Raw genomic sequence first — 121,896 nt, forward strand, 5'->3', positions numbered from 1 at the left:
TACTTGTTCACATCGCTCTGGGCTTAAAGAAACAACATGCTGCATGTGGATGCATTTCATTTTCCCTTTGTGATTCAGGATCCAGTCTAGACACGTTCCTTAGGAAGATCAAATCCAAACAGCTTGATATGAGGGGGAGACCAGAGAAATTATTCCCTTAACAAACAAAAACCCCAAACTGATATTTCTGATCAATGTTAGCCCAAGGACTTCAAAACACTGGTTCTAATTGCGGCTATCTTTGGTCTTTGAGATTATGCCAGTGACAGCTGCAGGCTGGGCTAGCTCTGGAATTAGGGTGGAAGTGGCCCATTCCCAGCGGCTGACAAGAAGGTGCGAGTATCAGCAGGGGAAAATTATTTTTTGTAGTGACCCAGCCACTTCCAGTCTTTTTTCAGGCCTAATTTACAGCCAGACAAGATACAACCACATTTGCTCCAATCCCTCAGACAGAGACAAAAACCGACAAGATCTCTATCAGGCGTTCTTACAACTACAATACCCACCTGGGGAAGTGAAGAAACAGATTGACAGAGCCAGAAGGGTACCCAACAAAGAAAGTAACAGAACGCCACTAGCCATCACCTTCAGCCCACAACTAAAACCTCTCCAGCGCATTATACAACGTATCCTGAAAGACGATCCCTCACTCTCACAGACCTTTGGAGACAGGTCATTCCCTGATTACAGATAGCCCCCCAGCCTGAAGCAAATACTTACCACACAACAGAAACTATCAAGGGAATGAACTTTGCCACATCCCTGTATATACTGTATGCTGGAACACATGCTGTGCACTTTCATTTGTCTTTGCATCACCCTGCAAGGAATTCTAAGTATTTCGAAAAGGCTCATCTTGAAGACAAAACACCTTGGCTTTCTGCTGCCTTATCTGCCTGCTTCTGGGTGATTCTGCTCAGTGACACACACAGCTGCACCTGCAAGGCCTCCTTTAAAAAATGTGGCTGTAAAAGTCTAATTCTAAGCTTGAAAGAGAGGGTGCTGGTGACTTGGGACTTAAAGAAGCCCATAGACCTTGTGCCAGCCATCTGCACAGGAGTGAATTTGAATGTAAGGAATAAAAATAGATCCTATAAAAGATTCTACCACTGCCCTCCATACAATTCTCAGGAGTGTATTGGCATGATTTGGCTGATTCTATGAGTAGCTGTGAGAATAAATACACTTAATGTGTCCAAGGAAGTTGATGTTGGAAATACCACCATGTCTTACCATGCAGAAGCATTGTATCAATGGTAGTTGTTTGGATTAGATTTTTATGTTGAAGGTTAAATGCAAACATCGGACAGGTAAAGAGCATGCTCCACAATTAGGAGACTGTATACTAGAGGTGGGCAAATTTACTGATCCTCCCAGCCGCACAGGACAATCTTCAGAGGTTTGGGAGCTGGGGCACACCTACAGGAGCTCGGGGCTTCAGCCCCACTCCTACTGAAGCCCAGAGCCCTGGCAGGGGCACCCCATGAGGCTGAAGTCCCAAGACCACCCCCCTCCAAGCTGGGCAGAAGTTCCTACCCTACCACCCCACTGCAAGGCAGAGGTTCCATGCTCCCCCAGTATGAGCCACAGTTTGGCTACCCCTGCCGTATACTGCTGAAGAGACATGGGAAGGAAACCTCTCTGAAGACTTCTTACATAGTTTTAGCCTCTAATGGATTTTCATTACATAAGAGAGTTGCTGGGGGAGGGGGTTCCCACAGAGACAGCTGTTTTGTCTGTTTGCCAAACTGTACCTTATACTTAGGAACTGCATTACCTGACGTGGATATCCTGGATACAGTGAGAGTTAATTAGTTTAACTGATGGGAGCTTAATCTCGGAGGCCCTTCCTTGAGCTTTATTGCCATGCACTTTATTACTGAAATAGCTTTTTGCCATAAATACAGAGGATGTATCCTGCCTCATATATACCTGGTCCAGTGCTTATGGACCAAGTGCCCTTATGTCCTGCTTAGCCTTGTAGATCTAAAGCTCAATCCATTAACTAGAAATGGCATTAAAGTAATTATTTTTAAAGGTAAATTAGAAGAGAACTGAATAAATCCTGCAATGGAGACAGACCAAGGTAGCTGGAATATTCAACAAAGAGCAGAACCGGGGTGTTCTGGAACTTGTAGAAATCAACAACTTGTAGAACTCGATGTTGGGGTGAAAGCATTTAAGTGTTATTATTACAATAGGTTATATTGATAACTCGAATCTAAGTCAGGTCCTCACTGTCACCTGACCTATGGAATAGTTCCAGGTAGACTGATAGCACAGTGTGACCGTCCGTATTATGATAATACCACACCTCTGCATACACCCTCCTTTGCATTTTGATGTGCTGTACACTATAGCCATCCCATGTTAACTAATAAAAATGAATTTATTGTAAAACATTCCCAATTTGCCAGTGTCTGCTAAACAAATATGATCCCAAATGTCACTTAAATATCATTAGCTGTTACTGAAGGCTGGTTTTGAAAAAGGGTAAAAACCTGTGGATGCATGCAAGGGCTGGTGTCTCCAATTTTCTAATATAGGCTGCAATTCAGCAAGATATTTGACAGGCCTGTCGTTAAATATGTGAGTCGTCCCCACTGAAGTCAGGGGGATTATTCCCATGCTTAAAGTTGGGTACATTCTTAAGTACGTTTCTGAATGAGTGTTGCAATGCCCAGCTTCCACTGCCACTGTCCTTTCCTGGGATAGTGTACAGTTATCATTGGAGCATTACACTGTGTCATTGCTATTAGAGGTTTCATCATACATAGCATCCATTTTAAGATTGGGCCAGAAATCCATTCCCAGTAACTCTGATCAATTGAAAATAAAAAAGACATGGGAGAAGACTAACTGCGTACAGCCGATGAAATTCTGGCCCCATTGAAATCAATGGCAAAACTCCCAAAGATATGAGTAGGGCCAAGATTTCACCCAGTACCTTATTGATAGTGGTTTCTGATTTCCTTCTGGAGCCAAAGTTTCAGGTCCTGAGACACACACAACCGTTGCTGAAGTTATACCTGAAAAAGTATCTGTGTCCCCTCAGGATGCTAATTCTCTGGCCATGACTCTGGGACATGGCTCTGAAAAGTCTGCTCACTCATGGTCTAATTTCATTCCCAAGGACCCCAGCAGCTCTGATCTCTGACTCAGCAGAACCCTTCCCTCTGTTCAGTTCTGTGTCAGCAGGCCTCTCTAAATAAATCATTTGGGATTTTAATTTTGTTTCTTTATAACCTTTGCCTGCCTCTGCTCAATATGCCAGCTCCAGCCCTTCTGTATCTGCCATTAAAAATTCCCTGTCACGCTTTTCCAGCCCTACATTTATATGAGTAGTGGTAGCCTTCAGTCTCGAGAGACCATGGGTATGCGCCCCTGAAAGGTAAAGAAAACTGGAGTACCTCTCCAGGACACAAGCCTGGGCAGATGATCTGGAGGCCCTGAGTTGCCCATGAATCAGGACCTATCGCCTGGCACCACCGGTAAAATCCAGAAGAGAGGAAGAACCAATATATGTGGTACCTGATCCGCTGCAGGAGTTGCTGGAAAGATACAAAGATGTTAGTTCTAGGGCTGTCAAGAGATTTAAAAAATTAATCGTGATTAATCGTGCGATTAAAAAAAATAATCGTGATTAATTGGGCGATTAAACACACTGTTAAACAATACTAGAATACCATTTATTTAAATATTTTTGATGTTTTCTACATTTTCAAATATATTGATTTCAATACAGAATACAAAATGTACAGTGCTCACTTTATATTTATTTTTGATTACAAGTATTTGCACTGTAAAAAAACAAAAGAAATAGCATTTTTCAATTCACCTACTACAAGTACTGTAGTGCAATCTCTTTATCATGAAAGTTGAACTTACAAATGTAGAATTATGTACAAAAAAACCTGCTTTCAAAAATGAAACTATGTAAAATTTTAGAGCCTGCAAGTCCACTCAGTCCTACGTCTTCTTCAGCCAATTGCTCAGACAAACAAGTTTGTTTACATTTGCAGGAGATAATGCTGCCCACTTCTTGTTTACAATGTCACCTGAAAGTGAGAACAGATGTTCTCATGTCACTGTTGTAGCCGTCATCCCAAGATATTTACATGCCAAATGTGCTAAAGATTCATATGTCCCTTCACGCTTCAACCACTATTCCAGGGAACATGCATCCATGCTGATGACGGGTTCTGCTTGATAACAATCCAAAGCAGTGTGGACCGATGCATGTTTATTTTCATTATTTGAGTCAGATGCCACCAGCAGAAAGTTGAGTTTCTTTTTTGATGGTTCAGGTTCTGTAGTTTCTGCATTGGAGCGTTGCTCTTTTAAGACTTCTGAAAGCATGCTCCACACCTCATCCCTCTCAGATTTTGGAAGGCACTTCAGATTCTTAAACTTTGGGTCAAGCTCTGTAGCTTTCTTTAGAAATCTCACATTGGCACCTTCTTTGCGTTTTGTCAAATCTGCAGTGAAAGTGTTCATAGAATGAACAACACGTGCTGGGTCATCATCTTAGACTGCTATAACATCAAGTATATGGCAGAATGTGGGTAAAACAGCTGGGGACATATAATTCTCCCCGCCCTAAGAGTTCAGTCACAAATTTAATTAATGCATTATTTTTTTAATGAGCGTCATCCACATGGAAGCATGTCCTCTGGAACGGTGGCCGAAGCATGAAGGGGCATATGTTTAGCATATCTGGCACATAAAGACCTTGCAATGCCAGCTACAAAAATGCCATGCAAATGCCTGTTCTCACTTTTTGGTGACATTGTAAATAAGAAGAGGGCAGCATTATTTCCTGTAAATGTAAACAAACTTGTTTGTCTTCGTGATTGGCTGAACAAGAAGTAGGACTGAGTGGACTTGTAGACTCTGAAGGTTTACATTGTTTTGCTTTTGAGTGCAGTTATGTAACAAAAAAAATCTACATTTGTAAATTGCACTTTCAGGACAAAGAGATTCACTTGTATAGTGAAGATAGTACTTGTAAGAGGTGAAATGAAAATACTGTTTCTTTTGTTTATCATTTTACAGTGCAAATATTTGTAATAAAAAGAATATACACTTTCATTTCAATTACAGCACAGAATACAATATATATGAAATGTAGAAAAACATCCAAAATATTTAATACATTTCAATTGGTATTCTATTGTTTAACAGTGTGATTAAAACTGTGATTAATCGCGCTTCATTTTTTTGAATTAATCACGTGAGTTAACTGTGATTCATCGACAGCCCTAGTTAGTACCTAACCACCTTTGGGGCTCCACTCCAGATTTTCTGTCTAAGTTTACTCTCATAGCCTTGCATTCTCCTGAATTCACCCATAAGGCAGGGGGGCTTTTCTGTCAGGGGTTGTTCCCTTAGCCTTTCACCCCCATGGGCTACCCACAAGGGTTGATGAGCCACAGGTAGTACCATGTACTCTCCTTACAGTAGCAGGCATAGTCTGACTTATACATTTATATGAGACCATGAATTTAATAAGTGGTGGCTGCTTCCCTCCTCCATCCCTCTTCACCACAGTTCCATCCTCTTCAATCTGTGTCTCGGTACTGTACAAATTCATCAACAGATATGGAGAAGTTGGTATACAAACCAGGCCCCCTAATATCAAGGTCAACCATCGGACTAATAGTTGAGCATGTGAACACATGTGAGAGTGAGATTGCTCTTTCCTTCTCTGCCTTTCATTTTTTATTTTATATAATATATAGATATCAGCTTTCTATTTTCCCAAAGGTCTGCACCTGTTTTCCTCAGCACAGTCTTCATGCTTTTGCTGTTGATCTAGTGGTTGGCAAGAAATGAAATTCATAGCCCTACCAGTGGTCATTACTCTGAGCACGCCTACTGGATCGGGCCCCTCACAGTGCATGTGAGGTCACATGGGTGGGGATGGAGTGATGCGCTCTTCCAAGTGGTGTTCCCCATCCGACACAAGCCAAAATCACGTCCAATTTTCTCTCAGTACTGGGCGGGAGAAAAACCACCCAAAAAGACTGGCTTAAAACTGGACGAATGGCCTGCCTATTTGTGGATCATTCTGGGGCGTAGGTGGAGAGTAGGCATCCAGAAGCCTATTGGGAAGTAGTAATGCACATGCTTAGAGGCAGAAATTTAAGTGCTGAGGGAGTTTAGGCAGGAGTTCTGTGAATCACAGTGGAGCCTAAGTCTGGGGTTTAGGCACATAAGTGCCTTGTGGTTCAGGGCTATAGTGACTGAACCCAACTATCTGTCTGAGAGGTGCGGCGGTGTAATGTTGGACAATAGGGACAGGAACAGGGCCTGGAGGTAGAGCCTGGCAGGATGGAAGATCCCTTTGTTTTGTATCTTTTGGGAGTTTGTTTTCCCTTGGAAGGGGTCAGACAGTTAGAGATCACCTGGCTGGCAGGTTACGCTGATATTATGGCTGGATAGGCCACAGGATGTGTGGGGGAGGGATGGCAAACTGAGGCAGAACACTCACTGAACCATGTTATGCTCCTGCAAGGGGAGTGTTTCAGGCCCATGCCCCATCACAGCCAGGCATCATTTTAATAAAGGGACGGGGAGGGGGCATTCTGCATCCAAAACATGTATCCACTGACGTTTACCCATATTTGCATGTTTGGTTACAGTTCACCACTGCCATATAATCCTACATCACTCACTATCACCCCAAGGTACACATTTCATCCAACTGTACTGCTGTCCAGTAAAATTGCCAAACATATACGCCCGTTGTTAGTTCTGGAGGAGCAGGTGGGGATATACGGGGGGGGGGGGGTGAGCGAGAGCTGAGGTCATGTGAGCAGTGCAGCTACTTGTTCCACCCTTCCTGCGGCAGCCTTAGCCAGCAATTTGTCTGCAGATCACTGTCTACAAGTTCCTCTCTGATGAAGCACAGGTGGGATTACTTATGTATGTAAAGTTAAGCACATGCATAGGTCTTTGCAGGATTGGGGCCTACAAGAGTAAATATTTATTACAGGATTTGTTATTTTGTTTTCCCTTCTTTATTTGCTGTGGCATAGCAGCATAAGAGCACATACAATTTACAGAAAACATTGCATTGCTAGGTATAGTATATGAATTTATGTATGTGACCCTCTATTGCCCCGTTCTTTCCTTTAAATGAGAGACCCTATGAACTACTCTTCTTTTGCTGTTTGCAGAAGAGAGGAAAAGAATTTCAAGCTGTACCTTTGAAAGAACATATCAGCTCTAGTGAAAGACACAACTGACCTTGAAACAACAACTATAAAGAATTATCTACTAGAATGTCAGAAAAAAAACAAGCTTCACAGCTTTGCCACCAGCACAAAACTCTCTCGTGGGGGATGTTTAACCCAGCTAACTGATATGTGCAACAATCCCTTTTAAAACAGCTAAGCAGGTTAAAATTCCCTTTGCGGCAGGTTTCCTGCTGTAAGCAAAGTTCTGCAGCTTTTTCAGAGCTTTGCTTAATTTGGTGAACAGTGTTTGAGTGGGTTCTAATTAATAATGCCCTCAATGCCTGAAATATATTTGGATAGGTGTGATGCTGAAAAGGCAGAAGTGTTGGATAAATATTTCCCATCTGTATTTGGAACAAAGTTGCGTCGTGTACCTTTGTGGTATGATGATGATGAAATACTTCATCTTCAAACAGTAACAAAGGGGAATGTTAGATAGGAATGCTAAGTTAAACATTTTAAAATCAGGAGGTCTAGATAACTTGCTCTCCAAAGTTTTAAAGGAGTTGGCTCTCTAGCTAGATGATTCTTTTAAAATAAATCTTGGAAAAGAGGGAAGTTTCAGAGGACTAGAAGGAAGCTACTGTTGTGCCAATATTTAAACAAGGTAAATGGGGTGACCGAAATAATTACAGGTTAGTTAGCCTGACATCAGTCCTGGACTAAATAACGGAATGGCTGATGTCAAGCAATAAAGAATCAGAGAACAGAAATATAATCGATGCCAGTCGATGTGGTTTCTTGGGAAATAGGTCTTGTCAAATAAACTTGATATTGTTCTTTGATAAAATTACAGGTGTGGTTGGGTAAAAGTAGGCATGTTGACTTAATACTGCACGGCGTTCAGATTATGAAATCAGCACTATACAAAATCAGTATGGCATGCAGTAAATGGGTTAAATGTTAGATCTCAAAATATAATTGTGAAAGGGAAATCATCAATGAGTAAAGGGTGCTTCTAGTGGGGTCCTGCAGCCCCCAATTTTTGGCCCACTGCTATTCTTATCTGACTTTATCTCTGATCTGGAAAAAGATATGAAATCAGTACAGAGCAGATCCTCAAAGCAGGGGTGCCAGAACAGGTGGGCCAGGAGGCTATGCCCCCTCTCACTTTTTACGGGTTGTAAGGGTGGAGGGGGTGGAAAGGAGCAAGCAGGGGGGAAGAGGCGGTGTGGGAGCAAGGCCTTGGGGGAAGAAGTGGTGCAGGGTGGAGGGTATTGGGGGAAGGGGTGGTGTGAGGGTAGGGCCTTGGGGGTGGCATGGGGTGGGGGGTGAGGCCACGGTTTGGGCGCCTGTGGGCCCCCCCCCCCACTTTTAGGGTGTTTCTGCCTCTCCTGCCTCAAAGGTATTCAATGGAAGTTAGTAGATTAAGAACATAAGAACAGCCATACTGGGTCCATCAAGCCAGTATCCTGTCTTCTGACAATGGACAATGCCAGGTGCTTTAGAGGGAATGAACAGAACAAGCAGTCAAGTGATCCATCCCCTGTTGTCCACTCCCAGCTTCTGGCAGTCAGAGGCAAGGGACACCCAGAGCATGGGATTGCATCCCTGACCATCTTGGTTAAAAGCCATTGATGCATCTTTGAGGCTCTGGACCTATCTCATCTGCAAACTTTGGTTGAGATTTTCAAAATTGGCTAGATTTAAACACACAACTTCCATTAAAATTAAATTAATTCTCTAGTTGGCTTTGAAAACAAAGCCTGGTGTGTGGCAAATAATTATGAAGACAGGTCCTTGATAGAGGGCAACGCAAATCAGTTGGTAAGCTGGGCTCAGTCTAACAACACGATTTTTAACAGCCAAGTGCAAGTTCGTACATCTAGGAACTAAGAACACAGGCGATACTTATTGGATTGGGCACTGTATCCTGTAAAGCAACATCTCTGAAAAGGACTCAGGGATCACTGTACATAGCTAATTGAACAGAACTCCCAGTGAAATGCTGTGGCAAAAGGAGCTAACAGCATCCCTGGATGAAAAAAACAAGGGACTATTGAGCAGTGGAGAGGTGATATTATCTCTGTATTATATAAATGACATTTAATAATAAATAAGCCATTGCTTTAAAAATACCATGCATAAGTGTGCATTTTTACATGTATTCCTTTATGTGCATATAATTTAGATAAAATCCTTTCTCTCCTTCTTTAATAAAGAGTTCTTGAGGTTGCTTTGCTAACAGAATGCTGGGAATTATTAAGAAAGGGATAGATAATAAGACAGAAAATATCATATTGCCTCTATGTAAATCCATGGTATGCCCACATCTTGAATACTGCGTGCAAATGTAGTCGCCCCATCTCAAAAAATATATATTGGAACTTGAAAAAGTTCAGAAAAGGACAACAAAAATGATTAGGGGTATGGAACAGATTCCATATGTGGAGAGATTAATAAGATTAGGACTTTTCAGCTTGGAAAAGAGACAACTAAGGGGGGGGGATATGATTGGGGTCTATAAAATCATGACTGGGGTAGAGAAAGTAAATAAGGAAGTGTTATTTACTCCTTCTCAAAACACAAGAACTAGGGGTCACCAAATGAAATTATTATGCAGCAGGTTTAAAATAAATGAAAAGAAGTATTTCTTCACACAATGCACAGTCAACCCTGTGGAACATTTTTGCGAGAGGACGTTGTGAAGGCCAAGACTATAACACGGTTCAAAAAAAAAAAAAAAACTACATAAATTCATGGAGGATAGGTCAATCAATGGCTATTAGCCAAGATGGGTAGGATGGTGTCCCTAGCCTCTGTTTGCCAGAGGCTGGGAGTAGGCAGCAGAGGATGGATCACTTGGTGATTGCTGTTCTGTTCATTCCCTCTCAGGCACCTGACATTGGCCGTTGTCAAAAGACAGGATACTGGGCTAGATGGACCTTTGGTCTGACCCAGTGTAGCCATTCTTATGTTCTACCAAAAGCCTTGACTATGCCGATGTACATCATGTGGTATGACAGCACCTTTGAGATGCTTAGTACCTGTCTTAAGTGGAAAATCTTTTTCCCTGTGTCAATGTTTCCAGCTCATAGAGTGGGCAATCTCTCAGCTCTAGTAACTGTCTGCCTTATACCAGAGTACACAAGGATAAGATAAAAGAAAAGGAGTACTTGTGGCACCTTAGAGACTAACAAATTTATTTGAGCATAAGCTTTCGTGAGCTACAGCTCACTTGACAGTGATGAAGATTCACTGAGATTTCTTCCCAAGGTGTTGTCAGGTTCCCACCTTACTGACCCAACCATCATCCTCCCAACATTCTTCCCAGGCCTGCCTGTTTATCCCAGCCAGCCTTTTCCCCACACATTCAAAGTGGGGGTCTACTTGGAGTGGACTACAGGCCCTAGGGTCCACCCCATTCCTTGTTGCATGATGCCAATTCCTGGGCAATGTGGTCTCCAAGAAGACCATCGCTAAGCACTGTTGAATGACACCCCTCACTGTTATGGCCTCACTCATAATTTAATGCTGGAGGGATTTTCTACTTTGCATTTTACTCCAGGTGTTGCCACTGACTTCTTATATATTCAATGCTTTACCTGTCTGTGCTTCTGTTTTCCCAACTGTAAAATGAGAATGCTCTGGCACAGAATTGCTGTGAGACTAAATTCACCAATGTTAGTCAAGTGCTCGGAGATCCTTGGGTAGGTTGTGCTATAGAAATGCAAAGTATTATTAATTAATTAAAGGAATTGTGTGCAGTGTGTTTTTGGTACTATAATTGTAATGATTAAAGAAAACAATATATACATGAACATAGTTTTTAAAAATCCCCCCAGCATTAGGTTAATCTTGCCTTTTTACATGTCTGTAAAGCAACTAACATGTTTGGTGCTATATCAATAATACAATATTAGACTGCCTGACAGATCTAGGATCCAGCTCCTCTGGAGCGAGATCTTACCTCTGTACTGTAATCTCCCTTACTGTTTGGAAGATGGATGTGGAGGAGAGAAATGGTGCTGTGATGTTACATCCCATATTCTTTATAGAAATATGCTTATGATATGGATATGGCATAACTGAGATCTATTTTTATGCAAGCTGGGTTTTGTAAGGTATCATCAAAAGGTTATAATTTACTGAATGTGATTATCCCATTTGTATGCATGTATCATTTCGGTACCTAAAGTTAGGAATCAGAGTAGCAGCCGTGTTAGTCTGTATTCGCAAAAAGAAAAGGAGGACTTGTGGCACCTTAGAGACTAACAAATTTATTAGAGCATAAGCTTTCGTGAGCTACAGCTCACTTCATCGGATGCATTTGGTGGAAAAAACAGAGGAGAGATTTATATACACACACACAGAGAACATGAAACAATGGGTTTATCATACACACTGTAAGGAGAGTGATCACTTAAGATAAGCCATCACCATTACACAAAGTAAAACTATTTCCCCATGGTATTTCTCCCTCCCACCCCACCCCCCACTGTTCCTCTAATATTCTTGTTAACTGCTGGAATTAGCCTACCTTGCTTGTCACCATGAAAGGTTTTCCTCCTTTCCCCCCCAGCTGCTGGTGATGGCTTATCTTAAGTGATCACTCTCCTTACAGTGTGTATGATAAACCCATTGTTTCATGTTCTCTGTGTGTGTGTGTATATAAATCTCTCCTCTGTTTTTTCCACCAAATGCATCCGATGAAGTGAGCTGTAGCTCACGAAAGCTTATGCTCTAATAAATTTGTTAGTCTCTAAGGTGCCACAAGTACTCCTTTTCTTTTTGCAAATACAGACTAACACGGCTGCTACTCTGAAACCTAATAATAAACAAGTGATACTATTCATCAAAATTGCAAAAATAAATAAAAATTGAATTCTGCCAAGCTTATGGTTACTGGAATCTCTTTGATTCACACTGTGCCAAGTGAAAACCCACCTCCCCTGATAGACATGTACCCAGCCAAGCTGGTACCATGCCCACCTCTCCCAGTTAAACAGCAAGATTGGGGGTGTCAGACAAATGGCTGTTATCTGTTCCCCTGTATTATGGAGGAAGTCATACACATGGCTGGTACTCGCTGCACCTCCCACCCCACCCCACTAGGCAGTAAAATGGGGGAGGCTGCACACAGGCCTGATATTCACTACCCAAAGAGGCAGCAGGGTGGATAGGAGGGGGTCATACCCATCGTTGGTAATCCCTGTCCCAGGTTGGGCAGTTGGGTTTATGGCCAGTACTTCCTCTCCACCCCCGCACCACAATTAGGAACAAGGTGGATGGAGGCATGGGTGTGTGCGACACATACACGACTGGTGCCCCCTCCGTTAAGCAGTAGGTGGACATAGCTGGTCTCCCCCCACCCCCATCAGGCAGTAGCTGGCTGTGGGGCTCCCATGGCCTGTCCCCTCCCATTAGGTACTACAGGGCCATCCACCCCCCACCTCCCGTTAGGCAGTAAGCAGCTGGGAGGGTCACCGGGCCGGTCCCCTCCCCCCCATTAGGCAGTAGGTGCTTGGAGGGGGTCACATGACCAGTCTCTCCCCCACCTATGAGGCAGTAGGTGCTTGGGGCGAGTGTCACATGGTGGCCCGTTCCCCATCCCATTAGTCAGTAGGGACTGAGGGAGGGGGTGTCAGATGGCCAGTCTTTCTCCCCCCCCCTTAGGCAGTAGGTGCTTGGGGGAGTGTCACATGGTGGCCCGTTCCCCATCCCATTAGTCAGTAGGGACAGGGTCACATGGCTGGTTCCCCCCCTCGTTAGTCAGTAAGGACTGGGGGGGGTCACATGGCCAGTCTCCCTCCCCCCCACCCCCATTAGTCAGTAGAGATTGTGGGGGGTCACCTGGCCGATCCCTCCCCCGCCTGTTAGGCAGTAGATGCTGGGGGGGGGGGTCACAGGATGGATGGTTCCCCCCTCGTTAATCAGTAGGGACGGGGGTCACATGGTCCTCGTCCACCCCCTTAGTCAGTCGGGTCGGGGGTGGGGGTCACATGGCCGGTCTCTCTCCCGCCTGTTCGTCAGGAGGGACTGAGGGAAGGGTCACGTGGCCGTTCCCCCCTCCCCCCGTCAGTCAGTAAGGGGGGGTCACACGGCCGCTCTCTCTCCCCCCCGTTAGTCACTAGGGCCGGGGGGGTGTCGCGTGGCCGCTCTCTCTCCCCCCCGTTAGTCACTAGGGCCGGGGGGGGTCACATGGTCGGTCCCTCCCCCCTCCCGGCAGAGGGCAGGGCTGCGCCACCCCCGCGTGAGTGACGCTGCCGCCGCGCCGGGCTGGAGCCGGCTGCGGCAGCCGGGGCCGGGTGTGAGCGGGGGCCGGGGGGGCGCGGGCGGAGGCAGCTGCCCCGTGCGCGGCATGGAGTCCCCCGAGCCCGGCCCGCCGCACGGCCCCTGGCAGCTGGGCAGCGACGCCGGCTACGGCTGCGGCTACGAGCACTCGGCCCGGGGGTCCGAGGACGGGGCGCGGGGCCCGGAGCACCTCCCGCCGCTGCGCCCGGCGCTCTCCTCCTCCTCCTCCTCCGAGGGCGAGCCCGCCGCCGGCCCCCGCCGCGGGCCCAGCCTGAGCGACGAGGCCGGCGGCGGCGGCGGCTACGACTTCGACTCGGCCGAGTCCGGCACGTCGCTGCGCTACTCCACGGGCGGCGAGGGCGGCGAGGGCGCCGGGCTGGCCAGCAGCGAGAGCGGCGGCAGCGGCTTCTCCCTGGCGGCCAGCGCGCTGCCCGAGCGGAAGCGGCCGCGCTCGGCGGGCGGCGGGCGGGCCCGCTACGAGGTGGTGCGGGAGCTGGGTCCCGAGGAGGTGCGCTGGCTCTACCGCGAGGACAGGAAGAGCTGGAAGCCCTTCATCGGCTACGACTCGCTGCGCCTCGAGCTGGCCTACCGCGCCCTGGGCCCCGGCCCCGGCCCCGGCCCCGGCCCGCCGGTCTGCGTGCGCGGCGGTCTCTACGAGGTGAATGTGAGCAGCGCCGAGTGCTACCCGGTCTACTGGCAGCGTGAGTGCGGCCCCTCCCCTCACCTGTCCCCCCTCACGCCCCGCCCGGGGGCCGCCACCTGCCTCTCCCCGCCCGGGGGCCGCCACCTGCCTCTCCCCGCCCCCCCTCAGGCCCCGCCCGGGGGCCGCCACCTGCCTCTCCCCGCCCCCACCCGCCCCCCCTCAGGCCCCGCCCGGGGGCCGGCACCTGCCTCTCCCCGCCCCCACCCGCCCCCCTCAGGCCCCGCCCGGGGGCCGGCACCTGCCTCTCCCCGCCCCCCCTCAGGCCCCGCCCGGGGGCCGGCACCTGCCTCTCCCCGCCCCCCCTCAGGCCCCGCCCGGGGGCCCGGCACCTGCCTCTCCCCGCCCCCACCCGCCCCGCCCGGGGGCCGGCACCTGCCTCTCCCCGCCCCCCCTCAGGCCCCGCCCTGGGGCCCGGCACCTGCCTCTCCCCGCCCCCACCCGCCCCCCCCTCAGGCCCCGCCCGGGGGCCGGCACCTGCCTCTCCCCGCCCCCACCCGCCCCCCTCAGGCCCCGCCCGGGGGCCGGCACCTGCCTCTCCCCGCCCCCCCTCAGGCCCCGCCCGGGGGCCGCCACCTGCCTCTCCCCGCCCCCCCCTCAGGCCCCGCCCGGGGGCCGCCACCTGCCTCTCCCCGCCCCCCCTCAGGCCCTGCCCGGGGGCCGCCACCTGCCTCTCCCCGCCCCCCCTCAGGCCCTGCCCGGGGGCCGCCACCTGCCTCTCCCCGCCCCCCCCTCAGGCCCTGCCCGGGGGCCGCCACCTGCCTCTCCCCGCCCCCCTCAGGCCCCGCCCGGGGGCCGCCACCTGCCTCTCCCCGCCCCCACCCGCCCCCCCTCAGGCCCCGCCCGGGGGCCGGCACCTGCCTCTCCCCGCCCCCACCCGCCCCCCTCAGGCCCCGCCCGGGGGCCGGCACCTGCCTCTCCCCGCCCCCCCTCAGGCCCCGCCCGGGGGCCGGCACCTGCCTCTCCCCGCCCCCCCTCAGGCCCCGCCCGGGGGCCCGGCACCTGCCTCTCCCCGCCCCCACCCGCCCCGCCCGGGGGCCGGCACCTGCCTCTCCCCGCCCCCCCTCAGGCCCCGCCCTGGGGCCCGGCACCTGCCTCTCCCCGCCCCCACCCGCCCCCCCCCTCAGGCCCCGCCCGGGGGCCGGCACCTGCCTCTCCCCGCCCCCACCCGCCCCCCCTCAGGCCCCGCCCGGGGGCCGGCACCTGCCTCTCCCCGCCCCCACCCGCCCCCCCTCAGGCCCCGCCCGGGGGCCGGCACCTGCCTCTCCCCGCCCCCCCTCAGGCCCTGCCCGGGGGCCCGGCACCTGCCTCTCCCCGCCCCCCCCAGGCCCCGCCCGGGGGCCGGCACCTGCCTCTCCCCGCCCCCTCCCGTCCCCCCCTCAGGCCCCGCCCGGGGGCCCGGCACCTGCCTCTCCCCGCCCCCCCTCAGGCCCCGCCCGGGGGCCGGCACCTGCCTCTCCCCGCCCCCACCCGCCCCCCTTCAGGCCCCGCCCAGGGGCCCGGCACCTGCCTCTCCCCGCCCCCACCCGCCCCCCTTCAGGCCCCGCCCAGGGGCCCGGCACCTGCCTCTCCCCGCCCGCACCCGCCCCCCCTCAGGCCCCGCCCGGGGGCCGGCACCTGCCTCTCCCCGCCCCCACCCGTCCCCCCTCAGGCCCCGCCCGGGGGCCTGGCACCTGCCTCTCCCCGCCCCCACCCGCCCCCCCCTCAGGCCCCGCCCGGGGGCCCGGCACCTGCCTCTCCCCGCCCCCCCCGCCCCCCCTCAGGCCCCGCCCGGGGGGGAGGGGGCTGGGCCCCTGCCCCTTCCCCCCCTTGTCCCCCTCAGAGCCTGCCCACCTCAGACCCAGGTAGGTCACCAGCCCCTGAGAGCCCCTGTGTAGGAGCAGGCCCTTGCACGCTCCTCAGCCCCTGCTCCCCTCAGTTCCTGGCCGGGATGGGCACGTGCCCTGGAGAGCCTCTGAGAATGGACAGGCATCTGCCTCCACCTTGTCCCCATCATTCCCTACTCAGATGGCCAACACCTACTCTGGAGAGCTCCTGGGAAGCAGCAGGCATCTGGTTCCCCTTGCTCCCCTCAGGCCGCACCTGGGTGGGAACGTGTGGGAGGGAGGCTATCAGGCTCATTTGTGTACTTGGGGTCACTCCCACACACACACATCCTGGACAGAACAGACTCAGGAAGGAGACTTGAGACTCGTGTCTTTTCCCCCAGGGTCCCCCACCTCCTGAATCATGGTGGGAATGGTACAGGTTGGAGAGGCAGTGCAGATCCCTTGGAGACTGGGGGAATCACTTGATTTCTATTCTCCCTGTACATCATGGGGGGTATGGGCTGTGAAGGTGACTTGAGGAGTAGGGTTTATCTGCTCTTTCAGATCATCCCCCACACAGACACAGAGCTGTAGTGGAAGAAGCACAACATAGGGGGCACTGCTCTTCGTCCCACACAGCCTGAGCCATGGTGAAATGGGCAAAAGAGTGAGGAGCAAGTGTAGTTTATTTGGGAACTGGGAGATGCATCCTTTCGCTTCCGCTATGTTCTAGGCCATTGAGAACGTCTGCTATGCATTTTGGAGCGAGCCCCCTAGTCTGGGTTGATAGATTTGGGGCTTGCACTTGTGTTCTGATAATAGCAGTATAGAAAGCTCCCTAAGCCTCAAAGCCCAAACTCTATCCCGAGCCGCAACTTAAGTGCTGTCTATACAGCTATTTTTTAGAGCGCAAGCACGAGTCCTGCTATCGCCAGGTCTGTTGACCCCGGATTGGGAGGCTCACTCCAAAATGCCATGTAGACAGACTCTGAGAGAGAGGAACCAGGTGATGAGGAGAAGACCATGAAGATCCCTTGTATTCTCTGTTCCCCTTTGCCCTGCAACAGGCAGAGAAGAGTTTCTCTTCTCAGCTCTCCCCAACTACCACAACCTGGCACTTGTGCCATGGGAGAGTGGGTAATGGACACAGTTGGCCCCTGGTGGCAGGGAGGAGACAATGCAAGTCACCCTGGGAATGGTGAAAGCTGCTCTCTTCCCCCTAGCAACTGTGCCGGGGGGCAGAACAGGAGTAAGTGAACATACCTGTGAGGTGGACAGGAGACCGTGCAGACCAGCAGTTGAAAGCTTTAATCTCTTGATCCTGTGCCTTGTCCATTTTGGAAGCTGATTCAGTCTCATTAAATCTGAGTTGTTTTAAATAATAACATGTTGCTTAGAGAGAGGGATTTCTGAGGTCTGAAAGGAGAGATTCCTAGATGCCAGCACCTAAAGCAGCACTGTACAAGAGAGAAAATACACTCATGGTACTGAGAAGATTAAGGATGATGGATGCTTTTCTGTCCACAGAAAACTAACTGAAACAACCATGCTTGACCTTATCGGGGTTGGATTATGGATAAACAGAGCCTCTGGAGTTTCAGGGACCTCTTTCTGATCATCTGTTACTCTAGCTCCCCCTCTTTACTCTCACATTTCATCCTCCATTTGCCCTAGTATGGGCTCTCATCTTCCTCTTACTTCTGAGACCTTAATTGTCCCTACCAAGTGAGGCAGCCTGTCCAGCCCCAGCAGGCCTGCATCACTTGGCTGTGTGCTGCACTGGTGCCTACTGCTCTGTTTCTGCTGCCCGGCTCTGGCAGGGAGCGGGGAGCTGAGAGCTTGGGGGTGGGGGCAGCTGGGCTCCCAATGGGTAGCTGAGAGCCTGGACAGTAGCTGGGCTCAGAGCTGGAGCCCTCCCATCTGCCTCTGGGTGACAGCACCAGCTGTGAGCCCAGCAGAAGGTTCACAGAAGGAAACTACCAGCTTTTCTTGTCAATTTCACAGCTCCAGCAGGAGCCCTGAAATTGGCAAGAATGACAGCCAACAGCTAATGTAAGTTAAGCAGTATCTACACAGACACTGCATTGCCCTAAATACACCAATATAAGTCCTATGCCTCTCATGGAGGTGGAATTATGCCACTGTAGTAAGACACTTACATCGGGAGGGGCAAGGCTATAATGTAGACACTGATATAATTAGGTCAACGTAAACTGCCTTACCTCAACCTAACTCTGTAGTGTAGATCAAGCCCGATAGTGATGAACACTGACAATTCATTAACTAATCAATAAAATTCATTGCCCAAGTGACAGGAAGGACTTAATTAAAACTTTTTGCTTGCTAATATATTTCCTCACTAGAAGTCTTCAGGTATCCTAGATCCATCTGAGGAGTCAATTATAACATCAGAACCACCAGATTGAGTTACAGCTTGAAGAGATTAATTATCTTTAGAATAGAAAGAATGTTATCTTTACCCAGTGAGTGGAGATTTATTTAATGAATAGTGCAAATAGCAAGGGTACCATGCAAATCAGTAAAGTTATTGGAGGAGGCCTCTAGATAAATGTGTAACTTGAAGTTTCATTTGGTCTCTTCCATTAATATGGCAATGAATATTTGATTACACATTGCAATAATTCATAGGTCTCTTCCTTCTGAGTTCTGTGACTCTGTTAGATCATCCAGTCCATCCTCTTGCCAATGCAAGACACTTCTTACAATACATTTTTCTATAGTTTTGCTCAATTTAGTTTTCAAAATCCCAAGCAATATGGTTTCTTCCCCTTCCTTTGCAAGTCAGTCTGTTCTACAGCCTAATCATAGTGGTGACAGGAAGGTTTGTCCTGATAGCCTAATTTTCCTATTTTTAATTTCATCCCACTTGTGTTCACACCCATCAAATATTTGTAGATTGGCATTTTGTCTTTACCTGTGTTCCCCTTTGGTAGTCACTTTGCCAAGTTACACATTTAGTTTTTTTAATCTGTTCTCATAAATCAATCCCCTTCTGCTGCTGCTAACTATAGTTCTCAGAATGTTCTTTATTTTGAATTCTAACTGCATGTCAGGGTTGTCCATCATGTAAACGACATCTATCAATAGAAATGTATAACTTGAGCCAAGAATTTTGTTGTCAGGATAAAAACAAAATGTTCTTCCCCACTTCCATCCCTTTGGACATTACCTACCTGAGCACGAGAATACTGCTTATATTTTGAGAGATGTAATACTTCCACTTCCCTTAAAGTTGACCTACAAAGAAGAGTACCCTTTGGCACTGTTTCTCCTTTTTTTTTGCTGATGTGCAATGTATGGCAAGAACCTGAAACATTTTTTTGAGACAGAGAACCTATTTTTAAGCTTCTCTTTTTGTACTAGTAATTCAGGTCTCATCTACCCTGACTTTCCTGGAAGATTGTATGGACAATTGCAGAGCTAAAAGGACTGTCATCACAAATACCAAGGAGACGCTTGTGGAATTAAGAAGGAAATTTTCTTCAGCCATTAAAATCCATTTTTTTTATTTTGTTAATATATTTTTTACCTCAAATGCCTGAACAAACAACTGGGAGGAAAATCTAGGTTAAAGATTATGCCCTGCATCTTCAATTAAGGCCTTTGAAAACTCGTACTCAAATTTTCTTGACTCCAAAACATCAGCTTTGGGAGACATTGCTATTTGGAGACATTGCAAAAGAAGGAGAAACCTGAATATTCAAGAGAGACCATTCTGCATAGTATTAACAGTTTGGTGCAATTATCCAGGTGCAGCAATTGTCAAATAAACAGGCTTGAAGTATTACAAAGAAGTAAGACTGAACTTACTATGAGGGATGAAAGTTTTCCAACCTCTGCTAGTGGAGATGAGTGCTCTAAACAGATATTTGCTAATTGCCTAATTGCTTGATAGTATAGTGATTTAAACTGTGCAAATGTAGGAGAGGTGTTTATTCTATCCATAGAATGCTGGTGGTGAAAGTAATTTATGTAGTTGTCTCACTTCTAATTACTAAATTCCCTACCATTATTCAGACCATGTGTGTGTAAGGCGTGTTTTTATGCTCTTTCAAGTCTGGATTCAATGGAACCATCGCTCTTTTCAGAACATGGTGTATGCGCCAATGAGTTCTTTGAGGACTGCTGAATCTGATATGCGAGTGACAGCCCTATCCATAGGTAGGGCACACCCACTCACTACCAGTGCTATGAATCCAAGCAGCAGATTCTTTCCTCCTCTGATGCTGGTCATCACAAAGCTTGATTCAGTTCACCTTGCAATGCCTCAATCCATCTACAAGCTGACTCCACCAACCAGAGCAGCATTCTGCACTCCTTTTCCAATCATCCACAGATTTCAAAGGATACTAAATCATCTTGATAGGCATCCCGAAATCTGTGCAGTAGTCTACCTCTCTTTCTAGACCCTTCACGTGCTTCAGAGTACAGCACACTCTTCAGGATCCTGTAATCCTGCATTCGCTTGACATGTCCAAGCCACCTGAATTTTTTTTCTTACTAGTCAATGTTCCCATGAATGACACATCAGCACATTTTAACACTTCTACATTTGTCACCCTGTCTTGCCATCTTATTCAAAGAATTTTACGCAAGCATCTGATATGAAAGCTATTTAGTCTTTTGGTATGTTTGGCATAAGTCATCCATGTTTCTGAGCCATATAGAAGAGTGGATAAAACACACGTCTCTTAAATATGGATTTTCACTTTAGTTGACAATTTGTTATTGTTCCAGGCTCTGTCTTGCAAATGACCAAAGTTCCTGGCTGCTTTGCTGATTCTACTAGTGAGCTCAGCATCAAGATCTACATTGCTGGTAACAGTAGAGCCAAGGTAGCAAAACTGGTCAATAACATCCAGACGAATACCATCTAAGGTGGATATCTGGAACTGGTTCTGAAGAGCCTTGGAGCATGGTAACAGTCTTCAAGCTTATTGCTAGCCCAAAGATTTTGCATGAATCGGAGAACTTGGTATTAAGATGTTGTAAGCCATCAATACTGTGAGCCAAAAGGGCTGCATCATCTTCAAACAACAGGTCCCTTATGATGATCTCCTTCACCTTCGTCTTAGCTCTGAACCTTGCAATTTTAAACCATCATGTCCAGTGCTAAGATAGACGCCCTCTTGAGCAACATGGAACGCATGTTCAAGCAGGAATAAGACGTAAATATTAAACAATATAGAAGCCAGTACACCACCCTGCTTCACTCCATTGTTAATGTTAAATGAGTCTGACTCCTGGTTTTCATACGTTACAGTTGCCTTCATGCCATCGTGTAAGGATTTCACAAGGTTTAGCAATATAGGTGGACAACCAAGCTTCTTCAGAACAATGTAAAGCCCTGACCAACTAACCATGTCAAAGGCTTTTGTTAAATCTAAAAAGTCATGTACATGGAATATGCTTTTCTCTGCATTCTTCCTGAAGTTGTCTTTCAGAGGAGACAATGTCTGTTGTGGACCTTCCTGAGCGGAAGCCACACTAACTCTCAGGATAGATTCTCTCAGCTAAAGTTTGAAGTCTAGGTAAAAGAATACAGCTTAAGATTTTTCCCCACAATGTTAAGAAGAGAGATACCTCTGTGGTTATTACAGTCACTTCTGTCTCCTTTGTTTGTATAGACCAGATAGTATAGATAAAATGACCATCCTTAAAAACTTGGGGAACAACATTCCTTCCAACGGAGTAGCAGTACCTCGTGCAATCTTTGCAGCAAGTCTTTGTTTGCACGTTTGTAGATTTCAGCAGGTGAACAGTCAGATCCTGAAACTTTGTTGTTCGGAATCTTTTTGATGCTTTGTTCAAGTTCCTCTAGTGTAGGTTTGGCATCCAGTGGAGTTATAACTTCAAACCCAGGCAATTCGTCTAACACACAGTCTACTATAGACTCCCTTGAATATTCCATAGTGCGCAATCTACCTCGCAAGTTGCTTCTTTTTATCAGTTATGATATTGCTATCCAGATCTTTTTGTGGAGCTGTCTTGTACTTTATCAGCAAAATGGCCTTTCTGATGCCCTCATACAATCATCTACTGTCACCTGCATCAGCCACCTTTCGATACTGTCACAGAAGTCCAGCCAAAATTCTTGAGCACACCTCCTGGAAGCTATTTGAACTGCCTTACAAACTTCTCCTAGGTTGCTGAGTGAATCAGTAGTAGGAGTAGACTTGTAGGTGATCCGGGCAATCTTTTCCTCTCAGTGAGTGGCAGCAGTATCTCAGAATGGTCTACAAACCAGTCAACATTTTTCTTAGTACTCTTTCCAAAACTCTTGATTGCTGCATTGTATGTACTTGTCTCCAGGACTTCCCATGCATCTGAAGCAGTTTCATTCGTTCCAGCTATCTTTGTTGCTACTTCATTAAAAAGCCGTTTCTTGACAGGATCATTGATTTGGCTCAAGTGAATACAAGGTTGTACGCAGTTTTATTATGGTAAATCGTCTTAGCTTGAAATTTCACTTTTTTAGCAAATGAGTGGTCTGTGTCACAGTCTGCACTTTCATAGAATCATAGAATATCAGGGTTGGAAGGGACCTCAGGAGGTCATTTAGTCCAGTCCCCTGCTCAAAGCAGGACCAATCCCCAACTAAATCATCCCAGCCAGGGCTTTATCAAGCCTGACCTTAAAAATCTCAAAGGAAAGAGATTCCACCACCTCCCTAGGTAACGCATTCCAGTGCTTCACCACCTTCCAGCTTCTTGTCCACCGTCACCCCTAGGTCCTTTTCTGCAGAACTGCTTCCTAGTCATTCAATCCCTAGTCTATAGCAATGCATGGGATTCTTCCATCCTAAATGCAGGACTCTGCACTTGTCCTTGTTGAACCTCATCAGATTTCTTCTGGCCCAATCCTCCAATTTGTCTAGGGCCCTCTGTATCCTGTCCCTACCCTCCAGCGTATGTAACACTCCTCCCAGTTTAGTGTCATCTGCAAACTTGCTGAGGGTGCAAACCACGCCATGCTCCAGATCATTAATGAAGATATTGAACAAAACCGGCTCCAGGACCGACCCTTGGGGCACTCCACTTGATACCAGCTGCCAACTAGGCAAGGAGCCATTGATCACTATCCGTTGAGCCCAACAATCTAGCTTTCTATCCACCTTATAGTCCATTCATCCAGCCCATACTTTTTTAACTTGCTGGCTAATATAAAAATACTGCGGGAGACCGTGTCAAAAGCTTTGCTAAAGTCAGGTTTATTCAGTCCTAATTGCTAGGAATGCCTGCCTAAATAGTCAGCCACATCTCTTTGGTTTTGGTTTATGACTGTATGATTTAAAAATTGATCTTTGCATAATGATTTTAAAACTATACATCAAATAGAGGTCTTACTGTTACATTAAAATGAACATACTCTCTGCAGTGAGAGCGTTCTTACAACTCCTTCCAGAAAAAAATGTCTGCTATCTGAAAGAATGAAATGGAGTAATTTTTTGTGTAGTTTAATTTCTCATGGTTAAATTGTTTTATTTTTTTTCTAAGACTAGTAAAATTTATGTGAATAATTAGAACAAAATACTTTCTGGTTTGTCACCTTTTTCTTCCACTTGTCATCTCTGGCATTGAAATTTATTTTTAAAGATCTTATGTATATACACACCATGCAAATGAATAACCAGTCAGACATATTGATATCTTCACACCTGAGTCATTGCAAACTATAGATTATATGTGTAAAAAATTGGAGCAGTCAAGAAGTCAAGGGAAATACCTCCCTATGAATCAAAATTTTGGGGACAAAAAGTAAAGCAAAGCAACAAAATTAGTAAAACTTCACCAGTGGCAAGCAAAAGAGTAAAACATTAAATGTGAAAGAAAAAGAGCATTGATTCAGTGTTAAGACTGAGAAATAAACACATCAAAGTCAGAAAGTTCCAGAAATGAAGATTTCTGCCACAAAATTAGCTCATTTTATAGTGTAAGCTAGATCCTAAATAACATGTTAAGAGTTTAATTTTCCAAGGAAATCAGAGCTAAAATGTAGGTATAGTATATGCAAAATTTCCAGATAATATAGAAGAAATTGTAGTTTGGAATTTTCAAAAGTGTCTAAGTGACTGAGGAGCACAGTTGGGCTTTGCTTCTAAGTTACTGAAGTACTTTTAAAAATCACATCCTTAATTTTTAGAATTTTCTAGGTTTTAAGTGCTTGATTTCTCAACCTTAAATTCAAAAACTAGCATTAAAATACCATTAATTTCCCCATGCACCCCCATCCTTTTTTTAAAAGGTATGAGGGAAGAGAAGGAACAAATATCACAGCACATCTTTAATTTAGGGAGTTAGGAGGAGGCGCGTCAAATAAGTTATATAGAGTGCACAGGTTAGGCTGTTGAAAGAACTGATTTTTCTTAAAACAGCTGTGTTCTGTAGCGAGGACTATGAAGTATTCTTTGTTTGAAGTAAAAAGAAAAGGAGTACTTGTGGCACCTTAGAGACTAACAAATTTATTAGAGCATAAGCTTTCGTGAGCTACAGCTCACTTCATCGGATGCATTACGTGAGCTCTAGCTCACGAAAGCTTATGCTCTAATAAATTTGTTAGTCTCTAAGGTGCCACAAGTACTCCTTTTCTTTTTGCGAATACAGACTAACACGGCTGCTACTCTGAAACCTTTGTTTGAAGTGTGGTTTTTAGGTGTCTGCTGGGCTTTATTTATGCTTTGGCAAAAATTTCAGTTGAAACATCAGGGGAAAGTGTGCGTCTTTCACACTTAAATACCTCAAAATGGCTGTATTGATTTTTGCTTAAACATTCACAAAAATTTAAGATGAAGAATTCACTTGAAACAATTATGAGGCTGAAATGGAAGTTTGGGGATTGCACCATACATTGGTAGAAACTATAATAACTTTTTGTATTTAATTTTTTGTGCCTATCCTAATTTAAGTGCAATTTACAAACTGATTTCTAGACTTTTCATAGATTTTTGAGGCAAGACAGGTACATTTTGATCATCTAGTCTGATCTACTGCATAACACAATTAAAGTAGAATTAGATGTATCCCAGCTGCCAAAGCATCCCTCGGATTTGAATCCAGGAACTCAGGCATTCAAAGCCAAGGGCATAGCTCTAAGACGTAGAGTCCCAGCCCCCCAAGACCATTAGAGCTACCCAAAAACAAAAAGTCCTGTAATATTTTCCCAACCTTACCTCCTTTGGTCCTCTAATTGACCCAGTATAATTGCTTAACCCTGATGTATGGTTGCTCTACTCGCTACTGAAATGCAGTCTCTCTGTGAGCAGAACATAACAACTGATTAGCAGTATCCAGCATTTATTACACTCTAGTTTAAAGGCAGGAAATGAAGACTATGGTGTACAACTGAAAATGCAGGGAGATTTTAGGTCAGTAGAACATCATAATCCATACTAGAATTTGACCAGCACTAAAGTCCGTGTCTAAACATTTTTAAATCACACACTACTGTAGTATTGGTGAAGAAAATTAAACACAAATGTTAATGAAAAACTGTTTCTATCAGTTTTACCAAACATTTCCACTCTTGTGAGAAGTCCCATGGAGTATTCAGTGATCCTAAATGGTCACAAGGTTGGTTGTTTCTCATCTGAAAGTTGGTGTTCCCTAATACAGTGATAGGATAAAGTCATTACAGACATGGAAGGAAAACTGCCACTTACTGACTGATTTCCAGTACCATCTCAATTTTCCTTCCAGGTTTCTCACTGAAGTACTGACCTTATTTTATCTTGTGAAATCTGAAAAGATTACAGTTTAGGGTAGTATGGGTACAGCTGTCTTGCACGGCAGTTTAGAGGAAGAAAGGAAGAATACTGCTTCCATTTGAAACTTGGTTGGGACTTTAGGGAGGCAGAATGCAATTACTCTAATCATGGTCAACAATCCTACTCTACCAGAAAAGCATCTTTGGGTCTGTACTTAATCTTACACTCTCACATGTACTCATGCCCTTTCCATACATGGAACCTGAAATAGGGTTGGCTTCCTTCAAAATTAAGTCACCTTAACAACTTTTTAAAATCAAATTTTGGCTGTTCAAAACCGGTCTCGCCTCTTGACTAAGATTGTCTGTGAGGGGGAGACTGTCCCTGTCAATAGCCTGGGTACTGCTGTTGAATGTTACAGCCTGCAGCAGCAAAGCACTGCCAAGAGAAATTTCTGTCGGGAGGGATTGAAAACATTAAAATTAAACTTTTTATTTTAAAATTTAGGTTTTGAAGATTTGTGGGCAAGAAAATTACAGTTAAAAAGTTTGGGGTCCTTAAAAATTGAAAGCAGGTGTTTGTTGTCATTTAATCTGTAATGTAAAATTTGGAATCACTTGTTCTGATGACAGCTTTAAAGTACATACAGTTTTAAGAAGCTATGGAAGGAGTAATCTGATTAGAGTACTTAGTGAAGAACTGGAAGAATTTCTTGTAAAGATTTATGCATGGAATAGTTGCATCTTGGCTTCCATCAACAATGTATTCCCTCATGAACACCCACACCATCGTGTGAATTCAGTTTTATCACACACATTCCTTTGTTGCAAAGAGTAGCTTTACTGAGTGTGTACAAATTAATTCCATCATGAAACATATATCTGACAGGTGTAAAATATAGGGTAATACAGCACAGTTTAAAACGAATAAGTGTTTCATGAGACACCACTAGCTGAAATTCACTTTTTGCTCCCCACCCTAGTCTTGTATTATGGAGGTGGTGGTTGGTGACGCCATAGTTAAAGTTTGTATTTAAACAGGACCAAAAATGTCTTTATTTCACACTTGAATGACTGAATTTAGAGTCCAGACTTGGCACAATAACTTTTCATAGGACAACTGAATTTGAATGGCACTGTCTTTTGCAGAGCAGACGTTTAAAGTACACCCTTTTTGAAATTTTGCTGTTTTCATCACATTTTTTATATTCCTGTAGTTAAACAACCAGATTCCTCACAAATCCCAAACCTCTCTCTCTTTCTCTCTCGCTTGCTCACTCACTCCTCCCCCTCTCCGTCTTTCTCTATCTTGGACATCGACAACTTTTGATCCTTATACAGAATAACTGCTGAGCTGTGCAGCCATAAGTTTGATGAAATCTTTTTGAGTTGTTTGCTGCTTTTGTTTTCTGAATGACATGCCAGCCTTGCCTGCCTTGGCTCACAAGCTGTGCTCTATAGGTAACTGGTGACACAGGGAGGCAGAATGGGTAACAGAGAGAGTTGGGCTTTGGTGAGAAGGGAAGCAGAGTTTGGGAACATCATAAGTTGGGGAGTCTTTGGGGAGCTCTGGAACAGGTTTAGCTAGGATGTGCTGGGACTAGGGGAAAATATCTAGCATCTAGGGGAACCTGGGGTGAGAGCGGCCTTCATTGTTTAGAGCCTGAGTTTTGGGAAGTTGTCTGTGGTGAGGAATTGGGACTTAAAGGGTTGTTGCTGCCTTACAGGGCTGCCTGCAGTTCTCCTAACCACTAGTGGACTCTGTGATGCATACTTTGCAGGCAGCTTAGGAGGTCTCTCTTGTTGCTTCTTCAGCAGCTGGCAGCACCAAGTGAAGGAAGCTAATTGTAGCTCTAGGCTCCTCCCAGGCTACCTGCAACAAGCTCCCATCACTAATCCTCCAGCTGCTGCAGGCCCTCTGCTCTCCCCACCTCCCAGCTGTGCCAAACTATCCACCCCTCACTCCTGACCCTGCAGGCCACCCCAGTACCCTGACTGCCTCAACACCCCAGGATCACCACCCATCCACCCCCAGTTATACCTAGTTGCTCCAGAACCAGTGGAAGCTCTGCTCCCAAAGTGGCTGTAGCTGCATTTCTTCCCCTTTCTTTTCCCCTCCTGTTATGTCCCAGCTCCCTGCTACAGGGAGACAGGAAGGTGGTTGCCATTCAGGAATCTCTGGAAGCAGCTTCTCTCTTTTGTGAACCTCTTTTCAAATAGTTTTTCCAATGTAGTGCAAACAGTATGCACTATATAGCGATTGTAGTAGAATGCTTGAGAGATCTAGCCCTCTTGGTTCTCCCATGAACCTGTAAGGTTTATACCTCTATGCAGTATGTGTATTGTTAGATGGAAAGCTCAAAAAAACCCTGCGGGTGTCTTGTAAACAAAAAGGAGAAAATACTGGTAAAAACAAGGACTAAAATACAGAACAACATCTGCCTTATTCTCATGTAGGCAAGTTCTGCAGAAAACCTTACTACAGTAGGTTAGAACTCCTAATGACAAAGAGGAAAACTTAGTGGTGATAATCTTACAGTCCTTGTCTGCCTCCATTTGTTTCTTTTCAGAGGAGAGCTGCTTTCTCCATTCTCCCCAAAAATCTCTCTCTTTCCAGAGGGGCCTGGCTCTTTTCAGTAATGAAGCCAAGTTCTTTGTTAGTCTCTTTCTGAAGAACTTCTCCTTGTCGTTGTCTAGAATTCTTAGCTCCCATACATATAGAACATGTCTGAATTTGTTTAGTTGTATATACAAACGCTATGCATGCCCCAATTGTTTTCTTAGCGCCCCTCTTTGGAACCTACCTTTGTAAGAAAACAGTGGCTCCATGAAGTGATGCTGTAGCTCACGAAAGCTTATGCTCAAATAAATTTGTTAGTCTCTAAGGTGCCACAAGTCCTCCTTTTCTTTTTGCAAATACAGACTAACATGGCTGCTACTCTGAAAAGTTTCAGAGTAGCAGCCGTGTTAGTCTGTATTCCAAATGCATCCGATGCATCCGATGAAGTGAGCTGTAGCTCACGAAAGCTTATGCTCTAATAAATTTGTTAGTCTCTAAGGTGCCACAAGTACTCCTTTTCTTTTTACTCTGAAAAGTAGCTCACCTGGTTCCTCTGAGGGACTTCTGGTGAGTCTTGGTCTGCTCGAACCCCAAGACTGCCTAGCAACTGACTTCCACCAAGGATTTCTGGCTCAGCAGTACATTAGATGGAAAGCACCAAAGGAGGAGGCACAGAGCAGGAATATAGGCTTTTGTGGCACTACATCAGTTCAGCCATGTGGAAGCAGACTGTGCTCTTTTCAGCTTTTCTTCCTGGTTTTCCATTCCCAGCAAGCATGTGTGTGTTGGGGGAAGAAGGCGCGTTCTGAACAGAGGGAGAGGGGTGTTGGAGCTTGATGTTGATGGGTGTGAGGTAGGAGGAGGAAGTTCTGAGCCAGGAGATGTAGGTGTCGGAAAGAGAGAGAGTGTAGGAGTGATGAAAGGGTAGGAGAGATTTGAGGTGAATGATTGGGACTAGGAAAGAACAGCAAAATAGTTACAAAGGGATAAAAATTGTGTTCTTCTACTGGGCCCTTTATGTAAAAGTGTCGCAGCCCTTCATTTTGAGAGGGGGAGCGGATGCCCTTTTTGCTTCCCCCTTCTCCACCAACTCCCTTATCCTCCACTGAAATGCTTCATGGTGACCCTGACTACAGGGTGCCAGTTTTTCACTTTGAACATATTAGCTTGCAGATGGGAAGGGGTTGCAGATTGCTACCTGCAGATCCTCCACTTACGTTAGGCAACAGCCATTACTGACTATATAAGGATACACTTCGGTGCAAACTTTCAGCACAGGCCTCTGATGTTTTGTGTGCAAACTGGGAAGATGAATGAATGCCCAGCTATTCATTTTGTAAATACAAATAGTTTCATGCAGATTAAAGGTTGGAGTGAGACTAAAAATTTGGCCCTTAGTGAGAATGCAGTTTTATGTTTTAATAGAATCTCTGGCTTCCATACGGAAGAAATCCCTAAAAATCAGCTTCTTGCCCATATGTAAATTGGACCATTTTAAAAATATTGAATTGGGCCCCAAAGGAAAAGTTACTTTTTAGTAATAAGTCAACAGCAGTTACCACATTAAGGATTCCATCAGTGAAGTTAGATTGTCATCAAAACATAACAAAATTAGAATTCTTTTACTTAATTAGTGCTAATTTCTGGTATGTTAAATACTAAATCCCTCCTGTTTGCTTTTTAGAAACGGATAAAATCCCTGTAATGCGTGGGCAGTGGTTTATTGATGGTACATGGCAGCCATTAGAAGAAGAAGAAAGTAATCTAATAGAACAAGAACATCTCAGTTGTTTCAGAGGCCAACAAATGCAAGAGAACTTTGATATGGAAGTGTCAAAACCTGTTGATGGGAAAGAAGGTAAGATATTGCCTGTACTGTTGTTCAAATCATTATTTTAATTTGTATTACTGTGGTTATGAAACAGATTTCTATTAATATGAATGTTTCATGTATCAGGTAATCTTGCATGGTGACTAGTGATTATTTGCTCTGGTTGCTTTTCCCATTTTTCAATGTAGCTTGATGGTTCTAGGATTTATTTCTGAATCACAAAAATGGTACCATTCACAGCGTTCTATGTAAAACTAAACTCATGGGTAAATTTCTTGTCATATCAGCATTTTGCCTCATTTCATGTTGTGGCTTTTTATTGTAACTGAAAGTCTCATTGAAACTGAAGTTTTCTGTTCATAGGCCAGGAAAAGTGCTGATGACCTCAGTCTAAACTGACTCTAGAAGTCCAGCCAGTTACCTAAATTCTGCCATGAAGGGACCATCATATTTACAGATCGGATATTTCATTTTTCATTCTGGTTCAATTCAGGACTATCAGAGTAGTTTGCAGTTGCATTAAATTCTGTGTGTTGCTTTTGTGATGGAAATCCCGGTATTTTAATGACCAGGCTGAGAACATTGAGCTGATGTTTCTCAAGGTTGTGAATCAAACTCATTTCACATTTTTAAGATCAGACCGCTGAAATTACTGTTGTTGAACTAATTACCACAGGCAGTAGAATCAGTGGCTCTGGGTAAGTACAGCACAACAAAAGTTCAGTATTCTTAACTTTCTAGTTTTTGTCTTTGCTTGCCACTATTTGTCAAGTTCCCATTAAATCAAGGACTGCAATTACAGGGGTTTCAAAATATAAATTAATTAAATAGGGCTTTAGGTTTTAGTTTTTTTTATTAAGACAACTTTACTTTTAAACTTTTTTTAAAAAATATACATTTAAAAATACTTTGGACAGAAATTACAGAAAGTGGCCCTGTGCTTGGAAGTGTTTTCCTGAGTAGTTAATTGGGAAAGTGGTGTATTGTGTGTATAAATTCATTAAATGTTTTGTATACATCTGCTACAATTGATATAATAGTGTGCTACAGTAAGCAGTCTTTTACCCTCTCCAGGCTCATATGTAGCTCTCATTAATACTAACTGATGCTAGACTAGGCCTTTAATTATCACTCATAGCTGTACTGTTTGAGAGCACTGTAGAAATTTGCTGATGCTAATACAAAACAGCAACAGAAGTCCTAAATTCTCAGCAAAGATTTAACAGCAGAATAGTGAGACTTAATTACTTTCACAAAATATACTATGGAATATTAATCTATATTTAAAAACTAACCTATATTATAAAAAAAAGCACATTGTTCATATACCAGACATCAGTAATCCAAATTATACTATTGGAGCTGGCCCCAGCCATAAGCAGACAGTGGCTGCAAACTGAAGAATTTCAGGGCAGAAATCTCCCTCCCTCCCTGTAGACAGGAGGTAGTTTAGTTCCTTTTAACTGCTTTCATTTTAGGGGCAACTTTTTCTCCCTAATTTGGCTTGAAAACCCTGGGACAGCCTGTGGTATCCTTTAGCCTAGTGATTTGAGGCACATCCTCTCTTCCATTTAATTGTCTCTTCTGTTGCCATTGCCCAGCTGATCCTCTGTAGAAAATAAACCAATAGCTTATCAGATGTTTCTCACTCCGTTTTTCTGAAATCCCACAGTGCAGCACTTGCAGTAGAATCACACTGCTTAAGTGTATGACAAGTGATGCTGCTTCCTCTCTTTAGACAGGAATAATCCCAGTAGATGCGAACCCCAAAAAAGTAAGTGCCAAGGAGAGAAAATATATTCGTATTTACTGCGCTGCAGAAAGTCATCGCAGTGGGCATAATACTTAAAGCCATAGCCCAAGTGTTATTCTCATATCAATGTCTGTCTTAGTTCTGTGCTTTCCCTTTAGGGGAATGTACCACTCTGTAGGAGGAAGAAGCCTGACTCAGGTTATCCCTTTCTTTAGATCTGATCTTGGATTCCAATCCCTCATCAAGGAAAATAACCATGAATTATTCGGGATCTTTAAGACATATCAATGGTAGGTCTTGGGCAAGTAAGAATTGTTTTGCTAGATCAGGGTATACTCCATTAGTCAGGTGTCCTGTCTTTTGCAGTGGTGAGGACTGGATGCTTTAGAGGGAAGTGCAAGAAACCCCCTAATGGAATAACCAGCCCATGGTGGGATTTCCTTCTTTCTTAAGCCTCATAAATTAGAATCAAAGAAATGTAAGGCTAGAAGGGACCTCAATAGGTCATCTGGTCCAGCCCCCTGTATTGAGGCAGGACTAAGTATTGTGTAGACCATCCCTGCTAGGTGTTTGTCTAACCTGCTCGTAAAAACCTCCAATGACAGATATTCCATAATCTTGCTAGGTATTTGTTCCACTGCTTACTACCCTTGCAGTTAGGAAGCTTTTCCTAATGTCTAACCTAAATCTTGCTTGCTGCAATTTAAGCTTGTTAGTTCTTGTCCTGTTCTTAGTGGATAAGGAGAACAATTTATCACCCTCCTCTTGATAACAATCTTTTACGTACTTGAAGACCATTTTCATGTACCCCTTCGACCTTCTCTTCTCCAGATTAAACAAGCCCATTTTTTTCAACCTTTCTTCATAGGTCGGTTTAGCATAGGTCTTATTCTTTGAGATGTGAAATTTGTTTAGTCTGTGTGATGCAGCTGGATGTTTTGTTAGCCATGTATATGTTTGATCCTTTTTAGTATCCTACTAAGATCTTGGCTTCAGTGGTGGCATGTAGCAGTGAGTCCCACAGATTAATTATGTATTGTGTAAAAACAGTAGAAATACAGGATCACTTTTTGGTCTTTTAAGAAGGTCCAAAAAAGTAATGCGACCTCCAGGTTTGCAATATCCAGATTGATCTGTATCTGCATCCAAGAAGCCTTCATGTTATCTGAAGTTCCTTTTTATGGCTCTTCCTATCAGAAGTTTTAGGCTGTGTCCTACGCTGTGTCAGAGCTCCATTTGCTGCATCTGGGTACGGAGGCAAAAAAACTCATGGCGATCGGAGGAAGTCCCGGACGACTGGAAAAAAGCTAATGTAGTGCCCATCTTTAAAAAAGGGAACAAGGAGGATCCTGGGAACTACAGGCCAGTCAGCCTTACCTCAGTCCCTGGAAAAATCATGGAGCAGGTCCTCAAGGAATCAATTCTGAAGCATTTAGAGGAGAGGCAAGTGATCAGGAACAGTCAGCATGGATTCACCAAGGGCAAGTCATGCCTCACTAATCTAATTGCCTTCTATGACGAGATAACTGGCTCTGTGGATGAGAGGAAAGCAGTGGACATGTTGTTCCTTGGCTTTAGCAAAGCTTTTTACACAGTCTCCCGCAGTATTCTTGCCAGCAAGTTAAAGAGGTATGGGCTGGATAAATGGACTATAAGGTGGATAGAAAGTTGGCTAGATTGTCAGGCTCAATGGGTAGCGATCAATGACTCCATGTCTAGTTGGCAGCCGGTATCAAGTGGAGTGCCCCAAGGGTCGGTCCTGGGGCCGGTTTTGTTCAATATCTTCATAAATGATCTGGAGGATGGTGTGGATTGCACCCTCAGCAAGTTTTCAGATGACAGTAAACTGGGAGGAGAGGTAGATACGCTGGAGGGTAGGGATAGGATACAGAGGGCCCTAGACAAATTAGAGGATTGGGCCAAAAGAAGTCTGTTGAGGTTCAACAAGGACAAGTGCAGAGTCCTGCACTTAGGACGGAAGAATCCCTTGCACCGCTACAGACTAGGGACCGAATGGCTTGGCAGCAGTTCTGCAGAAAAGGACCTAGGGATTACAGTGGACGAGAAGCTGGATATGAGTCAACAGTGTGCCCTTGTTGCCAAGAATGCCAATGGCATTTTGGGATGTATAAGTAGGGGCATTGCCAGCAGATCAAGGGACGTGATCGTTCCCTTCTATTTGACATTGGTGAGGCCTCATCTGGAGTAGTGTGTCCAGTTTTGGGCCCCACGCTACAAGAAGGATGTGGAAAAATTGGAAAGCATCCAGCGGAGGGCAACAAAAATGATTAGGGGACTGGAACCCATGACTTATGAGGAGAGGCTGAGGAAAGTGGGATTGTTTAGTCTACAGAAGAGAAGAATGAGGGGGGATTTGAAGCTGCTTTCAACTACCTGAAAGGGGGTTCCAAAGAGGATGGATCTAGACAGTTCTCAGTGGTAGGAGATGACAGAACAAGGAGTTATGGTCTCAAGTTGCAGTGGGGGAGGTTTAGGTTGGATATTAGGAAAAACTTTTTCACGAGGAGGGTGGTGAAGCACTAGAATGCGTTACCTAGAGAGTTGGTGGAATCTCCTTCCTTTGAGGTTTTTAAGGTCAGGCTTGACAAAGCCCTGGCTGGGATGATTTAATTGGAGATTGGTCCTGGTTTGCATAGGGGTTGGACTAGATGACTCCCGAGGTCCCTTCCAACCCTGATATTCTATGATTCTGTGGTTGGCATTCTCCTTTTCCCTACGACTATTGGGTGCTGGTTTGGTCCTGAACATGTTAGTAACCATGAGGCTACTGTAATTTAGCCAGCTTGTGAGGGGCTGTTACATTGACTGGGGTTATCTAGAACAGTGATTTTCAAACTGCGAGTCACGACCTGGTAGTGGGTTGTGAAATGTAAGGCACTGGGTCAGGCGGCTCTGGTCAGCACCAACGACTGGGCCATTAAAAGTCCTGTCGGCAGTGCTGCCCAGCTAAGGCAGGTTAGTCCCTACTTGTTCTGACACAACGCTGCACCCTGGAAGCGGAAAGCAGCAGGTCCGGCTCCTAGGCGAGGTGGCCACAGGGCTCCGTGCACTGCCCCCACCCTGAGCCCTGGCCAGTGGGAGCTGTGGAGGGGGGAGGGTGGTGCCTGCAGGCGAGAGCCACGCTGAGCGGCTTGTGAGCCTACGCTTAGGAGCCCAACCTGCTGCTGTCTGCTTCCGGAGCGTAGCGCCGTCTGCGGTGCCAGGACAGAAAGCCTGCCTTAGCACCCCGGCTGTGCCGCTGACTGGGAGCCGTTCAAGGCAAGCCCATGCCCCAACCCCGCTCCCTAATCCCCTGCCCCAGCCCTGAGGCTCTCCCCCGCCCCAAACCCAGAGCCCCCTCCTGCAGCCCAAACCCGTCATCCCCGGCCCCACTCCACAGACCTCACCCCCGTACTCTAACCCTCTACCCCAGCCCTGAGCCCCTCCCAAACCCCTCATCCCTAGCTCCATTGGTTCGTGGGCATCAACAGTTTTCTTCAATTGGGTCTCCAGAAAAAAGTTTGAAAACCACTGGTCTAGAGTCCCACTATGCTTCAACCACACCCTCTCCACGATCATGTCCTTGGCATGTTGTTTTTATCTAGATAGGAATGCCAGGTAAGGGGGGTGTAGAGCTGGTTTTGTGCCTTCTGAGGACTCCACAGAGCAGGGCAAAGGGGTTGTTGCATGGGCCAGAATCTGGTCTGTAGTTTTTCTGTGTGGAGAGAGACAACACCGACCTGTGGGATCGGTCGACACTACGCATGGCTCATGCGGCGCCTCATGGTCTCGGACACCATCTGATGGTCCAGGGAAATCTACATCGAACACATCACCGGCCACTGATAGTACCAGGAGGTGTGAGCCGGTACAACATCGTGCATCAACTATGGGAAAGGGACTGAGAGACTTTTTCCATTGGACCATATGAACTGGAACCATAAACTCACTGAACATTAAATCCCACCAAATGAGGGTAGATCCATCCTCATCATCGTATCCACTCATTATACTGCACACCTGAACATAGCCATTATATGGACAACATACCCCCAAATCTCAATGTCTGTACTTTGACCCGTTAAACTTTTACCCCCAATCGGGGAGATTGCAGATTATGCATTCCTTACGCCACCCATTCCTAACCAAATTTCGTACCCCTTGATAATCTGTACCTTATTCCCTGATAACCAGAAACTTCTATGCTTAAACTCTGTACCGTTTTCTTTTTACTTCAACATTATCTTAATAAAATTATTAAATCTGAAAAAAAGAAACTACAAAAGAGCCATTTGTGCTCAGCCTCACTAGACAGGACACTCAAGACATTTTTTGAATCTGGCCTCTTTGAGTGGAGAGGTCAAAGTGGTTATCTTCTAAGGTGAATCAGGGAAGGAGGCTAAGATGCAGCTCTCCATCTTCTTTTCTTCCTCCTTTAGTTTGCTTCTTTTCTTATTTTCTCCATTAGTAACATCATGGCCTTTTCCTGTCACCTTTGTCTCTTCACCCTGGAATCTTTCTGATGCAGGCCAAGTTGCAGACAGATTTTTCCTAATCTACTAGTTTGTGTTTTGTGACTTGAATAAAACCAGTAGACATCTGTCCCAGAGGTTTTTTTTTCTGTAGGAAAGGGTGCTGAGACACAGCTGTTGCAAAGCAGAGTAACAATAATTTCAGCTATAGACAGGGCCACACTTGAAGAAGAGGAGGATAGAATGTTGGGCTGCATTTGTCTGATTGCTTCATGGTGGAGAACTTTTCCACAGGCAGTGTTTAGGATAATGCAAGTCACAAAAATAAATCATCAGTTTCAGGGGAAAAAAAATCTGCCTGTACTTAAATTAAATAATTGCATATCAAATTTTAACACACAATTATAATAAATGCATTATTTTATAGTTGCTTTATTTGGAGTAGAGATTGACATTTGGCCATGTGGCCTTCCTTAAACGTGATTGTCACACCCCTGATGACTGCTGAAAACCTCAAACACTGTGCATTAGTTCTGTTATGGTAAATACCGACCAGAAATACGACAATTGTTTGTTTGACGTGTGGTATTTAAAGAGACGATGTTAGATATCGTATTAAGGCCCCCAAATTAACTTTTTAAATACTTTTTATATAGTTCATCCAACTCTGTAGTTTTTTCCATATCAGATTTGTTCATTCTTGTTCTAAAAATTGATTCAGTCTCTAACCCAGCATTCATGAACCCAGCAATTATAAATTAGTCTGAACATAGGATGGAAGGTGAAATCACTATTGATTAAGGATGTAGTTCTCAATTTCAAGCTTACAAGCATTTGTGATGCATCACTTCTTTTAATTTTTTTTAAAAAAAAACCTTCAGTGTCTCTTTAATCATGTCTACAATTTGTGTTTATATCTCAGATTATTTTTCTAGAAATATTGGCTTTCTTAAAGGTCCCACACTTGCTTTTCTTGTACTGCAAGTACCCAGTAGCTTTATTTATAGACTTATCGAAATTCTTGAAGGAGGCTGAAATGAAAAATAGTGTCAGAATTTCACATTTGCTATTCTATGCAGCAGTACTTCAACTGAAAAAATGCTTTTGAAATGAGTACAAAACACTGTACAAGATCTTAAATCATCTACTTAAATCGCAGGGTGGACTTAAAATACACTTTTACACAAAGAATTCAGAAATCACTTTTTCCTTTACATACTAGCCAGGGCTAGAGTTAAAGTTTAGGTTTTTTTATCCAGTAGTTTACCTAAAACGAGTGCAGAGAGCTGTATTCTTTAGTGGTCTACGTGCAATGTCTACAGCTGTTGTAGGAGAAACAGAAACCTGAACTCAGGTCCTGGCAGGTTTTAAAAGTAAATCTATTGTCGTAAAGCTAAATGTGTTGCTAATATAAGATCTTAAAAAACAAAACAAAAAAACCCATGTTTTTTCTGTTTAAGAGCAGTGGTGTCTGACCTGAGGGCTGAACATATTTCAAGTCAAGGGGTCAGAATCAGTATTTGGCACAGATTCTTTGTTCTGTTCTTTGGCTTCTGGTGGCACAAAGGTAGATAAAACATTCACAATTCCCTTTGTAGGGATTCCCCTGGAATGAGGGAATCCCTAGGAGGCATAGAGTTGGTAGCCTGCAATTCCTGGTGTACAGGGCATATCAAGGATTGACATGGGGCGTATTGGTTGGAGGGGAGGAATGGGGAGAGTGGTTGTACAGTGGCATGCTCCAGCTGGGTTCAGCTGGCAGATGGTCCCTTGGAAACAGTAGCCAGTTGACACAAGTTAAAGCTACTTTCTCTTCCCTCCCCTGCATTTGAGGAGCTAACCTGTGGGGGTGTGGCAAACAGGGAAAGGATTGCAGCTGCCTCGTATGTTTCTGGCTCAGATTAGAGCTACTCTTGGGGCAGCAGGTGAAGTGAAGGGAGGCAGTTGATAGGGTGGCCCTCCTAGCTTGCTCCCTGTAGAGACATATTTCAAAATGCAGGGCATGGTTCAGAGAACACATTTTCAGTTTCTAATGAAATAAAAAAAATTCTTCACCCTCCTGGGCCACAAGGTTGAACACCACTGTTCTAAAGCATTTCACTCAACTGTTTAATATTAACTGCATTTGTGACACTCTATGATCTTTGGATGGGTGGTTTTTCATGTGTATTCACATTTAATTAGAAGGGAGTGAAGCTGGAAGTTGAACATGAAAATAAGCAGAGAGTACAAATTTAGTACCTTTTTATTGGATCAAAGCTGCAGAAAATCACTCTAACCAAGCAGGAGGCTCCCGGGAACAGCTCTAAGGCAGGGGGCAGGAGCAGCACGTGGCAGTGGGGGAGGGACAGCTGAACTGCCAGCAATTGATAGCCTGCTGGGCGGCTGCCGCATGGGGAGCTGATGGGGGGGCTGCTGGTCCACCCTAGTTCCAAGCCTCCACCAGCTCCACCGGCTGCTTTCCCTGCAAGCAGTGGACAAAGCAGGCGGCTGCCAAACATGTTATAAGGGAGCATTGCACAACTTTAAATGAGCATGTTCCCTAATTGATCAGCAACTAAACAACGTTAACTGGGACAACTTTAAGTGAGGGGTTCCTGTACTGTAGTGCAATCTCTTTATTGTGAAAGTACAACTCGCAATGTAGATTTTTTTTTTTGTTTGTTGCATAACTGCACTCAAAAACAAAACAAGGTAAACTTGAGAGCCTACAAGTCCACTCAATCCTAATTCTTCAACCAATCGCGAAGACAAATAAGTTTGTTTACATTTATGGGATATAATGCTGCCTGCTTAATTATTTACAATGTCCACTGAAAGTGAGAACAGGCGTTCACATGGCACTTTTGTAGCTGGCATTGCAAGGTATTTATGTGCCAGATATGCTAAACATGTGTATGCCCCTTCTTGCTTTGGTCACCTTTCCAGAGGACATGCTTCCGTGCTGATGACGCTCGTTTAAAAAAAATGCGTTAATTAAATTTGTGACACAATTCTCCCCCAAAGAATTCAATGTCCTCTGCTCTGTTTTATCTGCATTCTGACATATATTTCATGTAATAGCAGGCTCGGATAATGATCCAGCACATGTTATTTCTTTTAAGAACACTTTCACTGCAGATTTGACAAAACGCAGAGAAAGTGTCTATGTGAGATTTCTAAAGACAGTTACAGCACTCGACCCAAAGTTTAAGAATCTGAAGTGCCTTCCAAAATCTGAGAGGGACTTGGTGTGGAGCATGCTTTCAGAAGTCTTAAAAGAGCAACGGTCTGATGCAGAAACTACAGAACGCAAACGACCAAAAAAAAAAAAAATCAACCTTCTGCTGCTGGCATCTGATTCAGATGATGAAAATGAGCATGCATCGGTCCGCACTGCTTTGGATCGTTATCGAACAGAACCCTTAATCAGCACAGACATGTCCTCTGGAATGGTGGTTGAAGCATGAGGGAGCATGTGACTCTTTAGGGCATTCGACACATAAATATCTTGTGACGCCAGCTACAACAGTGCCATGAGAACACCTATTCTAACTTTCAAGTGACACTGTGAACAAGAAGCAAACAGCATTGTCTCCTGAAAATGTAAACAAACTTGGCTGAACAAGAAGTAGGACTGAGTGGATTTGCAGGCTCTAAAGTTTTACATTGTTTTATTTTTGAATGCAGGTTTGTTTGGGTTTTTTTTTGTTTTTTGGTTTTTTTTTTTTGCATAATTCTACATTTGTAAATTCACCTTTCATGATAGAGATTGCACTACAGTACTTGCAATGGGAGAATTGAAAAATACCATTTCTTTTGTTTTTATAGTGCAAATATTTGTAATAAAAATATAAACTGAGCACTGTACCTACACTTTGTATTCTGTGTTGTAATTGAAATCAATATATTTGAAAACGTAGAAAACATCCAAAAATATTTAAATAAATGGTATTTTATTTAACAGTGTGATTAATCACGATTAACTTTTTTAATTGCTTAACATCCCTAATTTTTTTTTTTAAAGGAGGATTTTTTGAATAATTGCCAGCCTGGCAAATTCAACCTGGGAAAAAAATACCCAGGTATTTCCTGCCTACTGTATAATCACCAGGCAGTGACAGACTGCAGACTAAATTCTCTCCTCAGTTACACAAGTGCAGCCCTTATGAGTTTGATTCTCTGCTCTCATACATCAGCTTTACACCTCTGTAACTCTCTTCACATAGTGGACCTCCTCCCAGTTTATACTGATCTACGTGAAAGGAGGAATCAGGCCCATTGTTTTCAGTAGGGTTGTGGAAGTTTTACCTGTCCCTTCAATTGGAACTTAGTGATTTTGTTGATACAGGAATCAGAATAGAGAATCCATTTCATTCTCTCAGAATTTAATCACATATTCTTCGCCATATTGGCTTTCTGGAGCTAAAAGAGTTTTGTAATAAAAGGGAAAGCTTCCTTAAGGCTTGTCCCCACTAACTGGGGTGTCAATTCTAGTGCACACCAGCATCTAGCACATTTACTGGCTCAGGTGGAGCCCTCTGGCACTCACCAAAAGTTCCTTAGTGCAAATTAATATAGTCCTGTTTCAAGCAGTACTATGTTAACATGCAGTAAGAAGCTTTTAGTGTGTGTAAGCAGGGTCCAGATGGACTAGTTAGTGTGCAACACGCTAGTGTGCACTAGAATTTACACCTGAGCTAGTGTGGACTGAGATACCATGTAGACAGGCCCTTAGTCACTAAAGAAAAAAGATATGACTGAATGAATACACACAGAACAGTTTTACTTAGTAAGATGCCGCCATTTTTACATAGTCACTTTTTGGGGGAGAGCCTCATTTTCAGACTAATGACAGGTTTCAGAGTAGCAGCCGTGTTAGTCTGTATTCGCAAAAAGAAAAGGAGTACTTGTGGCACCTTAGAGAGTAACAAATTTATTAGAGCATAAGCTTTCGAAGTGAGCTGTAGCTCACAAAAGCTTATGCTCTAATAAATTTGTTAGTCTCTAAGGTGCCACAAGTACTCCTTTTCCATTTTCAGACTAGTTACTGGAAGCCCCAAATAAATACGATAGCAGTTAATCAAAACTGACTTTTAAGGTACCTATTGTTTTCCTGTTTCACAGGTGTGTGAGAGCAGTTTCTTCCAGATCATCTAACTTCCTGCCTGGTGGATACTGCAACTTTCATTCCTCTCACGATGTTCCTTCCATAACTGAACTGCACTGGTGCCTCCCTGTTTGGGTAAGGTAAGTCCATCAAATGTTGAAAAGTAGTCCCAGGGCTTTCTTTTCAATAGTCTTGCTTTATATCCTAGAAGGAATGAAACAAGACTATTGAAAACCTTACAAAAATGACGGACTTGCCTTACCACCATGGGAAAACTGCAGTGCTGTTCAGGAATGGAAGGGATATCTCAAGCAGAGTGTATGCTGTGCTGTCTGACTGTGTGAGAGGCAGCTGTTTACAGACCTATGAAACAGGGAAACAGTAGGATATTTTAGCCTAACTTCCTTCTGATGACCATGTCCTCATACTATTGAGAGAGGCATTCAGTAGCTGACCTTAAAGTTACTAACTTTTTTATTGTTTACAGATTACCTTTAAGATTCCTGCATACTACCCATTGCACGAATATACTACATTTTGTTTTTGTACGTGCCAATGCGAAGGCACTGAGTGAGATTGATAATCAATGGCATGGTTTGTCTTTTATTGATGATGTTAGATGTGCCACACCCAGGATGATATAAATGTTTGTTTTATGAGAACTGAAGAAATAACATTTGGCTAACATAAATTGATATTTTTGCTACAAAATCCATTTAAAAAAAAAGAAATTATGTGCTTGCAATATTTTTGAGTAATATTTGCCAAATTTGGCCATTCATTTCAGTGATAATACTAATGAAAAGAAAAATGATGCCCCTTTTTAAAATTTTACTTTGAAGCTCAGTGTTTTTACTTTTAGTTGTCTACCACCTCCCTCCCTTCTCCCTCCCTTCTCTGTTCAAATGGAGAGGATATAAGGAGAGTACAGATGCTGCATGTCTTAAACGAAAGCGTTCCCAAGGTACAGTAATTGTAGATTTCTTTCTTGTCGTTTCCTCCTGTCTTAGGAAGCTTTAAATTGTAGCTTGTATATTTCAGTGAAATGTGTTAGATCTCTGTGCTTCCATTTCTTGCACCATATTTATGTCATCTTCCCTCAGAAGGGGAGGAAAAAGCATTTTGAATCTTAGAGGAAAAATAGAAACATTGTGACTCTTAGAGAAAAGTAGAAACTAACAATATATTTGTGCTAGCACTTAGTTACAGTGTTGTGACAATCATGAAAAATGTAAGCATTTTTTTTTCAGCCCTGTTGGTATGTTATGAGCTTTTCAGTCAATGAGACAGGGTCCCTGCACCAAAGAGCTTACAATCACAAGTAGATGTAACCTAGAGATAAATTATGTCAGAAGAAATAGGAGCTAAAGGAAAGAAAGGTTGACACTAGATAGAATTATGAGGTTGCTTTTTTGTGTAATCACTTTTTTTGTGTAACATGCATTGTGTTTTTCCTCATTTTTAAAAATTGTTTTTGACATTTTAAAATGTAGATTTGTGTGTGTTTTTTCACTTAATTGCATTGCATGTATGTTTTCCTTTTCTTTATTAAATTAATATTTTGCAATGGGAGTCAGTGCTGATCTGAAGCGAGGCTTCAGGCAATTGAAAGAGAAAGGGGAGGTTGTTGCACCTGGGATCAGGACATTATTCGTCAGAAAAAAAAACTTGTAATTTAAGTAATTGAACTCACATGATGTAAATCAGTTCACCTCATAAACAGGATGGATCCTTAAGAACCATTAGTGATTAGGAGTAGGTTTTCAAAAGTCCCACTCAGCATTGGCTTAATTCTGCTCCTTTTGAAGCCAATGGTAAAATCCTGTTGACTTCACGGGGAGCAGAGTTAGCCCTACACTGAGTCAGTTTGAAAATCCAACCCTAGACCTACAGTTTAAATTTAGATGGTAGCTGTGAAGTTATTGTGCATTGTCCCTGTATTCTCCTAGATCTGGGTGACTATATAGGGTGGATATAGATGTGTTTAAGTATGTCTGACCCAAAAGACTGTATCATTTGACACACAAAAATATTGCCCTTCCGACTTCTTTAATTGCATTTTCCTTAATTGAGTCCAAAATGCAAATCTCTGAATACAAGCTGTTAATATTTAGCTCTCGTGTACCACTTTTCATTGATGGGACGCAAAACTCTTTACAAATATAAACAAGGATTCCCATGTTAAAAATTGGAAAACTGAGGAGCATAAATGTTGGCCTTTCTGACTTCAAAAAGCCTTTTTGGGATTACTTGCAGTATGTAAGGTAAAGCACGAGTAAATCTTTGTGGGATCGGGTCCATAATCATTTAATAATTGTCCTGTTGTCCTGCATTTTTACTTGCATACAAGAAATATAACTCTAATAGTAACACTTGGTTTACCCAAACATGTGCAATTGTGATCTTCTTCAATGCATTTGAATTAAAAGTAGATGTTAAGGTGTTATGTTGTGACACTGACAAATTGATATGCCGAGGAATAAATTGAGGTATAATGTAAATAATGAGAACAATGTAGAACAGCTCTATTTACTTATTTAAAAATTTATTTAAAAACAATAGTCTTTTTTAGGTTGAATAGCAACACTTTTGTTTCTTTAAAAATAAAACTGCATTTTAGATCAGCAGAGATTTTAGCCTCAACTTTATGTATCAGGACTTCAGAATTGTCCAGACAAATGGCCAAATTTTACTCCTGGTTATGCTGTGGCACTCCTGCTGATGTCACTAGGAAATTATACATGTATTAAAGAGGAGAATTTGGTTCTAGATTTCATAACGCATCTGCATCTCCTTCACCTTGTTGCATGTGGTTGATAATGAAGCCTGTGTTACTATTATCCACAAAAGTTCCAACATGAAACATTTTTTAAAATAAATATATAATGTGTGAACATGCAGAGATAAAGATTAAAAGTAAATTTGTTAAAGGGTCCCACTCCTTTGGATACCAGATCTGACCAAAGAAGGTTTCCTTTTTGCACAACTGTTACATTAATTGCTATAGCACTTCAGGGATTGCAGTTATCTGGATTGATTTTTGTAGATTTTTACAGCAGAAATAAAAAGCAATAAATGTTACACTTTTTGGTCCTGGTTAGCAAGTGCAAGATGAGCAGATGCTTTTCAAATATTTATTTTAAAAGGTATTTAACTTTGAACTCAACAGATATAAGGAAATATAGTGCGTTCTCACATGGTGGACTCATACAGTTCTAGTGAATGTCAGTGGTAGGTAGTTCTACATGCTGCTCATGATGAAAATAGGCCCCAATCTCTAACATTAGTTTCTTATATCCAATGCTAAATATGCAGAGAAATATTGTTGCACTTTTTGCTTGCTTTTTACAAAACATGTATGTGTGGCTCTTAGTTGCTCTTTGACAGCTGGGAAGCAAACAAGGTACCATTCAGCTTATACTTTTTTTGGAGAATAACGTAGCAGCAAATGTAGGTTAGTAGAACCTTGTAGAGTTTCTATGGAATCCTGCCATTAGGAGGGCAGGGTTTGGTCCCAGGAAGAGGTCAAGGATTCTGTTAGCCCAAGCCAACATTTGTCCAAAAGCAAGGAACTTCCACAACAGGTGCCTTGCCACTGCACTGCTGCCTAACCCAGATCCCAGCTTGCTACAGTGCCTGAACATAATGGCATTTGCGGGGGCCGCATTTCCAAGTTGATCCCCAGCTTCCCCACGGACTCACGTCAGTGTGATGTTCCACAACATGAACCTGGAAGCAGCATCAGTTCTTGAAGACTTGGTATGCAATAAATATACACTACTGTGATCGTGGATTTGGGGAAGGAAGAATTCCACAGAGATACCTAGGAAAGTTGTCTGCCTCTGTTCCTAGTCTTCCTAGCCTCCTTCCAACTCAGAGTCACATCCCAAGCACAGGGAATTCTGTGATGTCATGAAGGAGAAGTATGGCATGGAGGCCTCCTTTCCCTTCTCATCTCCAAACAGAGATCCTTGGACACGGTCTCATCTCTGCTCTTAGAAATAAAGTGAGCATGGAGTCCTAAGATTACAATGGCTAACATTAAATGGAAGTGTCATTCAATAATCCACTGAATGATTATATAAAGTGGCCTTTTACACGTGCCAAAGGTCACCCTAAATCTACGTACCTCCTCTGTTTTTTCTGCCACTTAGAAGCAGAAATATTTTTGTTTGTCTAGTGTCAAATTAAAACTTATTTTTCTGTGCTTTGGAGCCACCAATCCAGAGCAACTATGTAGTTTCTCTTATTTGTCTGTGAAGCAGTTTTGCATCATGAATATGTTTTCATCCTCTCTTAATTCATTGCTGACCTTTGTGCTGACTTAATTTAGCATCAGATGGCATTAGGTCCGCATACCCTGACAATGAGACCAAAAGTCAAGCAGCAGAAACAGGCATGAATGCTCATTTCTGTGTAACTGTTTTGTAATGCAAGTGACTTAAATGTGAAGTGTAACTGTTCAAGGCATAATAGTTCAACCTTTCCCTGAATGAATTCATGAGAGCAGAAAGAAATCCTCTTCAGTGGCTTCAAATAGGAAATGGAGGACACCGCTTCACCTGTCATAAAAAACCTGCTTTGCTTGAGTTCAGGCCAGGCTCTTTGGACTGGTAACGTTGCTAAATCGTACTTGTTTGGCTTAGGGCCGTTGCTCTTGCCTCTCCAGAAAATGTAGCTTCCTTGCATAGGACCGTAAGACCTAGGCCTTGTCTAGGCTGGAATTAATTCTGATTTCACCCTTCCATGTACTTACTCACTAGTCTAAATCCCTGGTGTAGACAAGGAAATCAATCACTTGCATGTTATAACTTCACAACCAGTTCTCCATTTTCTGATGTAACCCCTAATTCAGGTTGAAACCTCCTCCTAGTTCGTATTCCCTGTTTTCTGAACTTCTGTACCCTTGTGGGAGAGGGGTCAATTTAAACTTTTGCAAGAAAGCTCTTTTATAGAGCCCATTATCTCTATCCACTCTGTCCATAGGGGTGAAAGTGTCTAAGGCCTTCCCTGACAGTAGCGGAGCCAGACACCATATCCTTGTGCCCCACTTTGTTCAATTCTTATCCCATTCATATCATCCTCTCCTCTAAAGTGAGGAAATAATTTGGAGTCTGTGCCATCCACTGCATATGTGGGGTCTGGTTCCACTTACTGGATCGGTGTTTTATTGGTGTAGTCTCTCCATTTCAAGCTCATGTTGACATTCCTTGTCCTTCTCTCCCTCTTGTGCTGATGCTGGTTCTCCCAGACTGCGCGCGCGTGCGCTCGCTCTCGCGCTCGCTCTCTCTCTCTCCCTGCCAGCAAGCAGCTGGGGTTCCAGGCACACTGTGTCCCCATCCAGCTTCTTTTGCTCTAATTGGAGATCTGTCCAGTATCTCTGCTGCAATGGTGCATTCGGTCTGGATGGAACGTAGCTGCTGTCTCTGTCAGCCTCTTCCCTGATCCCCTCTAGTGTCTCCAAGATTTTCCCCACCTGCTGGACTCTCTGACAGCAGGCTGGATGTTCCCTGTGTTCCTAGATGAGTGGTGGGCAACCTGTGGGTTGCATGCAGCCCATCAGGGTAATCTGATTGCAGGCCACGAGATATTTGGCTGACATTGACCGTCCGCAGGCACAGTCGTCGTCCCCCCCATCCCCGTCCCCCCCACAGCTCCCAGTGGGAGCTGTGGGAAGCAGCAGGATGTGCTGGCCGCCACTTCCCGCTCCTATTAGCCAGGAACTGCGAACTGCAGCCACTGGGAGCTGCGGGGGGCCGTGCAAAATGTCTCGTGGTATGCAGATAGATTACTCTGGGCCACACGTGGGCCGCAGGTTTCTCACCACTGTCCTAGACAATCATTCTTTTTTCTGATCCTCCAGAGCATAGGAAGTTGACTAGTCATGCCTTTGTCCTTTCTTCAGGAATGAGTTGCCTTTCTCTGCATATCTCAATTAGATGACTTTTTTTCAGCTGTTCATAACTCATTTTACCATCTCTCTTTTTGCTGTTCCTGTCTTGAAAAGACAGAGACTTTTCTCTGTGTTTTTTCCTTCTATAGTACTTGCTTTCCCTGCTGTTGGCCCTTCACTGGCAATTCCCCACTGTCCTAACTGCTACTATATATGTCCCAGTTTCAGGGTTAACTGCATCTTTGATCCCCATCACCATCACCTTAACCCCTTAGTCTTCATCAAGGTTTTGGGCTTCCTGGCTGTCGCACCTCTCAGACGGAGACCCACGTCTCTCTTTTCCTCCAGACTCGGGGTGCAGTCCCTCTGCATCTCACTGTGATTTCCCCAGCAGATCTGACCCAGGTCCAGCAGCTGTGGTTAACCTTTCTCCAAGGGCAGCAAGGGTGTATGCTAATTACCAACCAGCTTTCACAAAGCAAAATAAATTTATTCTTAGGTTAAAAGCATTACAGAGAAAGCATATAGGAATGTTTGTTGCTTTCTGTACGCTTAGGTGTTTCTATCTCATGGGGCCCTCATAAGACTAAGTCTTTCCACCCTTTCAGCAAGGGTTGGGGTCTCCCTAAGACCCAAAATCCTGTCTGCAAATAGAAGATCCCGTGTCTGTTCAAGCTCAGCTTTTTATATCTGAAGTCCTTTCTTTGTTTGAGTCCCTGGAAAAAACAGTTTGAACCAGGATATGCAAACCCACCCTAGGGGTTGGTAGTCCTCTGGAGCTGTTTATAATCTCAGGGACTGAAGTAATCACCCTTATTTTTAGTTCTTGGGGGAACAGTGGTAAGCCTCCCACACACACAATAGAGAAGCTTACAATCACTGGTCCACAAAATACATAAAACGTTCGTAAACTTAGTACTATATAGTCCCCAAAGTGACTACATGTGTTAACATTCATTGCTAGTAATATAGCCCAGAAAGAATGTTCATTATTATCATTAATATTTGTTTGTATTACCCCATAGTGCCTAGAAGCTGTACAAACAGAACAAAAAGATGGCATGAGTGTAACATTATGGGCACAAGTGTACACCTACCACTGCATCAACTTACTTAAGCATTATTTTGGGAGATGCATCCACCACAGCCCCCTGGTGTCTCAGTGGTACGGCTATCAGCAAACACTTTCACCTTGTGGATGTGGATCTTAATTTTCCTTTTTGCTCTTGGGCAGTTTGGGGGGGGAGAGGGAAAGAGAGAGAGAGAGAGAGTGTGTGTGTGTGTGTGTGTGAGCATTCATGTTTTCCTTTCAGCTAAGGGTATTCTCCATTAGGGAGCCTCTCCTCCCTACTCTCTCCCCCCTCCCAAAAAAAAAGGGGTGTGTGTGGGAAGATTCCCAAAAGGAACTACCCAATTGATATGGACTGGTAGATCCAAAATATAAAGTTAAGAAGAAATATTTACCTTTATAAATGGACTTAAATTGAAATCTAGAGTTCAGTCATACCTTTGTGCATCTCTCTCTCTTACCTGGCTTTTTAAAGCCATATTTTTTTTAACACTTTTAAATGAAAGGTTTGTTCCTTTTTGCTACAGCTGTTCATAGTTTCAAGTTGAGTCGCAACCACGTGGACTGGCACAGTGTAGATGAAGTATATCTTTACAGTGATGCAACAACATCTAAAATTGCAAGAACTGTTACGCAAAAGTTGGGATTTTCCAAAGGTAATACTTCTCAGCATTTGTAAATAATTTTGTAAAGATTATTGCTTTAATAGTTTGTTACTTAATGCTGTTAGAAGAAAATTCCAGCTTCCATCCATAATTTCAAGATTGAAATTTTTGTTTGATGCATAGTTAATTTTTGTAATTGCACTCTTGTGGGAAAATAACTCAAAGGCATTGTTAGGTTGTCATGCACATTTGTAATTAAAAAATAAAAAAGGTTTACTGCAGCTTATTACCAAATAGCTCTGATACAGTTTCATATCACTTCAAAAAGTACATTAAGGTTACAAAGTCAAGCATTCCGAGCTAAGAAGTGCCAGAATTAATGTTTTCTGTGCAACCTTAATTCGACCCCCCCAATATGAAGCCATTACAGTGGTCTTTAATTACATGATCACATACTGGTTTTTTCCACTGGAGCCCAGCCTCAATCACTGCACAGAATGTACCTGCTCTGGTGATGAGTAAGGGTTATGTAGCAAAGGAGGCTTTTGCCCGTAGTACCCTGTCTCATTTTGTTGCTGAAGTTGAAAGATGTGTAATGAATGAGGCAGGTGATTGCACAAAGAGAGAGGTTGTCAGTTGAATGGTGCCCTGGATAGCTGGATTCTATCCCTGCCCCTTGCACAGAGTTCTTCTAATGATGCTGGGAAAGTCACTAAACTAAAATGTGCACAGGTGGCCACTATGTGTTCTCATTTTCTGGGTATTTGGGGTCTGATTTACAAAAGGGGTGAGCGTCCCTAACTACAACTCGGGATAGTGGGAGCTCTGCTCTGCACACACGAAGTGCTATAAAATGCTAAAAAATCAGACCCTAAGCATCTCCGATTGGGCAACCAAAACAAGTTGACAATTTTGGCCTTAATCTCTGTGCTTTAGTCCCCCAAGTGTAGCATTGGGATAATAATATCCCCACCCCTCACCGCGGTTGTGAAGTTAGTTCATTAATGTTTGTAAAGAATTAAGATGTTATGTTGAGAACACCATAGAAAAACTCTTAGGGAAATTAAATAATTCTGTACTAAGTGCAGGTTTTGGATGGTGTACAGTAAATAATGCATAGGGCCTCATATTGAATGATGAGGATAAACATAGCTACCATTCAATGAGCAGTCTGTTTGTCCTTCTAATACAGGTTTTTTATGTAATTTCATAAGTTTTTTTTTAACTGATTTAAAAAAAAAATAAAAAAATTATCGTATGGAACTATATTGACTCCCAACATGACCATCAGCAGGGATAATCAGATTCACAGCACAATCCTCTGCCACTTGAACTGATGGAGTAACTGGTAGCAGTACAAAGCTTTCTTTCTTCTATGGACCTGCCCCGAGAGCGGGATGGACACACACTTGGCCAGTTGGTTTCACAGCTATTTGCTAGATAACCAAGGAATGTTGCGGGATAACAGGTTCAGTTCTAGGTTCTGCAAGGCCCAGAGAGTGTGCTCAAGTGGTTATAGACTCTTCCAACCTTATCTCCCTGGCCTCTTCTGCCTCCTGTGAAGGGAAGACAGGAGCAGCTCCTGCCCTGTTTCCATACCACACAACATTGTACAACAAAAGAAAAGTACATACAGGAATATAGTAAAATACCCTGCTAAAATACAAACGCATTATACACACACACACTCACACATACATATATGTAGCTGAAATGAAATTAGAAGGGGAGGTTATAGTCTCAAAATATTTTCATCACAAAATATTTTTAAAAGGGAGGTGATATAAAGTGAGCTGGATTTTTATAGGGGTCTGTGTTCTATACCATAGAGTCCAGCACATCACTTGTCAGCTTAAAATGTGATGATCCTTAAAGATTTTGAGGAAGATATGGTAGATAATCATCAATATTAGCCTGTAGAAGCAGTTGTCAAATATAGCCAGGACTAGCACCACTAAGAATTTTAAAGATCAGTTGTGCCAATTTAAAGTCAGTCCACCTCTTTGCCGGCAGCCCATATATAACATACAAGGTCAGCATAATTTGGTCGTGTTAGCTAAAACCAATCAGCAATTTTGCAGTTGCAAGCAAGTAATGGAGCATCTCTGCTGAAATCCCTTCAAAGTAATATTTACAATAAATGAGGCTTTTGAGATTCCAAGGGTATGTGTTGCTGTTATGAGATTCACAGAATAAAGACACCATGGGTACAAATGGTGTAACAGAGGCTGGGGAGGAAATTGCTTATCACATCAGATGTGATTTTGTGTAGAAGTCCTAGCGAAAAGGGAAACCAGTATGTATTCTTAAAATAACTCACTGTATTGGAACTAATCCTTTTTATACAAACAGAGTCATTCCACTTTAATGCCTCTGTTTATTAATGTCTGATACCCAAAACAAGACATAGGTCTTCGAAAAGCTGTGGGTGAGATAGCCCTCATCATAGTATCCAGCTGGCAATATAGTTCAGGCATTTTTTCAGACCATAGACTAAGCTTGCAGAGTTCCTGGATAGAGCTGTGTGGAGGAGACACTTGTTTCACAAAGGATTTCAAGATTTTGAAATATATTTTCATTTCTATGCTGACCAAACCTCTAAAATTTTGAAATTCTCTCTGAAAAAAAGTTTTTTGGGGAAAAAATTGTTTCAGATCAAAATGATCTGTTTTTCTCATTTTATTTTGATTTATTTTTTATTTTATATTATATAATAAAATAAAAAAATTCAAAACAAAAATTGAAAAGTTTCATTCCGAAAATGTTGAAACAAGACATATCAGCATTCTCAGAGGACTTTTTCCATGTTTTCCTCTGAAACAAAATGTGAGCAAAATGAGCAAAATCATGTCAAGTGTTTCAATTTTGGTGGAAAATGGTCCTATTGAACTTTTTAGGACCAGCTCTATTCATAGATGAGAGAGAGAGTTTCCCTTTTCGCTCGGACTTCTACACAAAATCACATCTGATGTGTATCAGTCATGCTGATGATGTTTTCTCACCCATTGTTTAGAAATAATCTTGCCAAGAATCTTTACATATACACTGACCACTGAAGGAGTGTTGTGGAACTGTGAGAAAAATTAATGATTAATAACATAAGCATATAGAAAGTTATCTGTATTACAAAATGGATAGTGCATTATACAGCTGCTTTAAAGTTATTTTCCAAAACAGCTATGAAATTAGCAAAATCCTCACTGGAAATTACATGTAAATCCATAGGTGGCTGACAAGGGTCAAGGAAATTATTTATCCAAATCTCTTTGGCTGCTTTGAAAATCTCAGCATTGTGTATGCTGATTTTTGTAAATGTATTTTATTTGCAAAATATAATTTGTAATGTTCTGGTTTGAAGCAGGCACCTCTTCTGTCTGTGTATATGGAATTGTCTTACTTTATGGAATATAATTGTGATCCAGGATAATGGGGTTTTTTTCTACAGCTTCAAGTAGTGGGACAAGGCTTCATAGAGGCTATGTAGAAGAAGCTACATTAGAAGACAAGCCATCGCAAACTACTCACATTGTGTTTGTTGTGCATGGTATTGGACAGAAAATGGACCAAGGAAGAATCATCAAAAACACAGCTATGTGAGTACTTTATTATATGTGCAATAGCGACTCTGAAGTCAAAAGGAGGCTGTAATAGACATATCAGGACTCTGCTGACATTATTCAAGTAGCTTATAAATGACAGTCTTCAGTGCAAGACATATTTTTCTCTGGGACCATTTATTTTGATAGTGTGGATGCACAAATGTTCATTGTTTTTTCACATTAAAGTTTAAACTTTTGTGCCTAGTTAGAGCAGTGCCTAGGAGAAGCACAAGATTTTAAGGCTATGTCTGCACTGCAGCTTGTGTCAGCAAAACGTATGTCGCTCAGGAGTGTGAATATTCCTCCACCCTGAGCGACATACATTACGCTGACATAAGGGTTCAGGTGCACAGCTCTATGCCAGCAGGAGTGCTTCTCCTACCAACATAGCTTATGCCGCTTGCGGAGGTGTGGTGTTTTTTTTTTTTTATGCTGATGGGAGAGCTCTTGCCCATCGGCATAGAGCATCTTCACCAGACGCACTGCACTGCTGCAGAACTGTGCCTGCAGACATGGCCTTTAGTTTGTTTTAGTCCCTGGCCGGTATCCTTCGCCATAAGGAGGCAGGGCAGAGGATTTCTAGAACTGGTGGTCAGTGGCTCACTTGGTCAGGTTTGGAGAGGTGTTCCCTTGCTTCAAATCAGAGAGAATATCATCTTGTCCTTGACTGGCAGAATAGTAGGTAAGTTTAAAAGGATCTTGGAAGGGGGAAGGAGTATGAGGAGTCAGTCTGGCTATTGTCACTCTGACAGTAGAGGGCTAATATTATTTAAGTATGAGTGGAGGTTGACTTATTCTGCACAGAGATCTGCTGGAAAGAGAAACACATATCCAAAGCTTACTAATGACCACTAAACCTTTTCTTAAACATCTTTTGGTGAGACTGATAAGTGAATGTTATGAATTTGTGAAGACATTAAAATATATATACATACACTCATTAACAGTCAGACTTGCTATGGTAGCCAAGCTCATGACTCTTCACTGGTCTATGAAGGCTGATCCTAAAATCATCTACTGTAAGAGGATTATCAGCATTTTGTCTCTTAAAAAAGTGTACTTGATCATCTGAGTATGTTGTGCCTCATCCATTCTAAGAATGAAAGTCCAGTTTTTAATTTGTCTTGTGTGGCAGCTCAATATAATACTGATGTGTCCTAGTGAGATCTGAGTAGATAAGTCTTTTTAAAAGCCGTGTTAAATTTGTTAGTCTCTAAGGTACCACAAGTACTCCTTTTCTTTTTAGGAGGTGCGTGTAAGATTGATTTGCTTATTAAATGTTTTTCATTTAGTTTAAAGAGCTAGTTTGGTAATAAAAATGTAATAATAGAAGCCTTAAAATTTGTTTTCCTAGCCAGTCTAATAGTCTAGCTAGCATGCCCAGACATAATTTTTTAATCAAGTTTGAGCTGATGGGGCCTGGGAGTGCACAGGAAGTCACTTGTTCTCCAGAGGCCAGGTTACCACCATGCTAGAGGGCTGTTGAGAGTAGGGAAGAGCCATGCTTGGGACTTGGAGAACTCATGCCCGGGAAATGTTTTTGTTTTGGGGTTTTTTGCTAGACAACAGAAGAAATTGTTGTGGAGTCTTAGTGTTGAGGTGCTAAACTTATTTATCTATTTGTCAGGTACATTGATGGTAAAGATTTAATAATTTCATTTAATAGAATCATAAATCCTAGAAAGATAAGGCTGGAAGGGACCTCAAGAGGAGTCCAGCCCCCTGCACTATGGCAGGATTAAATATACTCAGAGATCGTCCCTGGTAGGTGTTTGTTTAACCAGTTCTTAAAAACTTCTGATGATGATTCAGAGTATGGACATGATTCTGCAAACAGTTTAGCACAGATGAGTAACTTGAATCATATGAGTAGTTCCACTAATATTTTCACTGCAGTCGGTGGAACTACTAACAAGAATATTACATGTGAAAGTAATTGCAGCATTGGGTTATATGTTTTTACCTGACTTCATAAATGAAAGCTAATCTGTAAACCTTCATTTACATTCTTCAATAAAATCTATATCCATTGCTGATACATCAATAACTTGATTGCTGTAGTTAATAAGTGGACCAGTATGTTATCTAAGTGTTCAGCTAACTTAAATTGCCATTCAACTCTGTGTTTTTTTTCTTAGGATAGATTAGATTTCTTGCTGTACTAGTCACATAAACCAAGTAAACCTTTTTATTTCAACTACTGTATAAGATAAAAGTTGTCGTCTTACAGCAGCAATGTGCTGGTCTGAGACTGCATTACAGCAGCGCTTCTGCACCAATGCAGCTATGTCGCTATAGCGCTTCTGGTGAAGACGCTCTAAGCTGACAGGAGAGAGCTCTACTGTCTGCTTAACTCCTGCCTCTGTGAGAGGCAGTAGCTATGTCAGCGAGAGAAGTTCTCCTGCCAGCATAACTCCGTCCACACTGGCGCTTAGGTTGGTATAATTTACATCACTCAGAGATGTGGATTATTCACATCCCTCAGCAATGTAAATTATAGCGAAGTAATTTGTAGTGTAGACATAGCCTGATTCTCTTCTAGTGCTTTTCTGCTCCTACATGTTAAAAGTTCAAGAGCAAGTAATGTAAAACAAAGGGGCAGAGACCAGTAGCCCTCGATAAAAGGACAGGGCTGATCTCCAAAACAACACGTATGAAACCTTAGATTCTTCTTCGAGGAGTGTCCCTGTGGGTGCTCCACTTTAGGTGAATCTGCACCCCTGTGCTTGTAATTGGAGATTTTTAATAGCCGTGCCTGATTGGGTCGCACATGTGCTGTCCCCGTCTTGAACTATCTCAGGAAGTTACATAGCGCTGTGCAACCAACCCTCCCTCAGTTCCTTCTCTACCGCCCTGGGCTTGAGATGGAGCATTTGGCAGTGCCTCTGAACTTTTATTTTTAGTCTAGCTTAACTTTAGAACGCTAGTTAATAGTTTAATACCTTACCTCTTCTCCATTTATGCTTTCTTTAAAATAAAATTCTTAGAATTTAAGTTTCAGTTATTTCAGATACCCCTTAGTATAATATAGTTACCCTCACAGGAAAAATCCTATTCTAAGGGGCAAGCCCGGCTCCCCAAGTATTAAATGTTGCCTCACTTGCCGATCTTCAATCCTGGTGTCTGATGGGCGGCTCACGGTGTGTCCGCTGCCTTGGCAAGACGCACATACTACAAAAGTGCTCTCACTGCTACAATTTCAAGGCTCGTGCCAGGAGAGCAAGGGACCTACAGCTAAAACTCCGCATGATGGAAAAGTCTCTGTTCCCAGGATCACAGACTCCTCCTGGGCCCCAGTCTCCAATTGCAGCATCTGACAGAGGTTCCCCACCACCCTCTCAGAGGAAGGAGTACTCTGCCAAAAAGGCAACAAAGAAACTTGCTCCAACTTCACCTCCTTGGGAATCCGCCAAAAAGAAATGTTTCCTGACCCATCAGACCCCATTGGTACCAACTGCACCAAGACTGTCCACCTCTGAGGTAGCGGGACCATCCATTACCACAGATACCTTGTGAACCAAAGACCCTAAGTGGGCTGGCTTGGAAAAAGGCACTACAGAGAAACCTACCATCCTTGCCTCGGTACCGCTGGTGTTGCTTAAACATGTGGCACTGAGCAGCTCGGCTACAGTCTGTGGCACCACCTTCTGCCTCCACAGCACATAGTGCACGACCCTTGGCACAGACAACCGCAGTAAAGGCATCGGTACCACTGACAGCACCTCATCGGTACTGATGCTCTGCAGTTTCTCTGCCATAAAGATCTTCTGGTCTCCTCAGCACCAGAAACTCCACTTGTCAGTACCGACTTTACTCCAGCACGCTCAGTACCATGCCAAATTACCACACCACCCAGATCAGCTCCTCCTTTATCCAGCAACGTGAATGATGATGATGAAGAGGATATCTGTTCCTCCCATCACTCCTTGCCTGTTCATCCAGCTACCAGACCAGGTCCACCAGAGTACCTGAAACCCCAGGATGATAGACACCCACGGATGCCCCCACCTATGCCATTTCCACCACAGTGGCCTTTCTGGGACCCATCGGCAGCGTACCGCCAGCACTATCCTAAGCCTCCCAGTCCACTAAGGGAGAGGTCAAGGCATTCCCCATCACCCTCTGTACCCATACCTTCAGAACCTCTGGAAGAGGCAGTCGCGGAATTGGAGGAGACTTTGGATCAGGAAGTCACACCAGCTGCAAATTTTTCATCCTGTATCTTGCCCCCACCCACGATGGGGAATGACTTTAAACAGTTCCTGAAACTGTTTAAGAGGATTGCAGATTCCCTGGAGATACCGCGCCCTTTCCAGCCCTCAATGTCCCAACAACCTCCCTCCTAAACAACAGTTTTCAGGGTTTGGTTGAGAACCAGAGACACATCCCACTTTTTTCTGTTGCTGGGCCCATTCGACACCATCCATTCATTTGGAGATCGTTTGACTCCATTTCATCCAACATGTCGAAACATCATATCAGACAGATGGGTATTAGAAATCATTGAGACTGGGTAGTCCATCCAGTTTACTTCCCTCCTCTTCCTTCTTCAGGGACCCTTCTCATGAACATCTATGGCAACAGGAGGTAAACCATTCCATATGTCTAAGAGCAGCAGAACCAGTACCAACACAACCCAGAAGGAAGGGTTTCTACACCCATTACTTTCTAACCCAGGAAAAAACTAGAGGATGGAGGCTCATTCTTGATGTAAGAAGACTCGACAGATTTGTGAAGACTCAGCAATTCAGGATGGTCACACTAGCAATGATAATTCCAGCACCAGAATGAGGGGACTGATTCTTGGCCCTTGAACTCCAGAATGCATATTTCCACATAATGATACATCCCTCACACAGGGAGGTTTCTCAGGTTTGTTCTGAGAACAGATCATTTCCAGTACAAAGTACTCCCCTTCGGATTATCCTCTGCTCCATGAGTATTCTCAAAAGTCTTTGCGGTGGTGGCAGCCCACCTCTGCAGACGAGGGGTAATAATATTCCCTTGTCTGAACGATTACCTACTCAAAGCAAAAAGAAAAGGAGTACTTGTGGCACCTTAGAGACTAACAAATTGATTTGAGCATAAGCTTTCGTGAGCTACAGCTCACTTCATCGGAGCTCACTTTCCACTGAATGCATCCGATGAAGTGAGCTGTAGCTCACAAAAGCTTATGCACAAATAAATTCGTTAGTCTCTAAGGTGCCACAAGTACTCCTTTTCTTTTTGCGAATACAGACTAACATGGCTGCTACTCTGAAACCTACAATAGATGTGCATCCCATTTTGAAGAGAAAAGCATCGCCTGGAGAACGGGGTCCCAGTCCTGCTCTAGAGCAGGAGTATGGGCATTTGGCATTCTGGGTTGTTGCAAAGAGGAATATATAGGGAACTCCCACTGTCTGAATATGCTCTATAGTACCCGGATGTTCATTTCCCACTCGTGGTCATGAGAAATTTTTCTGCTCAGTGCATCTGCAGTGGTGTTTTTGCATCCTGGTAGGTAGGAAGCTGAGATGTCGACATTGTGGTGTATGCACCAGTTCCACAGTAGCATGGCTTCTGTGCACAGGGAGTGTGGCTGTGCCCCCCCCATCAGTTTATATAAAACATAGAAAGCGACATTGATCATGGGTATGAAGTGTAAGCATTCACTGCGGACTGCCTGCATCTCCAATAGGTTTATGTGTAGCATTGATTACAATGGGGACCAGCAGCCTTGGATTGTGTGGTTGTGCAGATATGCTCTCCAACCTAGCACAGACGCATCTGATCTGAGTATCATTGATGGAGGGGTCTGAGCAAAGGGAACTCCTGTGCAAAGGTCGTGTGGTTGAGTCCACCAATATAGAGAATTTTTTAGTTTGGTTGGCATTGAAAGATGCTTGTTTATATTGTGTCTGTGCGGAATATACACTGTCCTGAGCCAGTCTTGCAGGCATCAAATGTGCAGTCTGGAGTGTTTGACAACAAATGTCATTGCTGACATATGGCCTAACAGTTGGAGGCAGGTCCTGGCCGATGTCTGTGGGCTGGTTTGCATTGTGGTGACTACTCTAGTCACCTGTGACAGGGAAAAGAAGCTGTAGCTTCCAGAGAGTCAAGGTAGGCATCGATGAACTTGTCTCTGCCCCTTCCCTGGTGTGAATGTTGATTTTTGTTATTTGTAGACCAAGCTGTGTGAAGAGAGCTACTGTCTTTTGGGTAGCTTTTAGTGCCTCTTCTTGAGTCAATGCTTTGAGTAGTTTCAAAATAGCAGCCATGTTAGTCTGTATTCGCAAAAAGAAAAGGAGTACTTGTGGTACCTTAAAGACTAACAAATTTATTTGAGCATAAGCTTTCATGAGCTACAGCTCACTTCATTGGATGCATTCAGTGGAAAATACAGTGGGGAGATTTATATACACAGAGAACATAAAACAATGGGTGTTACCATACACACTGTAATCAGAGTGATCATGTAAGGTGAACTATTACCAGCAGGAGAGCCGGGGGGTGGGGAAGAGGAAGAAAACCTTTAGTGGTGATAATCAAGGTGGGCCATTTCCAGCAGTTGACAAGAACGTCTGAGGAACAGTGGGGGATGTAGGGGAGGGAAATAACATGGGGAAATAGTTTTACTTTGTGTAATGACCCATCCACTCCCAGTCTCTATTCAAGCCTAAGTTAATTGTATCCAGTTTGCAAACTAATTCCAATTCAGCAGTCTCTCATTGGAGTCTGTTTTTGAAGGGTTTTTTTTGTTGAAGAATAGCTACTCTTAGGTCTGTAATCGAGTGACCAGAGAGTGTTCTCCGACTGGTTTTTGAATGTTATAATTCTTGATGTCTGATTTGTGTCCATTTATTCTTTTACGTAGAGACTGTCCAGTTTGACCAGTGTACATGGCAGAGGGGCATTGCTGGCACATGATGGCATATATCACATTGGTAGATGTGCAGGTGAATGAGCCTCAGATAGCATGGCTGATGTGATTAGGCCCTATGATGGTGTCCCCTGAATAGATATGTGGACAGAGTTGGCAACGGGCTTTGTTGCAAGGATAGGTTCCTTGGTTAGTTGTTCTGTTGTATGGTGGGTGGTTGCTGGTGAGTATTTTGCTTCAGGTTATGGGGCTGTGTGTAAAGAAGGACTGGCCTGTCTCCCAAGATCTGTGAGAGTGATGGGTCGTCCTTCAGGATAGGTTGTAGATCCTTGATGATGCGTTGGAGAGGTTTTAGTTGGGGGCTGAAGGTGATGGCTAGTGGCGTTCTGTTGTTTTCTTTGTTGGGCCTGTCCTGTAGTAGGTGACTTCTGGGTACTCTTCTGGCTCTGTCAATCTGTTTCTTCACTTCGGCAGGTGGGTATTGTAGTTGTAAGAATGCTTGATAGAGATCTTGTAGGTGTTTGTCTCTGTCTGAGGGGTTGGAGCAAATGCGATTGTATCATAGGTTTCAGAGTAGCAGCCATGTTAGTCTGTATTCGCAAAAAGAAAAGGAGCTCACGAAAGCTTATGCTCAAATAAATTTGTTAGTCTCTAAGGTGCCACAAGTACTCCTTTTCTTTTTACATCTATTGTACATTTTTTCCCCCAACCCCCCCTTTTAGCCAAGGTCATACACAAGATAAGGACCAATAACTCCAGAGTCATCTTGATAGCCCCCACGAGGCCCAGACAAATATGGTTTTCTTACCTCTTGAAGATGTCTGTGTGCCCACCACACATTCTTCCACCTCTGCTTCATCTCCTGTATCAGGATGCGGGCCAGGTCTACCACCCGAACTTGGCAAGACTCCACCTGAGGGCATGGCTACTCCATTGCTCCGAGACAATGAAATGACCTGTTCAGAGTGTAGGGGTATCCTATGTTTTCAGACACGACTAGCGGACACACATAGGAATACACGGAGACTGGAGTCTTCTGTTACGTATTGTAGCAGAAGCTCAACTACACCCTGCAGAAGCATAGCTCTACCACCTATTTACCTTCCCCACATCCCGAAGAGTGAACACCGAGATCCTTTTGCATTTCCCCTTTATTGTAATCATCAGCCCTCCCCATCCCCAGGTGGTAAGTTCTGGTCTTAGTCTCGGCCCAATAATTGCCATCCAATTTTCCTGCTAAATTCCCTGCCCCTGTTCGTTTACCCTCGCTTATGACCATTGTTGCCATGTAAGGGGTCATTATTGAGCCTAATGCGGTCTCAGACTGTATAATTTCCACAAATTTTCCAACCAGGCATCAGGAATTTGCCGCAGCTATAAAAGGTCCCTGGGGGCATGGTTCCAATGAAGCTGGGGAGGAGTTGTTCCTTGGGTCTGCCACAAACCTTGTGGGTCCCCATAGGTTTTTTTAGAGGGTTGGGGAAAAAGGTACCACACCATCCTCCTTTCAAATGGGTTGATGTTGGGGATTTCTTCCCCTAGAGCAGAGGTTCTCAACCTTTTTCTTTCTGAGGTCCCTTCCCCCTCAACATGCTGTAAAAACCCCACGGCCCACCTGTGCTACAATAACTGGTTTTCTGTATATAAAAGCCAGGGCTGGTGTTAAGGGGTAGCAAGCAGGGCAGTTGCCTGGGGCCCCGTGACACAGAGGCCCCCACGAAGCTACATTGCTCATGCTCCAGCTTCAGCCCTGGGTGGCGGGGCTGAGGGTCCTGGGTTTCAGCTCCATGCAGTGGGGCTTCAGCTTTCTGCCCTGGGCCCCAGTGAGCCTGATCCTGGCCCTGCTTGGCGGCCCCCTGAAACCTGCTTGTGGCCCCGGACCCGTGGTTGAGAACTGCTGCCCTAGAGTACCCTCCTATGGGTTTGACCTTTGGGGGAGGTGATCTGGGCATAAGCATAAACTGTAACTTTTTCCTGTATCTGGTGTGCCTCTCTATGAATCTCATATTTTTATTTCCAAGTCATGTACAATCTACACCTCTGCTCATGGCAAAAAAAAGTCCCTTGTGGAAGCCTGCCAACAGAAAATTCCAGGATGCCTTGGAAGGTCACTTGAATAGGATTCAGATTGTGCTCTCTGCACCAGATGAGCCAAGTCCTTCACGTTCACTTGTTGTGCTTAGTGAATAGAAGCTTTTCTGGAAATTACAAGTTGATTAGGTCTCTAGAATATCAGTATTGCGGAAGTCTTAATCCTTCAGGTTTTAGGATGTTAAATTTCATCTCTGCAAATCGAGGTGGTTGAATGGCCTGTTAGTGAAGGAGACTTTTAAAGGCTGGTGGAATCAAAGATGTGCATGCTGCCACTTTTATCATTCTGAAAATTACTTGGACCTACCAAGAAGCCTATGTCTCCAGCAAAGTAATTGCTTACTGATGTGTCCACTAAAAAGACTTTTTTTGGAATCCCTTCCATTAAAGAATAATTGAAAATGGCATCTGGCAACCAGTAAAGAATTCTTCAGGTGGTAGAACAAGAACTAGAAAAGCAGTCAGCTGAGTTTTTATAACAAGTTTATTTTTATTAGTAGTAATATTTATTGTTTGTATTGTGGTAGTGCCTAGAGGCCACACCCCCAACTGTGCCAGTCGCTGTACAGGCATATTTACAAACAGGCAGCTCCTGTCCCCGAGAACTTACAATCTAAGGGCTTGTCTATACTACCTGCCAGATTGGCCAGCAGCGATTGATCCGGCGGCGGTTAATTTATTGCATCTAGTATAGATGTGATAAATCGAACGCTGAATGCTCTCCCGTCGACTCCAGTACTCCACCAGAACGAGGAGCACAAGCGGAGTTGACTGGAGAGCATCAGCTGTTGACTTACTGCAGCAAAGACACCGCGGTAAGTAAATCTAAGTACATCGACTTCAGCTACGCTATTCACATAGTTGAAGTTGGTATCTTAAATCGACCCCGTGCGGTAGTGTAGACAAGCCCTTAGTGTAAGATGAGAGAACAGGCGGATACAAAAAACAGAAGGAGGGAGCAGAAGACCACGGAGACTATTCTGATCGTCATGTCGTCCTCCCTTCCTGTACCCTAGCCTGGATCTGCTCCTCACAAAAGCCACCCTTTGTTATGGCTCCTCCCAGGTATTAAAATAGCATACTCCTTCCAGCTGTGGATGAAAGAGCAGCACTTGGGGTGGCAAAGAGTACGTCCACCCTGCAGTTGGGAATGAGCCTTCTAGACTGGGTAGACAGACTTGTGCTAGCTCTGCTTGAGTTACCGTGCCTAAAATAGCAGTGTGGACATTTCGGTACAGAAGGTAGGTTGGGCTAGCTGCCTGACTCCAAGCTCCCTGACTCCCTGGGTCTGAGCTCAGGTGGCTAGCTCAAGCTGCTGCCCTTCCTGGAATGTCCACATTGCTAATTTTAATGTGCAAACTCCAGTGGAGCTAGCTGCAAGTTTGTCTACCTGGGTTGGGTGGCACACTCGGCTGCAGTGTAGATATACCCCAAAGAGCCAGTTATTTCATCTGGTTGGCCTTTCTGTCCTTTTTTCTCCACCAACCAGTCAGCCAGATAGTGGAAAACAAAGTCCAGAAGAGTCAAAGTTGAAGGAATGTGCTGGGCCTATGGTGATTATCTCTCCTCCTACAGAAACACCTCCACGAGGCTTTCTTAATTTGAGTCCTTTTATGACAGTCCCATTTATACTACTTTGGAAATGACTTACTGGTTTTGCTGTTCTAGCCATACATTTATATACCCTCTGCAAAAAAATAGAAGAATTGATGGTCCTCAATAGATGAAGCTTTCTCTAAACCCCTTGTATTAATATGCGTGAACAACATTCCTACAAAGAGTGTATTCCCAATTTACAGATTAGTAAAATGAAGTATCGAGAGCTTAATTTATCCCTGCCACCATGTGGCAGACTCAGGGATAGTACTTTAGTCTTCTGACTCCTAGTCCCGTGTCTAAGAGACCATTCTTTCATTGCCCTATCTGTAAAGTTTTTAAGAGACCAGACTAGTCTCTGGGAAGTTGTTAATATTTTCTGATCTTGAGAGAGTTGGGTTAAGGACCCATTTATTCTCTCATAATTATGGATGGTCTCAGACTGAAGCACTAGCAGAGAAGAATAAACACTAATGACTCTGAATAATGTTTTCAGCTCTTCAGACACTATACTTTTTCTGTGTTATCAGCTATTAAATTGAATCTGTAAACTTGCTATACTAACTCTGAAGCTAATTTGCTTGCAGACTTTCCAGTTCTCAGTGTTGTATTGAACCTTTCTTATACTGGTTGTGAATAAGCTTAGTAATGCAATGTAATGAAAGAGAAAGTCATAGTGATGACTGTACAAATTTTTTTAAGCCTCTAATGCACATCAGCTAAATTAAGGAATCATAATTTCATTATTTTAGTCACAGAAATAAAGGCAGCAGAATGAAAGCGCACTGTAATTTTATTCATGACATTTCCCAAAACATTTATTTTCAATACACCATTCTAAATACATGAAATTATATCTGTATAACAAAATGTCTCAAAGTCTGCATTGCATCCATTTTTAATATGCTTTTGTCTTTTTATAAAAATCCTAAAATAACAGAATTACAGTCACTTTCACTAATTTGATTTACAAGAAGGCTATCCCTTTAATATGATCAAAATTTCAGTAACCAGATCATTTGTAATTGGGAGAAGACAAATTTCCATTTGTTGTTCTGGATCAGTTTCTGTCACTTCAGTCGGGTATTATTAATTCAGTCACTTGCTACAGAGAGGGGCTAGCTAATAAAGTAGCTTAAAATTCTTAAGTAAATTGAACAAGAAGGACACAAAGCAGTCTTATGATAAAAGGACTATCCCCAAAAGTTATTCATATGTTAATTTTATAAACCCTGTGTTATGCATCCTGATATACACCCCTGGCTATCTGCAAGGAAACTCAAACAGATCTTTATTTTGGTCAAAATTAAAGGGATGAAATTGATCAAAAGAGTGGGAAGCCGCTGTATGTTGATGTTTGTGCAGATGAGCCCTTTATCCATTGGACCCTTGCGTTGATTGCATAAGCTATTTGCTAAACGGTTTTAATGTATGAGAGAACTGAATGGCCAGAAGAAACCTTATGTGGCACTGCTACTGTGGGATAGTGGGAGTAGGGACTCGGTCCAATTGCAGGACCTTTTGATTCCATGTAGGTTTGACTGTATTTGCCCTGGTATTGTAAACATTGAGATGGATAGCACAGGAATGCTTACTGGATGGAAAAAAAAGAATAAAACAATAAATCCTATCTAGTTGTAAGTTGACTTGCAATATTTTTTAGTGACTTGCAAATATGTTTAGTCAGACAAACATGGCCAGTGTGTAATCTGTCTGGAAAATACTTAAACTAATTTTGAGGAACTTGATTGCAATATGATTTGAAATGTGGAAAGTGGAAATTAAAAAAACAACTAACTAGAAATTCAGGATACTCTTATACAAAATGAGAGATTTGAGGAAGTCATAAAATAAATGGAGAGATTGTAGTTTTGCTTAGGTTTTGTCAGTTTTTCATATTCTTTCTGTACCTATTCTTTCTGTATATATTTTCTTAAAACTGACAGGATATTGTTGTACCCTTTTTGTTTATCATTCCTAAATGTTAAACCCAACTCTTCTACAGTGACTGAGGGACTGGTCCTCATCACCCAGAATGAGAGTTATGTGGACCGCTGACTTATGATGATTTCTAATGTGTATAAATCCTGTCATCTTTCAATGAGACTTAAGCTCCAAAGTCTCTGAAGGCATGTCTATACTACATCTGCTGCTGAACAGAAGAGTTTTTTCATCAATGTAGTTAATCAGTTTTTCTAAGATGTAGTAGCTAAGTCAAGGGAAGAATTCTTCTTCCAACCTAGCTGTATCTACCCTGGGGGTTAGGTCGAGCTGATTATGGAGTTCAGGGCATGGAATTTTTCACAGCCCTGAGTGACCTACCTAGGTTGATCTAGTCTTTAAATGTAGACCAGGCCTAAATCTCTTTTGAAAATGGGATTTAGTTGCTTTTGTAAATTTTACCTTTAATCTATTGTGACAAAAGGTTTGGACTCGTGCTACTAGCGACTGGACAATGTCTCCACCAGTCTTAAGGTGGTTTTAATAAAAAAAAAATTCGGAAATAAATATCAAACTAGAAAATGTGCTTGGTTGGTGTTCCTGAGAAAAATGAAAAAAAAAGTATAGTATGTGGGTGCTGGATTTTTTTTGTGAACTGATGATAGAGTTGCTAGGGTGGACTGCTTCTCCAAATTTGGATGATTGTTTGTAATGGAGACTAACCAGGAAATCCTCTTCATCATCTTGCCCAAGGGTGGTTTTAGTAATATGCCAAACCCTTCCAAACAGGAATAGAATCCTGCGCACAACCTGGGCCTCTGGGAACTCAGTATTCCATGACGTGAAGGTTCCAATTTGCCTAGACTATACCCCATTGCTTCTGAAAAGAAAGAAGAGATCCACGGATACATGAGATGAGATTGACTTTTGTGGCCCCATAACCTTCCAAGCTTTGGGTGAATTTTATCAGACAACTAAACATCTTTAAAAACCCAACAAAGGTTAGTAACTTAATTGATAGAAAGAAGGCTGCAGTATCTGACGACATATCATCCCAGTCTTAAAGCGCTCTGATATACTGTTTCAATTAATACTTTATTCCTGTTTATAACTTGTATTGTTTTTTATATTTGCAACTTCCACCGTTGTATGAATCCTTTACTTTCTCCGGCTACTGTTAGGACACAGTTATTTCACAAAGGTGTTACTCTGCTATCCTAACTTCTTGTACTTATTGTGTGGAATTCTGTGCATTCTGCATGTCTGGTGCTTCTGTGCTTTTACCAGTTGTTGGAAGCTAGGAGCTGATTGCATCCTGTTTAATATTGATGTTAGTATTTCCGAACTCATGTTATTAGTAGGCCACAAACAGTTCTGTTTCTCAGAAGAGGCAAAAACTTCTCTAGTCTCTGCCTAAGGAGTGTTAGTATTTCCAAGAACTGCTCTTTAGCTTTTAAAGTTTAACTTTTCCTGTGTCTTGTGCTATATGATGAACTTCTTTTATTCAGTCAAGTGTATTTTCTTTTGTTTTGCTACGCAGGTGGCTCGCTAAAGGTGGTATTATAAATATATTTACTGAATTTCCTGCATTATCATCTTGATGATCTCTAAAATGTAGATTTTGTGGGGGTAAAGTTAGGCTCTCAAATGAGTTTCTCTGGAGCCATCTTGTAAGAAATGGCATAGTAGAGTCTTTACCTGCCAGCATTAGATCAGTTTGTGGTTGAGGTGTTTGTATTGTTCTGTGTGGTCATTCTGTATCTCCTCCTTTCTCCTTCCCTTAAGGATGTCCCCAAGAAATCTGAGGATTTCCTTTCTTCTGCTGCTCTATTTACCCCCACCACATTATTCTTTTGGCCTCATATCTAGGGTTGCCAGGCGTCCAGTTTTCTACTGGAACGCCTGGTCAAAAGGGGACCCTGGCAGCTCAGGTCAGCACAGCTGACCAGGCAGCTAAAAGTCCGGTTGGCGGCACAGCGGAGCTAAGGCAGGCTCCCTGTGGCTCCCGAAGCAGCCAGTGAGTGGCAAAACTGCAACGGACACATTTTCCCACCAGTAGCAGTTTTCCGGCTCCTAGGTGCAGGGACGACCATGGGGGCTCCGCGCACTGCCCCCGCCACGAGTACCCTGGCCCCTCCAGAGGGAGATGCCGGCAGTTTCCACCCTCTTCCACAGGGAGCCTGTCTTAGCCCTACTGCGCTGCCTACTGGGAGTCGCCTGAGGTAAGCGCCACCCGACTGGAGCCCGCACCTTGAACCCCCTCCCGCATCCCAACCTCCTGACCCAGCCTAGAGCCCCCTCCTAACTCCCTCCCCGAGCCCGCAACCCAAACCTCTGCCCCAACTCTGAGCCCCCTCCTGCACCCCAAACCCCCCAGCCCAGAGCGCACACCCCTTGCCAGAGCCCGAACCTCAACCTCCTGTCCCAGTCCAGTGAAAGTGAGTGAGGTTGGGGGAGAGTGAGCGATGGGGGGGGCGCCTTGGAGAAGAGGCGGGGCAGGGGTATTTGGTTTTGTGCAATTAGAAAGTTGGCAACTCTACTCATATCAGAGACATCCTTCTGAGGAGGACTAATAGGGCTTCCTTCAGAGCCGGTCAGTTCCACTTCTTTTATCTTTTGAATGAACTGTCTGGCTGAGTAGACTCCTCAGTTTCCTTCTCTTGTGGGCTGAGCATGCTGCTGTACCTCTAAGCATTTACCATCCCATAGGTCTGGGGAACCAAGGGGCTAGGAGTACAACTAAACTCAGGTTTTAAAAATGGGGGCACCGGTTATTTGTGTCTCCAGGCCATTTGGTCAGCCCAACAGTTTTAAAATGAGTGTGAAAAAGGCAATTTCCCTTCCTTTCATTCCCTCCCTCAAAAAACAAAAATAAAAATCCTTTCAGTCAAAATGAAATAGTTTTATATCTATTTTATGGAATAGTTAGCTTCAACTGCCTATTGAAATGAAAAGCTTTCTGATTTCTGAGGGATGTAATGTGTACTTTTTTGAGGATGGAATTGTTTTTAAAAAAATCTATGTCCAAATATTAATATGTTGGTAGAGAATATATTTTTCAAAGCACTCACAAACATCATCTACTTTCTCCTTGCAACCTCCCAGTCAGAGAGGTGAGTATTATTTGTATTTTACAAATGGGGAAACTAAAGCAGAGACATGGAAGTGACTTGCCCAAAGCTACCCTAGAATCTCTCCATCAAAGTCAATTAGCTTTGAATCAGGCAGCGTATAGTGAATGAGTGGCAGAGCGGGGGTAGAATTTGGGATTACCTGGTTTCCTGCTGCAAATTCGTTCCACTAGATGCAGTTGCTTCTAACGCCACAAGTGCAGCTTACTCATAAATCTGTAGACAGGCCTGCAAAACAGAGGCGACAAACTCTCATTATACAGTTGTGTCCAAAATAGACCATATATGTACACCAGAGAACCTAAAGGAAAAAAAAATCTCTCACCAGCTTCCAACAGTTCATCTGAACTAGTATTTCCTGTGTGGGAACCCTAGTGTAGACTGGATTCCAGCAGCTTCCGGCTTTCTCATAGTTCGTTAATTGATATGATGATTTTAAAAAGAAAAAGGGGGGGGAAAACCCTGGAAACTGACAGACTTGTCTACACTAGCTTCAATATCAATGGGATGTTTTTTCTAAATTGCCTAGTTGTAGGCAAGTCTATAATAATGATACTGCTCCAACTGAAGGCACTAAAAGGAGTTTGCTTATAAAAAGAAATATGCATGTTGGAGCACTGAACTAAGTCTCATTTCCTCTTTTCAGAACAAACTCTAATGCCTGTAATTGGGAAATAAACAGTCATTTTGGAAATGGCTCTTCCTAGCTCAGGGCTACTGCCCTTTTAAAGCCTGTTTTTGTGTGCTTTTACAATTTTTTTTTTTTTTAAAGGAACACCATCAACATAAATCACACTTCTTTCTGAAAATTATTATCTGCTAGTGTTGTCAGGATCAGCTAAGATTACTATCACTGAAGGAGAGTAGAGAAAAACATAGCTTCCTTTACTTGTTTGTTTGTGCATTGTATAGCATTTTTATATATTTTTGCTGTCTTCTTTTAATCGGTGGTTAGCCAGCTTCCCTTGTTTTTTTGAGAGTCTTTCACACAGAAGCAAAGGAGGGAGACTTTTTTTTTTTTTTTTTAAGGGAAATGATTATAAAAGCCCTAAAAATGGCAGAGGGAGTCAGAGATACATTCAGTACTTGAAAATACTTTTTTTTTTAATTAATTAAATTCAAATAAGGCCCATGAATGCCTATGCTCAAATGTGCTTTAAAAAGAAAAAAAGCTTTAAAGAACAGTTAGTTTATTTGCAGCCATTGCCACCAGATTGAATACTAATAAACGCTCCTGTTGCTTGCTTTGAGGCCTTTCAAGCCTTCCAACCTCTCCCTTGGGAGCCATCTCACTTCTAAAGCGACAGTCTAACTCTTCAGACTACATGTAGTCAAACTGATAATTGTTTTCATGGTCATATTTTAAAAATCTAAATTAGCTTCTTTATGTACAAGTCGAATCACTTGGGTGAAATCCAGAGCCCATTGAAATCAATGGCACGGACTTCAGTTGAGGCCAGGATTTCACCATTGGGCCTGATTCAAAACCCACTGAAGTTAATGGGAAGACTCCCTCTAACTTTAATGGGTTTTGGGTCATGGCTTTAATATAATTCAATAGCAATTTCAGAGACTTTATCTCTTGGGTAATTAATATACAAAGTTTCCATTATATAAGAATTAAGTACCTTAGTATAGTACATTTTAAGGTCACATGGTATTTAGAAGTAACAGTAAGCATGATATTTTTATTAATGTGTACTGCAATAATTGAAAAGTAACAGTGTGAGAAGTTTGATTTGTGTACATTATGGTAACTTTTAATTTGAAATATTGTAATTTTATTTGATGTAACCTGCATCTTAGTTAACATAGCAATTTTAATTTTTTTAGGATGCGAGATACTGCAAGAAAAATAGAAGAGAAGTACTTTTGCAATCTTGCAACACATGTTGAGTTTCTGCCTGTTGAATGGAGATCAAAACTTGCTCTTGATGGAGGTACAGTTACTGAAAATACAATTTTTAGGCATGCATAAGTATTAACAAAATGGTGATTTATATTGGAAAGTTCTTCTCTTTGGGACAAATATGGGAAAAGTGGACACTTAGATTGGCTTGAAGTGTTAATTTCAGTACTTAATTCCTTTTAGATATATCATTAATTGTAATTTTGTAATTGTGTTCTCAGAAGTATGTAGCCATATTCTGGATTTTTTTCCACGTTTTATTTATCAGTATATCTTGTAAGGTTTTGAATCTAACACTTGAGTCTCTCTCTCTTTTTTTTTTTTTTTAGACACTGTTGATTCCATTACTCCTGATAAAGTGCGTGGTTTAAGGGATATGTTGAACAGCAGTGCAATGGATATAATGTATTATACAAGTCCTCTTTATAGAGATGAAGTAAGTGTTTTTTTTATATATTTTGCTCTAGAGCAAGGCAAATAATGGCTGAAATGAAACTGCACTTCAGAATTTAAACAAAAATTTACACCCTCTTCTAAAAAGGAAGGCTCATTTTGGGGTATCTGTGAACTATAAAAAATTTGTTAAATATGGTGATTTTTTGTCTTTAGTTTAGTTAGTTTAATAGCTCCCAGAATTTTGCTAGGTCCTGTGCAACACAAATGGGTTTCAGAGTAGCAGCCGTGTTAGTCTGTATTCGCAAAAAGAAAAGTGCATCAAATGCATCCGATGAAGTGAGCTGTAGCTCACGAAAGCTTATGCTCAAATAAATTTGTTAGTCTCTAAGGTGCCACAAGTACTCCTTTTCTTTTTACAAATGGGTTCCTGTCCCAGTGTGTGGAATCTAGTTTCACAGGTGGTGCAACATTGTGGTAGCAAAACAATAAAGGGAGGGTGGTGAGGATGGGTTCCAGCAATAAGATTGTGGCATCTCAGCACTGGCTCTTGCACTGTGTGGTAAGGCAGAAACCTTGATGAATTTTTTGTAGGTGTCATTTTTGTAGGTGCTCAGATGCTTTGAATGTCATCAAACTAGATATTCAGTTGTTTTATAAAAGAAGCTACTAGTTAGACTTGCAAAAGGCCTATATTATGGCAAAATCATGTACATGATGAGTTCTTTCATAGTGCAGTGTTGTCTGTGATGGGGCAATGTAGGTTTTCAGTAACAAATATAATCGTACTACCTGAAGGGGGGTTCCAAAGAGGATGGAGCTCGGTTGTTCTCAGTGATAGCAGATGACCGAACAAGAAGCAATGGTCTCAAGTTGCAGTGGGGGAGGTCTAGGTTGGATATTAGGAAAAACTATTTCGCTAGGAGGGTGGTGAAGCACTGGAATGGGTTACCTAGGGAGGTGGTGGAATATCCTTCTTTAGAGGTTTTTAAGGCCTGGCTTGACAAAGCCCTGGCTGGGATGATTTAGTTGGGGTTGGTCCTGCTTTGAGCAGGGGGTTGGACTAGATGATCTCCTGAAGTCTTTTCCAATCCTAATCTTCTGTGATTCTATGAGTACTACAAAAAGCTGTCAGTATGGTAAAGACAAACATTTAAATTTTTAAAAATCTCAAACCTTGTAATATGCTGAGTGTGGTTTATATTATATATCCCAATAACAGTACTGAAATTTGTATCTGACGATTTTTAATCAACACCATTTATGTGGAGCTTGCTTCAGTCTGATTTAGCTTTTTAGTATTAGAATGTATAGGTCCTTTTCTCTTGTCTGTGTTAAAATTTCTTTTATTTTAAACCAGTTAGCAAAAACATTTTGGGGAGAAAAATGTCTGTCCTTTTGTCCTTTTCATTCATTTTGAGTAAGCTTGTGGTGCATAGTATCAAATAGTATCAAGCAGAGCACCTTGTTAAAAGAAGAACTGTATTTTGGCAAATCATAGAATCATAGAATCATAGAATATCAGGGTTGGAAGGGACCCCAGAAGGTCATCTAGTCCAACCCCCTGCTCAAAGCAGGACCAAGTCCCAGTTAAATCATCCCAGCTAGGGCTTTGTCAAGCCTGACCTTAAAAACCTCTAAGGAAGGAGATTCTACCACCTCCCTAGGTAACGCATTCCAGTGTTTCACCACCCTCTTAGTGAAAAAGTTTTTCCTAATATCCAATCTAAACCTCCCCCATTGCAACTTGAGACCATTACTCCTCGTTCTGTCATCTGCTACCATTGAGAACAGTCTAGAGCCATCCTCTTTGAAACCCCCTTTCAGGTAGTTGAAAGCAGCTATCAAATCCCCCCTCATTCTTCTCTTCTGCAGACTAAACAATCCCAGCTCCCTCAGCCTCTCCTCATAAGTCATGTGCTCTAGACCCCTAATCATTTTCGTTGCCCTTCGTTGTACTCTTTCCAATTTATCCACATCCTTCCTGTAGTGTGGGGCCCAAAACTGGACACAGTACTCCAGATGAGGCCTCACCAGTGTCGAATAGAGGGGAACGATCACGTCCCTCGATCTGCTCGCTATGCCCCTACTTATACAACCCAAAATGCCATTGGCCTTCTTGGCAACAAGGGCACACTGCTGACTCATATCCAGCTTCTCGTCCACTGTCACCCCTAGGTCCTTTTCCGCAGAACTGCTGCCGAGCCATTCGGTCCCTAGTCTGTAGCGGTGCATTGGATTCTTCCATCCTAAGTGCAGGACCCTGCATTTATCCTTATTGAACCTCATTAGATTTCTTTTGGCCCAATCCTCCAATTTGTCTAGGTCCTTCTGTATCCTATCCCTCCCCTCCAGCGTATCTACCACTCCTCCCAGTTTAGTATCATCCGCAAATTTGCTGAGAGTGCAATCCACACCATCCTCCAGATCATTTATGAAGATATTGAACAAAACGGGCCCCAGGACCGACCCCTGGGGCACTCCACTTGACACCGGCTGCCAACTAGACATGGAGCCATTGATCACTACCCGTTGAGCCCGACAATCTAGCCAGCTTTCTACCCACCTTATAGTGCATTCATCCAGCCCATACTTCCTTAACTTGCTGACAAGAATGCTGTGGGAGAACAAGAATGCTGTGGGAGATGTTTTACTATATCACTGTTTTGTGATATCTTTTTCAGAGCACTTACTCGAATTTAAATTAGCCTCCTGGTTGTATATTTCTGTTTTCATTTTATTCATTTGGACGCTTCCTGCTTAGAATTAGCATTCCTGTTTGCTGATAACATTGAGTGGTTTCTCTTCAAGCAGCTCACACTTCTAATGCTTTTCATCCAAATATCTCAAAGTACTTTACAAGCAGCTAATTAAACCTCAGTAAGCCCCTGTGAGGTAGATTAAGCAATGAGTAGGGATCAGTTCAGCCGTATCTGTGCAGAAATGCAGCAGCTATTCTACCTAGTAAACCTACATAATAATTTAGAACAGATTAGAACTAGTGTAACTACTGCTTTACAACTTTTGACCCTTCTGTAAGCAAACTGACCAAATGGATTCATGAACGGTATGTACCATTTTATTTCTGCTGCTCTCTCACTTACTGAAGTGAGTCATGTCACTTAGGATATGTCTGCACTGCAGAGTATGGGGGTGGGGACATGGGTGCACCGGGGGAATTAATTACTGCATGCGTAGACATGGGCTTCAGTACAAGCTATACAAGTCCTCCCTGAATCCTGTGTAGTTACTCAGGAAGGCAAGCACAGGCTGAAGCCTGCACTGCCACAGTGTCACTGCTATTGGTACCCAATCTAGTTAGATTAAAGCTAGCTTGTGTATGTCTATATGTGCCCCGCAGACCTACCTACCCACCCACCCCCAAAGTGCACTGTAGATATACCCTCAGTCCAAACCAGGAAGCAGCACACAAACCCACTGCTAATGTAGATGTATTGCTCTGCTGAATACTATGACAACATGGCAGATGACCCCCACCTCCAACATTAGTTGGCATTTTTCTGTAACACAATGGCAGAACTCCAAAAGTTGCTTCTGATTTTGACTGAATAGCTGGCTGGTCTGAATAACTCATGTAGCATATTAGTCACATATTAATGTTTTAAATTCTGTAGAAAATAGTGGGAAACTATGATAAAATTTGTTGTGATATGCAGGTATCTCCTACATATATGTGAACAGTTATCACTTACCTCAAGACTCTCCTCTTTGGTGTCCATTTATGGTAGTGTAACTATGTGAAGATGATTTCAGTGGGTTTCTTAGTTTCACACCCATGTAACAGTAGCTTTGTGTTTCTTTAATAATAAAGGGTTTTGACAGATTAAAAAGATTAATTGACATGATATAAATTTAGCATTTTGTTATCTATCTTCTCTTGTTAAATGCTCATTTCAGTGATCTGCACTATACTTAAACTTTCCAAGCTCATTGTAATCTCTACATTATTTATATGTATTTTCCTTGCAGAAAATGGCCTCTGAATACAGTACAAATAGTAATTTGCACATTTAATCCAGGGATATCTAAACATTTTCTCTGAATTAAGCCTTGCAACACCTACCCACAGTTGGTAGGAGATGCATATGGAGCACTTCGCCCACTATTGAAATGCAGCCACTGCTAGAATGGAACACTGCAGCTATTTAACAACATAAAGCAACATTTCACAATAGCTTAGGACAGGAAGTGAAAAATACTATAACCAGCTGAAACTACAGAAGAACTGAACAAATTAAAATTTGGCCAGGACATCATGATTAACAACTCTGTTCTAACAGAACATTTCATGAAACCTCCATTTGACTACAAGTGTTTAAGACATCTGTGTTATGTTTCAAAGAAATGGTGTCCCCCATCACTATATTAGGCATTGATTCAGTATTTAAGGAAATGTGCCATCTACTGACAAATGACCAGCTCTGCTTCTGGAGCTGCTAAGTTTTTCTTGAAGGTCTCCCATCTGTCCATTTCAGCCTGTATTTAGTAAGATCTGAGGAACGATGACTGCTATATAGAAAAGGAAGATAATGTGCTGTACTAGGCCAATTAATAAACTAAAATGCACAGACTACATACCAAGGAGATTCCTTGTGCAGGTATTCCCTAGTGTTCCTTTAAATTACTTGATATTTTCATAATGTCTAAATATTCAGTAATAATTATTTCATAGTTATACTCTTGCAATTTTGAACAAATAAAAAATTTACTAACCTTTGCATTATTAAGATCTTGCAAATTACTGTATTAAAACCCTGTTTACAAAGATGCAGTTGTTTGGCACAAGTCTTGACAGGCTTCATATCTAATATTATTTTTTTTAACATCTTTTCATATTTGAAAGGGTTATTCAAATGAAGATTAAGTATTACCAATATTTCAGAGTATGGACCTGAATTGGAGAAACTTCTGTGTTATTTTTGGAACTTGAAACCTCGAGTATTCAGGAAATATTTCCAAACTACATCACACTGGTAGCATAATCTTTAAAAGGTAGTTCTTGGAGTACCTAAAGAGGATAAGCTGAAAAGGAGCCCATTTTCCAATATTTTCGCTGTCCAGACTGTATCTTCTCTGTAGTGCCTTCTTGATGTCAACTTTACCTTTGAAGCCTCCTGACACTGCACAGCCTACCTAGCAGCAAGAGAGTGCACTTGTTTTTGTTTAAAAGTGAGAGGTTTGTGAAGCCAGAAGCTTTAACTTATGCTGATAACTGAGATTGATGCAATGTTGTTTTTGCTTAGTCTGCTGAACCGAATAGCTAAAGAACTGCTTTACAGGTTTTTTGTTTCTACTTAACTTATCTGCTTGTCCTTGAATGTCTTGTCAACTTTGTAATATGCCGGTATACGGGATGTGCCTGTACCAAAATACTTAAATTTAGTCCCAAATGACTGTAGCAGACAGTAAGATTCTGAAAATGAGTTTTTCAGTTGGCCAGCCTCAACATTTCAACAGAATGAGGAATCCTGCAGCAGAGAGCAGCTCTTTTGGGGTGAGAGGAGTAGAACAGAGGTACTTCAGGAAGCTGTGCTATTTAGACAGAGGGGAAGCAAAAAAGGGATATGAGAGGGTCTCACCTCTGCTTTCAGTAAATGTGGCTTGAAGTTGGATCAGAAGGCCTTGAAACAGGGGCAACAGAGTAGAATGCCGCTGTCAGAAGTCAAGAGACTTGACTGGCAGTGTACACTTTAGTCCAATGTGATAAGCCCTGTAGTTATCTTTGTGACATCCTCTCAGCCTTTATTCCTCCAATTCAGATTCAAGAGGCTACACCACAGTGTGAGTGTAAATGTGCTTCTCAGGACCCATTCAAGCTTCTTAAATGTCAGTCTGGTTTATTTCAGAGTAGCAGCCGTGTTAGTCTGTATTCGCAAAAAGAAAAGGAGTACTTGTGGCACCTTAGAGACTAACAAATAAATTTGTTAGTCTCTAAGGTGCCACAAGTACTCCAGTCTGGTTTATAGATATCTTCCCCCTGAATTTTATCTGACTGTCATTATGGCTTTCTACATGCTCATGGAAAGCTCTTAATCGGATTCATGAAGGTCATAGTGCATTTACCCTCTCAAACGTGATATAAGCTGCTGACCTTTGAGCAACTTGATCCTGTGAGGTCAAGTTTCTTGATTTGTTTGTAAACATGCCTAGATTTTAGATGTCAGTTTGCTACCATATATGGGGAAAACCTTGGAACTTTCTTTTGTTGTTCATTTGCAAACTAACCGATCACCATCTAGTTGTTACAAATACTGTCTTCTGACTCTTCAAACAAATACAAAACGACTTGGATGCACCCTTGCTCGAGTCACTGGCATCTGATTCACTATGTGTTGGTCTAACAACGGGACCTACAGAATGTGCACATAACTTGGGTATTACACAGAGCTTATTGTTGAACTTATCATTGTCTTGTTTGATCAAAGCTTTCCCTCTCTATCTGGTTGAAAATGCATAAAATCCTGTCAATTAAGTATGTAAATGTTGCTTGGCTGAATGATCTGTCAATCACCGAACAATTTTCAACCTAGTTAACTACCGTTTTTTCTAAACCATTGCATCTCTTCCAACAATCAGTGGTGATGTACCTGCTGAATGGGTATCTCTGCGTGATACTATAACACTATTATGGATTGTGTTGGGTATATGAGATGCCATCATAAAGAGTGGTTTGACAGTAATGATCCTGATATATTGAATTTTCCTGATGTAAAGTGACGAGCACATGCTGTGCTCTTAACTGACCTGTTCTCTGGGTTGAAAAAGGCCAGATATAAGGCAGCTTGCAGTACACTCCAACACAAACTCCACCAAATGCAAAATGTGTGGTTTAACCATAAAGCAGAGGAACTGCAGGCCCTTACTGATAAATGTGACTCCAACGGTTTCTATGATGTGGTCAAAGCTGTGTATGGCACTGCCTGATCTGCCTTGACACTGCAAACAAGTGCTGATGGTAAATCTCTCATCAGAGATCATACTGATATCCACCAACAGTGGCTTGAACATTTTATTGAACCACTTAATCGTTCCTGTTGAGTCACTGGATAATGTCTATAAACTGTCCACATCTGCTCCACTTGCCGATCCACCCACATGAGCCAATGTGTTCAAGTAATGAAAAATAATAAATCCCCTGGTCCCGATGCCATTCCAGCAGAGGTTTACAGACATGGAGGAAATCTTTGCATTGACAAGCTCTTTGAATTTTTCTTGCATCTAGCTTCAAGCAGTTAGTTATACCACAGCAACTGAAAGATGCCAACATCTCAGAGCGTAAAGGCTCTGAAAGCAATTGTAGTAACTACCATGGTATCTCTTTGCTCTCTGTGACCAGCAAGATTCTTGCACCGATCCTCTTGACCTGTCTTAATCACAGGTTTCAGAGTAGCAGCCGTGTTAGTCTGTATTCGCAAAAAGAAAAGGAGTACTTGTGGCACCTTAGAGACTAACAAATTTATTAGAGCATAAGCTTTCGTGAGCTACAGCATCCGATGAAGTGAGCTGTAGCTCACGAAAGCTTATGCTCTAATAAATTTGTTAGTCTCTAAGGTGCCACAAGTACTCCTTTTCTTTTTGACCTGTCTTGTGACCCAAATCAACATCATTCTATCTCCATCACAGTGTGGCTTTTGTGCTCAGCAGAGCACTGTTGACATGTTTTTCATCATTCGACAGTTACAGGGAAAACGTTGCAAAAAGCATCAACCTTTCTACATTATGTTTCTGAATCTAACCAAGGTATTCAGTATGGACAACCTCACTGCCCTCTGGAAATTGCTCACTAAATTTGGGTGTCCAGACAAATTTATTAACTTCATTTGGCAGTTCCATGGAGGTATGGCTGGAAGAATTAGCGTTGATGGTGATCTAATAGATCCATTTCCAATCACAAGCAGGGTGAAGCATGGGTGTGTCCCCACTCTTAGCATTTTTGGTCTATTCTTTGCTTCAGGGCTAGAGGGAAGCCCTTTGTGGTGCTTCAAATGACATCTGTATGCGCTTTTGCATTGGTAAGTGTCACTGGAGAACAGTCTCGGTGCTCTAGAACCTCTCTGAATGAACTTCAGACAGGACTCTCTTATAGTGTGACTACCCCTCAGGGCACGCTCACTAGGGGAGGCCTCCTTGGGTCTGACCTCAGAGCATTCAGTACTCTTGTTCACACCATGAGCTCCCTGCAGTGAGTCCACCTGGATAGGGACACCTGGGGAGGCCTTACACACCCCCCAAAGGAACTATGCATCCCTACTTCGCAATAAGCAGCAACTCTCAGCCAGCGTTGTAAAACAGAACAATTCCTTAGTCATCTGGAACTCAGTGTAGAACAGTTCTTGTCAGCACAGAAAGTAGGAAGTCAGTAGAAAGTAGTTTCAGCAAAGTCCATCTGGGGGAGGGGATCCAGAGCCCTGGGCTCTCCTTCCTGAGTTCCAAACCAGGAGACTGAGCCAGCTTCCAGCAGCCGCCCCTCTGTCACACTCAGTTGCCCCTCCTCAGTCCTTTGTCTCTTTCATGGGCAAACAGATCACCTAGGCTCTCTCTTCAGTCCTCTGTTCTCCTGCTGGTTAAAACTGGGTGAACCTCTGGGCCATCAGTTGCTAAGTTACAAAATGTTCAGGCTACTATATGGCAGTCACACCTGCCCTCTTGGGGTCTCTGAAATAATCACACCCCCTTGTCCCACCACCTAGATACCGGTGTGACATATAGGGGAAACTGAGGCACACTAGCTGTTTGCACCCCCTGTTGCAATACCAGTAACTTCCTGAATGAGTAGATCCATATCCCACCTTGCACCAGCCCCCTACTTACAGTTTCTTGTCAGCCCCCTAGACCTTGCCACTTTCAGGTTTACATAACCCATGAAGTGCTTAGAGGGTATATGCTGTCTCTGTCTAGAAACAAGAAAGACAGGAACCCTCTCTTTAAGGAAGAAATCCAAACAACTGAAGTATTTTAATGTTTTTATTGTTTTTTGTGTTACAGTAATACTCAAAGGCCCCAATCAATATCAGGGCTTCGTTATGCTAAGTGCTATACAAATACATGGTTCTTGCCCTTGAAGAGCCTACAGTTAAATTTGAAACAATCTGGGGTTTAATTTTTTTTAAAAAACATCAATTTGAGGTTTTTGTGCCACTAAATATTAATTTAACTTTTCAGTGGTTGAAAGGGGACAGCAGCCCTTCAAAAAATATATTGCTTAAAAAAGAGAAAAGCCAGCAAAGAAAACCATTAGGCTTTAACCTCTGTTTTGTAAATATAAAAAGTGATGATACAAAGACTGATGTTAAAGCCTGCAGCATACAGAACAGTGTGCAATTTTGTTTCCATTCTCATGAGAATTAATATTACCCCCAAATCTAAGCATATTTAGTTGTTTTAAAAAAATCAGTTATGAGGAAAAGTTAAATTAGTTGGGTTTATTTAACCTTCTTAGAGAAGTGAATATTTTGAAGTAACTTAACTGGAAATATTTATAGATTCCGAGGCCAGAAGGGAACACTATGGCCATTTAGTCTGATCTCCTGTATAAGACAGGCCAATATTCAGTTATTAGTAGTTGTAGCTAATGAATTGTTTGTATTAGAATTTTTAAAAAAGCAGTCTAGGAAAGGAAAGTCAATGGAGAATTAAAGCAGTACTTTTGATATTGGACATGAAAAAGTAAGGCCATTGATTTAAGAAGCATAAAGGAGTTTGTACTGAATGCATTTTCTAGAGAGGAGATGAGGTTTATAACAAGATAAAATGAGAAAACTGATTTGGTGAGGTTAAAATACCTTTTAACAAGATGAATAATTTTCTCAGACCAAGGTGTCCTTTTGCTGGCCAAAATATTTTGTCCTTTTAAGATTGAGAAAGCTATTGAGGGTTAAATAATAATATCTTAATTTTGTGACATACACTGATTACCCAAATCATATCTTAACTGGAATTTAAAATGTAAGCCGCTTTTTTTTTTTTTTTTTTGCTTACTAAATACCAAAAGATTCAGTTATATAATCCTAATGCTGATGTAGACCCATGTAGTCAGAGGAAACAAATGGTGCTTTACAGATGCAATTAGAGTTTTTTGTTTGGTTTTACTATAGCTGCAAAATATTTGGGTACTAAGTTAATTCGTGATACTTTAATGATAATGGTGACTGGAAATCTTACAGCTTAGCTATAGTAGTAAATTATACTGTGCAAATAGGTTAGGTATACAGTGATTTAGGGTTTAGAAACAATCTTCGTCAGCTGATCTGGTTGAATTACAGCCTTGTAATCTGGTCATCAGGCCTCTCTTTTGCTTCTGAATTTACAGCTGCTGAGAAGTCCATGTGCAGAGTATCTTTCTACCGTACATACGTTTTGGTGTGTTAGTTTAACTCTCCAATAACAGTATGCTTTTAAAGACTAGATAGAAGCATCCTATCAGGTTGATAGCTTGATACTTTAGATGTGCTTGACAGGAACATACCCTATTCTACCCCAAAATGTATAGAAAATGAGAAATTCATAATGTAGTGCCATGGATGCCTGAAGGTCACTTTATTAATGCAGATGTCCATAAAATGAAACATGCTGCAAACATTTGTAACCACAGCTGCCATTTATATGCAGTAGCGATTCATAGAATACAGCATTTGGAAAATACAAGTTAAAAATGAATTCTTTCCCTGTTTTTTTTTGTTTGTTTGTTTTTTAATTCCTGTAGCAATCTTGGGGGCATGGGAAGGGTTGACATTTCCTTGGGAAAAACTAGTTTAGGACAGGGGCTGGTAAATACTGGCTTATACCAGGTTTAAACCAGGAAACGGAGAAATATAATTGCATCCGTATCCAGCAAGTTGAGCAAGCGTAGAACGAGTCTTTTCAAATTTTGAATACATCCATTCAAAACTGGGGATTAGGCTCGGTCTATCCACTGCATCAAAGTTGGTCTTCTGCTATAGAATGCTGCATGGCCAAATGAACCTAGAGTGGTAACCTGCAACTCTGCCTGCTTCTGGTTCCTTAGTGCTTCAAGCCCACAACTCTGCATTGTTGTTGTTTTCATATAATCAAATGTTTTTGTCTTTTGTTTATATAATATTGAAAACATAAATACGAGTCCTTGAGAAAATACCAAACCAAAATGTAAACAGGCATTCTGATGTTCAGTATTATAATTACATATATTAGTATTACACCCAGTGCAGTTTTACTTTTTATTTGTGCAGCCCTAAATTAATCCACAAATCTACTGCCTTATGTAACTGCAATTTGAATACTGTATGTAACTAAAACTAAGTATAATGTGGTATGCATTAACCAACAGTTTTAAAAATTAAAAATGCTTTAAACTGGGAGTAACTAGTTTTTCCCCGAGCAGTAAAAACTATGATTTTACCTGGCAAAAACCACATCTGGTAAATACCAGGCCATCCCATTAATGCACTTGCTCACCAATGAAAGCATGTTCTTGGCCACCCCTTATGCCAAGTTCTGGAAACATCACTTCAATTACTGACTGGGTTGGGTTTTACATGTAGAACTGCTTTTATTTTGGTCTCAGTCCTTAACCTCTGTGGTTGTTGGTATTTCTTCCAAGGTAAGTTTTCTCCGTGAAACTTGTCTTTGTGATTCATGTGTGCGCACACAGGATTTGAGAGCAGATAACAAGTTCCTGGAAGGTTGAACTAGCATAGGAACAATATACATCATTTTAGGACTACCATAGGATTAGTCTACTGAAGACTATAGTGCATCATTGTTAACATTTTGATCCTCTCTTTTTGAACATTGTTCTCTGCATTTCAAATTCAGTGGATGCCAGCTCCACCTATCTCATTTGTGCTTTTTTTCCAAAACAGCTTCTTTCTGTTTTTTGTGGAGCTTTTTATTAATTCTTTTTAGTATAATAGGAAAATGATGCTAATTGCAGAGATGCCCAATAGCAGGAGAAATGGGACAGAGCAGTGTTCAGAGGAGTTGTTTATGGCATAGTTTAACCAAGCAGTGAGCAGAATAATAAAGTTCTTGATCAAATCAGGTAATGCTTACAGGACTTAGAAGCAATTGGGGGAAAATGTTTTCTGGATTTTTAGACATAAAATATCTTCATAAACCCCTTGAAGCTGATCAGTGCTATTGAACACAAGGAGTTCTAAATAATCCATAACCATATATGCCATTAGTCCATGTAAAGAATAATACACAGTCTCAGCCTGAGGTGTGGTTGTAAATGCACTTGTCTGTGACACATCTTTATACAAACAGTGATGACATGATAGAGCTGTTATAGTTAGATGATTGAGGCACATGACTAACATGCAAAATTTGAGTGTAGTCTTAATTGGTCCTTTAATATCACATTGTGTATGAAGGAATCTAAATGTTGCTACATTTAGAAAGCAGATTTTGGAAAAATATGTGAATTGCTGGGTAAAGTACAATTAGGAAACTGAGATGAGTGACACTACTGGAAAATATTTAATCAGAAGCCTTGGATGTTATCAGCTGCTGTCAACCTTTACACCACCACTCACCAAAAGAGATGTGTTCCGTTATTTGTCTCTTCTATATGCTGGGTGCATCTCAAACTCCTTTGCCAGTTGAATGCTTATGGGAGTTGAAGCTTATACTTCTGGTCCATCTGAGTTGATTTGTGCATGGTACTCACTGTCTATCTTAGGCCCCGATCTAACCATAGGCAGGCGGCAAAATTTTCACTTTTTCACTTCCACAAGAGGGACATGAAGTGGCACAGCTTGCCCCCCTTGCCGATGGCACTTACTGGTCCCAATTTTGGGGAATAAGGGAAAGTCTTAATGATCACAGAGAAATAAAGAATCAAAAGATTCATAATTTAAGGCTCAGATTTTGTCACGGATATTTTTAGTAAAAATCACAGACAGGTCACGGGTAATAAACAAAAATTCACAGAAGCCTGTGACCTGTCCCTGATTTTTACTAAAAATACCCCCTGACAAAATGGGGAGGGAGGCGGGTCTAGCACCCACAGTGGCTGGGCTGCTGTGGGGTCTGCCCGCCGCAGCTGGGCTGCTGTGGGTCCCCCACTGCCCTTGGTGGCTGGGAGCTCCAGAGGAGCCCACTGCCTGCTGGGGGGCTGGGAGCTGCAGGGTCCCCCTGTTGCCCAGCAGCTAGGAGCTCCGGGGCTCCACTGTTGCCTGGCGGCTAGGAGCTGCTAGGGGCTCGCTGATGGGCTGCCTGCTGAGCTCCAGCCCTGGGGCAGAAATGTCACAGAGGTCTCTGGAAGTCACAGTTTCCGTGAGCACTGTTATAAAATTACTTTCTTACAGCTAATACAACACTAGGGTGCCTTGGGGATTTACATTGTAATGCCCCATATACAAGTGAATCAGCATCAGTCCATCAGCAAAGGCAGCTGGACTGCAGTTCTGAACCTGCTGACTGCTGTAGTTTTACTGAGCTCCTAAGGAGCACAGGATGTGTCTTATTGCTGGGTCCGAATGCCTGCATAACTACGCTCTTCACATTTCCCCTAGCCATAGTGGATCCTGCTCTTCTCCTTGCTTCTTGGCGCCCCCCAGATTCCATACCTTAATTCCTGTTCCCAGTCAAGGGTGCCTCTCTGCTGACTCTTGTACGTTTTCAGGACAAGCTGCATATCTTAACAGATCCTTAGGTATCATGGGGCCCTGTGCTGAGAGGGTAAGCAGGAATCAAACTGTAGATGAGTAGGAGGACTCGTGGATGGCAGCTTGTGGACCTAGGAACCATTTGGAGTTCCAAAGCACCATAGAGACTCTGCTCCCTGACTCTTAGCACATGCACATAAACATGTCTAAAGCCCTGGAAATTCCCAGACGGAGAACTGAGTTAAAATGGAGTTAAGATAGAGAGTACATGTCAGTAATTTAAGAATAAAATCCTTAGAACATTGTTTTAAAACAGGAGATTTAGAGTCAAGGTTAGTTTGTTCTCTTTAATAAATGGTTATCTTTTGGACAGTTTTAAGTTATTCATTGATAAAGCAAAATTCTCAAGGCCTGAGTGAGCTACAGTGAAACAGTCACATTCAGGGCATACTTGAATGACCACATACATAGCCATGAAGAAATCCTGTCTTTGAACTCATAGTAAGATGAACAGAAACAGGGAGATTAAATAGATAATGATGAAATCTTAACACAATGTTTTCTCTCTTAAAACAGCTAGTAAAAGGCCTTCAACAGGAGCTGAACCGGTTATATATGCTGTTCTGTTCTCGGAATCCAGAGTTTGAAGAAAAAGGAGGGAAAGTCTCAATTGTGTCACATTCCCTTGGATGTGTAATCACTTACGACATAATGACTGGTTGGAATCCAGTAAGACTCTATGAACAATTGCTGCAGAAGGAAGAGGAAGATCTTGAAGACGGTTGGATGAGCTATGAGGAGCAACATTTGCTTGAAGAACTTTACATAACTAAACAACGGTAATGTATTCCACATTCTCATTATTAAGGAGAAATTTGCATCCCTAAATGAAACTTTCGGAGTTTTCCAGAGCTTACCATTACTTTTATCAGAAATGCCTGGCCACTTCTGCGCCTGTGCTGGCATTGAATGGCAATGGTAAATGGGATTATCTAACCACAGGACAAACACGTTAGTGAAGCTATCAAAGGTAAGGGGAGCTGGGATCAGTGACTGGAATTCTGAGCCCGTATCCTGCCTGTGGTACCAGAATCAAACAGGAATCATCTATTCATTGCCAGCTGATCAATTTGGGAACCACTTCCAGCAAGGGACATTAATGCAAGGCCCTCCAAAGATGCTATTGACCGTACTGTACCCCAGTAAAGTAACTAGATCTGTGGTGAAGCTGAAGCTGCACACTGCCCATGGGAGAGGAATGAGTAGTGATACAGAGTGGAGTTATATTTGGAATCTTAGTTGTGAATTTCCTGAGTTTCTAGCATTTACTTTTTTTATTTTTTAAAGGACAATAAGTATTGTAAACCTATCCAGGTCTGGGGAGAGGAGGAGGAATAAAAGTGCTCCTTCAAGCAATTATACGGGTCCCTTCATTGTAGGTGTATATGCACTCTAGTGCAGTTGTTGGAGAGTTTTCCCTTATCAGTACCAGTGGGATGGCTTGGTTACTGTCGTTAGTACCCATTGTTGTGTTAGAGCAATTTGTGTTTAGATTAACTTAGGTTTTGGGGGGTTTTTTTGTTTTTCATTTTGGGAAGTTTTGTTTGACACCAGCTCCTATCTGGGACCGGTGTTGATACTGGAGTTATGCCTTATTCTTCTGGCTTGAAACCCTGCCGCTCTTAGGGCAAACTAATGCTAATTCAAGACCTGCAGTCCAGCTGCCTTAAGTACTTGGGGGAGAGGGGGGCTCATGTTAGTGACAGATGAAGTATCTATAAAGCATTTAAGCCACAATCCCAAAAGGACAGGGCACCTAGAGTTAAGTACCTGCTTAAATTGGAATTGGAGCTTCATCCTCTTGGAGCCTTCTTGCACAATCCGGGTACCAACTGCCTCTGCATCGGGCAGCAGTGCTCCTCCAGCCTTGGTTGTACCACAAGACAGATCAATTTCACTGGTGCCAAAGAGGAGGTAACACAAGTCCTCTAAGGACTTGGTACTAGGCACCTCAAGATCAGAGGCTCAGAAGTTGAGCCTCTACCAAGGACTCGAAGGTGTGCTTAAAAAGGAGGCATTCTCCAGAACAAGCCTCAGAATGGGAGTTTGTTGGCTCCAGAGCCCAGTTTAGGACCAGCTTCACCATTGTCACCTCAAGGTTCCAGTGCCACAAGACCAGAATACTTTCCCGGTATCATCCACTCTTGAGGCATTTGTTGAATCTGTCAATACCTCCTTCCCTAGGAATTCAGTATTCTCGCTTGGTGTCTGTACTGATGGTCGTAGTTTCAGCTCCCCACGATGTGGAACTATCAGATTCGACAATTAGCATACTGACTAAAATGATACCGTCTAGGGGAAATCCACAGAGGATCTCGCTATCCCCTTCTCCAGAATCTGGGCTTACCTCTCGGGTACTGAGGGGACAGTTCCTGCATGGTCTGAAGAAGTGGATTCTTCTTAGAATTCTAAAGTAGGTTTGTGTGTGTCTCAGTCTGGACATGTTCAGTAACCTGTATGCAGTGCCTGCCCACCCTGGTTTCAATCCCTGTTCCAACAGGATGCAGACCACAAGGACCCTTTGTCTGCGCACCGTTGGGGGCCAGGCCCATATCGGTGACCTTTGGGGAACCCACGGGGGCTCTTCCCTCAGTCAAGAGTGTCCCCACATCTTTCCCACTCTACCTCCTTGGCTAGTCATCAAGAACATCAGCACCATAGACAGCTCAACCTTGGTAGTGGGCCCACCCTGTGCAGGGACAGGATTCTTCTCTTGAGCTTCCCTGAAAAGAGTTGAAACAGGATAAGCCCCGAGGGTCATTGGCATGTTCTTCCTCAACCCATATGAGGCTGTTATGATGGAGCCTATTTCCTTGCCATTGGATGACTACGAAGCCCATCAAGAGTTGTTGCGAAGGATGTCTTCGGTTCTAGGCCTCCATCCAGAGGAGGTCCAGGAAAAGGCCAACAGGCTTGTGGACATTTTTAACATCAGCAGCTCCATCAAGGATAGCTCTGCCTATCAATGATTCTATTCTGGAGCCTACTCAGATTTTTTGGTAGACCCCATTGTCCCTGCTGCCTACTGCAAAAATAGCAGAGAGGAGATGCTACATCCCCTCTCGTGTGTTAACATTTTTACAGTCCTGCCCCTAGGGCTCCCTGGCAGTACCTGCAGCTAATATAATGGAGAAGCAGGGTCTCCAGGCATTGACACCAAAAAACAAGGAGGTTGGGAAACTAGATTTGTTCGAAAGGAACCTTTATTCCACAGAAGGGTTACACCTTTGTATTGCGAACCAGCAAGCTCTGCTAGGGCACTATGATTTTACCCGGTGGGATACAATTTTGAAGTTTAAGGATGAGCTCCCAAACAATATGAAACAAAAATTTCAGGTGATTGGTGGAGGAGAGCAAGTTGGTTTCTAGAACAGCACGCAGGCTGGTCATGATGCATCTGACTCTGCAACTCGTTGCCTGGCCTCCATCATCACCATATGATGGTCCTCATGGATGCTATCCTCTGGTCTCCTCCCAGAGCTTCAACAAACAATCCAGGACCTCTCCACTGAGGGGTCATCGCTCTTCTCGGGGGAAAACTGATGACACTCTGCATAGTCTCAAGGACTCCAGAGTAACTCTGAAATTCCTAAGGATTTATATTCTGGGGGCAAAGAGGAAGACCTTCTGTCCTTATCAGACCCAGCAATTTCTGGAAGTTGTAGCTCAAAGCAAGGAGGAAAGAAATAGGAGTTTCAAAAAATGTCCACCTTTACCCTCTGTCCCTGCAGCTGCTGGTTCATCAAGGTAGACTGCATCCTCCTAGCACACATTTTGTTGAGTAGGTCAAGCGCAGGGTACCAGTTCCAAGAGTGCCATCTTTGCCTTCTCTGATTTTTGCAAGTTGCCTATTCCACTTCCTTCATGCTTGGGCCCACTTCACCATGGCTCAGTGTATTCTAAGCATGGTGGAAGTGGAATACACTCTTCAATTTCTTTCTGTTTCCTCCCTCTTAGTCCCCCATTTCCCCATCCCTCTTCAGGGACCTCTCTCTCAAAGCCGTGTTATTGCAAGAAATACAATCGCTGCTTCTTGTGGGGGCTATATAGGAGGTCCTTCAGTTGCTCAGAGGAAAGTGATTGTACTCCAGTTACATCCTGATCCTGAATGGAAAGGGAGGTGAGGTCTCAGGCCTATTTTAGATCTGAGAGAATTAAACAAGTTCCTAAAGAAATGGAAATTCCAGTTGGTCACTATAACTTCCATTATTCCTTCTCTTGAGCCAGGGGACTGGTATGCTTTCCTTGACTTAAAGGACGCTTACTTTCATGTGGCAATTCATCAGAGCCACAGAAAGTTTCTAAGATTCTACCAACGCTTCTATCAGTTCACGGTGCTGACTTTTGGTCTGCTGGCTGACTCATGTATTCACACAGCGTATGGCAGTGGTAGCCGCATTCCTCCAGATATCAGGAGTCCATGTCTCCCATTATCTGGATGACTGGCTAGTAAAAAGTTGACCCAAGTCATAAACGTTGTCCAGTATAAACATTATCCTGTCCAAGTTTGATGCGCTCAACCTACTGATCAACACAGAGAAGTCCATCCTATCTTTGATACAGAAAATAGAATTTATTGGAATGGTCCTCAATTCCATGATCGCCAAAGCTTCCTTTCACCGTCAAGGTTTCAGACGATGCAAGGCATCATTCTAGGTTTAAAGACATATCTCTTTCCCACAGTAAATAGCTGTTGAGGCTGCTTTGGCACATGGCAAGCCTGCATTTATGTCATCCAATATGCCAGACTACGTTTCAGAGAGCTTACAGAGCTGATTGGCCAAGGAGTATTCACCAAAGAAGCACCATATGGACATGATAGTTCAGGTATCAAATTGGGTCTTATCTTCCCTAGACAGATGGACAGAACTTTCCAACATTTGCAAGGAAGATCCCTTCACCTCAACAATCTTTCACCTGAGTCACGGTTGTGTCAGATTTGGATTGATGGTCTATCTTGGGTCTCGTACAGACACAGGGTAATCTAAGATTACATATAAATGTCAGGGAGTTGCAGGTTATCTGGTTGGTTTGCATGGCATTTTTTCCAAATGTCCAGGGAAGGGGCTTTTAGGATTTTGACCAAAAATGCAGTAGCCATGTTCTATGTAAACAAAGAAGAAGGGGCCTTTTAAGAGCATGTGACTGTCCCTCCTTGTCTATCTCTGATGGAGGCCACAACTCCTCACTGTCATGCCTTGGCACAGCAACTAATTAGAGGGGAATTAGCTGTCTTTAAAACTCAGGCCACTTAAAGTGGGCTGAGCAATACCTAGTCTATGAACCTTGGCACTCAGGCAGGGCGGGCAGCAAACAATCAGGGTGCTCTGGCTTGCGATCAGGGCAGAGCAGCAAAAGGGGTCTAACGTCCTAACTTTAGCGGACGTTAGACTAGTCCTGGCCTACGGTGGGGAGGCTGCTACCCCAGGTGTGGGGTGGCAGGGGGTATGGGGACCCAGGCCCACCCAACTCCACTGTGTCCCAGCCCAAGGCCCTAACAGTGGTGGATTATTCCACCACTGGGGTCAGCAGGGATTCCAGCCGCAACATGCTGATCTGGCTTCAGGCAGTGACGCAGCCAGACTACAGTCGGCTGTCCCTGGGCTACTTCCTCCCCTCCCCTCCGGGTGTACCTCCATCCTGAGGTCGTCATCCATCTCCCCAGGATACACCACCAATGGTAGTCTCAGCAGCTCCTCAGTGTCTGGAATGGCAGAGCTCTCTAGAAGTGCAGGCAAGTCCTTAGGGCTGCAGCGGTCCTCCTCGGCATCCCGCTCCAGCAGCAGGGAAGAATAGTCTGTCTTCTTCGGCAGCTCCAGCCCAACTAAGCTGTAGGGCCTCCCTTTTATATCCACTTCATGTCCCGCCCCTCAGCTTCCGATGGGGGCAGGTGTGGCTTTCCTGGCTCTGCAGCCCCAGGGGCAGGTTGTGGTCCCTCCTGGTCTATCTCTGAGGGAGGTCATGCCTCCTTGCTACAGGTCTGATCTTCGCTGGTGTGTCAGGAGGTGATTCTGCCTTGTAATTTATACATGACCAGCTCTGTACATCTAAAAGTGGCTTATCTTCTAGGGATCCAGGATACTCTGGCCGATCACCTATGCAGACTGTTTATCAATCACCATGAGTGGTTCCTTCGCCCAGACATAGCAAGGTCCATTTTTAGGAACTCCACCGGTGGATCTATTTGCAACAAAAGACAACAGAAAATGTCACCAGGTTTGCTCCCGAATAGGCCACAGCCTGGGTTTGTTGACACACACTTTTCTACTGCCATGGTCAAACGGACTCGGGTGCTTTTCCTCCCATTCCTCTCTTGCCCAAAGTTCTGTGCAAAATCAAGCAGGACACTGCTCATCTTATACTTACTGCCCCAGCAGAGCCCTGTCAACACTGGTTTTCAGAGTTGTTATCCCTCTCAATCAATCCTCCGCTGTCACTCCCACTAGACACAAACTTGATTTAGCAAAAACGCAGCCACCCCATCCATCTTAATCTACAGGTGCTTCATGTGACAGTCTGGAGGCTTCATGGCTGACATCTGCAGGGGGGTCCTGCTTTAGAGGAGTTCAGGACTTGCTGCTAAATAGTAGAAATCTAGGTAAATGAAAGAGGTTTTCCAACTGATCCAGACTGAAAGGCGTTTCCCTCGTTCATGCTGTTCAACATGTGTTGAACTATCTTCTGTTTCTAAAGCAGGGGTTAGCACTTAGTTCATTCAGCGTGCACCTAGCGATTTTCTCTGCCTTCCACCCACCTATTGATGGCCATTCACTTTTTTCCAACTTGTTGTTCATAAGAGTTGTAAAAGGCCTGGACAAACTATTTCCACATGTGTAGGATTCTGTTCCCCCAAGGAACTTGACTCTCTTGTCTTAGCAAAACTGATGGGTTCCCCTTTTGGACCTCCAGCATCCTACTTCCTATTGCACCTTTCTGTGGAGGATGATCTTTAGTGACCATTACATCGGCTAGTAAAGAGGGGGAGTGAGGGCATTAGTATCAGATCCTCCATATACTGTTCTCTACACAGTTTACCTTTGCCTTTACCCAAGGTTTCTTTCTTAAGTGGTTTCCAGTTTTCATATTAACCAAGCTGTCTTCTTATTGACCTGCCCGAAACCTCATGGTTGTAAAAGTGAGGAGAGGCTTTGTGCTCTAGATTTTAGAAGAGCTTTAGCTTTTTATCTGGACCAGACTATAACTTTTAGGTCTTTGATACAACTCTTGATCATGTGTGTGGACAGAATGAAGGGCTATCCAGTATCCACTCAGGTGATCTTATCTTGGATATCCAGTTGCATGCAGTTACGTTACCAGTTGGCTAGTGTGATGCCTCCAGAAAGAGCAGGGATTCTCAAACTTCATTGCACCATGACCCCTTTCTGACAACAAAAATTACTTCACGACCCCAGGAGGGGGGACTGAACCCAGAGGTCACCCAAACCCCACCATATTGGGTGTGGAGCAGGGGGGTCAAAGCCAAAGCCCTAGCTCCACCACATTGGGTGAGGGAGCCAAATCCAAAGTCCAAGGGCTTCAGCCTTGGGCAGGGGGCCTGTAGCCTGAGCCCCACTGCCAGGGGCTGAAGCCCCTTCAGCCCCTGGCAGTGGGAGCTTGGGCTTTGGCCCCGGGCCCCAGCAAGTCTAATGCCAGCCTTGGCAACCCCATTAAAATGGCGTTGTGACCCACTTTGGGGTCCCAACCCACAATTTGAGAACTGCTAAGATAGAGCATTGGGTCATTCATCTTGGTTCCAACCAGCTTCTGCACCCTTTCTGGCTCATGTCCCCATATTAGGCACTTCCAAAGTGGCAGCCTGGTCATCACATCGTACATTTGTCTCTCACTATGTAAACTCTCAACAGTGAGAGACAATGCCAGATTTGAACGAGTGCTCTACCAATACCTGTGCAAATAAACTCCGAGCCCACTATCAGTTTGGACTGCTTGTAGGTCTCCTGTGGTGGAATGAACACAGGTAGTCACCCTACCAAGAAGAAACAGTTACTAACTTTTCCATAACTGTTGTTCTTTCTGAAGTGTTGTGTATGTCCATTCCACAGTCCGCCCTCCTTCTCCTCTTTGTCAGAGTCTTTCCAGTAGGAAGGAACTGAGGAGGGGTGGGAGTGGCTCTGCCCTTTATGCCTGAATGCAGCGTGCAAGGCAGCAGAGGGCACTCATGCCACCCTGATGGTTACCACTAAGGGAAAAACTCTCTGACAAATGTGCGCTGGAGTGCACATACACCTACAGTGGAATGGAGAAGTGCAACACATCTCAAAGAACAACAGTTACGGAACAGTTAATAACCATTTCTTCTCTTCCAAACTCTGCCAATACGCCAAGCTTCACCAATTGGAGATGGGGCTTGGCAGGGCCATGTGCTGCTATTTATGCAGTTGCTGCTCCTTGGGATGCAATTACTTCTGCTTCGAGTGATGGTCCCTTCTTCCACTGAGGGTTACACATGCGTGCCATGCGTCCGGAGTCGGATAATTTGAAAGTGGTGTACGTTGGTCTGCGCATGCACCATGGCTTGCCTCAGGCTTCCTTCTGAGGTGATAAAGGGCAGGGCGGACCAACCACATCTTCAATTCCTTCTGACCACCACGTGGTCCGGATCGGAACTCTGTGCCCATGTTTCTGATGCACTTCTAAAAAAGATAGGTTTCAGAGTAGCAGCCATGTTAGTCTGTATTTGCAAAAAAGGAAAGGAGTACTTGTGGCACCTTAGAGACTAACAAATTTATTTGAGCATAAGCTTTCGTGAGCTACAGCTCACTTCATTGGATGCATTTGGTGGAAAATACAGTGGGGAGATTTATATACACACACAGAGAACATGAAACAATGGGTTTTATCATACACACTGTAGGAGAGTGATCACTTAAGATGAGCTTTTACCAGCAGGAAGGAGTGGGGGGAAGGAGGAAAACCTTTTGTGGTGATAATCAAGGTGGGCCATTTCCAGCAGTTAACAAGAACGTCTGAGGAACAGTAGGGGGTGGGGTGGGGTGGGGGGGAGAAGTAACATGGGGAAATAGTTTTACTTTATGTAATGACCCATCCACTCCCAGTCTCTATTCAAGCCTAAGTTAATTGTATCCAGTTTGCAAATTAATTCCAATTCAGCAGTCTCTCGTTGGAGTCTGTTTTTGAAGGGTTTTTGTTGAAGGATAGCCACTCTCAGGTCTGTAATCGTGTGACCAGAGAGATTGAAGTGTTCTCCGACTGGTTTTTGAATGTTATAATTCTTGACGTCTTATTTATGTCCATTTATTCTTTTACGTAGAGACTGTCCAGTTTGACCAATGTTTATTTCCCCATGTTATTAGTTAGCCTAACTAAAAGAAGGTTGAGGGGAGATATGATTGCTCTCTATAAATATATCAGAGGGATAAATACAGGAGAGGGAGAGGAATTATTTCAGCTCAGCACCAATATGGACACAAGAACAAATGGGTATAAACTGGCCACCAGGAAGTTTAGACTTGAAATTAGACGAAGGTTTCTAACCATTAGAGGAGTGAAGTTTTGGAATAGCCTTCCAAGGGAAGCAGTGGGGGCAAAAGATCTATCTGGCTTTAAGATTCTACTCGATAAGTTTATGGAGGAGATGGTATGATGGGATAATGTGATTTTGGTAAGTAATTGATCTTTAAATATTCAGGGTAAATAGGACTAATCCCCTGAGATGGGATATTAGATGGATGGGATCTGAGTTACCCAGGAAAGAATTTTCTGTAGTATCTGGCTGGTGAATCTTGCCCATATTCTTAGGGTTTAGCTGATCGCCATATTTGGGGTCGGGAAGGAATTTTCCTCCAGGGCAGATTGGAGAGGCCCTGGAGGTTTTTCGCCTTCCTCTGTAGCATGGGGCCTGGGTGACTTGAGGGAGGCTTCTCTGCTCCTTGAAGTCTTTAAACCACGATTTGAGGACTTCAATAGCTCAGACATAGGTGAGGTTTTTCATAGGAGTGGGTGGGTGAGATTCTGTGGCCTGCGCTGTGCAGGAGGTCGGACTAGATGATCAGAATGGTCCCTTCTGACCTTACTATCTATGAATCTAAGTGCTGTACCTGCCACACCTAAAACTGCAGCCTCACAAGAGCTGGGAGCTGAAGTAAAAATTTCTCCCTATCGAGAAAACACTTCAGTCTGCAGGGAACTCTGGTGGGTGTTGACCCCGGATCATCCCTGGAGCCTTCACTTCAAAAGGGGTCGAGTGGTGAAGAGGAGAGAGAGAGAGAGAGATTGGTTTCAGAGTAGCAGCCATGTTAGTCTGTATTCACAAAAAGAAAAGGAGTACTTGTGGCACCTTAGAGACTAACAAATTTATTAGAGTATAAGCTTTCGTGAGCTACAGCTCACTTCATCGGATGAGAGAGAGGGAGAGAGAAAAAAAAGCCACCAGCAGACTCCCCCCGGAAAGGCTCTTCTGAGCAACTGGCCAGCCAGAAGGGTGTTTCCCAGTGCAGCCATCTCAGCACCGATCCCCCAGCAACTGGCCAGCCAATGGGACTCCCCAGTGCGGCCAGTAGGACCATACCAGCAGAGGAACCTCCTGCTGTGAGCTCAGCTGCTACACAGTTAGGCACTGAAGCTCTGGAAGCTGAAACCTGAGAAGGGGCTTCCTGCTGTGAGCTCTGCCCTGCTCTGACCTCTTTTCTCGGCACTAACAAGGGGCTTCTGTGAGCTCTGTGCTGATCTACTCTGGGCAACTACTGCACCAAGAGGGCACCGTTACCGTACCATCTCTAAAAGAGCGACACAGAGAAGCCCTGCTGTCAGCTCTGCTTCAGCACCGAGACACCAGAGGCTTCCACCCTCAAGGGTCCCCTAAGGAGAGGGGACAGTTACCGTACCATCTCTAAAAGAGCAGCATAGAGAAATCCCTTGGTACCAGATGCAACAAAACTCCCATCTAGGAAGTGTTCTGCACTTTCCCAACCATTGATACCGACTACAGACACTCCTCTGGGGTTCCAGATGAGCCCATGGTAACACAGGTGCTCTGATACTCTGGAGACTGGTGGCCTCAGTACCAAGGGAGAGACAATTACCATACCATCTCTAAAAAAAAAAAAAAAGTTGCACCAACAAACTTTTTGTACTGGGCAAAACTCTCATTTAGGGAGTGCTCTGCCCAACTATCAGTACTGACAATGTACCACGAACCCTCCTCTGTGGTATCAAATGAATTCATGGTACTGCATGAGCTCTGGTACCCTGGAGATCTGGATGACTGGGGAAGAACCACAATCCTCATTACTTGGTACTAGGACCCTGGTATCGAGCACATCCCGGCACCCAGAATCCTCCCAAGGCCATATTGTAACTCTTAAGGTATATACACCCACAGGGTGCGACCATCTCTGGTGTGTCTCAGGGAGAGTCCACCAGATGGTTTGCTACAGCCTGGCACCTGAGCCAGGGCAGGAGAAAGCTTTTTCAGAACAGGACAGAAGGGGGGGAGGGGACACCACCACTACCTGAAGAGGAAGCTACCTCTTCAGCACACTTATCCTCATCTCTCCCAGATGAGACTGTGCTGCCCACCCCTCATCACTAGGTGAAGATTTAAGAACTTTCTGGATCTTACCAAGAGGGTGGCAGTCGAGCTGCAGATTCCCTTATAAGAGGTGGCAGATATACATCACAAGGTGGTGGAAATTCTGCACACTACCTTCTCATCTAGAACTGTCCTCCCAATTAATGAGCTGATTCTAGATCCTACCAAAATCATCTGGCAGAGCCAGCTTCCATAGTACCAACCAGCAACAGTGTAAACAAAAACAACCCTACATCTCTACCCAAAGAGACGCAGACTTTGTTTTCAGCATCCGCAACCCAACTCCATCATAGTGGATGTGGTTAATGCGTGAAGCAAGCAACATAATGCCAAGTCAACTCCATATGATCAGGCTTCGCAAGATGGCGTATACATCAACAACATTACTGTTTGGAGTCATAAATTACCAAACTGTCATGGCCAAAACAATTTTGTTAATCTTGGGAAACCCAGGAAGTTTCTGAAACATTTCTGGAAACACAAAAAGAACAGATTCTTAGAGAAGGTCAGTTAATAACCAGACCGGTCCTAGAGACACCACTGGATGTTGCTGTTACAGCTGCCCGCCCACTCTCCAGGACAGTGGTATTGAGGTGGGTTGTGGGTTTTGGTTTTTTTGTTTTGTTTTTTTGTTCTTGTTTGCTACACCTCTCTAGATTGCCCAAAGAGCTACAGACTTCCAATTTGAAGGGCCAAACTCTTTATGGAGAAGACAGCTTTTCTCTCCACATCCTGAAGGATTCTCGGACCACACTACACTCCTTAGGAATCTACACTGTGGAACAGAAGCGAAGATATACCTCTCAACCACACCACACATCACAATCTTCTCAATACTCGCCATCTCTGTGCTGTTATGAGCCACAGTATAAGAGGCCCAGGGCTCAAAAGTGAGAACAGTCTGCACCCCAGTCCATGACCTCTCAAACTGCCTCTTATAAGCACTTCGATGAGCTGGTCGGGGGCCTGAACAATGATACCTTACAGCATCAGCTGCCATCTATACACCTGTCACGCCACTCAGAAGTCACCTTACCTTACTTCACAGCAGTTAGGACCAACTCTAGAGCCAAGAGAGAGAGTGATTTCTAGCCCTGAACTTACAGGGTGCCTTCTTCCATATCTCAATACAAACATCGTACAGGAGATTTCCTACTGCTTACCTTTGGAGCAGGATTATTATAGGTACAGACTGCACCACATGGGGTAGTTTCCAAGGTTCACTTCATTGTAGTAGCATACTAACCCTTGTACAGTGACTGGACTTTATCAGTACCAGCCTGATGCAGTACAAGCTAGAGCACTCCTCTCACTACCCACATTCACCACCCTGGGACACGTCTCCCTAATATGCTGGGGAGCTCACCTACACAACAACAAGGTTCAGGACAAATGGCCTTCCACAGAAATGATCACCTTTTGGGGCTAGGGGCTGTTAGGAGTGCCTGTGCACATACTCTGTATTTCATCAAAAACAACACACAAAAGTTATGATGGACTTAATGTGACCTGTATGTTTTGTATAAACTGCCAAGGAGCTGCCAGATCTGCCTCCCTCTACAAGACATCATTCAAACTTTGGAATTGATGCACTCATCATGATGTGCTCATCTCAGCTGTCTGTCTACAAGGGATACAGAACGGGATAACCAACAGTCTCAGTTGGAATTTTCTCACGACAATCAGCGTATACTGAATTCACAGGTGCTTCAAGATATAGCCGTCCTTGGGGGAAACATTCACTGGCAGGTGCCTTCATCTTCCCAGCAGACAGGGCCCACTTGTATGTCTTTTCCCAGTTTCCTACCCTATCCAAGATTTCGTTGAAAATTCAACGAAACAAAGTGAGAGTTACTGTGATTGCTCCTCCAGACTAGGACAAGTCTGGCTCCCTTACCTGACGCAGATGGCAATATGCCCTCCTGTTCCTCTGAAGTCAGCCCATTCCTCACCCGCTCTTTCAAAACAATGGGCTGACCCTTCAGCCCAACCCATGGGTCCTCCGCCTCCAGGCTTGGATCTTTCTTTGTTCCAAGGCTTAGAAGCAGAATGCTCTGACAAGCTGAAACACATGTTGCAACACAACCACAAGTTGACCACTTCACATACCTATCTACAGAATGGAAACGACTCCAAGTTTGTATCATTTCAAACGGACAGACCCAACCTCATGTTTCCTCCCTCTGATTTTGCACTACATTTTAAACTCTCACTCAGCTCCCTTAAGGTACATCTCATGGCGAACATGGCTTCCCACTTGGAGTTTGCTCAACCACTAATGTGTAGACTCTTTAAGGGCATTGGGACTCTCTTCCCCAATGTGACACCACCCCCTCCAGCCTGGGATTTTAATCTAGTTCTCAGGGCTTGGACTAGACCTCCCTCCAAGTCCGGGGCAACTTGTTCTCTCTTACACCTGTCCATGATGACAGCATTTCTAATTGCCATCACCTCAGCTAGGCACATAGGAGAAATAGTGGCCCTGATGGCACATCCATCATTCACGGCCTTTGTCTTTAAAAAAAAAAACAAAAAAAAACAACACACCTCTAAGGCCGTATCCCAAGTTTCTCCCTACTTTTTTTGCACTTTCCATATGAATCAACAGATCCATCTCCCTGTTTTTTCCCAAAACCACATTGTGACAACTGGGAGACAATTGAGCATATGCTAGATATTAGAAGGACATTAGCATTCTACTTGGACAGGACTAAGGACTTCAGGAAATCCCCTAAACTCTTCCTTTCATCCACAGAAAGATCCAAAAGCTCTGTGATATCTCCTCAAAGACTATTCAAATGGGTCTCTAGTTGCATTAATCACTTAGCAATGATGCAACTTGCTTCCATCCATACACACTCCATGAGATCAGTTCCCACCTCAATCACGTTCCACAGAGATACCCCTATCTCCCCAATCTATAGAGCAATGACTGGGGCCTCTGTCCATAATTTCTCAGAACATTATGCGATCACTAAAGATTTGGCCGCTGACACTGTCTTCAACTCCACAGTACTCTCTGTAGTAAAAGACTCCGCTCTGAAGTCCCAGCTTCCAATATTGGGTACTGCTCCGGAGTCATCTAAAGTGGAGCACGCATAGGATACTACTCGAAGAAGAAGAGGAAGTTACTCACCTTGTGCAGTAACGATGGTTCTTCGAGATGTGTGTCCCTATGGGTGCTCCACTACCCACTGTCCTCCCCTCTACTTTGGAGTTCTCTAAAGGGCTCTGTGGTAGAGAAGGAAGTGAGGGGGGTTTGCCCATGCAGTGCTAAATAGCCTTGAGGCAGACCACGAGGAAAGGAGAGCACATGTGCGGGCTCAATGGGACACTGCTACCAAAAATCTCCAATTAGAGGTGCAGGGTACGCAGATACCTAAAGTGGAGCACCCATAGGGACACACATCTTGAAGAACCATCGTTACTGAACAAGGTGAAAAGAAAAGGAGTACTTGTGGCACCTTAGAGACTAACAAATTTATTAGAGCATAAGCTTTCGTGAGCTACAGCTCACTTCATCAGATGCATTTGGTGGGGAAAAAAAAAAAAAACAAGAACAAGGTGAGTAACTTCCTCTTCCCAGCACAAGATTCTGGATATCGTTCACATCTTGGGACTGGCGAGAATGGAATTGCCAATTAACAAAGCCATACTGGATCCTCCCAGAACTGTATTGCACACCTCTGCAACATGCACAGCTTCCTCCCAAGCTACAGAAAAGCTCTATGATGTTCCGGCCAAAGGCTCTGAAAATCTTTTTCTCCCACCCACGTCCAAATTCCCTTGTAGTCCAGGCTGCTGCTGAAAGAGCCAAACAGCAATCCTCAATGTACATTAGCAGATAAGGAAGGGAAGCATCTAGATCTTCGAGGATGTAAAATATTCTCATCTCCAATTTGCAATCCTGAATTGCAGGCTAATCAGGCATTGTTAGCCAAATATGATCTTCTGAATTATAGTAAATTCGATGAGTTTGCTAATAGCCTTCCACAACAAGATTGTTCTCGTTTTCAAGCATTGTTGACAAAGGGAAACTCATGACCAGAACTGCCCTCGAGTCAACAGAAGATGCAGCAGATACCTCCTCCAGTGCCATCGCTACAGCAATAGTCATGCGTAGAGTCTTGGCTCCATTCTTCTGGTTTTCTTAGGAAGGTCCAAAACACCATTGAGGGACCTCCCTTTCAACAAATCCCATCTTTTTAACCAGAAGACAGACAAATCACTACAGACACGAAAGGACTCTAGGGCTGCTCTTCATTTGTTGGGCATCTACACTCCTGCCCTGAAACAAAAATTCCAGCACTACTCATCCACCCAATGCCATAGGTCTCCTCAGTTCTATCCGCAGTGACCTTATGAGCCGCCAAGGAAACATCAAAACTCATCAAGTCTCATCCTCAGCTTTTTGAGAGGCCACCTGGGAGTGATTTTTCTATACCACCATCCAATAGAAGGTTACTCTGTCTTTACACACCTGCTAACCTCTAGGTTTTGGAAAGGTTTCATGAGAACCTTCCCACCCATGCAAGCAATTGCACCCCAATGGGACCTGAATCCAGTTTTCTCCATGCTAATGAAGCCACCCATGTCCCTCCTTTCCATGAAAGTCACCATGCTATCTGTTCTGCGAGAAGGGTTGGTGAACTGGAGCTATGATGGCGGACCCACCTTTCGCAGTTTTCCACAAGCATAAAAGCATATCTCCTTATACATCTACACCCCAATTTTTTTTTACCAAAAGTGGTCTCCAAGTTTCACATCAATCCATTCACTTCCTTGTTTTCTTCCTGAAACCACACACATCTGCAGAGGAACATCAGCTCCCTTCCCTTGATATCTGACAAGCTCTGGCCTGCCCGCAATGAACAAAAACAATCAGGAAGCCCCCTAGACTGTTCGTTGCAGTAGCAGGGACATTTGGGACAGGCCATCTCCACCCAGAGAATCTCTAAATGGATTTCAGGTTGCATTAAAGTCTGCTACCAGCTGTCGGGCCTACCTTCCCCCACAGGGGTGCGGGCTCACTCCACGAGAGCTCAGGTTTCAACCACAGCCGCCCTTCAGGACATGCCACTCATGGACATATGTAGAGCAGCCATGTGGAGTTTTTGCACACCTTTGCAGCACACTACACCTTAGAGCAGGACTTGATGGTGGATGCCTCCTTCAGCATGGCAGATCTCTGGACAACCATTCCATCCTTATCCTTGCACCCAACTCCAACTTAAGTACTGCTTGTTAATCACCCTTGGTGGAATATAATAGGGACCATCACTCGAAGAAGAGAAAGTTACTTACCTTTAACTGGAGGTTCTTAGAGGTGTGCGGTCCCTTTCTGTATTCCACATTCCACTCCCCCTCCCTTCTGCGGGTTAGTGAAATTCACCATGAAGAAGGAACTGAAGACGAAGTGTCTGCCCCACCCTTTATCGCCTCAGACAGAAGCACGAGGCGAGCCAGGGCACATGCGCAGACCAGCAGATGCTACTTTCAAATTCTCCAACTCTGGATGCATGGTGTGCATGTGTAACTCTCACTGGAATACAGATAGGAACCACACATCTCAAAGTACTTACCTGTAAATGAAGATCATCTTATCGTTTGCTGCCTACCTTTACCTGCTGCCATCTTTCAGCCTGAAACTTTAATACTGCATTGTCTCGCAACCAGCACATATCTTGGTAAATGGGACCTCAACACCTGGGGTGTGCAGGTGTTAGTAGGAGCTCTTCAACAGCAGGGAGATCCTGCAGGTGACAGTGACAGATCATTGGTGGTGAGTTGACCTCACTTTCACACCCCAAATACTCAGGGCTCTTATGCAGCATTGGGAAGGGCACCTTCCAGACACCTTTGGGGTATGGGGTATAAGGCAGAGGCAGGGGGATCCTGCAAGAAGTGATGGAAGCTTTAAATTAGCTCCTGTCAACAAAAGCCAATGGTGGCTCAGGAAAGCAGTTCTTTCTCTTTCCACCCTGGTACCTGGCTTACCAACATTTTGTGCCTTTGAATTTCTGTAGAGGAGCAAGACAAGGTGGGTGAGGTAATATCTTCTATTGGACCAACTTCTGTTGGTGAGAGAGACAAGCTTTCAAGCCACATAAAGCTCTTCTTCAGGTCCAACACAGGACCTGGGACCAACATGGCTACATCAACACTATATATAGAGGAACAAGACTTTCACTGTGCCAGATGTATGTGTAATTCTGTTAGTGGGTTGGTGCAGCTCAGTTCCATCACCCACTGTGAAGTGCTAGCAGCAATTCTCTCTTAACATGCAAACTCAACTGAGAGAAATATGAAGAAACCTCCTCAGCATCCCAAAACATGTGGAGGAAGGATAACCTCTTAGACATCATTAGGATCTGACCAGTGAAACATCTCACCATTGCCATACTCTTGTCCCAGATGCCTAGCCATTTGCAAAAATATGTCAAGCTTGATCCTCATTAATCTTAATGTTGCGCAATGTATGCATTTATAAATGAATGCAGCCATCTTTAAATTTTATTAATGTAGTTCAGTATGAATTTAATATATATGCTTCTGTAAAACATACAATTACATTCTGTAACTTCAGGATTTCAAAGTTTATAATCTTTCTAAAGTAGTATTGGGCTTGTGAAAATTTTTATTCCCGGAGTAGTTTGACGATTTTTCTGTTGATTGTATTCTCAAATGTTTTAAATTGTACTTACCTCTGTAATGTTCTGTAAGTGGCATGTGTGATTACAGCATATGATACCTCTCAATATGTAATGGGTGGAGATAAATATTCAGTTTCTTTGCTATGACCCTGAGTCATACTCTTGAACACATATGGACTGTTGAAAATGCTACTTTTCAGTAAGCTCCAGTCCCCAAAACCCATTTTTTGCTAGTTAGACTGATACACAGCAGAATAGGTATATTCTACATTTTATTCATAAAACACACTTTGAAAATTGAATAAAATCATTTCTTCGATTTTTGTAAAGAATTTGTAATACTATTGTTCTACTGTGGATTGAGCGAAGCTGGCGGGCATGATAGCCGCCTTACGTTCATGCAAAACAAGGGAACAGTTAAATGCCCCAGTGATAGCTGAAGCAGTGGACTAGACTGCATTCAAATACAGGCAGTGGCTGGGCCATGCAATCCAAGAGATTTCCTTGGGGTCTGATAAACACAGGAATGAGGGATTGTTTTGATTGTAGCTGTGAATTGGAGGGAGGGAAGGAGAGAAGCAGCAAAACAACCACAGAAGCAGATAGAGAAGGAAGCCAAGACACAATCAGGGATGCATGTATACATGACCCTGAGAAAAGCTGAGAGAGCGAACTTTTGGGTAAAGTTCTGGCTGAGAAAGGGTTGGGACTGTGAGCAAAGAAACTGTCTCCTGCTGCTTGATTCCTGCTGCGCTCAGGGAAATAGCAAGGAAATAACTTTGTGTGTTCTTTGTTAATAAATAGGACTGCATCAAACAAATATCTGACTTCATCAATTCCTTCTCCTAACAGAAACAGCCCTTACAACCTCAAAAATTGGCTAACTGCTTTTTGTACACACCATGCCTAATGAAGACACCCCTTTTTTCTAGGTTGAGAGAGATAGAAGAAAGGTTACATGAATTAAAGGCATCAACCATATCAAAAACACCTGCCTTAAAATTTAAGGTATGTATGTTCAAAGGATTTTTATTGAATGAATGAATGAATGAATGAACATTATTGTATTTACTATAAAAGTTTGCTTTCAATACGCTCTACCCAAGCTTCTTTTTCTGTTTGTACTGATGTATTTTTTAGGGATTATTTTTTAATATTTGTATATGTATATAAAAGGATTAATATACATTCATATATTTATTTTGGTCTTTAATTTAAAAATTATCATATATATTTATATCTAAAATATATATTGTATATTATTTATATGAATTATATTAATATTACATGTTTGTTTATACCACATGTGATGGTGAAATCCATTTTGTAAATTTGCATTTATCATGCACCTTTTGACAGTCTCACCTCTACTCTGCCCACTAATCCATCTTGCCCTGGGACTGCTTCTAACATGCCAAGCCTCTGAACAGCTTCAAACCTGGCTGAACTTCCTCCAAATGTGGAAATTTCCCCCAGATGACACTGGCCTGCTGAGACAAACAACAAGCTGGTTTTAGTGATAGATTTAGGCTGATATTTTATAAGCCAATAGAGCCAATTACTGGAGCTTTATGCCATTGGAAAGAGGAGATTCCCAGCTTTCCAACTGGTTGCACAAGACTTGCTAATTTACAGCCCTATAATGTCTTTAGATATTGGACCTTAAAATATGACCTTATGTAAAAAAGAAAATTAGCTTGTTTTTCAGTTTTGAAAATTATCATTTTTTTCCTCCTTCTGATGTCACTGCTTTTGTACTCATAGGCCCAGATTTTTAAAGGTATTTAGGCATTTTTGTGCTCAGTGATGCAATGTGTAGCAGATTTAGGAGCCTAAATCTAATTTTCAAAAGGGATTTAGACACTTGAGACTAAATCCCATCCACTGTTGCTTTAAGTTCCTGAATCAGTGAGGTGTTGAGTCATTGAGCACAGCAGTGCCTAAATAGCTTTAAAAATCTGGGCCTTAGTAACTAAAGTCAATATCAGCTGATAGAAAAATGGAAAAATTACTTACTAGTAATTCAGTTTGTCCTAACCCTTTTCTCTTCACCATCGTTTAAAAAAACATACTCTACATCATGCTATTATCTCTACCAGTTGGGAAGCAGGCGATAGACTGATACCCTTCACCCCTCAATTCTGTACAAAGACTCATCGTTCATCCACTTGCATTCAGTCTGAACGTTTTCAGAACAAGAGCCCTAAGAAAGGGCACGAAGCAAGGGAAGTAGGATGGGGAAAGAGACAGAACTATGACAAACCAAATTACTCCTAAGTAATTTTCCCTTGTCATATATCCTCTCTTTTCCTCATCCTGCTGAATCTTCCATAGACTGTTAAATAGTCTATCAAAGGGTTTTATACTGGTGCCTGTCACTGTAGTTTCTGAGTACCTCCATTCTGATGGAGCAGTTCAAGAGGAGGAGAGGCTTACCTTAAATATATGAGAACAAGATGCTTCTACTAAAGGAAGATTTCACAGGATGCTTCCACTGAAGGACAACTTCACAGCAACATATTAGTCCAGCTGGTTGTGTGTGACTGACGTGGCGACAAGTAACTGCTGTGTAGATATCATCCACCAAAGTCTTGGCTCTTTCTACCCAGACAGGGCGATTCCTTTAATAATGGTATAGTTTAACCATGAGTTTTACTATCTTGTTGCGGTAGTTGCTGAATAAAATTCTTTGGCCTGTCTAAAGAAGACAGGCAGGCAATCAGAGTAGATGGTCATAGTGGTCACATCTGGCTTTCATATATGATTGAATGGGCCTGTACTACTTTAATGGAAAAATGTGGCCACTACTGCTTTATTGCCCAGAGTCTCTAAGATCAGGGAAAGTCTCTAGTCCTACTTAAGTGAGACTTAAATGCTTGCTTGACCTTGAGCAAATAGACACATTTCTCTGTCAAGACAAGTTCAGGAAGAAATCCAGAAGCTACATTGCCTAGGTGATTAATGTGAAAGAAAGCAGTGCATATAACTGCTTCTTCGGGGGGTGGGGGAATGAAGATTTGGAGGGTCTTTGGTCAGTGCCCCTAACTCATCATCCCGGCCAAGGTGATGGCCACCAAAATAGGATCTTTGTAGTTAAGAACTTTAAATTTCCTCCCCAGTGATAGCCCTAATGAGGGATTCACTAAAACTCTCAGGACTAGGAATGGTAGGTCTCACTGAGGGGACCAGGAGTTGAATGCCAAAACTCTACTAGTTTCTCACCAGACGTGTAAAGTTTAGGGATGCAGTCTCGTTTTGGCCTTGTCTGTGGGACAATAGCTGTGGAAAAGGAGGAAGAGGCTAAAGAAGAATTCTATGTTTCTTATCTGAAAGCTAGCCGCGCTGTGGCATTGGGGCATGTCAGTTGTCATTTTTGCTTCAGTGGTCAAAGATAACAGCATGATAGAAGGATTTTCCTTTAAGAAGTGGAAGAGAGGAGGGACATACCACAATTACTTCCTGACCTCAAAGCTTGTGATTAGTTTATTTAACTCTGTGTTTGTCAATATAGTTACCCAAGCTATTTCAAGATTCTGTGGCACTTTTTCACAAAGATTCCTAAGATCAGATAATCCTGGTTCCCCGGGCAAATTTCAACATATTAGAACTCAACTTTTGTATAGTAGCATCCTCTATCCAAAGATGTTAATGGTGTTGAAAAGACACTGATGAATTACTAGGAGTACAACTGAAATGCAGCCATATCTGAGAGAAAAGGAGGTCTTCAGACTTCTTGTAACAACACTCTTAAGCAATTCAGAACAAAACTGCCTAGTTAAATTCCCCATGTAATACTAATCTGCTAGCTTCGTCCCTTCATTTCTTGTCCTCAAAAGTTTCATGGTGTTTCTGGTGCAGTTAAAGGGCTATGGGCTACACTCTAGAGGTGGTTGCAGTTTCGTGCTCAGCTGAAGTATTTCCTCGGTCAGTAAAGTTCTTTGCAATCCTTCTGGATGAAAGGCAATATATAAACATATGATGCAGTTATCTTCATTGCCCTCCCATTTTAATTTCACCTGTAAATATGCCCACGTGTCCCCTTCACTTTGCACAAATTCTCTCATTGAAAGGTGCATTGTCACACATTCATTCTCTCATTCAGCTGCTCTTCTAGTCTAGAAGGATTACACAAAGTCTTGAATGGTATTCTTGATGATTTTGGGTTTTGTTGCTAAAGTAGCTTAGCTCTGCTTCTTGTTTATCATTCCTCCCCTGTAATTCAGTTTGTCTTCTGAATCATAGCTGTCATCATAATCTATCTTTGGAAGGCAACATGAAAAATAAACATTGTTTCTGTTTATTAAACTGTGCCATTGACAACTTGCTGCTGTATTTCAAACAAATAGGTAATATTCCCCGCTGCTGCTTCAACATCTGGCCTATCCAAATGAATGCTACCTAGTTTTTAAAGATTGTGGCCTCCTGACCTCAATAGATCATCATATGGTAACTTGCCAAATAAACAACATGCTTGATAATGCCGAGAGTTTAATGGCTTCAGTTCCTCAGTTTGAAGGACTTCATTTTTGAAAGGCACTCTTTTGATTCTGTGGAGATTCACTTTTTGGTATTAATCAGAATCATTACATGGGATACACTCTACAGTTGATTATATCTTGAATCTACAAGTCTAACCTAGCCAGGACACCACATCAAAAGACTTCTTCATATAGGAGAATATATAGTAAAGACCACTGACCCAACAAGGAAACCTTTGTCCACCTGGACATTGTCAGTGATGAATTATCAATGGGCCTGAAGGAACAGGAAAAATCCTCCTGTGTCTTGTAATCACTGGATCCATTTACCTTTTCAAATACTTGTCTAGTCTGCATTTCACCTAAGCTGAGTTTACTGAAAACTCTTTTTTAAGTATCAGCTATTAAGTATCACATGGCAGTCAAGCAGCTTTCATGATACTCCTTTCTGAAACAGGAATTGCGCAGACCCTGAATGCAGGTGTGTCAGATTAGCAGGGTTGAAGTTTACCCGTATGATTTAAAGGATTCTGCAATGATGAGCTTCCTGTATTTAATGGTCATCACATTTTTATTGTTGCTACTGAAGATAAAATGAAGCTTTCAGTCAACTAGAAAAATACAGGATTCTATGCAAAACTTGGTTATGAAAGAGAAGAGCTGCTCTGTAATTGACTGGAGCGGTAATATAGATAATGTTTTGTGGCTTGCAAGATGGCTGGCGTTGCTGTAGAAATAAAGTCCTTATATTAAAATGGAGTTTGAAAAGAACATCCCTGTTGAAGAAAGAATCTTGTTCAGAAGTGTGTTACCAAGGCCAAGTTAGAGGAGGAAGAATTTCTTAAGCAGTACTGAAGTCTGGTGAATGAAATGGACCATTATTTCCCATGTCTTGCTCCATATGCTGCCTGACATGTAACAGTTGCTTCAAGAATCCAAGCATTCAGCATATTCACTTAATAAAAATGCAGCCATTTCTTTTTTCCGCTAAATGATATTGCCCTAGTAATGATTCTGTTGTAATGCACTGCCAGCTATCGGGAAAGTTACAATAAAGTTCTGATAATGATAGAATGAATTTTTCTGATAAGAAAATATACTAAAGGTTGAAAAGTAATTTTGACTTGTGAAAATATATTTGACTACAGAGTTTTACATTTGATGTTTCTATGGGACTGGAAGTCTGAGGATTGGTAATGGGATACGAAGCCATTCACCTCTAGGTCAATGTTGAATCCCGGCCCAGGTTGGTAGTGACCAAAAGTCGTTACCACTGATGCATGTTCAGTGACCTATGTCAGACAAGTTAGTGGTCTCAGCCCAGTTCTCAGGGGACAGGTTTGCAAGTTTAAATCGCCAGTGGAGACTGAACTAACCTCTCAATGTCAGAGGCAGTCCCTCAAGAACAAGATTGCAGTAGATTGGGTCCATATGAGGGGAGCTTGCAAAACTACCACTGTACTGTACCTATTCTGTATGTAACGGTTCGCAGTCTTTGTCATACTGGCACCTTTTTCACAAGTACCAAATCATTCACTCAATCTAAGATGTTTTTAAGAGGTTGTGCATAACACTGGTGTGTGCGTGCGTGCGAGTACTACAAATGTAATGTAGGTAGTTTTTGATTTTCAATATAACTTGCTTTTCTGCTTCCTTGATGGTCTATGTATCTCAAACAGCCACAGAGCACTTCTTTAAAGTGAAGTTAAGTAGTTGTGGTAAGCTTCCTGCAATTTCATGAGAAATCAGACTTCAGCATTATGAACTTCATAATTTTTCTTTAATATCCTCCAAAATCAGCTCCCTCACCCCACCCCCTATAACACTTGTATGCCTCCTTCAGTAGAAGTATCATACTGAACTGAGACAGTGTTTGCAGCTTTCCAAAGTTGGTCTTGCATTGTGCAGTAACGTGTAAATTTCTTATCACATTTAAGGGAGATGGAAAGTTTACCTGTATTGTATTGTGGACTTCTTCACTTTTACTACTAGTACTTTATAATGTGTTTCTGAAGTCCCTCTGTTGAGACATTGACATTTAAACTAAACCCCACTGTATGTTAGAAAGCTACATTTCCTCCAGCTATTAATATAAAATGAAATGTCTCCTTAGGTTGAGAATTTCTTCTGTATGGGATCTCCATTAGCAGTGTTTTTGGCATTGCGTGGCATCCGTCCAGGAAACAGTGGAAGTCAAGATCACATTCTGCCCAGAACTATTTGTAACCGGTTGCTAAACATTTTTCATCCAACAGATCCAGTGGTGAGTTTTTATTGCAGTTACAAGCTTTTACCTCAAGAGTATTTTTAAATAAAGTCTGCTGAAGGACAATAAAAGATAATATCTAAGAAGTGATCTTCAAAGTACTTACATCAACATAGATATGTTTCTGCATGCAACATGGTTTTGCAGAACAGCTTTCTGCCCGTCCTCTTCCAGTGTCTTGGGTTTTGTAATTGCAAAATAAATTATCACTAGAAAATGCAATAATGTCCTATACAGTACTTATCCTTCCTTTGGAAGTAGTTTACTCAGTAACAGAGTGATTTTTTTAATGCATAATTTCAGCACTATTAAATCACTAATGATTAGTCGTGGTAGAATTCGATTTCAGTTGATAAAGGTTAGGTAAATGTTGATTTCAGCTGACAGTGAAATTGACGAAAAAAATATCGTCAGTAGCAGCATATCTGCAAGGATTGGGTGTCACTGGCCTTGCATCCTCACCTGCATCTTGGGCCCTTGGGCTATGTAGGGAACCCACTGTAACCCCACTATCAGTGCTGCCCTAACTCCATCCCTTCCCCCTTTCATTTCTAGCAACTGTAAAAAAAATAAAAAATTAAAAATAGAAAACATCTTAAACATAAATATTAATTGTCAAAAGTAGAAAAATATTGAATACTGCCAAGCCTACTAACGATATAATGTTGCTTTCACAAAGAAACTGTGCTTTCGAGTTTAAAAACTTCGAGACTTCTGTGATAAAACTTCTATTTCTACATCATTATAGTGTTACTAGCAGTTTTTTTAACTTTGCCTGACACCAAATATCATCTGACTGCAATGGAGCTTTGCTGATTTACATCCTCTTAAGGATTTGTCCCAACATCTCTAACTTGTCAGACAGTACAAATTCCACTAGGCATTTTGTCAAAAGAGGTCAATCAGATTGTAATTGACTGACCCTCTCACAAATTGAAACATTCTGTACATGGACTCGGAAGATGCAAATACTTTCCTACCTTATGAAAACAAAGAAAACTGAAAGGGTCATACTGAATGTAATTCCTTAATGAAAATCCATATGGTCACAGATCAATAGGTAATGACTTTTGAAAATTAGCCTTTGATCCATATGCAATGACTGAGCTATTTATTAAGACAGTCTGAAAATTCCAATGTATATTTCCGCTGGCATGCAAAAGTACAATTTCAGTTTGAGAGAGAAGGTGGGTGAAGTAATATCTTTTATTGGAACAACTTCTGTTGGTGAGAGAGACCAGCTTTCGAGCTACACAGAGCTCTTCAAGGCTGGGAATGGTACTCAATGTCACAGCTAAATACGAGATTGAACAGATTTAGCATAAGTGGTTAATCCATATTCTAAGAGACCATTCAAGGTGAAATGGCCCGTTAATTCCCCTGTAGTCATAGGACAAAAAGAGTGCAGTGTCCTTGTAGAGAAGTAGATCACATCATGTAATGGGCCACCCAAATACCCAAGAGAACCTGCTTCAATACAGAAATAAACCCCTCCTCCTACTGCACACCTCTGGTTGTCACCTACCACCCCATCCTGGAATCCATATGGGGGTATCATCAAACTACAATCCAGACTCAATTACCCCATCCTGAATGAAATCTTTCCTGAACCCATTTTTCTGACCTTCAAACGACCCCCTCCCCTCCAGCCTCTCCAGGCTCATCGTCAGAAGCCAGCTCCCCACAGACCAGGACACGCAAACTCAAAGCAGCACCAGACCCTGCCAGAACAGATGCAAAACTTGCAGACATAGCTCCACTGCTACAATGATCAACACCCCCCACAACATGCCTTTCAAGATCCAGAAGTCCTATAACATGTAGTGTACCTCATTCTCACATGGTCCACTCACATGGTCCACCTCTCCTGGCTTCTCTGGGGATTAGCTCCTTCCAGGTGCTGTGCTTTCCTCTGGCAGTCTCTCCACCTGTATCTGCAACTCCAGATGCTCCTTCTTCATGACTTGGCCCTCCAGCCAGGTCACTATATGTGTTTCTTCTTCCTGGGTACCAGTCTTCCTTCAGCAATCCTAGGCAGTCTTCCACTCACTGCCTCATAGCTGTGACACTCTGAGGACAGGTCTACACTACAAATTTACATCAGCGCAGCTGCACCAATGCAGAAAGCTCTCCCAGCGGCTTAATAACTGAAACTCTACAGTCATTATAACTACGTCGCTTAGGGGTGTGGATTTTTCACACCCCTGAGCGACAGCATAGTTATACCAAAGTAAATATGTATTGCACATCAAGCCTCTGTGTGACTTGAAAGCTTGTTTCTCCCCCAACAGAAGTTGGTTCAACAAAAAAAAAATTACCTCATCCAACTTGTCTCTCTAATATCCTGGAACCGACGTGGCTACAATAACACTGCATATAATTTCAGCTGGAAATTTTTAAGTAGGCGCATGTATGATACAGGCTTTGTTAATGGGCTAATATCTTTTTATATAAGAACATAAGAATGGCCATGCTGGGTCAGACCAATGGTCCATCTAGCCCATATCCTGTCTTCAGACAGCGGCCAATGCCAGAGGCTTCAAAAGGAATGAATAGAACAGGGCAATTATCAAGTGATCCCCTGTCATCCATTCCCAGCATCTGGTAGTCAGAGGCTGAGGGACACCCAGAGCATGGGATTGCATCGCCAGCCATCTTGGGTAATAAGCATTGATGGATCTATCCTCCATAAATTTACCTCATTCATTTTTAATCCCAGTTACAGTTTTGGCCTTCGCAACATTTTCTGGGAACAAGTGTATCGTGTGAAGAAGTACTTCCTTTCGTTTGTTTTAAACCTGCTGCCTACTAATTTCATTGGGTGGCCCCTGGTTCTTGTGTTATGTGAAGGGTTAAACAAAACGTCCTTTTTCGCTTTCTCCACCCCAGTCATGATTTTATAGACTTCAATCACATCCCCACTTAGTCGCCTCTTTTCCAAGCTGAAAAGTCTGTCTTTTTAATCTCTCCTCATCTGGAAACTGTTCCATACCCTTAATCATTTTTGTTGCCCTTCTGTGTATCTTTTCCAGTTTTAATGTGCATTTTTTGAGATGGGGTGACAGAAACTGCTCGCAGTATTCAAGGTGTGGGCATACCATGGTTTTATATAGGGGCATTATATTTACTGTCTTACTATCCCTTTCCTAGCCGTTCCTAACATTTTGCTAGCTTATTTGACTGCTGCTGCAGCATGATCCATATAAGAAGGATTTATTTTAAAGAAAACTGCTGTTTAACTCTTGGTGACGGGGGCCCTAGAGAACTGACGTGCCATCCTGTCATCTGGCCCTAGCCAAATACATAGCCCCAAAAGTGAGGCCAAGATCTCTGCTCCCTGAAACAAAGTTAAGGATATTGGAATTTTCTGAATATAAAAGCTGTCATGGGACTGTGATTTACCCTTCCATGCCAGTCTACTACTTTTATCTCACTATAGGCCCCAATTCAGTAAAGTATGTAAGCTCATGAATGGTCTAATCAAAGTTCAGTTGAACTAATCACACATTTAAATGGTTTGCTGAATTAGGGCCATAGTCTTTATTTCTCCCTCCCCACCACAGCCCATCTACTGAAGAGCTGCTCATTGAATACGTCTGCAGTACACTTTTTTTTACCTTGAGTTAATTGAGTGCCAACTAATTCAAAGGCAAGTGTGGCCACTCCCTACACATTTGATCCAGGCTACAACCATTTGTTCTTTACCCTAAAGATTACCTAGATTTTGTTCAGTGGTGAGTTACAAGGAGATGCCAGAAAAGTAAAACTTGCTGTCACCTGTACTGTGCAGAAATGGCTTCTGTTGAAAATAAGTGTAATAAGGCTTCTGTCTTACTCATCACACTTTCAAAGCTCTCTACCTAAATTGTGTCTACAGTTTCCACATTTGCATAATAAACAGGTTTGTTCAGATTGTGCAAGCAAAATTAAATAGCCAGTTTTAATGATTTGCTGTGAAATGCAGAATCCGTTTATCCATATAGAAAAGATAAATCTTTTGCTGTACTGTAATATTAACAGTACTTTTCACTTCTGATTAAAGAATATAGTAGTAGCAGTATCGCAGAGTAATATACAAGGATATGGGCATAAGCAGCGAGGAAACTAGTCTGTTTTCCCAGAAAGTGAAAATAAATATGACCACAGTGTATCTTCAACATTAGTCAATTTCTGGCTATTAATTTGCTGTAACATAGCAAGATTTCTTTTCTTAACAGAGTGACGGGGATTGGGAGCAATGAACTCCTGAGTTCTAATTCTGACTATCCCACTGACTCACTTTATTGCCTTTGGCAAGTTATTTTAGTTTTTATATGTATCTCTTCTGTAAAATGGGGTTGCTGCTGTTTATCCATTCATCCCCAGGGGACTGTGAGGATGAATTATTAGTGTTTGTTCAGTAATTTGAGGATGAAGAGCGCTATATATTGGTAAGTAAATTTAATCTGCAGTGTCTGTCACTGCTCAGGATTTTCTTCTCTTGAATTTATCTTGCAGGCCTATAGACTAGAACCTTTAATTTTGAAACACTACAGCAACATTTCACCTGTTCAGATCCACTGGTACAACACTGCAAACCCTCTACCTTATGAGCACATGAAGCCAAGCTTTCTCAACCCAACAAAAGAACCTACCTCAGTCACCGAGAGTGAAAGTGTACCAACCATACCAAGCCCAGCTACTTCACCAGTCATGGTTCGACGCCATTATGGGGAGTCAATAACAAATATAGGCAAAGCAAGTATATTAGGTAACTGCTAATTAAGTCTTTTCATATGTACATAACACTTTTCAATTAGGTTTCATGCATTAACATTTTGATTAATTGATCATAGAGTCCTATTTTCATACAAAGCTTCATTTTTTTCCTTTGTGATATTGAAGGCATAACAATACATGTGCTGTTGTGGTATCTTTCCTGTACTTCCACAGCATATGTGCAGTGCTAATTTAAATCCAAATAAACTTTTATTCAAGGGAACGGGATGTTTATATTAACTACAGCCAATGTTATTTTTTTGCTACTGCTGTCTTCTTTGTTGCATATTTAATTGAAATAACATCCTAATGAGTTAATAGTCAGTATCCAATAATCAAATGTTGTCAGTTTGCAGCATGAAGAACTAAAATGTTTGCATTAAAATCACTTTTCACAGTATTGGCGAGTGGCAGCAAGATCCTTGGTTAGTAATGAGAAATGTTGGCCTTCCATTTAACTTAATATAACATGAATTTCCAGGTGCAAAATTCTAACCTGAAATCTTTTTTTGTCCCTTTCATTGTCCTTTAGCATCCTGATCCAACTTAAGCACTAGCTTACCTTTAAACATATAAACAGTCTCTTTTGCTTTTGATGGGGTTACTCATGTGCTTAAAGTTAAGTATGTGCCTAAGAGCATTGCTCAGTATGGGCCTACACTGTTTGGGTTTTATACTAAAATAACTTGAAAGAAGTTTAAACAAGGTAGCTTGCTGTTGAGTTTCTTCCCTACTGAGCCAAGTAAATCTTTATTTTCTATCTGCTTAAGGAATTAGTCTGATTTATATAATACTTCTAAGCAAGATCGGACATATCTCACTACATAGCTTTTTTTTTCTACGTAAGATCTGTATATTTAACATCATTTTACTATGAAAGTAGCTTTTTAACATAGCCACAAGATGGCAGCAAAGTCAGGAGAAAATGTTATCATTCTTAAGGTTATGAATCTATAAACTATCTTAAACTTTCATGCAGTGATTCTCAAACAATAATCATCCCCTTTCAATGATGATATAGCACTTCTAAGTCTCTCTAGAAATGGTGCAAGCATAAGAAGTTGATGAAAGGAGTGTTCTCTCATTAAAGATGGTAATGTGATTCTTCTTTCACAGAGAAGGTACTGTAATTATTGAAGTACCCAAACCCAGTGTGTTGCAAAATGAATGAGATCGTAAAAGAATTTGTCTGTAAAACAGGAATTAAAATAGACCTTTTCAGTATTGGATATTTTTTGGGGGGGGGAGCCAAAACTGTTCTTGCATATTTTTGTTTCCCTAACTACAGTTTCTGAATTATAACCTTGATTGTACACTAGACGTGAGTCACATGATAAAAAAATGTAGACTTAATTTAAATAAGCTGATGTTCCCACCCTGGAAAAACATGAGTAGTGTTTTTCTTTCTCTGTCATTCAGCTGTAATTGATGAGTGTTACAGCCACTTTAATTTGTGGTATGATTTAACAGTCATGGTGCCTGTCCTGTTGTGTTGAATGCAGGAGCTGCTAGCATTGGGAAGGGCCTTGGAGGGATGTTGTTCTCAAGATTTGGCCGATCTAGTGCACCCACTTCACAAACTTCTGAGACTGGAAAAGAGGGAACAGAAGGCGAAGACAAGAAGCCAGTTGCCATTCATTCTACTGTTGGAATGCCGACCTTCCCACACAGCAGCTCTGGCTTCCTTGACCCCACATGTTAGTGTACCTTTACATTCAGCAGCTAGCTGTATCTTCTGGCTTCTCTTTCGGAAATGGAGACTGTTTTTTAAGTTGACTTTGGATGGATTTGTTGTGGGGGGACGGGGGACATGGAAATGTGTGTTATAACAAACATATGCTCCTATTAAATTGTTTCCTGGGTAGCTTTATGATAAAAATTGGGTTCATTCCCATTCATTAAATATTTTTCAATTATTTCCAGAGGCTTAAATCTCTTTGATCTGTTCTTTTTTTTTCTTTTGCTCTTTAAATGATACATATATTTCACAGAACTTTAGCTAGTACAATAGAACCTCAGAGTTACGAACACATCGGGAACGGAGGTTGTTTGTAACTCTGAAATGTTCGTAACTCTGAACAAAACATTATGGTTGTTTTTTCAAAAGTACAACTGAACATTGATTAAAGATCAAGATTAAAATCCTGCTTTCCCTTTATTTTTTTAGTAGTTTAGGGTTAGCACAGTATTGTACTGTATTTGCTTTCTTGCTTTTTATTTTTTTCTCTGCTACTGCCTGATTGTGTACTTGTGGTTCCAAATGAGGTGTGTGGTTGACTGGTCAGTCGGTAACTCTGGTGTTCGTAACTCTGAGCTTCTACTGTCCATTCTCTGCTACAATGGTCTCTAAAATATCATTGGAAAAATTCAACATAATTGCCTCAGAGAAATCCAGTTTCATTTATAGTAGAATGCATTTTTTTAATTCTCCAGTATATGTCTGGCACTAAGACATACTTTTTGGTGATGTACAGAATACAGAGAGAGAGACACTGTCCTTGCCCCTAACAGAACTGGTCCAAATACAGGACAAAAATTTAGCAAAAGTTTTTTATGAAAATGAGAGCACTTCCTATGCCAAAATTCAAAATGTTGATCAAATTAATTTCAAAACTTTTCAGTCACTCTATTGTCAAGGCATTTACTGTCAAAAATCTCATTTAGTCTAATATGAACTTTGAACAATTTTCAGTGACCCCTTATTTCATCTTTTTTGACTTCACATGCTCTCAGAGGTGTTTTCCCTATATTCATATACACAGTATTGCCCAGTCAATCAAGTTCAAAAAGATGACTTTAAATAATCACAGGAAGCCCAAGCTCTATATGTGCAGGCAGATGTTTCACTCTGACAATTTTAATATTGGCATTAAGATAAAGCTGAAGTTTTGTTTTTCCTTTTCTGAAGAATGTGTTGTAGTCAACATGGATTTTGGATTGGGCTTGTGCATCTTAAATTATCTCTGTAGTAACAGAGTCAATTATCTCTGTAGTTGAATCAAGAATATAAGCAATGCTGCATCTTGTGGTAGCGTCCACATGGTACATCACAGTTAGCTAGATCAGAGCTAGCTTCAACAGATAATCTGAGTGACTCATTCATCATATAGGGCAGAGGTTTAATTTTAAATTTAGGAAAAATATGGAGGAGTAACAACGATAGTTGTTAAATCCTAGTGGGGGGTTCTTTTCAGGAAACTCAGCAACTCCAGCCTTGCCACCCAAACCCTGTATCTCTATATTGTGTTCCATAGATGGAGATCCCACAGTTTAGCCCAGCCAGGCTGACTCAATCCATGGCTGAAGTGTTAACTTCGGAAAGGCCTGCTGCATGGATATGTGTAAATCTTGCTTGTATCCCAAGGTTCTGTAGTGAAATTGCCAAGAGATAGAAGTGTTTTAGCAGTTTGCTTGCAGAGAAACCAGAGTCGTCTGATTTACTGTATTTGGAAACCAGTTAGATGTTGGTTGGAAAATATTAAGCCCTATACCTCCCTGAATGTTGTTGATATCGTGATTGTGGAGATTTTGAGTGATATAGTTTTTTACCCTTTCCGCCAATGGCTTTGACAAGCAATTCTATTTTTCCCCAGTATGTTTTTTGGCCTTTGTGGCTAACTAGGATTTTAGCTTATCCATTTCATGCGGTTGCTCCTTTAGAGCTAAGAAAATCTCTACAAATGAGTTGACAACAGTGTGTTAATTGTGGTAGCAACTAAGCCAGTTAAATGAGCAGTAAAGGCTGCTTTGATATGTGTGGTATTACAGTAGCAGCTGTTGAAATAAAAGGGCAGCTGCCGAAACATTTTGGAAAAATCTGGAAACTTAAAGGGACTGACTTTCTGTGTAGGGACTGGGACTAAAGCCAACATTTTCAGAAGTGTCAGCGATCGTCGGGTGCCTTTATTTGATTCGGTGCCTAACTTGAGACATCCTAAAGGAGCCTTATTTTCAAAGGGCGGATGCTCCATACTTTCTGAAAATCTGAGAACCTTCAAGGTGTCTTAAGTTGGGCCCCTAAAAATTAACTTATCAGTGTATCTCTAGTCACTTTTGAAAATCTTGGCCTAAGCCTGTTTTATAGAAGAAAAGATCAGGACATCTACCAAGTAATTCCAGCTAGATACAATGAAGAATAAGGTTGTTAAAAAACTGTTCTTTCCCGACCTTCAGTGTTTTCTTTGTGATCTATCCATCAATATTGTATTATTTGTAGTAATTGCATATTATATATATAATATAATATAAAAAACCACACACGCACACATATATACATACATTATATATACTAATTACAAAACAAGAACACTCTAAACCCTCAGCATAGGAATATTGGGTACTTTTTATATACGGGCAAGTAGAAACAAAAATAAACGATAGAAGAATTAGCATGTGGTTTTTCTTTTCAAAGTATGGATCTAGTAACACTTCCTGTTTCTGTTTTTGTTTCATTTCTAGTGGAACTGGAGCACAGGATTGATTTTGAGCTCAGGGAAGGTCTTGTTGAGAGCAGATACTGGTCTGCAGTAACATCGCACACTGCATATTGGTCATCTATGGATATTGCTCTCTTTCTTCTAACCTTCATGTATAAACAGGACCAAGAAGATGCTGACAAATCAAATTTAGACCCTGTTTGAATTTTTTTGTTTTGAGGAGGGTGGGAAATTTTACAACAAATGGCACAAAACTGATATTTTACTGTTAAAACGTAGTATCTAAGGCATGGAAGTTTCAGGTTTAAGTGCATGTTTGGATTTTTTTCCTGTTTTTTAAAGAGCAAAAATGATTTGTATTTAAAAACATTTTCGTTTTAAACATTTGCAGACCTAAAATTATTCCAAATTCTCATGATTTTGATTGTATAAAGAAGCCAGAACATGTAGCATCACATAAGCACTGTTGGTGCAATGTGCTTGCGTGACATACATGCTAATGACCATAATTGCTGTTTAGTTCATTAAAATATAAAGATTAGTCAACTGAAACTAAATTAACTTTCATTAACAAAACATATGTTAGCTGCAAACCTAAAACTGCCATGTTCCTATGTTTTATGTACCAGTAAATAATAAACATTGGTGTCATTTTTCTAAGACTTTATTCAAATCTACAGGATATTACCCACAATTCCATTGAAAGACCATTCTTACTGCTGACTTCAAGGGTGTATTACACATAACTTGTTTAGAAGCTGCTGAAAAAGCATGAAACAAATATTTGAAATACTGTAATTATAATTTATTATTACCTCTGACTAATTGCTTCATTTATTCCAGTGTACAAAATGTTACTTTTTTACTGGTTTCTTTTGACTTAATTTAAAAACCACATTTATTTTCTACAGTATTAAGACTTTTTCTCAGATATACATATCTTTGTACTATTCAAATGAATATATGGACACTGTGGCACACTTTCAGTATTTTTTCATTAAAAATAAATCTTTGTGGTTTCACACAAATGACACTAGTTACATTCTTCTCAAAGGTAAGTAACCTCTTTCATAGACCCCTGCCTTTTTGGTCACATGTCTCACAAATGACTGAGGGCTTATTTTGGACCTCTCATTAGACTTAATTTGCAGTAGCCAAGTGTGTTCCATTTACTGCTACTGAAAATATGTGCAATAATGTATTGAGAAGAAAGAGTGCCACTTAAAACGAATTTGGTGAGCTCAGAAGCATTTGCATAATTGATATCAGAAGCAAACAGTGTGATACTTTTATTAAAAGCCAAACAAAAGAGTTCTGCCAGTGTTTCATTTTATGAAAATCAGACCCCATCATGTGATTTCAGTAAAAGGATTTCAGTTGTAGCTGGATCAAATTCCTAAGGAGCCAGGAGAGGACTGTTGTGAAGAAAGGAAATCTTCAAATAAAGCACTTAGTCAATTCTGGGATCATAAAACAGAATTTTAAGGCACTGGAGCAGAAGTGTCAAATACGCGACATGTGTGCTGGACCCAGATGATGTGTTCATATGACCTATGTCACATATTTTTAAAAAGGGTTCTTGGTGGTTGCGAACAGGTGCAGTAATGTCTTCCTGAGACTGGAGACTGCTTGAAGAGATAGATATGGTATATCTTGACTTTAATAAGGCTTTTGATACTGTCTCATAAGACCTTCTCATAAACTAGGGAAATACAACCTAGATGGATAATACAACCCACCACTATAGGTGGGTGCGCATAACTGGTTGGAAAACCGTTCCCAGAGGTTCGCAGTCAAGCTGGAAGGACGCACGGAATGGGGTCCCTCAGGGATCAGTTCTGGGTCCGGTTCTGTTCAATATCTTCATCAATGATTTAGATAATGGCATGCAGAGGTTGCAATTGGAGGATAGGGTTAAAATTTAAAATCTAGACAAACTGGAGAAATGGTCTGAAGGGGGGAGGGATAGCTCAGTGGTTTGAGCATTGGCTTGCTAAACCCAGGGTTGTGAGTTCAATCCTTGAGGGGGCCATTTGGGGATCGGGGGCAAAAATTGGGGATTGGTCCTGCTTTGAGCAGGGGGTTGGACTAGATGATCTCCTGAGGTCCCTTCCAACCCTGATATTCTATGTTCAAGTAAATAGGACGAAATTCTATCAGGGCAACTGCAAAATACTTCACCTAAGAAGGAATAGTCAGTTGCACACATACAAAATGGGAAATGGCTGCCTAGGAAGGAGGACTGCTGAAAGGGATCGGGGGCCATAGTAGATCATAAGCTAAATATGAGTCAACAGTACAACAATATTGCCAAAAAAAAGTAAATATTATTCTGGGATGTATTAGCAGGATTGTAAGTAAGACACGAGAAGTAATTCTTCCGCTCTACTCTGCACTGATTAGGCCTCAACTGGAGTATTGTGTCCAGTTCTGGGTGCGACAAATATGAGTCAACAGTGTAACACTGTTGCAAAAGAAGCAAACATCATTCTGGGATGTATTTAGCAGGAGTGTTGTAAGCAAGACACGAGAAGTAATTCTTCAACTCTACTCCATGCTGATTAGGTCTCAACTGGAGTATTGTGTCCAGTTCTGGGCACCACATTTCAGGAAAGATGTGGACAAATTGCAGAAAGTCCAGAGAAGAACAAAAATGATTAAAGGTCTAGAAAACATGACCTATGAGGGATGATTGGAAAAGTTGAGTTTGTTTAGTGCAGAGAAAAGACTAAGAGCAGGCATAATAACAGTTTTCAAGTACATAAAATATTGTTACAAGGAGGGGGATGAAAAATTGTTCTCCTTAACCTTTGAGGATAGGACAAGAAGCAATGGTCTTAAACTGCAGCAAGGGCAGTTTAGGTTGGATATTAGGAAAAACTTCCTACCTGTCAGGGTGGTTAAGCACTGGAATATATTGCTTAGGGAGGTTGTGGAATCTCTATCATTGGAGATTTTTAATAGCAGGTTGGACAAACACCTGTCAGGGATGTTCTAGATAATACTTAGTCCTGCCATGAGCAGGGGACTGGATTAGATGACCTCTCAAGGTCCCTTCTAGTCCTGTGATTCTATGAAATGATGTCTGTGAGATATGCACCCCTTGGAGTGTTAAATCTGAAGACATTTCAGTGTGAGCGGTAGTTATTTCATTGCTTATATTATTGGTGGACTTTAGAAAGGAAGTCCACAGATTGAGACTAAGAGTTTGGTAATAGCTAGAGAGAAGAAAGGAGAAGAGACACAAAGACAGAAAAGATGGTGAAAATGGAGGTTGGGGAGGGAAGAGATAAGGCAGAAATAGAAGAGTTCTAAAGCTGGCATATTCTCCCATTGATATACCTGCAAAAGGCTATGCTCTAATTTTGAACTTTGTGAAAACTTTCCATTTATCTCAGTGGATTGAGGATGTTTTATAATCCTAAATTTTTACCCTGGCCCATGGACCATAATTAAAAATGGAATTATGCCCTCAAAGGCATTTGTCCCTGGCACCATTATTCTGGAAGAATATGTCTTCGAGTAGCGTCCTTATGGGTGCTCCATGTCCAGATGCGTCC

The 121,896-nt window shown here is 42.7% G+C and overlaps 1 protein-coding gene across 1 annotated transcript; it reads left to right on the top strand.

Moving 5' to 3' along the window:
* The first annotated feature begins 13,458 nt into the window (after positions 1-13,458).
* DDHD1 (DDHD domain containing 1) lies at positions 13,459-119,364 on the top strand. The gene is made up of 13 exons (XM_038407010.2): positions 13,459-14,176; positions 29,951-30,124; positions 42,274-42,375; positions 48,901-49,029; positions 52,424-52,571; positions 70,035-70,141; positions 70,440-70,546; positions 84,690-84,952; positions 103,331-103,406; positions 108,990-109,139; positions 113,640-113,892; positions 115,403-115,597; positions 118,359-119,364. The coding sequence occupies exons 1-13, from the start codon at positions 13,543-13,545 to the stop codon at positions 118,538-118,540; spliced, it is 2,520 nt and encodes an 839-aa protein (XP_038262938.1). The 5' UTR covers positions 13,459-13,542; the 3' UTR covers positions 118,541-119,364.
* The last annotated feature ends 2,532 nt before the right edge of the window (positions 119,365-121,896 follow it).

Source organism: Dermochelys coriacea, chromosome 6 (genome assembly GCF_009764565.3).
Source record: "Dermochelys coriacea isolate rDerCor1 chromosome 6, rDerCor1.pri.v4, whole genome shotgun sequence".
NCBI lineage: Eukaryota > Metazoa > Chordata > Testudines > Dermochelyidae > Dermochelys > Dermochelys coriacea.

Coding starts and splice junctions, on each gene's coding strand:
- DDHD1 (XM_038407010.2), top strand. CDS start 13,543: ATGGAGTCCCCCGAGCCCGGCCCGCCGCACGGCCCCTGGCAGCTGGGC. Junction 42,376..48,900: donor TAAACGAAAGCGTTCCCAAG/GTACAGTAATTG, acceptor TTTTTGCTACAG/CTGTTCATAGTTTCAAGTTG. Junction 103,407..108,989: donor CACCTGCCTTAAAATTTAAG/GTATGTATGTTC, acceptor ATGTCTCCTTAG/GTTGAGAATTTCTTCTGTAT.